Raw genomic sequence first — 144,179 nt, 5'->3', positions numbered from 1 at the left:
TAGCAGAACTTTACCACAAAGCCACAGACTGTTTCACTCTACCTTGACAATGTTTCCAGCTCAGTCCCAGGTTCCCACACCACCCCACAAGTCATCAAATATCCCAAAATGTAAGCTGGCCAGGCATTTGGAATCCTTCCAATATCAATCCATAACTTAAGACCACGGTTGTTAAAAACTTTGCTGGTTTCCCTTTCCCCTGTGGGAATGAGCCACCCCAAGATGGGCCTCAGTGTGGTCTGAGGATTACTCTGAGCTAAAGGCAATTTTAGCTTCAGGCTCAAGAGAAACTTCTGCCCCTCCTTTTAAACTACCTGGAAGAACTTCAATCAGGGGCCTTGCCCATAAGAGATTATCAGAGAGAAATTCTTTTGATCTATCTATAGAGCAGGAAAACCTATTTACTAAATATCTGCTCTTCTTATCCTGCAATGACCTTCGGATACCCCCTGCCCCCCAAACCACCTTGCTCATCCCTAGCTCCGGATGTTTTATGTACCTCAAGCCCCTTTTCTATCTCTGAGCCTCTCATGTATGTGGGGTTCTTGTATGCACAAGGTTAAATTTGATTTTCTTTTGTTTTCAATGTGGAATTTATTTTTTAATCTTATAATTTTCAACTACAACAATAAATCAGGAGGATATTTTTTATGCCCTCTTTCAGTGACACTCTCGAATGTGTCATGACCTAGCCATAATTTTCTTTGAGTGGTTAATATTTAGTTACTAATTTTTGATGATCTGAAAATACCATATTGATTGCACACTAATGTTTAATCAGCTTTCCTAAGCAGAATGCTTCTTTTCATTTTCTATAAGATGGTGTATCTCTAATTAAAGAGTCAGCTATACTGAAAATCATTGTACTTTGCTTTCTCCAGTATTACTGCATAATTATTGATTGTCAGACTACTTTTAATTCTCTCTTGTTAATATAGAAAATTAAAAAATACCTATGTCAAAATTCCAGAAATCTATTGCATTGTATTCATTACCTTTTTTTTCTAATTCTACTGAATATTTTTATATCAGTGCTTATCAAAAAAAAAACACATGGAGATTGTATAGCAAATTTGTAGCCTGTTAGTGATGTAATTAATGGCTAGCACATTTAAATACAGAATGGGTTGAGATATTATAGTAGCTTCATTTCTATTGTCCATTTTTTAGTTTTCTGTGCCAAAGTGTATCAACATCAATAAATCTAATCTTGCAGAAATTTTTGGGCACATAGCTTAATGAAAGCAATCATTAAATAACCATTGAAGATAATTTGTGATTTTTTTTTTCTTAAAGGAGATTATTGACTAGCAGCCCCAAAGCATATGGGTGTATCAGGAAAATTACATGCTTTCTCAAAGGATAAATGAACCTGAATGACTAACAATCCATTTGGGGAAACTCAGGATATTTACTCTTTTTAGATATCTTTCCTCTGACTCATTGATTCATGAACTTGAATAGACTTAAAATAAAAATAGGGGCACATTAAGCTTTTCTGAGCTGGTTATTCCACATACCCTTAACCTTAATTATATTGGTTTGCCCTTCTCCTGTGGTTATTAAATATTATAGTATGCAAAACTATTCCTGGTGCTATTGACAAATATGTCAAACCTTGTGTTCATCAAAACTGACCTAAGTGTATTGCACCTTGGCATGGGCAGTCAGATCTAAACCTTGAGGTCAGTTTCATGAATATTCGTGGAAGTCAAAGGACAAGAGCAGAAGCATCTAAATCTCAAATGGAGAGAAAAATCACTTGGTGTGTCCTCGCTGTTTGAATCCAGCTCTTGTGATCACAAGCAGAAATTTATTCAAGTTAGTCCAAGAGAAATGGAATTTATTATAAATAGTTCATATCCATCCAAGTTCTATTAGGACAAAGAAGTGACATCAATTTGAACAGGAAAATTTTAGTATAAAAATTATTAAATTATGATAGGAGATCAATCATAAGGATGTAAAGAGAACTCTACCGGTTACTCAAGGCTGATGGAAAATATGCAGTGAAAGACAAGGTTGGAAGGGAGATTCCAAGGTGGGCTTTAGACCTTGTTAGGAAAGGTGTGGTGGCAGCCCCCAATAACTTTGCTTGGCTACTTAGGTCAGAGCTAGCCTACCGTGGCCAGCTAAGCAGGAACTAAGGTTGCAGCTGGCCAAGGTCCTAAGCGAGTATGTACAGGGCTGGGGCTTTCGCTGGAGAACTGGAGCTTGTGGTGTACATGTAAATAGGGCCCATGGAAACAAACCTTCCAGGTGCTCAAACAAATGGGGCAGGTGTATAGAGGGTCAGAGTATGACTGCAAGTCCTGGAATGCTCGGTGTTCGTAGGGATGGCTGTAGGAAACAACGGCCCAGGGCACAGGTTGGTGGGCAGGCACACAGAGGGTGGCGGTGGCATTCTAGGAGAGAGGACCATGGTCACAAGGTCACTGAGGGATTGTATGTTCTGGGGCACAAGTGGGACAGAGAGCCAATGGACGACCCTACACACCCAACGCTGAATGTACGGCAGGAGCAAAATATGAAACACAAGATCAAATGCAGCACCCCAGAATCGGAGACACTTGCTAAAATATTTACAGGTTAAAAGATATATTGATTGGGATTTGCTTCAGTATAACCTGGGGGCTGAAGGGAAAGTAAGTGGGACTATGGTGAAACAAGTTGGGACATGTGTTGATCATTGTTGAAGTGAATATTAGAAACACAATGGTTTATGATATTACTCTTCACTTTGGTATAAGTTTGGAATTTTCTTGGTCAAAAAAACAATTTTTTTCCAAACAAAATTATAATTAATTGACTTGGAATTACCTGGTAATAAACCTCAAAATTTCTGCTTTCCTAGGTGTGTGTATTCATAATCACTTCCTCATAACTTGGAGAAGCATGGCTAGATTTCCTTTCCTTATACCAATATGAGACTAACTAGATGGTTCAGTGTTCCAATTTCCATATTTTTACCTTGTCATTTAATATTTTATTCAACAAATATTTATTTAGCAATGGCTATGCATTAAGCACCCTTCTGGGTATTAGGATAGGATGCTGAACAAAAACAAGTTTCTGGTCTCCTGAAACTTATATAATAGAAATGGAGATACCATACAAAGAAGATGAATACATTAAACATACCTATACAATAGTAATACTAAAAAGAAAAGGGAATTGAAAACATTAAAGGGATATGAAATAATGAAGGAAAAAAAGTTGAATTTTCATAAGATGGCTAGGGAAGGTCACAGGGACACAGTTGCTTTTGAATTAAGACCATCAGAACATAAGAGCATTACTATAAACATACTTGGAAAATTCTAGGTAGAGGGAAAAACAAACACAGAGGCCCACTGTTGGGAAAGAATGACAGGTATGTTTAAAGAACAAGGTGAAGGATTGGGATAGGAGGTCAGAGAGCCAAGGTGAGAAGGGGAGGTACAGAGCAGGATGAGCCTTTTCAGGCACAGTACAGACTTTGGCTTCTTTTCTAAATGAGATGGGCTGCCATTGAGAGGTTCGAGCAGAGGAAGTGTCATGTTCCAACAAGTGTTAATAGGATCGCTCTGGTTACAATGTTGGTAACAGACTAAAGTGCCTGAAGGAAGAGAAGGAAGATGAGTTAAGAGGCTATTACTGTATGGGATACCAAAGTGAATGGTTGCTTTAGACTAGGGTGGTGGCACTGGTGGTGTTGAGAAACAATCAAATTATGCATTTTTAAAAGAATAAATTTTAAAATTTATTAAAATAATTTGCCGTGAAAAAAAAATTGCTTTTAGATGAATTTGGGGAGTGAGTAAAAGTCAGGAATTTATATTTGGGGCATGAAATGGGAAGACTGTGGGAGGAGCTGAGGTAGGATTAGGTAAAGGGCAGGTACCTAAGGGGCTCAGTTTTAAGCTTAAGACATGTAAAATTTGAGATGCTTATTAGAATTCTAAGCAAAAATGTCAAGCAGGTCAGAGAGAGAGAGAGAGAGAGAGACTGAGATCTGGAAATTTCTGGGATGGTGATATATACATCTGACAGATTGTCAGAAAGACAAATAAATAGACAGATGGAAAGATTATAAAGCCATGAGACATGATGAGATCCTCTATTTAGAGGCCAGTGAGATGAGAAGAAAAGTAAATGAGATGAGGTCATCAGAAAGTTGGTGAGAAAAACTATCCCACAGTGATATCCTGGAATCCCAAAGAAGAACAATCTACACTAACAGATGCTAATAAATCACTTAAGATGAGGGGCAGATGTGAAAAAGATGATCCAATATAGTTGAGGGAGCTTGAGAAAGTTCTGAGAGTTTCTGTTTTCTTTGTGGAATAGAGAGCAAAGTCATCAGCTGAGAGTGAGGATGGAGACAGAGGTGTTAGATTTTGACTAGAAATTTCCAATTATGATGGCTTTCACATTGTAGGTACTCAATGTATGTTGACTATGTATCTGACAAAAAAGAGAGAGTAGATATGAGTTAGAGGCCCCATTCTAGTCCCTACTATGATAAGTAAGTCATTTATTTCCTCCATTCTTTAAGGTTTCATTTTCTCCTTAGTAAATTTAGGGTAATAATAGCTACTTAGTGGAGAGAAAAAGAGTGATAGGATTTATGGTAAAGTAATTAGAAAAGGATGAGTCTTGAGTACCTTTGTGTCTAATACAATTTATGTATTGATACATTTATATTACTTAATATTTCATTTTATTCAACTTATTTCTGAAACTGTAATAGAAGCTGAGGCAAGCTAGCTCTAAGACAGCACTATATCTAACTGTGCACTTTAGTAAGGATTGAATTAAAAAGTGTAGGAGGCAGAGCTTAAATTTGCTTAAAAAAAAAAAAAAAACTATACAGATGCCAAGTATTATTACCTTGAGGTGTTTAAGAGGAAGTAAGAAAAGTAAAAGATATAGTTCCAATCTTATTTGTGTTGGAATTTGTCAAGTGTCCTCAAACAGAGAATGATTAACAAGTTAATGAACAAGAAGTTAAATTTCCACTTAGGTGAGATAGAGAAAAGACTTTGTGATCATAAAAATGGAGAAAGACTTTAAAAAGACTTAAACTATTTTTGCAGTCAAGGTCTAATCTTTCTGTTTTGTAACTTTACTGTTTAAATATGCTTCCCTCTGAGATTGAAGGACCAACTAAAAAAGTTCTAAAAGAATCCTTTAAGTTGTAAATCAGTTATTTTTGGAATATTGGGTAGCATTCAACATTAAGACTTTTTTCTATTTGGTAATAAGAGATATGGTGAAAAAGAGTTAGCTACTAATACACTTCAAAAAGTGACATCTTTTTCACTTTGCATAGACAGTAACCCATGTTGGTGAACTCTATGGATTTTATCATATTTTGGTTCACGTGTTGTTTACCAAAGTGGAGAAATAAATATAGTCTAGATGGTTATTTAAAACATGTGACTTTAGTTTTACAATTTCTAAATATATTTACTCTATTATTTAAAAGGGAATATTTATTTCAAGTTTGACCTCCCATAAAATATACTTCTTAAAAATCCCTAAGGAGAGATTAAAGGTTATCATAATATCTATTTTGGTAATTCCATTAAGGTTAAAAGAGATGCTGTCCACTGTTTCATAAACTTTTCAAGTAAGAGCCAAGAGACCTTTTAAAATATCTCGTCATCAGCCCTCCTCAGCCCTCACTCCACCCCAGAAGTTCAAGAAAGATCAATGTAGAAAACAAGAAATGAGGACCTTGGGGTCACATTCATGTACAAATAATAACTAATAAGCAAATCACTTCATAACACAGCATGACTTTTCTAAAATAAATAATATTTATTAACCCTATTTTTAAGCCAGTGTGTTTTTTTAATTAGCTTAGTAACTACTTGACCTATCAATCACTTCTGTTATTGATGTTGGGGCTTATATTTGCTTGTCAATATGCTTTCCTTTCATCTTGAGAACCAATCTGGTGATTTCTCACTGCTTAGAGAGCTTTTTTAAATGCAAGGATAAAAAATAAAAAATAAAATAAAAAGCAATGGTAACATAAAACACATTTAACCTCCACTTTAAAAAGCAAAACTCAGGGAAAGAAATAATATCACAATAACTCCTCAGAAATTAAAAAGAAAATGAAAAAAATCTGAGTTATCTCTTTCTAGAAGTAGAGGTGGCTCTAAAAATAGAGATTGATAGAAATCATATTTATGGTGCTCCAAATCCAGTGTTAAAATTAAAGCTTTTTTAATTTATAAAAGAAAACCTGTCACAAGGGCAATATTTTCCAGAAAATATTTTAACAAACATGTACAAATCTTATAGGCATTGATGTTAAACATATAAAAATATCTAATCATCAATTAGATAATTTTCACACATGTAACTTTAAGGCCTGTGTCAAGTGAATGGAAATTCTTACTGTTCTCTGGAAGGGAAATATTCATACAGAAATTGCTTGAGAGAAGTCATAAAGTTTTCCTTTTGGGTGCAGGTTCAGTTTTCAGAATTATATTGCTATACCTTATTTAGAGATAGTGACTCACCATTTTGTAATATATAAATTTCTAAGTTTAATTTATATCCTTATCAATATTGCTTTTTTATAATGACTGCATTACACACTAGTTTTATGATTTTAAGTAAATGGTTATTCTAATAGTTATTTTTATTTTGCCCTTTAATTGGTTTACTAGACAGTTCTTAGCATATAATACTAATTTAATACAAAATATCAACCTATGAGAGATTCTTAATCTTTTTTTGTGCCACGGTCCTATTTGGTAGACAATTAAGTTTTCAGAATGATATTTTAAAATGCACAGAATAAAACATATAGTCTTATAAATATAACCAATTTTGTCAAAATGTAGTTATTTAATGGTGTGACTCTAGTAACACATTAAATAACAGGATCTAGCAATATGTGAAATAACTATCAAAGCCACAGTGAACATTAACAATAGTCTGCGATGTTACCAACAACTGCAATGTAATTTTAAAATGTCTCTGATTCTTCTTGTGATTAAATTATTGGTAGTGCTACCACTACTGTTGCCTACATTCCTAATTAAAGGAAATGCTGGAGGGAGGGGTGCAAGGGGGAGGGGTCAAAAGGAGGGGAGGAGGGGGCATCTGTAATACTTTCAACAATAAAGATAGCTTTTAGAAGAAGAAAAAAAATACTAAATTCCAGTTGGAGCTTTATGAAAATAAAGATTTTTTTCTCCTACAAGCTCACACAGACTTTGAAATCTATGAGATTGTTCAGTGTGATTTCAATTGCTCAGATTATACAGAGCCCAAAGAGAATGAAGGTTGAAAGAAGTGAGGGACAGTGCACTTAGGGTCATTTGTTCAACCATTTATTCGATTTTTAAAATAATACTTACCTACCAGGCATGAACTAGTCACCAGGGACACAGCTGTGAGCATAAAAGTTGAAGTTGTGATACCCTCATGATATTTACAGAATAATGGAGAGTCATACAAACTAGTTTTCAAAAAATTAATAGTAACTGCTACAAACGATTTAAGGGCATGGTACTACTCTGATATATAATGTGAACATTGATTTAGGGTGGAAATAAAAGGAGCATTTTCTGAGAAAACAATGGCAGAGAAGCTTTAGTTCACAGCTGAGACTGAAAGGAAGTCAAGGTTGTCCTGATGGTTTCTAAGGGAACCCTTATTTTGTTCTGGAAATTATAAAAATAGCTAATGCCTGCATCATTCAATTCATGACCATTTATTTTTGAAAGTTTAATTTTATATAGTATTGAAAAAGTAGTAATTTCATTTCATCTAAACCACAATGAGAGCCAGGAGATTAAGAGAGAGTGGAGAAGGGGAGAGGGTGTGAAGAGGTGAAAGGAGAAAGAGAGGAAAAGAGATCAGTATTACTAATCTAATTAGTAAAAATATAATAGGATAACACGGTTCCCACAGAAAAGTGTAAGGGCATTTTGGATAACTCGGAACATCGATGAGATTCTAGAATGTATAGCAGCTACAAATTAGAAAAGCTTTACCAAAGGACACTTACATTATCCTCGAGGCTCTAACTGCAGACACAAAGCAATGTGTTTAATTCCCCTCTCTCACCAACTGGGGGAACTTTAATAATCTGCTCTTCTCTTTCAGCAGCCATTTTATCTTCTTTAAATAGGTGAATATCTATTTGGCACAGGTCTTGAGATCATTAAATGAGATAATATATGGCATGTACCTTTCTTAGCTACTGGCAAGGTAGTAGGTGATCAATAAATGGTAGCTGTATGAATGCTATTGACATGGTAATGATAGTGGTGATGATGATGATGATGATGATGACGACGACAATGAACACAACATGATGGGGTTGAATTTATTCACTGTGCTGGGCTGTGGGGAGCTAAGAAACATAGATTTCGACTTCAACAAGTTTACCATCTAGTAGTTAATACAGGACATATTTTTTACTTGGAAAGCTGCATTAATTGGCAAAACTGTAAGTCATCTTAGCCTTCTACTCTAAAGGCCAAAAACTCAGTACATTCTATTTTAGCTGAAGTATGTCTTAATGTTGATACTTTTATTTTCCAAACACAGACCTACAGGAAACCATTTGTTCAAAAGTAATTTTAGACTCTCATCACCAAAATAAACTACACATTAATAATATACAATAATAAAAAACACATTAATTGTTGCTTTTCATAATGCATGTAACACTAATCTTTAGGGGGGCCGAGAAGTTTGTGGTTGGCTACAATATCAGGCTGATTCTTGATAGCGAATAAAGGGGGGAAAGACAGACACATTCACTGTTGATGATCTATGCTCCAGATCAATAACTGAAACCTCTCATAACGCAAGAATACTAAGCAATTCTACTTCATAAAAGGTTGTGGAAAGTGACCACACTCTGCATTTCCTGGCGTTGTGGTAGTTTGGGGCTTTCAGTGGCTCCATCAACATAAAGAAAATGAGAGTCTGGTGATCTTCACCTTCATAGCCCTGCAAAAATACATGGAAAAACTAACAATCAGGAGGAAGCAGACAGATCTATATGGTAGTTCAAGTTTCAGACCAACTCCATCTCCACATACACTTTCACATTTCAAAGTGCTTTAAACTTCTAAGTGTTATGTGGGCCAAACTATTAACACTTGGAACGGATTTCTTCTCTCAAAATGAATGATACTGCATTGTCTTTGAACCGAGGGAATGTCCTTTTCAGTTCAGTTTGTTAAACTAATTTCACTGTGTTCATTATTTCCTGGGTGATCATCATGTAAGATTATTAAACTAGTTTTCTCATTGTGGAAAATTAAGTTCAGAATTAAGATCTTAAACTCAGCTTAAACTTTTGAAAGAATGAGATTGACATAGTCAGAATTGTCTCATTCTTCTTTTTTTCAGCTTTATGCGGGTATACTTGACAAACAAAATTGTTGTATATTTAGTGCACAACATGGTGATTTGCTATTTATATACATTGTGAAAGGATTCCCACCAACAAATTAACACATCACCTCTCATAGTTAACTTTCTTTTCAATGTAGGAGAAGCCTTAAGCTTTTAGCAAATTTCAATTATTCAATCAAGTGTTATCAACTATAATCACCATATTATATATTAGATCCTCATGTCTAATTCATCTTAAAAGTTTTTACAAGCCTCTCCCTATTTCCCTACACCCCATTCCCTGGCAATCGTCGTTCTACTATCTGTTTCTATAAGTGTGACTTTTTTTAAAAAAGTTTCCACATATAAGTGATACCATACAGTATTGTCTTTCTCTGGCTGGCTTTTTCACTTAGCATAATGACCTCGCTTTCATTCATGTTGCTGCAAATGGTAGGCTTTCCTTCTTTGTTATTTATTTTATTTTTTCTTTCCTTCTTTTTTAAAGGCTGAATAATATATCACATTTTCTTTATCCATTCATCTGTGGACAGACACGTGGATTGTTTCTATATCTTGCCTGAAATAAATATGGGAGTACAGACATTTCTTTAAGATAGTGATTGCAGTTTCTGTGGATATGTATCCAGAAGTGGGATTGCTGGTTCATATAACAGTTCTTATTTTTTAATATCTTGAGGAACCTCTATACTGTTTTCTATAGTGGCTGTACTAGTTTACATCCCCATCAACAGTGTACCAGGGTTCCCTTTTTCCATATCTTCTCTAACATGTTTGTTAATTTATTGATGAAGCCATTATGACAGGTGTGAGGTGATATCTCATTGTGGTTTTGATTGGCATTTCCCTGATGATTAGTGATGTAGACCACCTTTTCATGAACCTGTTGACCCTTTTCATATCTTCTTCTGACAAAGATCTATTCAGGCCGTTTGTCCATTTTTGTAATTGAGTTGTTTGGTTTTTTGATATTGACTATCTTTTTGTTTTTACATTGACTATCACAGTTTCCATTGCTGTACAGAAGGTTTTTAATTTGATATAGTACCACTTGTTTATTTTTGCTTTGGGTTGTATTTGATTTAGGTGTCAAATTCAGAAAATCATTTCCAGACCAACATCGAGGAGCTTATCTGCAGTTTTCTTCTAGGAGTTTTACAGGTTTAGGCTTTTTGTTCAAGTCTTTAGTCAAACATTTTGAGTTGATTTTTGTGTTTGGAGTAAGATGAAGATCCAGTTTTATTCTTTCCCATTATCTAGTTTACCCAACACTATTTTCTGAAGAGACTATCCTTTCCCTCTTGTATATCCTGGGTTCTTTTATGGAAAATCAATTGGCCATATATGCGTTGGATTTCTTTCTGGGCCCTATATTCTGTTCTATTGATTACCTGTCTGTTATATGACAAGAGCATCCTATTTTGATTACTATATCTTTGAATATACCTTGAAATCAGAAAGTGTGATGCGTCCTGCTTTTTCTTCTTTTTCAAGATTGCATTGATGGAATAAAGACTCCATAAAAAAATTATTAGACTTAATAAATGAATTCGGCAATGTAGCAGGATACAAAATTAACGCCAAGAAATCTATGGCATTTCTATACACCAATAGTGAACTTACAGCAAGAGAGACTAAAAAGCAATCCCATTTACCATCGCACCAAAAAAATTAAGATACCTAGGAATAAACTTAACTAAGGAGGTAAAAGACCTATCCGCAGAAAACTACAGGACACTGAAAAAAGAGACAGAGGAAGACATAAACAGATGGAAGAACATACCGTGAACATCATTAAAATGTCCATACTACCCAAAGCAATCTATAGATTCAATGCACTCCCCATTAAAATACCAACAGAATATGTCACAGACCCAGAACAAACTTTCCAAAAATTCATCTGGAATAAAAAAAGACTCCGAATAGCTGCAGCAATCCTGAGAAAGAAGAACAAAGTAGGTGGGATCTCAATACCAGATTTCAAGCTGTATTACAAAGCCACCGTTCTCAAAACTGCCTGGTACTGGCACAAGAACAGACATATAGATCGATGGAATAGAATAGAGAACCCAGAAATCGACCCAAATCACTATGCTCAATTAATATTTGACAAAGGAGGCATGAACATACAATGGAGTCAAGACAGTCTCTTCAGTAAGTGGTATTGGGAAAATTGGACAGATACATGCAAAAAAATGAAACTATACCACCAACTTACACCATACACAAAAATAAATTCAAAATGGATAAAGGACTTAAACGTAAGATGAGAAACCATAAAAATACTAGAGGAATCACAGGCAGCAAAATCTCTGAATATGCCGAAGCAATTTCTTTACAGATACAGCTCCTAGGGCAATGGAAACTAAAGAGAAAAACAAATGGAACTACATCAAAATAAAAAGCTTCTGCACAGCAAAAGAAACCATCAACAAAACAACAAGAAAGCCCACTGCATGGGAGAACATATTTGCTAATGTTATCACCGATAAGGGTTTAATCTCCAACATTTATAGGGAACTCATACAACTTAACAAAAGGGAGATAAACAACCCAATCAAAAAAAAAAAAAAAAAAAGTGGGCAACAGACCTAAATAGATAGTTTTCAAAAGAAGACAGAAGGAAGGCCAAGAGACATGAAAACATGTTCAAAACTCACTAATTATTCGAGAGATGCAAATCAAAACAACAATGCCGTACCGTCTCACACCTGTCAGAATGGCAATCATCAACAAATCAACAAACAACAAGTGCTGGCAAGGATGTGGAGAAAAAGGAACCCTCGTGCACTGCTGGTGGGAATGCAGACTGGTGCAGGTGCTGTGGAGAACAGTATGGAGTTTCCTCAAAAAACTAAAACTGGAACTCCCATTTGACCCAGTGATCCCACTTCTAGGAATATATCCCAAGAAACTAGAAACGCCAATCAGAAAGGATATATGCACCCCTATGTTCATAGTGGCACAATTTACCATAGCTAAGATTTGGAAACAGCCTAAGTGCCCATCAGCAAATGAGTGGATTAAAAAACTGTGGTACATCTACACAATGGAATACTATGCTGCGGTAAAAAAGGAATTCTTACCATTTGCAACAGCATGGATGGAACTGGAGAGCATTATGCTAAGCAAAATAAGCCAATCAGAGAAAGAAAAATACCACATGATCTCACTCATTTGTGGAATATATATTTTATTGATTTTTTTTTTTTTTTTTTACAGATAGGAAGGGAGAGGGATAGAGAGTTAGAAACATCGAAGAGAGAGAAACATCTATCAGCTGCCTCCTGCACACCCCCTACTGGGGATGGGCCAGCAACCAAGGTACATGCCCTTGACCGGAATCGCATTTGTGGAATATAATGACCAACATAAACTGATGAACAAAAACAGATCCAGAGACAGAGAAGCATTGATCAGACTGTCAAACCTCAGAGAGAAGGTAGGGGAGGGTGGGGGTAAGGGCGAGAGATCAACCAAAGGACTTGTATGCATGCATATAAGCCTAACCAGTGGTCACAGACACTAGGGGGGTGAGGGCATGAGTTGGGGGGGGGCAGTGGGGGGTAAGGACACATATGTAATACCTTAATCAATAAAGAAATTAAAAAAAAAAAAGATTGTGCCCTAACTGGTTTGGCTCAGTGGATAAAGCGTCGGCCTGCAGACTGAAGGGTCCCAGGTTCGATTCCAGTCAAGGACATGTACATTGTTTGCGGGCACTTCCCCAGTAGGAGGTGCGCAGGAGACAGCTGATAGATGTTTCTCTCTCATTGATGTTTCTAACTCCCTATCCCTCTCCCTTCCTCTCTGTAAAAAATCAATAAAATATATTTTTAAAAAATAAAAATAAAAGATTGCTTTGACTGTTTGGAATCTTCAATGGTTCTGCACCATGTCTGATCATTCTTAATGTCCTAATGCTCTAAGATTCTGATTAAACTAAAAGAGCTACCAGGGTGGCACAAATACACAGTGACCAAAAAATGTATACACACACTTTGAATAATTGTAAGTGCAATATTTAATAAAATACATTTGATTTTCAAAATTGCGCTATCACCCGTTAAGGTGTGTATACATTTCTTGGGAAATCCTGTATATTTATGTATTAGAAGTTGATGTTTGAAAATTAGTAAGTTATTAAAAGAGTAAAATATTTAATGTTTAAAATTAAATGATAATATATTGATTTTTTTTATTACAAACCAATATAAGATAACTAGTATTTGATTTTTGTTTTACGGATATAATGGCTAAAATGGCAAAAGAAATTCTGGAATATCCCAGGCTTTACAAAAATAATATAAGTGAATGAAACGCCAGCATACTGCATAGAACTGTGCAAAGTTTAACCACCTCAAGGGCCTTGAAGTGAGAGTACAATACTTGATAATCTTTTGTCTTACTAACAGCATATCCATCTAGGCATAAAAAAGGAAAGAAAATTCTCCTTTTGGATTCTTTTATTTGCTCTCTGGATAAAATAGAGATATTTTCTCTCTAAGTTGCCAAGAAAGGTCGAGCTACATTATTATCCTGACTCAAGAGCAGCATATTAGCATTGTTACTAATGTGAAAAGCACAAGAAAAATACCACATGATCGCACTCATTTGGGGATAATGAAAAACATTATAAACTGATGAACAAAAAGATAGATACAGAGGCAGTAAAGCATCAAACAGACTCTCAAATTACAGCGGTAAGGTTAGGGAGAGGTGGGGGAAACAAGAGATCAACTGAAGGACTTATATGCGTGCATATAAGAGTAACCAACGGATGCAAAACATTGGGGGGTGAGGGCATGTATGGGAGTGGGGTGGGGGGCAATGGTAAGATATGTACACATATAATACCTTAATAAAAAAAATAATAAAACACACAAGAGATTTCAATCATTATTGATCAAACTTGACCAGTGGCAAAAACTTTGAGGCCTACATAACCAAGGTAATACATATGCCTTTTATTCCTTGCTACTACTTTTTAGTATAGTCACACACACACATTTAGATAATGTATTACCAAGTAAACCTTAGAATCTACTGAAATTTAATATGACCCTAGCTGAACTTTATTTATGACCTTTGGTCTATACCAGACATAAGCCATAAAGAACATTGTTTCAATCTGTTTTAATTTTACTTCATGATTCTGTCTCAGAAAGGTTTAAAACATGTTTAAGTGCCTGATGCACATAACCCTATATAATTTTGATTAACGTGTTGGCAGTTTTACAAAATGTTTGTTTTTAATTACCAAAAGGAACCAATCCATATTAAAAATTAAATGGTTGCAGTTTTTTAAAACTCTGGCTGCTTATTAAGCTAGAGTTAGCTATAAAAACATTTTTGGCTGCCCTACAACAGAAGAAAGATTTATCTAAGCTACACTATTAAAAAATCCATTTAGGCTGTCGACAAGTATGTCAAATATCAACCGAATATGATTTAAAGATGCAAGGCCACGAAAGAGAAATATTCTTTGGACTGTGGTAGGATCTATATGGTCTCAGAGAATCAGAGGAGAGTGATAGGCTGGCACAGAACAAGAGAAAGATAGTGCCTGGGGTTGTGGCGTTTGAGCGCTAGTCAAGTCTTTCTCCAAGTGCCTGTTATCGGGGTCATCCCACTCTGACATCCATATTCCCAACTCTGTTTCCTCTGTGTGTGCATTCCTGTTCGGGTTCTTTGCCAGGTCACCTTTACAATTATGGTTTTATTAGTCTCACTGTAAGTATATTTTGTATTGTAATTCCATTTCTCTTCCCCCCGGCCCAAGACACTTTCCTTCTGTCAAATACGCAGGCATTGATCATTTGCCACAATTTCTAATGGATAACAAGCGATAAGCATTCGATGCATGTCCATAGGGAGCTCACAGCCTAGTAATTATCTGGTAAAACTATTAAGAAAAAGCTAGACCATGAATAAATGTTTACAATGTCAGATTTTTAACATTTTTATTCCTAAATTCCTTTAAATACATTACTTAAATCCTCACAGTCTCTCTTTTCATAGGTCAAAATTATTAGTCCTCATTCAGACATAAGTAACAATGCCTTGATTTTCAATCCCAATGCCATACCCATTAAATAAATAGTTGTATAATAACAAACATAAGTGTGTCATCTTAGAAATTATATTCTTTGAGTTCCTAGTGAAATCAATACTACTTACTCCATTTTCTGTTATACTCCCAATATCTTTTTAAGGAATCAGATGTACATTTGGCAGTAATCCCACACCAACACAAGAAAGAGGTAAGAGATAAACTCAAAAGAAAAATCAAGAATTTTGTCTAAATTTTGCAAATTTAGTTTACCAAATTCCCGTTGTGAAATCGACATGTTTTCTTAATAACGGTGTCCAGTACTTCCTTCCCTAATGTAACACAAGTTGGAATATGCTGAATTATACTCAGAGTTCCCTTCATATTGGATGAATTAACACCTCTTGGTATAGCTGCCAAGGTCATGACAATGGTGCCTTACTTCACAGTGAAGTACTTCAGCAATGAGAGCTATTCTATGTATCTTGCTACCTTGTTCCAGAGGTGGCTGGAGACTCGAGTCAAGTCAGTCCAAAACATAGAATTTTGAACCCAGAGATGTGGAAAAGGAAAGCTTCGAGGCTTGAATCATATTAATGGCAATACTTTGTAGAGCACCTCATGGCTGGCTATGGCTGAGGCTGCTGAAGCTTCCATAATCACAACACTTTTTAAGTATCAATTGCTCACCTCTTCTAGGAAGTCAAAGATATACGTATTATCTGATCCTTCCAATACATTGTCTTTCATGTTTGGGTTAACAAGAAATAATTACCTTGAGCCCTGGCTTAGTTGGTTGGAGCAAAAGCATGCACACCAAAAGGTAGCTGGTTTGATTCCTGGTCAGGGCACATACCCAGGTTGTGGGTTTGATCATTACTGAGAGTATTTGCGGGAGGCAATTGACTGGTGTTTCTCTCTCACATAGATGTTTCTCTCTCTCTCTCTCTTTCTCCCCCTGCTCTCTCTCCCTCTCTCTTTCTTTTCATCCCTTTCCCCCTCTCTCTAAAAATCAATTCAGAAAACATAATTACTTTGAGAATATAATAAAATAGTAGACTTTGCAAAGAACGAAAAGTGATCTCAGTTATTTCATTCAAAACTGCCTTTAGAGGTGAGGAACTGAAGCAGAGAGGAAATAAGAACTTTGCCCAAATTTATGGGGGGAAAGAAGTATTTTAAATTAGCATATCCTCAATACAGTGTGAAGACATAAGTTGCTAGAAATAGCATTTGAAAATGGCATTTGGTCATATGTTTGAATTTTCAATGATATAGACTTTGTTGAAAATTTGCCATATTATTTCTGAAGTTCAGGTGTAACTCCTTATGTCTGATGTTGATAAAATGCCCCAGATAGAAGTGAAATAAGGCAAAGCACATTATAAATGATGTTATTTCATGAAAATAAAAGGAAATATACAGTTATGTTTTGTTATGGCATAGAATGTCTCTGATAAAAGGAGTTGTCAGAGTTTTAAGGAGCTGGGGGAGTAGTTTACAAAGAAACTTTTCTTTGTATTTCCTTCTGTAAATTTTGAATATATGCACATATTATCAAATCTTAAAAGAAATAAAACTCATCAAAAAATAAGTGTGTGGCCAAAACCGGTTTGGCTCAGTGGATAGAGCATCAGCCTGCGGACTGAAAGATCCCAGGTTCGATTCCGGTCAAGGGCATGTAACTTGGTTGCGGGCACATCCCCAGTAGGAGGTGTGCAAGAGGCAGCTGATCGATGTTTCTCTCTCATCGATGTTTCTGACTATCTATCCCTCTTCCTTCCTCTCTGTAAAAAATCAATAAAATATATTTAAAAAAAATAAGTGTGTGAATATAGCTAAGAAAATTGTAGGGAAATGACAAGAATAATGGGAGGAGACTTGTGTTATAAAATGTTAAAATCTTTAAAGCTGCTGTAATTAAAACAGTGTATTATCATAAGACAAATTGATAACTAGCTAGGTGGAATGGGAAAAGGATCCAGAAATAAATCCAGATAGAGATGGGAATTTAATATATGGTTTTCAAATGAGGATTGAAAACATTTACTATCCCATATTGGGACAATTCACTATCAGTTTGGAAAAAAAAACACACACCATAACAAAAGTAAATGCCAAGTGATTTAATACATGAGTAGCAACAACAGATAAATGATAAAAGTAGTAGAAGAAAATATTTGATAAAACTTTTATTACCTGGGATGTGTGAAACAGCTTCCTTTGAATAACACAAAATCCAGAAATCATAAAATTTATTAATAAAAATTTTAAAAACTTTATTATAAAATATACCTGGAATAAATTTATTTAAAAAGCAGATAAAAACTTAATAACATAGGAGAAATACTAAAGATACAAGCAGAACTTATTGAAATAAAAACAGAGGCACAATGAGGCTCAACAAAGAACAATAAAAGTTTATCCTTTGGGAAAAAAACTAATGAAATATATAATCTTCAAATAAGGAAGATTAAAAAAAGAATAAATAAAAAAGATGAATAAAAAAGAAAACAATTTGGAAACAGGACATAACCAGCGATATCATAAAGGATGAAAATAATAAATACAAGGGAGTTCCATTAATAATATTAAAAATATACAAATCTATCAATAAATAAAATAGGGGAATATTTTGTAAGCTATTAAATATTAAAAATAATGAGAGAGAATAATTTATTTCTGTTGATCTGGAATAATGTCAGTGATATAAAGTTATCAAACTCAAAATATATTGAATAATGCCAGTTAATGAGAGAGATAAGAAAACAGTGGTGGGAGTTGGAAATTATGGTAGAAATGAAATAGTTAACAGTGATTGTCTTTAAGGTTTGGAGTTAGAAGAAGAATGTAGGGAATTTTTATTTTTCACTTTATATATTTTTCTAAAATTTAGAAGGTTCACCTTAAGTAATGATACATTAAAACATGGACAAACAAAAATAATAATTAGTGGCTTCTCAAATAAGTGAGAGGTATGCTTGCTGAATCGGAAAAACATGCATAAGTATTCAAGCATGGCTTCCTTAAGTGTTGGGAAAAATGCACACATCGGCGGGGGGAGTTATTGAAATATCATCATCTTCTTATTTTTTTTCTGTGTTGTGAATATGAAAAAATGCTGGGCCTTTTGACTATTGGCTACTGAGGCAAATGCCAAAACCAAAAGCAGACAGGAAGGAAATAATTTTCTAAAACCTCCTAAAGTAGAAAAATAAATTAGAAATGTGTACGTGTGTGTGTGTGTGTGTGTGTGTGTGTGATTATATAGCCAAATGCTTACATGTCTACATCAATTTTTATACAAAAACTAGAGGCCTGTTGCATGAAGATTCGTGCAATAGGCCTTCCTTCTCCTGGCTGCAGACACCAGTTTTCCTGGGACCCAGGCCTTCGCTCCGACTGGAGCCTTCAGTCTTTGCTCTAGCCGGAAAGCTACTTCTATAGTTCCCTCCGCCCACCCACCCTCCCCCTCATAGCAGGCGTCCCACCCTGCCAGGCCGCTCCGTGCCTGCATGCGTGCTGCCCAGAGGCCTGGAGTGGCTGGGGGGCAAGGCTGCCTCCATCTTTGTCAGGTTAATTTGCATATCCACTCCTGATTGGCTGGTGGGTGTCACGAAGTGATGGTCAATTTGCATGTTTCTCTTTTATTAGTGTAGATAATATGTAATATATAAATAAAATTTAATTAATCTATATATAAATTCTTATCTTTCAGAGTCATTTAAAAAGTTAATGGAAAAGAGCACTGTATGGGTTACCTGTTCACAAAAGATTGCCATAAGAATCCAGAAGAATGTAAATACTTTAGACAGAGTGTCCAGGTTGGATAATATAGAAAAATATTAATATTGGGTATATTATGACATATTTCTGCATTACTAGAACTTTCTCAAGGAAATAATTGCCAATTGTGTCAAGTAGGTGATTTCTATGTAGGGAAACCAAGGCAGGCAGGCAGGCATGCACACTGTATGTCATGGCCTAGTCTCCAGCAAAGCTAGAGGGATGCATGGGACTAAGCCAGCCTTGGGCAAACTATGGCCCGCGGGCCGGATCCGGCTGTTCTATCCGGTTCTCTTGCTCTCCCCTCCGCTCCTTTACTTTGAATTTATATTAGTTTACACAAACACTCCATCCATGTTTTTGTTCCGGCCCTCCGGTCCAGTTTAAGAACCCATTGTGGCCCTCGAGTCAAAAAGATTGCCCACCCCTGGACTAAACCAACCATTCTTTCCAAGCACCAGCAGTTCCCTCCTCCTTGTTTAACCCACCTCAGTTAAGTGACACATCCACATCAACCGATATGATATCCAAGGAATAATCTGATTGTGGTAGGAACCCCATTCAGATGTTGTTTGCTCATAATGTTTCTTATACTAAACTCATCTTTTTTACATTGACCTGATTTACCTGCAGACTTCATGATCCCATTTGAAAATGCTTCCTTACAATTCATCTTCTATTGGTAGTTTTGTTTTTATTCTTTTTGTGGTCTTCCATCTACTAAATTTATAATGCAAACATTGTTACTATATTAGCAGGGTATTCACATTTTACAAAAATGGGATATCTCTCTATTAATAACTGTCACCATTATCAGACTAGAGGTGGTCCCAGGTAAAAGCTACATAGAAAAGCAGGAGACACAGTAGTCTCCAGGAAATTGTCTACCTTGCTTATGGGGCATAGAGTTCATCTTTATCCTGCCGCTAATGTGCAATTGAATTAGGTAATGCAAACTTCTCCTGGTTGTTTACTCATATTTCTCTCTGAAGAGTCAGATATATAAACTCAGTTAAAAATGCAGGAGGTAGGAAGGTAACCATAGATTTTAAACCCACAGCTACAATAATTTATTCTCCCAGGAAAGATATACTAGTGAGGTTGCTGTTATAAATTGAAAACTCTGAGGGACGGGAACCATCTGAGCCTGAATAACTCTGAAACCAAGTAATAACTTTACAAATAGGAATTTCAGATGAAAAAGACATGTATCAGAGAGGCATAAGATGAAATAGATATTCTGAATACAATACAAAACTTTACATGCGGAGATAAATGCTGAGGTGACATACTACGTAAATCACTGATTCTGATACTTGTTTTCTCTCCTTGGCGCTGCTTCTTTCTCCTCCCCTGGGGTTTCAGTAGCTCCCTAGGTTCTGTTGCTCCGCTCTTTCACTCTTCTCCCTGTTCATAAGCTTACTGAGGTGAGTCATTTATTCACAGGCTGCTCTCAAATACTCTATCTAGTGCCAATCACTCTCTTACACTTCCTACAAATTGTAAAGATTCCTGGGGGTCCAGCACTGGAAGGAACAGAAAAGGCCAGGTAGCTTTCAGTCACTCTGTACACAGATCCCTTCTGCCACATCCTAAACAAATGGTGGTTCGTTTGGAGAGTGGGGGCAGGGAAAACGAAGTCTGAGTGCTTAAATTGGTTAATTGGGACCCTTGTCCATCAATACATAGTGTTTCTATATTTTCTATTTTTTCTCCTGGACTGTTGGATTCTCAAAGAGAAATCTCTTAGGGTTTTATGGCTGGTGTTCTGGGAGCAAGGTAGGAGACAAAGCCTCGTGTGCTGACTGTAACTTGACCTTGCTTTCCATTCATTCCTGTCTCCAGCTCCCCGTTGGACTGGGTGACCCTCAGCCCTGAACTGCTCCAGCACAGTTTCTCTAGAGTAGTAAACTTCCAGTCCTACTGATTATGTGGCACTGAAGGGATGCAGGGCTGTGAGAGAGTTGGAAATCTGGGATGGGGAGGAGGCAGCTACACATTTTTTTGTGCAGACTTTAAACCAATATCCCTATCTTCACTCCCATGCCTCACATCTTAACTTCCTTATTAACTTCAAGTGCTGAGTCTCCCCAAGACTTTACAGTTTGGAATTTGGATTGGTCGATTTCTTATCTGTGCCATCTTCAGCAATGCCTTAACACAGCTTCCTCCGCTGATCTAGTGAATTACCTCTGCTCCTGCTTCCCATCCTCCAAACGTGGGCTAAGAATGCTAGCCCATCAATTTCTCTTCTCCAGTTTTCTCTCAACCTTGTGGGTTTATACCTTTTTAAATTCCTTTGTTGGCATATCAGCAGGATTCTCAAGAGACAAAAATAAGCAATGAGACAAATGGATGTGGGGGTCAAAGTTTTGGAAATATTTGTGTTTATATTGAGAAAGCATATAACGTGCATGCTCTTTAAACTAGATATATTGTCTAATTCTTCAGTTTTCTTTCCTAAAAAGAACGATGCCAATGATAACACTAAGATGACTTTTTTAAAAAAGCAAGAAAGAAGACTGAGATAGGTTGAGATAAGCTTTATTTTTAAAGAGATATGGCAACTCAGCAGGTCTATAGATATCACTTAGAAAAACTAAAACTTTGATTTTTATTACAGAACTGAAATAATCCTGAACTGAAATGCCACAGTATGTCATTATCTTGGGCCTTCATCTGCAATCACCGTGATTTAGATCAAGATCAACAAACTAGAGACCATGTGTCAATTGCCTGTTTTTGTAAGTAAAGTTTTATTGGAACACAGACACTTCCATTCACTCACTTATTGTCTGTGGCTGCTACAAACACTGTTAGTTACACTGGAATGGCGGAGTTACAAAAACATTTACTATCTGGTCTTTTACATAAAATGTTTACTGACACCTGCTTTAGATGGCAAAGCTGCAGAGATATAAGAGTTAGTGGCTATTTTGTTAAAAATAAATAAGTGGAGAGTCGTATGTGAAGGGTAGCAAACATTTTATCTTTATTTCTGAATTAAGTGAAAAAGATTATTAAATTACAATAATAATTTAAGTATAATTTAATACTCTTAAGTATAAAAGGCAAGTAAAAACAATGCCTTATATACAGGTTATATTTGAAACATATTAAAGTCAAAATCCATTATAACAAAACTTGTTATGTCATTAATCTAGTTACATAAAGAATCAGAGTATCTGTCAACCTGATTATATTCATTCACTTTAATCATTGTGGACACAACACTAGGCAGGGAGTAAAGGACACCTCAATTGGAGTCCTCTTGCTATTAATATACTCTATGGCCTTGGGCAAGTCACAATCCCTCTAGATTTAAGTTTCCTTGTCCATAAAGACAGGTGATTAAATTGCATGGTCTCGCATGGACTGTGATTCTATAAGGTTGTGAAAATAGTGCAGTTAACAGTTTGGCCCCTTGCACATGCTATTATTAGGCTGTTCTGCTGGTTTTAATATTTAGAAGAACAGTGTCAAGCACTAAAATGAGGAATACTGAAGCTGTGGCTATGTTATGATTTCTCTACTTTATTTGGGTTGCCTTAGGAAAATCATTTATGCAATTCCATGCTCCAGTTTCCTTTTTACTGAAGCAGCAATAATAGCATTTGTATCTTAGTATATCAAAATATACTCTTTTTTTGGGGGGGGGGAGTGGAACTATTTGGAAACACTTGGGATCAAAGAGGTATATAAATATAAAATTTTTGGTTTTAGATTAAGTTGAGGTTATTATAATATTTCAAAAAATACCTAATCTTGCCCTTTAAAATATTGCATATAGAATGCAAATTAAATGCTAAATTTTGCATAGTCCTTGCTCATGTGTGAAAAAATTAGATATTCTGCATCGTAGACAACTCTTCTGAAATAATGTCACCATGTAATATCACTGTTAGCTTTCCCAGCTGAGAAATGCCGTTTTCATGAATAGTGATAAGAAAGGAATTTGAATGGAATTTTACATTCTCATGCCTTGTTACATAAAATTGTCACTCAGGACTATAAATTTTATCCCTTTTATACCAAATATAAACTATCCATTTCGAATGTGTAGCATAGGTTTAGATGCATTTCTTCCTATTTAATTTTTAAATGTCAGGTAAACAATGTTAGGTAAAGAGAACTCCAGATATGATTAGTAAGTATTAAATACATTTAATCAAAGCCATGATTTCCTTCCTATTAATATATAATATTAAAAACCTTACTATTTGTGCACTATATAGCAATTGGGAATGTTTGCCTTAGTAATCTAACTTAGAGTATAAGTTTTACATAATAAGAATTTTAAAAGGTCTGGACCTTTCAATAATATGGTAAAATTACTTATTTTCAAATATTCTTTCTTAGTGTTTGATGACTTATATTAGTAATTATAATACTCAAATTTTATCTTGATATTTATTAGAAAAGATGATTTTTACATTAAAGGAGCTTAAATGTGGGAGACAGTATATTAATGAAAAATACTCTAAATAAACATAGTAGTCAGTAGTTTTTTAAAAAAAATCCACTTATCTGTGTATAATAAAGGGGTTGGCAAAAGTAGGTTTGCAGTTGTGTTTAAAAAAAAAACAAAGTTTATTCTTGCATCGCTATTTATTTTGTATTATATATTTTTCCATATGAGCAACTGTAAACTTTGCTAACGCCTGTATAATGGTCAAAAAATGTAGTGCTGTTCTTGAAGACCCTATCATTGCTTCCTGAGTTGAAATTAATTATTTGTTATAAGGTGTCTACAAAGTGAACTGCTCTTTGTCTGGGGAGTGCATGCTAACATAGCCAACCTTAGGAAGATAGGTCTAATGAAAGTGAAAGATCTGGGAGTGCAAAAGCAACTGTTTTATCAAAATGGATTTCTTTTTATACTATTTTTGTCCTTTAGAATTTCCTTACTTTTATCACTGTTCCATCAAAACAGATTGATCGTGTATATTGATTTACAGTCACAATTTAGGGCCATATTTCTGGTCTTGCTTTTATATTAATGGTACATCTTACCCATATCCTATCATATCAAGCTTTCGCTTCATTTATAAACATTTTTCAGGTTGTCTATAGCTTTCCCTTTAAGTTCAGGTGAAGCTCAATCTGGTTAACTTTTACAGTAGTGTTGTTTTTTTTCTTGTTGTTGTTTTCTTTTTATGTCTAGCCTTAAAAGTGTTTGGTTTTCTATCTGAATTTCTACTTTGACTTTTTACATAGCATTTCTCTTCCGATCATTCTGTCCATTGCAGCCACCACAACATTCTTATCTTAAGTAGTGAACAAGATCTGGGATAGTTGAGATGCACCTCTACCTACGGATGAAATTGAAACTGGTCACTAGAATCCTTTTGTTCACAAAGCCAACTCTATCTGACTCCTCAGATATTCTTCATCATGCTCCAGCCTATAAATTAATGGTAATATGTTACATAGCACACTCTCAGCAACAAGACTAAACATGCTGCTGAATTTAGGCTAAAGGATTCCTGTGAAGTTGATATGAGATCATTTAAGATCTTCTAGGTCATTGTGATTAGGGTTCTTCTCTCTAGATGAGATGGAAGGCTATTAGAAAGTTTCAGGGAGAGGAGTTATGATTTAACATTTTAAAAGGATTGCTCTTGCTTTCACATTGGGAATGGTTGTAGGGGAATCATGACATAAGCAAAAAGAGTGTCTTAGGCCTTTCAAGCTGCTCTAACAAAATAGCAGAGACTGGGTCCTGGCTGAGTCGCTCAGTTGGTTAGAGCATCACCCCGATATGTCAAGATTTTGGGTTCGATCCCCGGTCAGGGCACATGCAAGAACCAACCAATGAATGCAAAGTAAGTGGAACAATAAATCACTCTCTCTCTCTGTCTCTCTCTCTCTCCCCCCAAAAGAAATTGTTTTTAAAAAATAGCATAGACTGCTTATAAACAGAAAAAATGTAGTGCTCAGAGTTCTGGAATCTGGAAGGCTAAGTGAGGGTGCCAGCATAGTCAGGTTCCTGTGACTGGTTTTAGGTTGCAAACTGCTTGCTTCTTGTTGTATCCTCACCTGGTGGAAGGGGCTTTGGGTCTCTTCAGCTCTCTTTATAAGAGCATTAATCCCATTTGTAAGGACTCCACCCTCATCACCTAAGCACCTCACAAAGACCTCACCTCCTAATGGCATCACACTGGGCATACATTTACATATATGACTCCTATCATTCTTATCTTGACATAAATTCTTAAAAATTGAATTATTATTTTCTGTGTGTGCTTTTAAGTTTTTGATACATGTCACTAAAGTCTTTACTCAAAAATTTTCAACCAATTCATATTTGCCATCTCTTTTATTTTTTTGTCAAATCTCATTAATAGAAAAAATAGTTGTCATATTGATTTTATTTTTATTTAATCTATATTTGTTTTGGTATAAGGCATGAGATTGGGAACTATTGATGTATGCTTTTCTAAATGATTAGTCAATTATCTCAATATCAAATATATGATTATATTTTCTTCTACTACAAGTACTACTTCAATAAATTGAGTTACTATATATGTTAGGTTGTATTTCTAGATTTTCTCTTACACTCCAATTATCGGCTTATTAATTTGTGTGTTCATATGATGATGTATTCATTAATAATATAAAATGCATTTTAAATTTTACCTCAAATGCTCTTTTTCACACAAAAAAATTGGACATATTCTTATAAGAAAAATCTAATTGGGATATTGAGTGGAATTGTGCTACATTTATAGATTTACTTGGAATGGATCGACATCCTTGCAATATTGAGTATTCACATCTGTTATCTCTCCATTTATGCAAACTAGTTATATAAAAAGATACTAATTTTCTATAGACTTTATATACAAGTTCCATCCATTTTTTAAGGTTTATTACTGCATATTTTATTTTTTATTTTTATTAGGAGTGGGATATTCTCAAAGTATTTTTTATTAAATGCAGGATTATTATTGATATAGATCAGTTTATTTTGTTTATGCATTTTGTATTTATACATTGGTTTTAAACAGTTTCAGTTGATTCTCTTCAGTGTCCCAATCAATAACCATATCCTAAGTAAATAATTGTTGCACATTCTTCGGTCTCTCATTTCTATAAACAACTACTTGGCTCTCTCCACTCTATCAAGCAATCAAAAAGTTTATACTGAAGTGGAGACCAGAGAAATATGTTAAATGTGACCTTAAAGGGTTATCTGATATATCTTCTCTCAGGGCCAAATGTCTAGCATCTGTGATAAATGACTTTTAAGGGAATTAAAGAAATTATGCAACTCTCATTTGAAGTACATATTCTTTATCATACATCCAACTTTCTGCTAATGGTACTGAGTAGGCTTTTATTTTTTTCCTTATTCTTTAAAGGGTAATAAGTTCCTTGAGGACATAAGAAGATATACAGCAAGGTGTATTCATATGGAAAGAAAAGCAGAGAAATCAGTACCTACTGGTGCCCTGCATATACTAGTTCAGCATAGTGTCTGGGATGCAGTCAGTTCTGAATAAACTTGAAATAAAAGCCACTTCATAAAGGCCTAGAAATAATAATTAAAGCTTTGTAAATTGACTTTGACTATGAACTCTGAAATTAAAAGAAACTTTTTCTAACATTATCATCTTTCAGGAGCAAAGGAGAAAAGTCACTATGTGAAAGAATGTCACTGATTAAAAAAAGCAAATAAAATCTCTGCTATCAGTTTAAAGGGACAGCATAATACCATCACCTCTTGCTCAGTCCACATCTTCAAGAACAAATAACAATGAACAGAGCTTAAAACTAGAAAATTACAACTGATGACATATGAATTGCTGCTCCAACTCTAGAAGGTTTTTTTTGTTGTTGTTGTTTTTGCATTTGTCCTTAAGTTTTAGGAGGAAAAAAAAAACACCTATTGATTGTTCCCTCTTTAGGCCTGTTTCTCGAAGTGGGGAGGATTAATATCTGTGCTGGGATAATTGGACTTTAAATATGGCCCATAACATATTTAACTCATTTCCTTTTCTTGAAGCAACATAAGCTACCACTGCTTCCATTGTCATAGGAAATGTAAACAAGTGACTAGTCCTTCAATCTAAAAACTAAAGCAGCTTGAACTAAAAGATAGTTAAGAAAAGTAAAGTTAAATATGATCTTCATGTTTTATTGTAGATAGTCCTTTAGACAATTAATGCTTAACCTTGAAGATCATAAATTTATTTTGAAATGTCAATTTAAGACAGGGAAAAATGTTTAAGGCAATGATACTGTCCCACTTTAAAGTTCTTGTGAGTCTACTTAAATGGTTATAATAACACATGCTGTAGAAAATTTCTATATTTATTTTAAAATTACTGCTATGTGCATATGTATTATTCTTGGTAGGATGGGCATCTTCATATCTAGGGCATCCCACTGTGATGACTGATTATGTTCCAGCTGGTCTTTCTCTACTTAGGAATGAAATTTTTTACTGGCGTAAATTTAATCAGACAATCTTGTTAAATGTGGCACTGATCCCAATTCAATGAAAGTTTTGAAAAGGGAAAGTAAAGGAATAAAGACAAAAGCAGCAGCCTTTAATATCATGAACCTCTCCAATATGAGTTCTAAAATAAGATGGTCTTTGATTTATATTCGGAATTCATCACTCACTGGCTCTATGATTTTCAAAGTGCTGTGGAACCCCTCTAGTTCTGGGTTTTCTGTAAGTTGGAGAATAATATTAATAGCAATATTTTAGGCTTACAATGAGTGTGAAAAAGGATGCTGTATGCATGCATTTAGCCAAGTGTCTCACGTGGGAAGTGGGCAATAAATATTTCCTTCTATTGTTGCTGTTTTCCAACCCTAATCCTAATGGTAACCTCAACCCTGTCCCTAAAACTAAAGCTCACCCTAACGCTTATCCTAAACTAAAGCTAACAATAATTCTAATCTAAAAAATATTTTCCAACCAGGGTCAAAAAATGATTTGCAAGCCACCCGTATCAAGATCACTGAGGCACTTACTAAAACACAAATTCTGGGTCTCTCTCAGCACCAACTGTTTCAAGTTCTCTAGGGTTGAAGCCGAGAAACCTGCATATCTCACAAGAACTTTAGGTGATGTTTATACACATTGAAAATGTCAAAACATTCCTTAAATACTTACATTTCATTTTTTTAAAGGCTACTTTCTTATCATCTAGCAGTTCAGTCAGTCTTCACTGGATCATTTTATCTTATCAGTATGCTCAAAATGAATGCACACTGCTGGGTTTGTATTTAAGGTGCCCATGCCCTCTTCCACCCAACTTAGCTCAGGCCCCTTCAAAACTGCCTCCAGCTTCCTTTGAATCTTCTTTATCTCTTTTCTCCCTTGAGCATTACCAGTTGGATGTTTCTAAAGCTCATTAGACACTCTTGTTTTCAATTTTTTTTTTTTTGTTTTTAATCATTCTCTACACAATAATAAATTCTAAGTTCCTGAACATAGAAACCAAAATCTTCAAAAATAGGCCCCTAACTCTTTTTATCCATATCTCCATTATGTCCCTGACACAGTAAACTCCACGGAAAGAGCAAAATTCACCATTTCAAATAACTAGTTCTGCTCTGCTTCCATGTCCTTCCTTTAGTCAACAAATGACTTTACATTTCTTCCATGATCCAGTTTGAAGGCCACTTCCTCCCAAGAGCTTTTCCTAATCTCTCCAGCTGGAAGAGATTACCTTCTTAAAGCCCTTAGTCACACTTTTACAACACTTAGATTTTTCTTTTTTGTATTGTGACCCCTTCTAGGTTTTTCATTTCCTACAAAATACCATCTCGTCTTCATCCCTTATAGTGCTTGGCATAAAATCTGGACTCGAGGTTATTATTTTATAGTAACCCCTACATGCATCAATGATAGTAACATGTAAGTTGCAATAATGGTTTTTAGAGACACTCAGCGTATGAACTATTTCTCTTTTGGCCCTTGTAATTGCTCTTGGAATGCAAAGGTGTTCTTACTTTATGGAATGTATTTGGATCTTAGAAACCATCCCATCCAACATTAGCACTATAGTTAAACAATCTGAGAATCACAATGATTTGCCCAACTCATACTGTTAAGGATGACCTAGGTCCAGAAGTATGCTGGACTAATTCTCTGTCCAAATGATTTATACATTGATTTCATTATGAATTAAGTCTATTTATTTCTCACATTTGGATAAGCATCCTATATAATAAAAGGGTAATATGCAAATAGACCGAACAGCAGAACAACTGAACAACCAAGCAAAGTGTAATATGCTAATGATATGCTAACGCTGCTTGACTGCTCGCTATGACATGCACTGACCACCAGGGAGCAGATGCTCCACCCAGTAAGTTAGCTTGCTGCTGGGGTCCAGCTGATCGGGACTGAGCGAGATGGGCCGGACATGCCCTGGAGCTCTCCCACGGTCCCTCCCCGGCCTGATCGTGCACCAGTGGGGTCCCTCAACCTTGCCTGTGCCCTTTCGCAATCCAGGACCCCTCAGGGGATGTTGGAGAGCCAGTTTCAGCCCGATCCCGCAGGCCACTCCCCTTGGGAGTGTGCCAGAGGCAGGGCTCATGGCTGGTGAGCACTGTTGCGACAGCGCGAGCCTCTCCCGATCGGGGACGGACTGGGCGCGAGCCTGCGGCAGGCACAGTGGGGCCTGGATGAGCGGGAGCAGGTAGGAGCTGCAGGCAGCATTGGACTGCAGGTTTTGGCCCGATCCCTGCAGGCCACTCAGAGGGACCCCACCCGTGCACAAATTCATGCACTGGGCCTCTAGTATTGTATAAACTCATATAACTTTATTCTATTGCTTCAACACTCCTGTATAATTAACAACCACATAGTTCCGCTGGCATACAACAAGAAGCATTGTTCTTCATGCTTAGGAGACTGTCTTTGACTGTGCTTCAGCTGAATTATGTTGAGTACTGCTTTGGGCCAGCTGGGCTTAGCAACACAGTTGGATTCAGGTTTTCTTCATGTGTTTTCTTCCTGGGGCCAAACTAATAGGGGCAGCAGCTACCTAGGGAGTTGTTGTTGTTTTTTTTGTTTTGTTTTGTTTTGTTTTTTTCTCTTGGTATGTCACTATACCTCAAGAAATAGACTGACTGTCACACTATCATTTCTGTTCACATTCTATTGACCAAGGCCAATATCAATGCTTCTCATAGGGGGACTTCAAAGTCACATGGTGAAGTGCATACATGTGTAAAAAGAATGTAAAGAATTGAGAACAGCAATCTACCTACAATATGTGACTTTATAATTAGTTTTTATTATGTTTACATTTATATTTGACTAGAGGCTTGGTGCATGAAATTCACCAAGGGACCTGCACCCTCCCGCAATCCGGGACCCCTCGGGGGATGTCTGACTGTGGGATTGGGCCTAAATTGGCAGTCAGACATCCCTCTCACAATCCAGGACTGCTGGCTCCTAACTGCTCACCTGCCTGCCTGATTGCCCCTAATTGCTTGCCTACTGCCTGATCACCCCTAACCGGCTCTGCCTTGGCCCCCGCCACCGTGGCTTTGTCTGGAAGGACGTCCAGAATGACGTCCAGAAGGTCGTTCGGCTGTCCGGTCTATTTAGCATATTATGCTTTTATTATTATAGATATTTGAAATATGAACATATGTCAGAATAGTTAATTTATAAAGATATAATTATAGATATTTCTTATAACAAGTGCAACTTGTAAGAAAATAAGTGTATATTAACCAATGTAGAATTTTAGTTTCTATATCATCATTATAAAACTGGGAAAATATATACTCAATTTTGTCTTCAGATTTAACAAAATGTTTATGAGTGATCTATGCTAATTACTTTTTATTACTCATGTTATACTAGTGTAAGAAATTACAATGATTTCACCCATGCTAGTAATTTAAATGAGTAAAACTATGTTTCAAAATATTAAAGGATTTAGATTTTGTTTTCTATTTGAGCCACACAGAAGAATTAAAATGTATAACATTTAATCTGCTATAATAAAATTCGTAAGAAAATTGCATAAGATCTGAACTTTTTACAATGTTAATGGTTGACTCTGACACACGTTACCCAAAATTAGTTTCTGAAAAAATCTCCTTAATGAAAACTTCCCGGAACATATGTATTTAAATTGACTTCCATGTGAAAATGGCATTATTAAGCAGAATATTCAATGTTTATTAATTTTACCAAATCTTTGCCTCTCTCAGTGATTGCCAGGAACTGCCATAGTCTGTGCAAAATATTATATAAGAACACTGTGTTAGGCTATATTATGCAATCTTATTTCAAAAAGTTCACTACTGCCCTGGCCATTTTGGCTCAGTGGATAGAGCAACAGCCTGTAGACTGAAGGGTCTGGGGTTCGATTCCGATCAAGGCACATGCCGGGGTTGCAGACTAGGTCCCCAGTGGGAGTGTGCAGGAGACAGCCAGTCAATGATTGTCTCTCATCATTGATGTTTCTATCTCTCTCTCCCTCTCCCTTCCTCTCTGAAATTAAAAAAAAAAAAAAAGTTCACTATGCACCATGATACTTAATAAAATCTATAACTATACATTTAGCTCTAGTTATTGTTAATAACACTAGAAGGGTCAAATCTTTAAATTCCTTTCGATCCCCTCATATACAAGATGGAACAATTTTAGGAAGTTCAAAATAAAAAGCAAAATTTAGAGCTTAACTATTTCTTTTTCTTTCTTTCTTGAAAATGAATATGCAACTAGTAACTGTTGCAAAAAGGTCATATAAGAGCTCAGGTATGAAAATTCAAAATAAAGAGTATGTTAAAGTGTATTATTATAGTAAATTGAATGATTCACTCTTGAATTATCTTTGTTATTGCATATCTATTTGTATTGGCTATCAAAATCTTTAGCCCACTTTGTTTTTCTTTTATCACATGTAGCCTAATAACTGCTCATTCTCTCTTTTTTCCAGAAGTTCTGAAGTGGGTGACCCATGAAGTATGTTATTTGCCTGCAGTTGCCATGGGTGGAGCATAGGTAAGAGAGATCCAATAGGGAAATGGGCCGCCAAAACTATCATTATATCATTCAAGAAGAAATACAAATAGTCATTTCTTCCTATCTTAACATTTTGAATTTCTGCTATCTCTATTAAGTGTGGTGGGAAGGTGGGAAGAATGTTCTAATTTAAAATAATTTGCAATGAAAATAAGTTCATATAATTACTCAATGTTTTATTGATTGATTTTAACTAGGGTTCAGGTCTATATCATACAAGAGCTATGTGCAAATTACTCCGAAACTATTGTCAACTTTGGTGATATTAGTGCTTTAAAAAAATCTTTGGCTTTCCTTAGAATTAGTCATTCCTATTTACAAGGAAAAGTATTTGACTTTAACATCCTACAAAATGAGGAATGGTACTGCATCAGTTTCCAGGTCCGCTCTGGTAACAGGATATTATAGTAATAAAGGATTGTACTTAGTCATTATTTTTATATACCAGTATTCATAATGGTGAAAATAGAGAGTGAATTCATGACAGTCTTAAGTATAGAGCATGGGTCAGGATATTTATTGAGATGTTAATTTATGTTTTGTTTTCATTGCTATGAAAGAATTAGAAAAACAGGAGCTACTTACTTTGCCATCTCTATCTCATTTCCTTCCTCAGTCCAAAAAGTAGTCAGAATTTGTATTCTTTTTGTTACCTACAGCTAAAATCTCTTCCTAGATTTTGTTTTTATAAAAGCCTCAATTTATTGAGAGGTTATGCTGGAGGCTGGAGAGAAAGGCAGAGGAATGCAGGAAGATGCAGGGGTGCAGAAGCCTTGAGGTAGTAGAGAGAGGAGATTGTTTTAAGTAGGGAGGGGATGAAGGGCTGGCTGGACCCATGATTAACAGGAATCCATGCCTCAGTCCTCACTGAACCCCCAAGAGTAAGAAAGAACCTGGGGGAAGATGGTTGAGTCCATGGCTCTTCTAGGAAGGCTGATCTAGAAGGCCTTGACAAAGATCCCTGTGACTGGCACTACTATTTTCAAGAAGATTGGCTTAGGTTTATTGAGCATATCATCAGCGTCATACTTGGCTGAAGAACTGAGGCTTTCCCCCGTTTTCCAGCCATCTTGTAAAACTTCTGGCTTCCTGTGTGGTCCTGGAGAGGCAGATGAATGTTGCCAAAATGACCGAAGTTGAATTTCTTAATCAGCCAAGCAAGAAGAGGCTTGGAGTTAGAATCAGTTGAATTTGATGACAGGAAAGATAATGTGACATTTCTTGCTTGTGTGTTTAGGAACAGACAATTATAATGGCAACAAGTATTGAGCAATAAAAATTCTTCTGCAAATGAACTATGAACAGAATTTTGAACAATTAAATTAGAATTATTTTCTTCTATAAACATCTTTGGATGTGTAGTTCAAATTATGTGTGTCAAATGTACGTATATGTTGCAATGCAATGAAAATAGTGTGATAGTGTATTAGAATGCATCATTGTAGATAAAAATTCTCAGAATTTTTCAATGCACAAAAAAATTTAAAGCTCTCAAATTTGCTTTTATAAACAAAAGGGACAAAAATCTAAATTCAAAAAAAGTACGGCATTCTTTACCACTTATTTCTGTACATCACTACACATTCCAGAGATTTGCCTCTATAAAGCTTAGCTATTTCAAGAGACAGCCCAGTGAACTTATCACCATTTAGATTATAGTGGTGGGAAAACATTGTACTGTGTGTTAAGTATCCTGACTAGAGTCCCAATTTCTGACCTTCATTCTGTGCACGGGGTTAAATTGCTTAACTTCTTTGTTTCTCAATGGCTTCATTTATAAATTTAAAAGGTTGCAATAAGAGATTCCAAAGTTTCAGCCAACTTGAATTCTCTATTATAATAATAACTAGAGGCCTAGTGCACAAAATTTGTGCACGGGGGTGGGGGGGTGGAGGGGGAGGTGTCCCTCAACCCGGCCTGCGTCCTCTCTCAATCCAGGACCCCTCAGGGGACGTCGGACCTAAACTGGCAGTCGGACATCCCTCTCACAATCCGGGACGCTGCATGCACCAGTGACCATACTTTTCATACAGGTGAAAGGCATCTTGCTGTTGTATGGGCAGCTACATTTTTTTGCCCTGATTATAAAAAGTAGTACATAACATGATCCTTCTGAGGCAGTAGTACCATTTTCCCCACCTTATGGGTGGAAAAACTGAAGCAGAGAGAAGTTAAGTAATTGGCTTTGTCACACAGTTATAAGTGTCAGAATCAGGGCTAACCACAAAATGTGCAAGCCAGAGTCCATGCATGTCATCACTGCATCATCCTGTTTTTTCAGTGTTAGAGTAGCCTTGCAAGGTTTTAATTTTTAAATCTAAGAGACTGTCCCCAATATATAGGGTAGGGTCCCTAGGCCTGGCCGGCGATCAGGGCCATCTGTGGGGCAACCAGCGGGTGGGGCGATTGGGGAGCCCCCGCTGGCATCCACCTTGGCTGGTGACCTGGTGCCGCCCACTGGCCAGCTCCCCCCCCCCACCCCCACCCCCGCCACCACCGCCAGTCGCCTCCCTCTCAGGGGGCGGGGGGGCAGCTCCTGCATTGAGTGTCTGCCCCCTGGTGGTCAGTGTGCGTCATAGCAACTAGTCGTTCCACCGTTTAGTCGATTTGCATATTAGGGTTTTATTATATAGGATTTTCCAAACACTTTATTTCCCTGGGCTTTAGCCAAATATCCTATGAACTGCCATCTTACTGTCATTCATGTACTTAGATGACAGAGGAGTCACTATAATGATTTCCTGTTTTTATCGTCTTCAGAGTCCATTTGAATTACACAACAAAGTAAGTTCAATACTACTACATTAAACTTACACCAATATTTGAACAAAGGCAACATTAACTACCTTGTTTTATTCACAAGATGCTCTCCAAATGGTTTGTTTCAAAGAAAATCCACAAAGACACCTTATATTAAAATTATTCAATAAGAATATGCTGCCAGCATTGATGCCAACTACAAAGGATGAGATCTGAAAGTGTTTCACACAATGGCAATGTCTTTGAAATAAGCATCATCCTTTAGTCTATATATTGTATTCAATTCACTAAACACAGGGAATGTATGTTTGTCTTATTTGTGGTTTTCTTAAAGAAGATCCCTTTTTTAGAGACATCTGTTAGACATGTGCTCACTGCTAACCAGAGACCCAGAATATCAAAGTGCCAGCATGCTTTTGAATTTAAAGATCTGGAATGTTTGCTGGAAATCAGTTCAATAACTGTACAATTACAGCGTGCATAGAAATGTTTTGTACAATAGCCTTCATCAATAGGAATTGTTTGCAATATTTTAATGGGACTAAAACAAAGGCATTCATTTGGAGTTGGAATACTTGGACTTCTCAGGATTTGAGGGCAGGAATGAAAGAGAAAGGTAGTAATTCCATTTTATATTTAAGAAAACTGAAGCAGGAATATCATTAACTGACTTCCACAAAGTCATGAAGTAGTAATGTTAAGTCTAGAACATAGAGAATCTGAAGCCAATTATCTTTCATTCCATGAACATAGGTAAAATCAGATGAATTAATTATCTCAGTAAAATGTCTCTCTGAGTTTTGTACTTACTTAAGGGCAAGAATATTTAGCCAATAAAGCAAGTTCATGCCCAACTTCTAAAGAAATAATACAAAATAACAGACACAAAATAGATAATACCATGTGGATGGGGATGTAGCCTGTCTTATGAAATATCTATGAAATTTTTATATCTAATCACCAAAGAAATAATATATTTGGTTTTCTTAACCATATAAAATAAGCTAAGCAGTCAAACTGTAGGAAAATCTTATATGAACAAATATGTCATACATATTTTTCTCTCGCCCTCTATAATTAATTTTTTTTATATTTATATGTATGCACACACCCTAAAGTAACCATGTTTTTAAATTCTCAACTCTTTCCTTTATAGACCCCCAAATTAAGACCATTTATAGAACTTCAGTTGGAAAGTAAATATTTTGTAATAATATATAACCCACCTGCTGATAATATTAGCAGCCACTTACTAAATTCCACACGTTGTATTCACTTTACCAAACAGAACATGCAAGTCCCCCTTCTTTGTTATTCTTCCATTAGAGATAAGCTGCTTCACTAAACTAGGAACTTTTTGTGAACAAACCCAACCATTAGTATAGGTATAGATTCCATGTCCTTTATTCTCAAAAGTGTGGGGGAATAGAAGGGAATACGTGAGGCTGAAAAACTTTTGGGGGCTAAGAAATTTTTCCCTATGCCTTTAGTTCTTAGGGTCGAATTATTCAAACAACATATAGCACATTTACAGGAGAAAATCAAACTTTAATAGGTAAGCACAGGGAATTCACATAAGCATGAACATTCCAAAGACAGTGAGGCAGAATGAGGTACATTTGTCATCCTGAATCAGGAAGGGGGTGGTAGGCAGTTCATAAGCAGATGACTCCCCTATATGTGGTGTTCCCATTATATCCCCCCTGACAACCACACCTACTGCACCCTGCCTTTGTTACTGTTTTTGTGTTCTTATCTGGCAAAATAAAGAGCTATTAGCTTTATGTTGACCCTTAAATAGTTGTTTTTGGTTTTTTGGGTTTTTTTATCATTTCAAAATCTGAGGAGCTATTCAAGAACTATCAAATCTTGGCGGCGGGGGCGGGGGGAGCAGTTGATTACAGTGTTGTCCTGATACACCAAGGTTGTGGGTCAATCTCTGGTCAGGCACAAGCAAGAATCAACCAGTGAATGAATAAATAAGTGTAACAATGAATCAATGTTTCTCTCTCTCTCCTTCTCTCCTTTCCTTCCCTTTCTCTCTAAAAATCAATAAATTAAAAAAACACTCATCAAATCTCTATAAAGGACATTCCCTGGTATTTTAACACATTGCGGACCAGTAGTTTTTTTGCTAGCTTTACCCAGTGGCCAGATAAGTTTCTATTGAATGAGTACAAAAATATTTTACATAAATGTTAAAGGCATACCTTAAAATTAAATACCATTGCAATTTGAAGTTATTTATTACATGTTCTTACAAGCTAATATCTTTTTAAAGTATGATACTTTGTAAAACATTGTTTAATTTTTAAACAGGGGAATTCTTGTGATCCATCCACCATATTTAAGTGAGAAACAATGAAACAATTTCCCCATTTTCCTAGGTGAGCTCATGAAGGCTATAGATAGATGCCTGTTAGACTTAGGGCAGCACAGAAGAAAAACAAATATGGAGATGGGGAAAAGGGAGGGGGTGGGGCCCTCCAACTATGACTTCATCCAATATTAATTGATACCATTTTCTACTGTCCTGATTACAACCCTTTCTTAGGGAAGAACATCTTTTATGTCCACAGTAGAGGCCCGGTGCACAAAAATTCATGCACTGGGGGGGGGGGGGGGGTCCCTTAGCCCAGCCTGCCCCCTCTCCCAATCTGGGAGCCCTCAGGTGATGTCCTACTGACGGCTTAGGCCCCCTCCCCGTGGCGCCTAAGCCGCAGTCTGGCCTCCCTCTGCGGGAGGTGACCGGGCTGATCAGGGGAAGGCACCGCCCCCATCACCCCGCTGCTGCTGCCACTGCTGGCCACCACAGCTGCCAAGGTGTTTTCATCAACATGGACTCCAGTCCCTTCACCACAAAAAAAATGACAACTTTCATTAGGCATTTTCAAGATGTCTCTTTCATAGGATATGATATTTCTTTCTTTTTTTTTTTCCTCACCTGAGAATATTTTTCCATTGACTTTTAGAGAATGTGGAAGAGAGAGGGAAAGACAGAGAGAAACATCAGTGTGAGAGGGACACTTTGATTGGTTGACTCCTGCATGAGCCCTGACCTGGGGCCCGGCCAGGGAGAAGCCTGCAACCTAGGTACATGCCCTTGACAAGAATCGAACCCGGAACCTGCGGTCGGCAGGCCGAGGCTCTATCCACTGAGCCAAACCGGCTAGGGCAGGATATGACATTTCTTAGCCCCTCCAGCAGCAGAGCTTTGTTTTTTCCTCCAGGAGTGTGGTGGGAAAACCCTAGATCCCCTTCTTGAATTCTTATAACCCAAGTTACCAAGAACACTGCAAGTGGCATACCGGGAGCTTAGCCAATGAGCGGTCAGAAAAGGTGTTTCCTCTGCAGCTCACGCACAGAGGTGGGACTGCTGGCGCGCCGCGGCTGGCAGGCCCTGTTCTCTCTGGGACTCCCCACAGCCACGGCGGCTGGCAGGCTCTCTTCTCTCTGGGCCTGCGCCATCCATGGTTTGCCTCACTGTGCACGCAGTCCCCTCCCACTCACCTGCGCACGCAGCCTCCTCCTGAGTCATCATGATGTTATGGCATCCCAGACAATTTGCATATTACCTCTTTATATATATATATATATATATATATATATATATATATATATATATGTAGTAATATTGAATCAGTATAATTAGCAGCCCTAGTAATAAACTGCTTCAAATTGCTGCTTTGATTTGCCGTAATAATTTTCAAAGGTATTTCACAACCTATAATCCATAGAGTTTTACTATTACAAAATGCTCTACCTGCGGGAGAAAATGTTAGATGATCAAATATTATTGGAAAGTTTTGTGTACTCTCTCAGCAACCCTCTCATTATCCCCATTCTAGGAGGCACTAAACCACCTCCACCTCGATTTAATTGTTAGGGAACATTAGCACATGAAAGCCTCTGATAAGGGCCAACAGTTATTCTTTTTGTTTTGTTTTAAATTGATTTGATTGTGTTCAGTTCAACTCAGCATTTCTCAAACTTTCAAGCCTGCCCTGGTAACTTTTTCTATTTCTTTTGCAGGATAACACCTCTTAGTATTCCAAGATATGTCCTTCCATCAAGACTAACTTTGGGAAACTGTTGTTGTTGTTTTTTATTGTTATGCAACCACCATTGTTCAGACTACACATCAGAAGGTGCTTAAAATCAGACTTGAGTGATTAGCAATTGTTCATGGTGTTGTGGGGCAGTGGAGTCAAATGCAGTGAGGTTTTTGGCTGTCCCTCCACTCTCGGGCTCTCCGACTGGGTGAAGGTGAATCCTTCCTCTTTCTTGAGTATCCATTTCCCCCAAACGAGTACTGCTGTTGTAGTGCTGTTCAAGATCCAAATCAGAGCATCCAGGCTGCTTAAGGGCCCGGGGCACAGCTTAGCACAGAACACTCAACAATGTTGTTGTTTTTTCTCAGCCATTCCTCCCTCTACGTTACAAGTAAACAGTTAAATATTTTTAAAAATCTAATTAAAAATGTTTTTCCATTCAAGTTTTTATAAATTCGGAGGAAATGATCTATGTTACTCATCTTGGGATCGTGGGCTACCTGCGATTTCCGTGGCTACTGAAAATAACTTTCCATGAGTCTAACTGCAAAGCAGATCAATTTTTAGAGCAAATGCCCTTGAAAATGTCTCTTTAATTTCCATTTAATTTGAACAGATGCGCTTGCAGTCCTCATTCATGCAAAACTCCCATGGACATCACTTAGCTCCAAACTAGAGTAGGTAATGTAAGGGATAAAAGCAGGCCACTGAACAGACACAAGAATGCTATGCTCATGTTGTAGCTCCGCGGCTTATACAGCTGGGAGCAGAGAATCCAGTGGAGGAACCAAAGAAGTGATCAAAACAGTTGAAAGGCGAGACCTTAAATGAAAGCATAAATGAAAAAGTGGAACTTTAGGATAGTCTGAGACAGGATTTATTGAAAAGAGTAATAGGTTCCATCTTGCCATGAACATACCGCTAGTTAACTGTATTCATTCTATGTGTAATTGGTGAATGCTTAGTTGGAGCCCAAGTTCAGTTCTAGGTTGGCTTGTAAATTAAATAATGAATAAGACCACCAGGATCCACCCTACATTCCTAGAGCTTATGTTTTATAGTGGGGTAAGAGGAGGAAGAAAGGGTCAGGAAATGATAAAACAAACAAACAAACAAATAAAAAAAACAGGGGCATATATGTAAACAAGAAAAGTTTAAACAAGTTAAAACCTATTGTGGACGAAAGGGGCCACATGCTGACCTGATAAGCTCAGGGGAGGCCTGCATGGCGGTCTTGCAAACTCAGAGACCTAAAGTCAGTACAAAGGATGGTCTGAAATTAAACTTGAACTAAACACAGTTATGGTGGGTAGTTATATCCTAGGCTGGTATCTTCACTGACAAGGTCAACCTTTACTTTAACTGAGCCTATCTATCTTTTTGCATCTGTAATAACATACCCTTGAAATGTCTGGGTAACTTGTAACTTCCCTTTTTCTGGACCCCTTGGGGCACAACCTAATGTGCCTGGGCGCCAGGACAGATACCACAAATTCTTCCTTCATTGTCATCATGTTAACTGTTCCTGCACCCACCTAAGTACTGTCTATCATTTTGCTTTTTAGCCAATCCCAGGGTTTTCCCTGCTTTGCTTTCTCCCGCCTCTCTGGTCTATCACCAGTGGATTTCATGTAACCCACTGACGTCCCTTCCTTTGATTGCAATGTATAAATATAGATGTAACCCGCCATTCTCCTGAGCATTATCCCAATCCATTGAGATTCTACTCCCCGGCAATTGTCGACAGATTGGCTCAAATAAGCTCACAAAAATTCTTTATAAGTTTGAATATTTTTATGTTAACACTATGATGAAAATAAAACCAATTAATATGCTAGAGAGAGAGTCAGGGGATGGCCACAGAAGGCCCTTCTAATGGGGTGTTTTCCTGTGATTATATCTCTACTTGTAGTTTATGCTTTTCATTTTGTGGGGGGTACTATATTATTTGTGTACTCCTAACATAACACAATGCCTGGTACACTGTGATGATGAATGAGGAATTAATAATGTAATATGAGAAAATAATTTAAACTTCAACATAAGGAATTTAGTTTAGTTATTACTAGACACATGCAATCCTGAAGTGTTAAATCCCTAAATGGTATGTTAACTTAAAGTTCTGGATTTCCTTTGTGTCTTAGTTTGCTTTGGCTGCCATAACAAAATACCACAGACTGGGCGACTTATACAACTGAAATGTATTCGTTTGGAAGATTGGAAATTCAAGATCAGGGTGCCAGCAAGGCCATGTTCTGGTGAGAGCTCTCTTCCCACCCTGGCTTTTCACTGTGTGTTCACATGGCATTCATGATGGAGAGAGAGAGGAGAAGGAGATAGAGAGACAGAGGAAGGCTGGGTGGGCGGAAGATCCCTCCTTCTCCTTCTCCTCCTCCCTCTTCCTCCTTCTCCTCCTCCTCTTTCTTCTTGTAAGGCCACAAAACCTATCATGAGAGCCCCACCCTCAGGACCCTAATTTAACCCTAATGACCTCCCAAAGGTGTCATCTCTCAATACCATCATATTGGGGAGTAGGGCGTCAACGTATGAATCTGGCAGGTGGGAGGGGGGTGGAGGGCACAAACAATCAGTTCATAACACTTTGTTTATAGCAGCTTTAAATATAGGGCACGTTAACTAATTCCTTCAATGGTTATCACTCAGCTAGGTGATGGGAATACAACCATTGATATAGTCTGTTCTCCTGAAGCCTTAGGTTGAATTGTGGGATCCATTTTGCATAAATTGGAGTGGCAAACCTGTGCAATCTGTGATGGACATTTAAAAAATTCTTATATTCAGTCTCTAAGATGGACTTACTGATCCCAGCCTCCTTGTATTCACATCTTTCTTTATCACATTATATTAGTCTTGGGGAACAATAGTATATGGTGGAGTTGATGGTTTGCCACCTCCAGGGTTAGGTGATCAGAGACTGTGGCCTCCATCCTGGGCTCTGTCCCTTTGGGATTACATGCCCTGGACAGCCCTGTGGAGAAAGCCATATGGTAAAAAATGCAGCACTCTGGCCAGTGGTCACAAGGAACTGAGAGAGCCAACCACCATGTGAGTGAGCCCCAAGGCAGATGTCCCAGCTCCGGATGACTGCAGGTATAGCTTGCAGCTTGACTGAAACCTCTAGGGCAAGCATGTCAAACTGAAAGGCTAACATGGCCACATAAACAAGGTTTAAGTTGATGTGGGCCGCAAAAAAACAAAAGCTTCAGTTCTGATAGAAACGTAGGTTTATTTCGATAGAGACATGCTGAATACAAAGGGCTGAAATTATATGAGTAACCGTTAACATAAAATAATAGAATGTTTTAATAAAAATTAATATTTTTTTCTTGAACATTAACTTATCAGACACTGAATAACTGTACAAATTAATAAGTATAACACAAATAAACCTATTTTTCTTGTTCTCCAAAAGCGAAATATTTCCTGTTGCTCACACCAAACAAGTCTTCCAAGACTAATGACATGGCAATCGGCTGCTGAAATATTCGCTGCTGGTATTAGTGGAGGGAAATGGTGTGCCTGCGTGTAAGGGAAATGAATGCAACACGATTATAGTAATCAGGCATTAGTGAACGTTGTAGTTTGTTATTAATAATTATGTATAACAGGATATTGTAAAAATTAAGTTACGGAATTTTTATTAAAATGTTTCTTACATACCGTTATATTGGCTGGGCCGCAAGTTTGACATGCTTGCTCTAGACCCTGAACTAAAAACAGCTAAGTTGCTCCTAGATTCTCTCACTCTCTCTTTTTTAATCCTTACTTTTCTGTTGATTTTTAGAGAGAGAGTGGAAGGGAGGAAAGAGAGGGAGAGAGGGAAAAAGAAACATGAACAAATGAGAGACACAGCACTTGGTTGCCTCTTGCACGAACCCCAACCGGAGGGAGATGGAACCCCTCACTGAGGTATAAGCCCTTGACCAGGCATCTAACCCACGCTCCTTTGGTCTGCAGGCCAACACACTAATCACTAAGAAAAAACGGCCAGGGTGCTCCTAGATTCTTGATTGACTGAAACAGTGAGGTAATAAATGTGGAATGATTTAAATCTGTTTCATTACTTTGTTCACTGCAGATAGTTTGAGAAAGAATAGTATTCTTGATCTATGGTCAGATATTGAAGGCTTAATTAAGAATTGACAAGCTCTTATTACGTATGGCTCCATGTGGTAGAAAATAAGAAGAGTAGTTAAGGCATTGATAACAAAGTAGATGGGCTATTGGTGCCTCTTCCTGCTGTAAGATGAAGTTATCCAGAATCTAAACACTGATATCTCCCATGACATCATGAATGATTCAAATAACAAGCTATTTATAATGAATGTCATGGCCTTTTCCTCTATTTTAACTGATAATGCTTATTATTTTAAGAATTCTGAGTAGATTTCAGTAGAAGTGGGTGTGAGAATATGGGTGTACAAACAGGAAAGAATATCTTTGTTTTAACTCTAAATGCTAAGATTATTTTAGGTCTCAACCCTACACATATCTGAAGCAATGGAGTTATTCCTGAATGCCTTCCTTGTCAGGAGTGTGAGATACAATGCTTTCATAACAAAGGTTAAAACTCATTCATAAATAATTTATTTTCTGGTCAGACTATGTTGCTCCCAAATATATTTGACAAACCAATGATCATTAGTATTATTTGATACAATAGAAACAGGGAGTGATTTTAATTTAGAATACAAAAGTGAACCAAGAATGAAAACCTGAGTTTTATTTAGGATGTGTCACGCAGATACAAAGATTTGTAGCTTTCTTTGATGTGCTCACATGAAATGCTTGTAGTCAAATGGTTATTTTTAAAGTTGAGAAGAAATTCGGGACAAAAGGAACATTTTAAATATAAAAGGGACCTCAGGAAGATCACAAAGAAGTGAAATCACTATTACAAAGTTCAAAGACATATTTTTCTTCAAATACCAAGAAACTGACTTAAGTAGCTTTGGTGACCCTCATTCAGGGAAGACTCTCTAGCTCTTATGGAAGTGATGGATGTGAGGCCATTTTTTTTTTTTTTTTTTGCCCCCTTTTCAGAAACTGCTGTTTTGGACCATTATTCTATTTTACTTTCTTGAGACTAATTCATTGTTGGGCATTCTCATCAAACCCCATTTTCTCTTCTCCTTGAATGACTATGTTCGACTTTTCTTTCTTTTTAGCTTTATTAACTTATTTTTTAAAATAAATTTATTGGGGTGACATTGGTTAATAAGATTATATAAGTTTATGTAGATTTATATGATGCATGGTCAGTCTATCACATTGTGTGCCTACTACCCAAAGTCAAATCATCTTCTGTCACCATATATTTGGCTCTCTTTACCCTTTACTGCCCCCCACCCCATTCCCTATGGTAACGTTTTGAACTCAGTAGGGAGATCTTAACTGCAAGATAAATTGGCTGGTTGTGTCAGGCATCAAGCCAGCTGACCACCAGTGTCAGTCCCCTGCCTGAGCAGGATAGGTCTTGGAGACCAGGAATTGACTCCCATCTAGTTGGAATGTTAGGAAATTGTTGTAATCATGGTCAAGAAATCAAGTTGATATTGTAAACTTCCTTTAAAAGGTAGCAGAAAGTCACATTCTAACCAGCAGTTTATGAGTGCCCTTATCACAGCACTGACAATCCTGGGTATTAAAAATGCTTTTCCAGCTTGATGCTATAAAATTGTTCTTCTTTTTTTTTTTTTTTTTTTTTTTTAATGTATATCTTGACTTCTAGTGCAGTTAAGATTTTTTTTTTTTTATCAAGTGTTTGCATTTCCTCTATTTGGGAATTTGTGGGTATTCCCCAGCTGACAATGGCAGGCTTGAAAGTGGGAGCCAACACCCACATAGTGTCCGTTTCCTTGTCATCCTTACCTTTTTCTTACGCTCTATCCTCCTCTCCAATCCCTGCTTCTCTTCCCAAAGGGAACTCACGGAAACCATTAATTATTCCTTACCATTCTGGCAGACCTCTAACTTCTCCTTTGGAATTATATTCACCTGTTCATTTCCTTTACCCATTTGGCTATTTAATAGTCTACCTTTTCCTTACCTATTTGAGGTAGTTCAGCACAAACTAGGGCATTAGCAATTTGCTTTATATAGTATTTGCTAAAAATATAAGCTATAAAAGTCACTATTTTACTTAATAATTAATCCAATTTGAATGAATTTTATTAAATGTTAATCATATTAACCATTTAAACAAATAATGCTATTTTAACTTTAGGTTTCTTCCTTTTTTTGCAGCTTTTAGAAATTTGATCTGTTTAATACATGCATTTTTAATATAATAATATAAATTAACTGCAGAAAAGCCACTAATGAATTTTATTTTACTTGATTACATAACAGCAAAGGAACTATAAAGAGTTAAATAGCTATGCCCTAGCTGGTTTGGCTCAGTGGACAGAGCGTTGGCCTGTGGACCAAAGGGTCCTGGGTTCGATTCTGGTCAAGGGCACATGCCGGGGTTGCCGACTCGATCCCCAATAGGGGGCCTACAGGAGGCAGCCAATCAATGATTCTCTCTCATCATTGATGTTCCTATCTCTCTCCTTCTCCCTTCCTCTCTGAAATCATTAAAAAAAAATATATATATTTTTAAAAAGAGTTAAATAGCTTTATATGCAAGGTTAAAACTTTCCATACTCAGAAATGATTTTTTTTTTGGAGGGTTGGGGGAGGCTTTCTCTCAAGAGCTCTTATTTCAAAACCCAAATGGGATTTCAAAATACAAGTAAATAAATGTCAAAGCCTCTTGGCCTCTGCTCTGCCATTCTATGCCTGAAATCCTGCCAAAATGAAATTTTCCATTCAAGATGGACTGGCATTTACTAAGCTGCTTTTTTAGGGACTCACTTTCAAAAGTAGTGGAAACTTTGTACAACTTCTGATGTCCCTCTGAGTGGACAGACAGCCTCTTCTGTAGACATTTTTTCACACTGGCAACATTTTCTGAGAAATGAACTTTCAGCCCATCCAATGTCTTCAGCTTCTAGGTCTATTGGTTTTCCCAGTGCCAAGCCTAGAAGATAAGCAACAACTAAACTGAAAGTTACTGTCTCATTAAGTATCACGGTGCAAACAGGACAAAAAGAGAACAGACGGAAGAGAAAGTGGGAGAGAGGGAAGGGCTTGGTCCAACAGTTCACTTCCTAGAAGGGCGCATTTGTCTCAAAATTTCATGCTGTTTGAACAAAACTGAGCTGTGGTGAGGCTGGCTGTCTGGTAATTCATATAACATAATTTTCTATTACTGTGAAGATCAAATAGTTAAAGGCTGAGTAGATCCAAAGGGGAATATAGAGCCCCTGCAATACGTAGTAAATCGGGGTTTGGTGCACTGCTGCGGGTTGCCGGTTGGTGGGGAGGAGGAGTGCTCTGAGAGGCCTGTGTGTGTGTGGGTTTGGGAAATGGAAACTAAAACTCAGCCAGCGAACCTGCACTATTCCTCAAAGCTTTGAAAAGTTAACAAGGACCTGTGGGATAAATCGAAGGAAGGACTGAAAACTACAAAACATTAAATGAGAAAAATAGAAATCCATCTATTGTTTGCACTTCCAAAAGCATGAATCAGAAGTTAACTAGTTTGTTCTTAAGGCTTTCGCCCCGCTCTCCTTAATTCTCTTCCTTTCTCATTTCGCAGCTTTTCTCGTATGCAGTGCACCCTGGAATTATCCCCCTTTTGTGAGCCTTCCTTAAATTTCGATTTTTCTTCCCCTTCTTGTTGATCCCAGACCTAAGGCTCCTTTTTCTCCTCTTCTGGTATTTGTTCTGGGACAGGACGGAGAAAAGGCTGCAAGTCAGAAGAAAAGTTTTGTAGTTTGGGAAACTTGGGCCTTTGTTGTGTTATTTCCCCTGCCCGCCACTCCCCCAACCACGTGACCAGGAGAGGCCGGAATTTTGTGAATGGAGCTGAAAGGGGGCTGCAGGGGCGGGGGAGGCTCCGCCTCCTTTCTTAAAGTGGCCAATCTCTTAGCGGAGCGCTGCGGGGTCAGCAATAAACAACAATGGGTTGGGAACAACGGCGTGTCATTGGCTGAGGCGAGGACCCCAGGGTGGGGGGAGCGCTGGCTAAGCCTAAGCTCCGCCCCTTCCCGGTTACCCTGGATACCTGTCAGGCTCCAGCTGCAGAGAAGGTCTTCGGAAACTGTTGCTCAGATTACAGAGGCTGGGTTATCCCCGGAGTGCTGGGCGGCGGGACACCCTTGCTATTGGCTCTCCGCCTGACTGCACCCTCAGAAAGTACCCAGGAGCCTCACTACCCCAGCCTCCAGGTCCGGCTGCGCCCTAAGCCCTCCCTGGCTGGGGTTAAAGTGCAGTTCCCGCTCAAAATGCTTGTAGGTGCGTGTTAGCAGCGGCTGCTCTGATTTACTAGTTTCAGACTGCACTTACGTCCTTGCTGTCCACAATTATTTCTCTAGTAATACGTTTTTCTAAAACTTATTAAGAAAAAAAAATAAACATCAACCTTTCTCCTTCTGGTTGCTGTGGAGTCTTGTGTGCTCACACTCCATTTTAATGCGTCTCCATACCGTTCCATTTAAGGAAGGAAACTTTCAAATAGAAATTGAGAACTGAAGCAACAGCTGCCGGAAGCGTCCTTGGGTCTCTAGCTCTGATCCTTTGGTCTCTAGCTCTGGTCGCCATAAGGATCACAAGTGAGTTTCAGCGCTTCTGAGTCGCTGGTCCCATCCCCGCGGCCTCCCAGATCCTGTTGGGTCGCGGCTTCTTAAGTGATTCTGCAGCTCCAAGCCCCACAGGAGGGTCAGGGCAAGTGGTTTCAGAGTTGCAGCCCTCACTTTTTAAAGCCTTAGTCATTGTCCTTGAAACTCGAGCATCCTCACCGCTCGCTCCCCAACTCTGGGCTCTGGCTGTGTAAAAGCAGAAGAGGAAGTGGAAGCATCAAGTACAGTAAGTGACACCCTCTGTCTCCGTGTATACATAACAAAAGCTCAGGAAATGTGCGGGTCCCTAGGATATCTGAGCCAACACACCCCTCCCTGCGCCTCCCCACCTGCCAGGTGGACTGGAAGCACCTTGTCCCAGTGTGCATGTGGGATACATTTGACTTTTTATACTTTCTTCTCACCTAGATTGCTCCGTCGTCTTCCCAATTCCCCCTCCCAACGCAACCCCTGCTTTTCTCAGGCACTGACCCCATAGATTCTTTATTTTCCTGTCCCATGAAGGACTTGGATTTTGTCTTACTTGAGCAAGGCCGTTAAAAATGTTTTTGATAAACCACAATTATGGTGGTGCGTGTTAAAAGAAAAAAAAAAAACACGGCAAAAGATCTTGGGCCAAAAACTTAGCGGGAACCAAGCTATAGAGCTAGGGGGCTCCCTATCAGGTTAAAAGTGGGGGGTGGTGGTGGGGGGGGTAGGAGGCTCGCGATCTTGAGAGAGGGGAGGGGGAAGCGGGAGTTTAAGGTGACAAGGGTTTAGTGGATCACGCTCCAAGGTATATACCTGAGCCGACTAAAACGTGCTTTAGGAAATCAGCCCAAGAATGGACCAGACACACCAGTAAGGAGGACTGGCGACTGGGCACACCGGGATTCAGTGTCCCCGGGCGCCTTAACAATAACAGCGGGTTAGGAAGGCAGTCGGTTTCCTGTGGGTGGCGTTTCCAGGCTGTGGACCCTGCGCCAGCCCTCCGAGCACCCGCCTGGGCAGAGGGGCGCGGGGGATCCAAGAGAAGGGGCCGCGAGCCGCCTGATTGACAGCCCGAAATCTGATCTTGTGAAAGAGACGCGGAGCCAATGGGAGGCAGCGATCCATCAGTTTGGCTTGGAGGCCCCTGGAGGAGAAGTAGAGGAAAAACCACCGAATTGAGCTCTGTCAGAGGCGCTTTCGGCTTCCAAGGGGGAAGTGCTGGGCAATAATTAATGTTTTTATTAAATTTGGAGGGAATTTTTTGCAGCAGTTCGCCTAGCGTGGCCTTCAGGTGGGTCTTTCCAGCAACTTTTGATGTCTCTCCAGATGATTGCATGGTTGTGGGTTGCAAAAACTATCCTTATGAAAGAGGTGTCTCCGTCTCTTTAGTCCCGTTAGGTGCAAAGCTAGTCTCGTTGATCGCCATTGCTAGTTTTGCACACGTTTGCGAATCAGAGCTGCCCGGGGTGCAACCGACCGCGAAGGGAAACACCGAGAGTGTAAATAAATACATCTCCTCTAGTTCGGATTTTTGCTACAGCCGAAAATATGTAAATTGTGAACTCTCTAGGCTCTTTTTTTTTTTTTTATCCAGGTGAAGGAGGCTGGTGTACTGAGGGTTATTTTTGTGAATGGGACGGTCGGAGGGTAATTAGCTATGCAAATTCAAGCGCTTCATTCATGTTTTTTTTTTTTTTTTTCCTTTTAGCCTAAAAGCCATCTTGTTCCCCTCTAGGTTGATAGAAGTCCAGATCCCGAGGAAATCTGCAGCTAAATGCTCAAAATATAAAACACTGGGCTGAGATTTGCGAAGAGCAGCAGAATGGATGGATTTTATGACCAGCAAGTGCCTTACATGGTCACCAATGTGAGTGATCAGTTCGAGAGTTGCTGTTTATAAACTTGATGGGGGGAGGGGGGGGAGAAGGAGGGGGCAAGGAGGTTGGGATTGCAGATACTTTATCTGCTTTGTTGCCACTGTAGGGCGACTCTGCTTCTAGAAGCCCAGTCTTCAAAATGAGCTTACCTTTCAGTGATTTGGATAAGGCATAGTTTTGTTTTTAAGACCCCCTTTTCTGATTAAAGGGCCCAAGATGAGTGGAAGAGGAGATGGAGGGCAGCAGCAGCTGCTGCACTCAAAGTTTTTGGCTGGGTTTGTCTGCCACATTGAAAAGAATGAAGTTGAGACAAATGCTGACACTTTTTGTTTACATGGGGTGTTTTTGTTTCTCCTCCCCCCCCCCCCCTCATTTTCTCTTATATATTTTTATTTCACCACTCTTCTTCTTTTGTTTCCAGTGGGGAGTATCAGAATAAAATCCATTGTATTTTAATCTAGTTTTGATTCAGCCTAAAATCGACTTTAAGTATAATGGCTTAATGTTGTTTTGATGCTGAGATACCATGAATATATGACTAGCAAATACTATGTTAGGATCGGCACTGGAAAGCTACTCTTCCTGGCTGTCGAATTTTCAGCATAAGCTTTCACTGTGAAATGAATGTAGAAAATGAATACTAGAATTGATACCATAGACTTTAATTTTTTTTATTTAGAGAGAGGATCCTCTAGAGTAACAAATGTATGTATGCATGTGTATTTTTGTATGTGACTTTTGAGGTTTATATTCTTTTAAAGGATTTTATCTTTCCCTTTGTAGAATCAGCGTGGGAGAAATTGTAACGAGAAACCAACAAATGTCAGGAAAAGAAAATTCATTAACAGAGATCTGGCTCATGATTCAGAAGGTGAGGTTTGATTTGGGGGTGAATCCCTGTCTTTACCTGTGTTCCCTACCTTCATAAAGAAGAGGAGCAGTTCAATCTTAACTTAAAAATAATAAAAATTCAAATTACTGTATTTAACTAAGACTTTTACTTTGAGCAATTAACATAGTGTGACAGTTTGCACTGGGGGATATCTTAGGGCCCTGTCACAAACTAATGAAAGAAGAAAATAAAAAGTTAACAGAGGCATCCTTCTCTTACGTGTAAAAACCCTTGTGCATATGGCATAATAAGTAATCCCACACACTAAGGCAACAATTTTAAAAATCCAACCCAGTGGGACCAATTAAGCAACTATGCAAAGTGCTTAATTTCTACTTACTTCATTAGAAGTTAAACAATGTAGATGATTATTTAATTTTTCCATCTCCTTTACACAAAAACCATATAAAGTTATAAAACTTTTCATGGATGACTTTGATGACTCCATGGTGAGGTCCTATAGCTTGTTTTATAGGTCTTAAAGTGTTCACTGAATTATAATTAAGGCCTAATTAATAATTATAATACTTATTTGGAAAATTAGGTTCCAGATTCTTTTTATGAACTGTCATAGGAAGTCAATCTATTATAAATTATTCCAGCCATATGGGAGCATTAATAATACACTTAATATACTTAGATTTAATTATAAAAATTCAGTTGGCTATTTAGATAAAGTATATTGAATTCTGAAACTTCCTCAAATCCTCATAATTATAGGACACCTCTCTCCCCACTGTGACAGAATACAAAAGTTTGGACTTGATAATAAACAGGTGCCAGGGAATTATCTTTCTTTGACTTTTGTAAACCTATTAATAGAGAAATTTTCCTCTAAACACTTGCATTTAAAAGTTGTTCCTTTTTTTCTTTGAGGCATTGAACTTGAACACGTATAGTACTTTGAGATTTATACCATGTGTTGTTATATCTCTGATACAAAATTCAGGAGATATAAATACAATACTTTTCAGTCTTTCTAAACTTATCTCTATTTTACAAGAGTTGAATATATTTAGAAAAGGTTTCCATGGACATCCCTTTACCTAAGCTTTTTTTGGAATCCTATTGTATGTATGCTATTTGGTGTTCCTGAGCTTTTTAAGCTATTTGTTAAAAAAGGGGGAAAAAGAGATATTGACTTTATTATGTAGTTGACCAGAAGACTTTCTTAAAGAAGTATTGCTTCATAACCACCAAAATGAGCAGGATTATTGAGATCTGTAAGTTATGAATTATATTTTCTTTTTTTATTGACCCCCCTCCCCAAATTAAGTTGATATATGAAAGTTTTATGACAAACATTTCCATTTAATGAAACCTAAAGGTTTGCAAATCATTTATTTCTTTGACTTCTTTTTTTAGAACTCTTTCAAGACCTAAGTCAATTACAGGAAACATGGCTTGCAGAAGGTAAGTTTAAAAAAAATGCTTTAAAAGGAGGGGGGAAGCTACTCTAGAAGGGGGGAAAAGTCCTGAACTTGCTGTCTTAATGTTCAGCCCAATTAATTGAGCTCTAAAAGAGCCACCTCCTGTGCCATGCATACATTAGAGCCTCTGATGAGTTTGTCTTTGGGGAATCTGGGGCTGCGCTACCCAGTGTCATCACAAATTACCAGGAGAAATTGCTTCCAGCTCACAATCACATCTGCTTTTGGCAAGAACTAATGCACCAAGACTTCAAGTTCTCAGCCTCTGTTCAGATTTTAATTGCAATTGATCAGGTTTATATTATTGTACCTCCAGAGACCTCCTAGAGCCAGAAGCCGGCTAGCTGCTTCCTTTAGAGCAGCGCATATCATTATTTGGTGTTCTGGTGGAGGACTTTTCTGATGGCAGAAATTAGTTTCTCTGGGTTCATCGGGACGGGATGCTTCAGGATTTAAGTGCAAGTGTCTTCTTCCCACCTTGTTCACAACACAGAACGATAGGTGTGTATCCAATACTTAGGAAATCTATGGCTTTAAAATAAATCTTTGTGGCTTTGAGGAATTTTAAACTGTTTTCTATTTGTTACTGTGATGTGATGTTTGTTGAAACTGACCTTTGTTATTATGTTCCTTTTATTAGGATTTATTTAAGATAGCAAGGAGACATTTAAAGGCATGACTTTTATTTTTTATTACTTTTTGCTAAAAATCTGTGTTGCAATCTATTGTACCTTTTATTGTGTAAACTTTATAGGAACAGTGAGATAGTGCTTCAGTACAGCTTGATACAACTTGGGAAATGCCTAATGTTGAGGGATTTTTGTTGGTATTCATAATTTGAAATTTTTCTTTTGGCTTTGTGAAATACTAAGTTTATCCTCTGATGTATTTGGTGGAAAACAAAGACAATTATAGGTACTTAAGTATTGTGTATAATTGCTTTTTTTTCTTTTTTCTGTCTTTACATTATATGAGATACATGCACTTTTTGGAACAGATTTTTAAGATGGTTAAAAGAAGAGAGAGGGTCTCTTTAAATGGAAGCCGAGTCTCTCTGTTGCTATTTGGGGCTGACTGCTGTGTTTTATCAGTGGTCTTGCTTTCAGTTGATCAAGTTGCTGTTAGCATGTAAAATAAGTTTCTTTGTTTTGCTGATATTCTAGTTCTCCAAAAAGCTTTTGCAATATTTTTTAACCTTTTAAGTTAAATAGCTTTCCTGGTAGCCCTTCCAAAAGGGTGACTGTATTTGTATATTAATGAAAGGTAAGTATTAATAAAAGTTTTAGTTATATTTAAAGGTCATTCTGCTTGTCTCTGTAAATGAAACTTATTGCAATAGACTACTTATTATTGCAACATAAGCCATATATTACAATGTAACTTTTTCAAGAAAAAATTGCACAGAGGTTCTTGTATTAACTTTTTACTGTTAGTTTGCAAAGTTGAAGCTTGCGAAACCATTATATTTATGAAGGAATTTATTCACTTATCCAAAATAATTAAAAATACCCATTTAAATTGTCCTGGAAGCTAGGTTTGTTCTTTAAGATCTTTAAGTCTCATTGATTCCAAGTCAGTGCACTTGCTGGCTGATTTTGAATGTGCACAGCAACTCTGTTCCTGGAATTTTAAAATGTGGAATCTGTGACAGACTCTTACCCTTTTATAATCAGTTTTAGTGCAGTTTTTTACTTTCAACTTGTTTGTCGCCCGGATAAGTAATTTGCATAATTTATCTGAGTTTATCTTTTCAGACTCTGCACTGACTATTCTTACTCAGTCATTCACATATCTGTAAATCAAATCTGAAGATTTAGCTTTATATAAAATAAACCTAGAAAATGACTCATGTATTTGGAGGGACATGGACTTTTACTTAGAAAAGAATTCATGAGGTTAAGTAAGTTCAGGAATTAGTCCTCAGACTGTTGTATTGAATACCAAGGTGGACTTCTATTAACAAACTATGGATACAATTTTTTCAAAGTAGTTTACATTAATTTACCCTATCATGATATAAGCAAAAAAGTGGTTAATCTGATTTATTGAATACAATAGTGAGGAGAGATTTTTTTTACACTATTTGTTAGTAGACTGTATATTTTTATTTTTAGCAAATATATATATAATTATATTTGCATTAGCATTTTAACTTGATTTATTGGCATCTTGAACAATATTAGCTAAGAGGAGATTCTCAAAATTACACTAGTTTTTTCGTAGCTGGATTTGTCCATTTATGTCCCTCTGGACATCCAGAAATTAAAACATTGCCAAATTGGCTCACATGAACCGTTTACATATTTCTTTTTATAATGCTTTGTAGCCAAGAAACTGACCATGGAATTTTAAAGCATCTTGACCCTTTTAAAAAAGATCATTGGCAATTAACCAGTTTCTTCCATGAGTTAGAATCCCACTGAGAAGTTAAACAGGTCCAAAAATCTTATTGGACCTGAGAGTCAAGTTAGTGGTCATGTGTCATATGAAAATCATGTTAAGAAATTATCAAAGCCCCTTTATACTTGGAAGATGATATATCCTAGCATGTTTGTTTTTTCCTATAAGAATTTTCTAAATTAGACCCAAAGTGCAACATATGGATTAGTCATAGGTAAATTATTATGGAGTAAGAAATGTGTTTTATGTCTAAGGAGAAATTGGGATAAGGCAGGACTATTTGAGGGTGGGGTTGGAATCAGTTGTTTTTCAATTCACTAAAGTTATCTCTAAAAATAGAATTCCATTCTCAAATAAATTCATTTCCAGAGATCAAAAATATGTTTGTGAAGACTACAACTTTATATTAGTATCACTTTCAAAGTACTGACACCGCAGTTAACACTACAGTTGAAAGATTTTTAACATATATCCCACAATTTAAAATAATCACATTTCATTCTGAAAAAACTGAAAAGGCAAAGTTTCCAGTGACACGGTAACAATTAAAAAAAGAATATGCCTATTTTTAAATTTTGCTATAGCTGCTTTATATTGTAATTGTAACTATGTACAATTCTTTATTGATTCTTTGTCTTTTGAATTAGATTGCTACTGACAGAAAGGCAATTTCAATTATTTGATCCCATGAAATAATGAGTTCAAATATCAATCCTGTCAACATCATAGTCATGTCTTATTCTTAACAACCTGTTTTAAGTGGTGCCTCAGCGAATGGTGTCCTAGAAATTCATAGTTAAATGGACCCTTTTGTGTGTATGGGGTGGGGGGTGGGGGGGAGGAGTGGGAGGTTGACAGAAGAGAAGGATGTAAAACTGAGTTTTAAAAGGATTGGATTCTTCTAAAGCTTGTTATTAAAGCTTACCTACTAACACACCGGAAAGACAAGTCATACATTTCATGCATGTGGAATGTAAATACATAGCAACTTTTGAATGTTATTCTTGCTGTTGCTCTAGATGTTCTTGAGATTCCCTTTCATGAGTAATATTAAGGAAAAAAGTCAACGGTGACCGCTGCCATCAGGGAACAGTGTTTCCCAGTGGTGTTGTAGTAAGTCAGGTTCCGTGCTGCCACCACACCTGAGTCAGAGTTTCATCTTCAAGAACAACCTTTCTACACCAGAGGTCCTTACAGCAGGCAGATAAGGCTGTTTTTCTTTTTCTTTCTGTTTCTTTTCTTTTGATTACTACTTGACCTTCAAATAATCAGGTTGACTTAAAAGTAGAGACATTTATTAGGAAGTTTCTTAAATAATATGTTATACATATTGTCATCCAACAATATTCCATCATAATGTATTCATTTTCATTTTTTAAAAATGACACTGTAACTTTTTAAAAAGGAACAAATTGGATGTGCTCTTGAATGCTTTTTGTTTTCAGGTGAGGCAGTAAGAAATAAAAGCTTTAAAATGGCATTATTTTTATGAGGTTTACAAAAAAAGGAATTGAGAATTTAAGCATTAAAGCATGGAAGTCTATGTTATTTTTTAGAATTGAACAAGAGTCTTTTTTTTTTTTTTTTTTTTTTAAGGAGGGCTACCACTCCTCTTTGCATTGTACCAGGAAATTCTCTAAAATGTGAAAGGAAGATTTATCTTTTGTACTTGATTAAAAGAGAGCAGGTAGAGCAGGTAGAGTAATGGATTATATTTTATTCTTTGGAATTGTATAAATACCTTTCATCTAGGGTCTACTTGCAATATAAATGTTTTTCAAGAGTAGAATTTGGATAGGTTGTAGCATAATATAGTTTTCCCAGAGGGCCATAATAAATGTTTATGAAATATAGCTAAGCTTTTCCAGTTTCATTACTGAAAAAGGGTAATTTCTTAGAGTTTATAATATGACTCGATTCCATTTGACCTGTATATAAACTTGTAGTTAAGAAAATATCATCACCATCATCATCATCATCACCACCACCATCAGACCTCTGTAGAGAAAATATTTGGCAAGAAACAGCTCTGAGCGATCCTTAAGTTTTTAAGTCACTACAGATCAATTTAGAGTTAGAAATTGAAGCTAATTTTGGACTAAAAGACAACTAAAACTTACTGTTTTCTTTCTTTTAGAACATACAGAATGTCTTTAGCAAGTATGAATGATGTTTCTATCCTGGGGAAGTAGCCCCTTTATCTGTTTGAATATGTTTATACTTCTGCATTAATTAATGCTTACACACTGGTGCTAGAAATTCATAGTTAAATTCATAGTTAAATCATTTTAATGTTAAAAGCGGATGTGGTATAAAGCCAGGCTTAGTGGCCTCATGATTATTTTATTCCAGGGCCCGAAGCTTCATTTGAGCATTAAACAGAATACCACTGTGCAAAGGTTGATTTTCTTGTTGTTTTACTTTTACCTAGAATTTCACTTTCTTTGGAGAAAGTTGTTTTTAACCCTTTGTTCAAAATGAAATGCTACAAAGTTAGCAGCACTCTGTTAAAATCTTGGGATAGAGAAACTTTGAATAACAGGGAAAAAAAAAAAGGCCTTTTTCAAAATGGTTTTTCTCTCTTTCCCTCCTTTCTTCCTTTTTTCTTTGCCTCTTTCCTTCTTGCTTTTTCGTTTTGTACATTTACCTATCTGTGGCAAGTTCCCTACGAAGTAGGGAGAACAAATCTATGGAATTCATTATTTTAAGCTTGTCATTTCTCTAAACGTGTACCTTCATGGATCTGAACTGTATTGGAGCTAGAGCTAGAAAACAGTGTTTATACTGTAAGTTCAAGTTGACTAGCTTTCGCTCTGCAGAAGGGTGTGACATGAAAAGATTGTGGTTGGGCCACATGGCTCATGCTGGACTGTGTTTTTGTGAATGGGGGCAGAACTCCAGCTCTGCCTGCGAGTCTGGAGGAATTGCTGAGGAGATCAGCTGTCTCATTCACGGGCAGAAAGAATGACTCATACATCTTCCGCCTTGTTTGGCTCCAGGTCATTGTTACAGTGGATAGAACTGGTTTTAATTAAAGATTAACCCCTTTGATACTTGACATTTGTTTCATTTGTAATTTTTCCACTTTTCTCTCTCGCTTTAAGAGAAACCCTACAGGCTCCTAGTTTGTAAGAAAAAGGTGTGGCTTTTTCTTTTCCTTGCCTGCAGCCAACCTTGGAAAATATGTAAATGCTCACCTTTTCTTAAGTAATGATTATTATTCCATTTGCAAGGTTAAACTATGCATAAAATAAAGGCCAACTAAAAACTGCCCTGCCCCCATCATCCCCAGGAAATGTTAAGAAAATATATTAAAATTAAGCAGGAGGGTTAGTAATTCTGTGGCATGATGACTGTTTTCATTAGTTTCTTTATCATGATATGTGTTGCTATGTAGTAGTAAAAGGAGAGAGAGAGAGAGAGAGAGAGAGAGAGAGAGAGAGAGAGAGAGAGAGAGAGAGGAACGCAACTTTGGATAATAATATAGGTGAAGCCAGTAACTGAGGGTTGCAGATCCTCTCCTTTGAAAGCAGAAGTCCTGAGACTTGATGGCAACGTGTCTATTAACGTGCAATGATCCAATAGAGCCGCTCCAGCTATTACCAGTAACATCCACATGCTTAATCTTCTTGAAAGCCTTTTATCGGTCTTTGGGTATATACTTCCCCTTTCTTTCCTCCTCTGCCCCTTCCTCTTTAATTACGGAGTGCGTGCAAACATTTTCATTCCTCGAAGGTGATTATTCCAAGCGTAGTTATAATAGATAGTTGGGGGAAAAATATCCCTTCTTAAAATTTTTTTTTTTAGATTGGCCTCTATTGTTAACTTTCCACTTTGGAGTTAGTATGACTTGTCACGAATTTTTAGGCAGCTATAGTTTGCTGCTTCACAGAATTCCCGTGAATTGAGGGAAGAAAGGAAATGTATTCTACGAGTGTGGCAATACTTTGTCATATTTTCCTTGTCCAGATCCAACTTGTGTTTTCCGTTAACTGCTTTCCTTTTACTCTAACTTCCTATTAGAGGTAGACGTAAGCCTTTGTCTATTTAAGTAGCCTGCTGTTTCATTGGGCCCATTCAGTTTCTGAAGATTAGCTTCTGTGAAATATGCGAGTCATATGTTTTTTGTTAAAATTCTGTAATATGTTCAAGCATAAGTGTGAAGTGTTTATTCAGCATGTTAAAGAGTTAGAACAGAAATAGCAAGTTTTATTCTTTTTACAAATTACTAGTCTGCAGCTATTTTCTGTATACGTCTAGTTTCTTCTGCTTCGAAAGTTGTGCCTTTTCTTTCCATACATTTCCCGTCACACGACTCACATTCATCAGAGATTTTTGTGCCCTTTCTTGAAGTCATACATATCATGGAGTTGCAACTTTGTCTTATCATAGTGAAAAAAAATAAATAAAAAAAGTCTGGCCTGTAGGACATTCATACCAGCTTATTCAGTTACCAATATACTTTTGTCACTCAGGAGCTATTTTTAACTAGTATTCCTGTAAAGCGATATTACATTTTTATTAGGTTCTTGTAAGTATTTGGCTTTTTAAAAGCATAATAATTGTTGTGGTTGATAATTTTTGTGTCTCAATAGTTATGTCTATTTAGCTGTTAATTTAGAAGGAAAACCAAAACATGTGGATATGATTGGAAAAATATGTAGGATTTGATCCTGTCTACCTGCTGTTAGTTATTAAATAGATATTAAAAACATTCTTGTAATTTTTTTGGTGTAGAGACTTATTTTAAAGGGTACTCTTCTAGTTATAATTTGTGCGTCTATAAGAAAACCCAAGCTTCCTGCAATGCAAGAGAAATGTTTGTAGCTAAGAGAATGCCAAGGTACAAATTTCAGCTGTTAATTTTTTCCATGTCTAATATAATGCATTAGAAGTCAAGATATTAAACCTGCCTTGTAATGATTGAAGCCGTTTTATTGTGAGTGAAATGGAAAAAAATGAGTGGGTGGTGGAAAGATGAAAACAACATTTCTTGAGTACCTGGCATTGTCTGGCATTTTATTCAGACTAGTTCATTTAATCCGCACCAGAAATCTCTATTATCGATATGAAACTGGTGAGTAAAATGGAGTTCACTGAGGTTAAATGTTACACCGTTTACGTAGCTAGCAAGTCACGGAACTGTGATTTGAAGTTTGCATGACTTTTGTTAGTTAGGTATCAGATATTGGTGGAATCTGAAGAGAATACCCTTCTTCAAATATAGACTGAAGAAACAGGCATCAGTTATAATCTGGAAAATGCCCTTCATTTGTTTGGTTTCATTTTGTGGCAGAGAATGGGATTTGTCTTTAATAAGTTTAAATGTTGGTGTTCAGAAGAAAGTTGTTATAAAATGTTGTCAGACTCCATATATTTTGATAATAGGCAAGATTACCAATGGTTCTGTTCTTAATAACGTAAATTTTATTTAATGAAATAATTCTGTTTTTTAAAATATTATTATTAAATAAGTTGGTAAAAAGAGGCTTTAATTATATGTATGTTGTAAACCTCTTTTATTAGACTTTTTAAATATAGAATTCATTTTTTATGTTCATTTTTTTTCTTAACTCAATTGAATTACCAAGACAAAACTTTTTTCAACAGACTGATTACTTTGGTACTCATCCCCCGATACAGAATAGGCTCTTTTAAAAAAAATCAGTTGACATCTGTTTAAATATGACTTGACTGGGAAAAAAGGTTCACTATTATGCAATACTAGCCAATACAACTAACATTAATTAGGATGATAGTTCATTACATTTTTACCAAATTAAAAGTAACCTCACTTCTGTTTTATGTAGATATATATGTGTGAGTGTGCACATTAGTGTCATGCTTAAATTCGTTTTTGTAATATTCTATCAATTTGGAGCAGGCTATTTTGATATCTCAATCAACCATGATGAAAATATTATAGAAGTGAAAAAGTTTACTTGTGTTTCAATTGCTGCCGAATGCATATTCGGTAATCCTTCCCTTGCTAAAAATAGGGAAGTTGTTTGACATTAAAGACTGATGAAATAATGATGTTCCTTTTTGTTAATTCTAACTAGTAACCAGGAAAATACTTTGCATGAAAAGATGGAGTTTATTTGCATTGTTATAACCATAGTCATTGAATTGTAACATTTTATAATATAGGACCGAAATAGATGACAATAATTTAAGAAACTTTGTTGCATATTTTGGCCAAATTTAGGGCAAACATTTTTAATTATGGTAGTCTAATTTGCAATAGATGGAACTTGCCAAAATCAGACGATTTCTAGAAAGCAGAATCCCTGAGAGATGTAATAACTGCACATTATTTGAAATAATTATGTGGTTACTTCAAATGGGCTGCTTAAGCCCTGGCAGTGGGTGAATTGGAATACCCTTTACTCCAAAAGCGTATCTTTTACTTGCATAAAGAAACACTGCAGCTAATAGAAATCCTATGGCTTCTTTTACTTTGCATGTCTCTATTATTTCCATCTGGCAGGTGAAATTCAGAGGGACTGCCACCATTATATTTCTGACAGACATGTTTTCTAGTTGACAACAATGATGCTGCTGAAATTCCCCCTCTCAAGTATTGCTGCCAATACCACTTTAAATAGAGGCTAATTGGCAAATAATCATAAATTTTATCCCAGCCTAAAAATATCTGGCATGGAAGATCTTACTTGACATTCCTTAAGTCTTGGCAGTTTTTCTCTTAATTATTTTTTTAATTTTCTTTTTTCCCTTCAGCTCAGGTACCTGACAATGATGAGCAGTTTGTGCCAGACTATCAGGCTGAAAGTTGTAAGTATAGTTTGACTCATCTCTTAAATTTTCCTCTGTCTTCCTTCCTTCTTCCATTCTCTCTCTTTGGTTTGTTTCCCCTTCCAGTGTCTGTTCTTGCATCGTGTCAATGCCTTTTTCGCTTACAGTCACGAGGTGATGTGATTTGTCACGTTGTGGCATCAGCAGAATCCCCGTGTGATTTGAGCAGAGCTCCAAATAGTAGCTCAGGAAAACTGATTGGATTAAAAGATGGCCCTGTTCTCTATGTTTGGTCAATGTCCTTGGAGAAGAAATGGGGAGATCACGACGTACAAGTGTTTACTTCCAGTCTTTGAATATCTTCACAAAGACAAGTCTGGATGCTGATGGAAGACATCAGTAGTTAACATCCATGAGATTATTATTATATAACTTATAAAAATTCTGGGCCAAACATTCATTGGCTTATTGTAGTTTTTGCATTCATGAACTTTTACCTGCTTTGATTGAATTTTTAGCCTCACTGTCTGTTCCTGGTCGCAGTAACAGAAATGGGAGCACCCGATAGCTTCTCTTAGGGTCCCTTCAGTGTTTCTCTCCGTGAGTCTTGCTACAAGGTCGGACGGTCACAGGCTGCATGGGGCGTGATTCTTGGTTCCTCTCCCTCCTGTGACTGCAGAGTGAGCATTTCGCCTGTGCAAACATGGTTGCCTTGGGATTTACCTCTGATATTTATGCTTTGCCTTGACCTGAGGTGCAAATAGTAAAGAAAGGGGTAAAATCCCATCTTGCTTATGAAACTGACCTAATACATTGTTATTTTGTTAGCTCCATTTAAAGCCCCAGCTTTCATTTTTCCAGACCACTGACATTTTCACAGGAGGCTGTATCATCCACAGTAACAACGTATGCTTAATACCTTACAACCTATAAACCCATGTTTCCCCACCTAATATCATAAATCTAACACAGATTACCCACGTTACTTCAAGCGAGCATTGTTTTCAGCTTTTATGTTTGGTATCTTCACTGTCCCATGTGTCAAGAGTTGTAAGAGGTTTCTTCCAGGTTCTCTCCCATTTTATGTTTTAGTTCAGCTTCACTAAAAATCTTTTTCCTATTGTGGTAAAGTCTATGTAACAGGAAATTTGCCATTTTAACCATTGTTAAGTGTGCTGTTCAGTGGCACTCCCATTGCTGTGCAAATATCAACACTACCCATCTCCAGAACTTTCTCACCATCCCATATGGAAGCTCTGTACTTACTAAAAAATAACTTCACAAAGAAAAGTCTGCCCACAGCCCCTGGTAACTGCTGTTCTATCAGCTTGGTTTTTGATATGAAAAGAGAATTGTGTTGCTTGATGTCTGAGTATAATTATTAGATATTCTATTTCAAGAAACCTATACAGCAATGTTTTAGACCTTAATTAGAGACTCTTAGAAACTCCCAGAAGGATGATAGCTGCATGATGGCTAAGCAAGGAAAGCCTCCCCTTCATTAAAGTGTGGGAAGAGAATGGTCATATTTCCAACATTTCCCTTCCTCTGGGGTTCTGTGTTTTTTTCTAAAAGCTAAACGTGTCATCTGAGTGGGAGAATTCCTCTCATTGAGTCATTTTACATCTGAAAAATTGGTAATGATTCCAACACTATGCCAAATGCCAGGGTAAAATAACGACCCTAAAGTAATTTTTTTCACTCCTCTTCTTAATTGATCTCTTTTTAGTTTTTCTTATTCTTCACTATTCGTCTCCTTGAAGTATCTTCTCTGGGTCACAGTGTATGATTTTTCCTTTGTCTTTATATGCCTTTGATTCCTCCTTCTCACTCCATTCATCTTCCTCACTTTCTCTTTCCTGAGGTCCTGTCCCCAAACCTTTCCTCTTATCTTCCACAATCCCATAGAACATTCTGTGATGAAGGGAAAATCTGTATGTACCATTTGATACAGTAGCGGCTGATCACATTGGTTACTGAGCACATAACTGTGGCTAACGAAATGGATTTTTAAATTTAATTATTGTGACTTTATATAGACATGTAGCTATTGGCTACTGTGGTGGCCAGCGCAGTTCTGTATGGCTAGGTCTCCAACGTTCTGATCTCTAGCTGGGGTCTCTCCTCTGCCTTGTCTACTATACTTCTTCCCTGATACACCGCTGGGTCCTTAGGCAATTAGAAAAATGCATCCCCTCTGGACTCACCCCTTCAGCCCTCCGCTGATTGTCGGCATTAAATAGCATTTACACAGCAACCCCAGTCTTCAATGTGGTGGCCCACAGACAGTTGACGTTCAGTAAGACCAGTGTTGACATCATTGTTTTTCTCTCCTACTTCTCTTGCCTTTCTAAGTTGATGGCATCATCACCCAAGTGGAAAAACATTTGATTTATCCTCAGTCCTCCCAGTTCTTTACCATTAACTTCAAATTGCTTACCAAGTTGCCAATTCTACCTTTTAAAATTACCTTGATTTCATGGCTTTGTTCATCTCTATTTACTTCCTTAGTTCACACCCACATTCTGCCTCAAAGGAACTGGTGAACCAGCCGTTTGATTGGCATCCTTGCCTTCAGTTTCCCCTCCATTCAGTCCACTCCCTGCAGAGGCATCAACACACAGCCATCTGACCTTGTTACTTCCCCCGGCAACTTCCTTCAGTACAAAGTCCTAATTCTTTAGCTGTCCAGAACATCCTTCTATAACCTAAGCCCTGGACTACTGACTGTTTTAGTTTAACTCCTGCCATCACAGCACCCTGTCCTTCCCCATTCTCTGAGCTTGAGCCCTTCCACTCTTTCGGTTCCCCAGAGTGAGCTCTTGTATGCCTCTTTGCCTTTGCATATGCTCATTTTGCTTTAGCAGTTTTAACTTTGGCTTTGCAGTCTGGTGAGCCGCCTACTCCCGACTCAGTTTAGACTTCATCTCATTGAAATCTTTCTTGACCTCTTCTTTGCCATCCTTACCCAGCTGAGTTAGACTCTTAACAGCTTGTCTCTTGTGTTTATTATATTATAATATTTTAGATACTTGTCTTTCTTCAATAAGACTGTGAACTCTTAAGGATCAGTAGGGTGTCGTAGTCATGCCGTGCTTGTTCTAAAAGCACAATAAGTAAAATAGTCATCATAATCATGATCGGCTTCTCCAAGGTATTTTCAAAATCCTAATTCCCTTCTTAAGAAACATATGACCATGCTTTAAAGCATATTATATATATATATATATGGTCTCATTCTGGAAAAAATATGCTGAAACCATGAATGTTTAGCCAAACGTTTTCAGAATGCTGAAATTTTATTTTACTTCAATTAGTGGATATTTACAGTTTAACAAATGTGGCTCTGGGACTGTGAATAAAACACCACAGTTTAACGGCAACTTATAAACAAAGGTAAAAAGAAATCTGAAATAGTTTAATAAAAAGAAAGTGGAGGTGTGTTTTATTTCAAGTTTTTGCTGACATAAAGGACTATTGTTCTGATGATGATGAGCAGTAGTTTCAACCTTCATTCCGGACGGAACAAGAGGGAAATGGTTTAAAAAGAGGAATAGGGTATATGGATTAGATTCTAAGGAGGATTTCTGGATGGAGAAGGTTATCAAATATTGGAACTGAAAGCTTATATTGTCTCCTAAATTCCCTTTTCAAATGTTTGATTCTCATCTGGGAATGCTTAGTGGGGCAGAGGGATCCTATCTCTAGGAATAGAAAGAAACTCCATCCCCGCTGTGTGGCCTGTCTATAAATTCTATGGGGCTATCTTTTCAAACCTGAATAATCTGATTTCCTTACATACCTCAATCAAATAAAATGCTTCTGTTTGGGCTTTTATTGCTTTAGCCCTTTGGTAAAATGTAGGTTAGGAGAATGAACTGCAAAATTCTGTTCAATACTGGATTATAGAACACCCATTTGACTTTAACATGGATAAATATGTGTAGAAAAGTAGAGAATAGAGCATTCAGAAATTGTGAAAGTGAGATTAAGCCACAAGAGTTGGGTACCCTCTAAAAACATTCCCAAGCACTCTTCATTTTTATTGAAAAAATATATCAATTGGAAATCTAGAATTTAAGGATGTATACTATAGCTTGCTAACCTTTGAAAGACATGGACTTTTAAAGCACATACAGAGACTTGAAAACAAGCAAACAAAAAACTTTCTATAATTGTATCCTAGGATATGAGTGAAGGTTAAGAGAGACAATTACGTGGCTGTGGCAAATAGTTTCTTGACAAACAGATCTTTTCAGAACTCAGACACTCTGCTGAAAAATAAAGAATTACTTCAGGATATGCTTTAGTCCAGAGGAAGTAAAGTTATATATATATATCTTCAGAAAAGAGAATTTAAAAAGTATTTGGAACATACGTGAGCATTGTTTTTCCTAAGTTGATACAGATTTATATACAAACTGATTTTTTTCTAAATCTTGTTTTAAATTTAATACATCAATAAGCTTACATATTAAATGATATACTTTAAATTTAGTTATATCACTACTGTTTTTCAATTTCCCGCCTCTCATTTCTTCATTACAAAGTTATGTGTTATGATTTTTCTAACTAGTTTGTTCCCATTTGTACTTTTCGATGTTTACCGCGATTCACACGGTGCATCCTCCCAGGGCAGTCCCAGAGGCAGAGCCAGGGTTTTGCAAAATGCCCAGCAGGATAGATCCTTGTAACTTTTCTCCTTTCTCTCAAAATCAAGATAGAACACAGGGATGCAAGTCAATGAGAATGTCATTAAAGGAATAATAACCTTGACTCTGACATATTTATGAAATTAAATATTTAAAAAGTTTGCATATTTCTGTACTTGAACTGAACTTTGTAATACAATCCTAGTGACCCCTCTGAAAATGATCAAGACAAATCGGTGTGTGAGGACACAAATGTTTAAAGCCACTATTAGCCGGTGATACTTTGTCCAAGCAAATATATGTTATTTCTATGCCTTATTTTATTAGGCATTAAGTTTTACCAAAGAATAGTATTTTGGGTCCTTTTTAGCAGTGAAGTGGGGGGAAATAGGTTAGGTTACTGTTACAAAAGCTGAAAATCAGACCAGGTCTTTGCAGACGGACCCTGACTGAATGATTTCTGTTACAGTAACATGTACTTGCCCGAGAGAGAAAAGTGCCATTTCTGATGTGTTTCTTAGTTTTCTGCCTTTCTACTAACCCACCTTCCTGCACTCTGCTCCTTTCTGCACAGATGAGTACTTTATAAAAGTCTACTTTTCAATACTAATTTGGAAACCTTTCTTGCCTGATTAAATTTTTAGGTAGGACTGGCTAGAAAGACTCTGTCTTTTATTTCTCTGATTGTATTTACCAGAAGTTGAGCACCCATTGAAAGAAGAATTCCATTTCTGGGATTTGAGAACATAAATTTGTTACTGTGTTTTGATTCCTTTATTTTTTAAAAAAATCGAGGCGTATTTAAACATGTCAATGTGGTCAGACACAAATTTATTCAAGGATGAATTGTCTGCCGCCTTCATCATCTGAGATAGTATACCTGAGATTCAAGCAATAGTTAGCTCTTAAAGGTTCTGTGTCTTTTTATGTGCTTTTTATTATGGTATTGTTGGTTTTTTGGTTTGTTTGATGCTTTTTTTTTCTTTTTTGCAGTTTCAATAATTTATTAAAGCAATACATTCGTAGAATCAGAAAACACACAGATAAGATCATTCCCAATCCATACAATCCTGTTCTCTAGACACAGCCACTTTTTCTCCTTTTTATCTCTTATACTAAATAATATGTTTGTGCTACAACTTCTTGAGTTATCAGTTTTAGATCTTATCGGTTGCTCTATTCAGAGAGGGATGCATGTTGGATAAGTTTTATTTTTCTGACAGTAATCAGCTATGTCATCGTACTCTTACTCACACTTGAGTATGAATGAAAAGCATTTATTTGGGAGGCTTGCCTTCATGTTCCCGATCCTGTGAGAGTTTGACTTTTCAGGTCTGGAATTGGGCCTCGGAATGTCTAAGGCGCTGTTAGGTGGTTCTGATGCTGGCCTTCCGTGGAGCACAAGGTTAGCCATTTTGCCTAGCCTGTTATTCACTCCTTTGTAGAATAAAGATGGCACAGGCACTCTTTTGCAATGAATTAGTACGATGGACGCTGTTCTTTACAATTCATTATGCAATAGACTTTCTGAAATTTTTATAGAAGTAATACGTTGTCATTTTATTATTTAAATATACCAGAGAATTAAAAACGAAGTACATATAAAAATAGTTTCTTTATTTTTGGCACCTCTGCTAGAGTTTTTTGTATTTTCCACTTCCACAGACTATTGTCCTGCTTGTGTTCTCTGACAAATAGCTATGAGAAGGTCACTGCAGCCTGTTGATTCTGTCCAGCTAGAATAGATTCTGGTTTAGAAGGATACCTAGGAAATTGTGACTCTTGTCAATGTTGGTTAGACTCAAGCCCTGGGCGCCCCACCCTGTTCCAGGTGCCCCACCCTGTTCCAGGTGCATCCATCCAGTAGGGAGTCTTGTCATCAGATAGTTTGCTCTGCTGTGGTTGGTACACATCTGCCTTGGGCCTGTCACCGAGTCCAGCGGCCACCTTTTCAACAAAACAGACGTTTTAGGTTGTGCTTGCTTGTTTCACAAGCGACATATTTTTCAAATCAAAATAGAAACTCAGTTGTGGGGGAAAGCTACATCTTGCAAGAAATTTAGTTTGTAGGTCACCTCTCTGAAGTCGATCACCGTTAAATAGAAGAAACAAAGTCTAACTCCTACACCTTGGGCATGTCAGTTATCCTTTATTTATTTATGACAAAGAAATCATCTCTCAGGCCCAAGACACATTATGATTTCCCAGGACACTTTTTCAGCACTCTGAAAAAAAAAAAAAAAAGGATAACCTCTAATTATGGTGAATTCTCGCTCGAATTTAAAAGTGGACTTTAGAAAAAACATAATGGGGAAATAGAAATGATTGTAAATGACAAGATACTTACAGCTAGAAAATTACATCGGTTTTAAGGACGTCTGCTTTAGTAGATCCTGTCACATTTTTTGGTTTTACTGGTTCATTCTTCCTCAGATAGATAGTTCAGTCTTAATTGCCAAGTGAAAACCAAAACAAACAAACAACAAAACAACAACAACAAAGCAAAACAAAACCTTCCTGCAGAACTGGGCTTTGTGGTTCCATTGAAAGCTGAAAGCTAAGATGATAGATGGCTCACCTAAGTTTTTAGCTTATCCTTTCCTATTTTTTTTTTACCCTCTTTAATGCTGCCTTTAGCAAAACAAATAATCCTACAAATTGACTCCAGAAACATGCTCAAAGGAAGTAAGTCAACAAATACTTTCCACTCACCCTGCCTATAATTAGTAACAAATTATTTTGAGAAAAGCAATCTGTGCCATCTTTGGTTGAACTTTACTCAATATTAAATAAGCATGTTGTTATTCAGTAACTGGACGTATTAGTCTAATAGCCAAACAGTGTTTGTTGGAAAATTTGCTAAGGGATGAAGGTAGAACATTATTTGCAGAACCAAGTATTCTTCTAGTATTTTTAATATATACACATACACATACACTTACGTATAGTGATGAATAAAAAAAGCAAACACAACATTTGTTAGTTTTTGTAAATGAAGCCAAAGCAGTCATGGAAATAAGTACCTTTTTGGGCCACCATTTCATAGAATATGTAAGTTTCATGAAATCAAATGTAAAGAAGAAAAAATCCGAGCTAAACTGAATCTTTATGTCATGATTGTATGTTTAGTGTTTTTAGGAGTTTTTATATCATTCTCTTCCCATTTTTCCTTTTATAACATTGAACATGTACTGAATACGGACAGGACATATTTGCTTATGTCTGTTATTGAATTTTCTCCTAATGAGAGCTTATGCTGTGTCTTACTAAGTAAAAATGGTCAGTTTAATGTGGTTGTTTTTTAAATCTAATAAATTATTCCTCAACAATTACTAGCATTTGACATTAGCTGAGGGCGATGTTACCTTAAGAACTCAATTATTGACAATTTATCATGGATAAATTGTCAATAATTGAGTTTAATGTCTGACTAAAATTTAAAAATAAGTTTGTGTAATCATTTTGTATGCAATCTTCTTTGAATGTTATTTAAATCTAAGGCTTAGAAAAGAAATCCATTTTGGTATAGATGCCACATTGTTAAACCATTCAGAAGTTTATTTCACAATTACTCCTAGTTTTTGGCTTTACAGTCCTCTTAGGAGTGATTTTTAGATCAGGAAGAGAGGCTTAACTTGTGATTGTTCCTTTATTTATGTCTTATTGTAGGGAAATCTTATATTTACTAGTATATTTCTGTTTGCAAAACTGGAATGCCCTGGTTAGGTAGCTCAGCTGGTTGGAGCATCATCCATACACTAAAAGGTTGCAGGTTCAATCCCTGGTCAGGGCAGGTAGGGGAGGCAACTGATCCATGTTTCTCACATTGATGTCTCTCTCTCCTCTCCCCCCCCCTTCCCCTTTCTCCCCCACTTTTTCTCTCTCTCTAATCAATAAACCTATCCTCGGGTGAGGATTAAAACAAACAAACAAACAAACAAAAAACCCCTGGAATGCTTGTGAGCCATGTTATTACTCCTTGATTATCTTGGTCAGAATTAATTTTACGTAATTCTTAGTGTGCCCATAAGTGCTTTATACACATCTCAATTTTATTTCTATTTCAATTGGCTTATAGAGGATGAATCATGTCCTACTCATGCTTGTATAATTCACATGTTATAGGTATTCAATGAATATTGAATGGAATGAATAGTTTATTGGGTTTTTAGAATCTTTTTAAAAAATAACAACACCATGCACACGTGGTTTAAGTTGTTTGAAATCTAATTCACATATCTGCTTTTATTTTCCCATGTTTCATTTTTTTTTGAAGGGTAATGGAAAACTGTTTGCATTTATGTAACATTAGAGCTTAGTATCAGTTATTAGATTAGGGCTCTCTAATAAATATTGAGATTCACAGTACATTTCTCGGCAATCTCTATTTAATACAAGTACTCTGAGATAACTTGGTATTGTTCCCATTTATATATAGAGAAATCTAGGACATAAAATAATCAGATAACTAGGGGTTTGTCTGAAAAGAGATGTTTTGTGGACTTGTTCAAGCCTAGTAGTTGTAGAAAAGCAAAAGGGGAAAACTTGGGAACTATGCCAATTCTCGTCTAGGTTACATTGTCTCAAATCTTTTATCCGGAATTTGAGAGATTATGACAACACTGTATATTTGCATGTTGTTCATGTGCAGTTTTTGACCTCAGAAATATTTCAGGCATGGCACATTTTCCTCACTGGGGGGGAAGATCTGTTTGGGTGGTAAAGACAGTAGTAGTTGTAGCAGCAGAAGTTAGTAGAATACTAGTTGCTATTTAAAGCAGTAGTGCCATGGAATTCCTCAATAGTAGTAAGTATTCATGGAAATCCCAAAGCTGCAGTTGGAAGAGACATTGTAGATTAATAACACTAAAACTTTTATTTTAAAGATGAAAAAGTTAATTCATAATGGTTATTGGGCTCTGATTTTCAAAGAAAGATTGTATGTTCTTACTTGTGTGTTGGGAAAATAGCAAATAAGAATGATATGAACCTAGATAATTGCACTTACTAGTGACCTTTTATCTAATCTCTATTTGTAACACCAGAATAAGAAATATTTTTTCAACCATTTTCTCTTTAAAGAAGTGCTTTTAAACTTTGCTGCCTCACTAGCACACATGCATATTTGTTGGGTGAAGGAATGAGTTCAGTTCGATACATCTTTATGCCAGGCTTTTGTGTATCTACTTTACCAATTTTAGTGTAGCTCTACATAATTCTTAGTGTGCCGTTATTTCAGATTAAATATGATCCAGTTTTATAAATCAGTACAAAATGCTGTAGACATTTTGATCAGAGAGAAATGTATACCCCCTTTGACTACGTTTCCCCCTGACTTTTCAACACTGACATTAGCCCTTAACCATAAAATGCTCTTAGATTTTCTTCCAGCCACAGAGTTGTCAGCAAAAATTCTGTCAAATGCTGTCAAGGCCACTGGCCGTGGTTAAAAGCGACTCATTCCTATCAAGATGTATGGATAATATTGACGTAAACCCTTAAATAGTGTTAGCTTTTCCTTTGAAATGGCAGTCATGCTGTGAAATGAACTGCGGCTGCTGTTCCAGGTTGTTTTTCTTCGTCCTCCTGGACACCACAGCCTTATCATGCCGATTTGATTTGACTCGCTAGTCCTTGGCACTGGGGCTAGAATGTCAGGTGACACAGTTATCTCGACTCACGAGGCTGCAGGGAAAGCCAAGTAACTGGATGTCTTTGCTCTGTTTTTCTGGATGTTTCTGCCTTCCTGAGCCTCTCTGCGTTCTTGTTTTTTAGGATAATCAAGCCCCGTTTGCCTTTCTGAAAGCTCTACTTTCACTCACCGTCGTATTGTAGATTAAAGGCTGGTGCATTAGAAGGTTATCAGTTAATCAATAAACTTCAGTCAACCCATCTTGTGATAAAGCTGTTGCATTGATCAGAGTGGAAATTTAGGCCCTTAGCTTTTAAATGGCAGTTTCTGAAGGTTTGGATGATGTGCTTATGGAATGTATAGACCTATCCTCTAATGTACATTTAGAGGTAGTCATATGAATTTATGTGTGTGATGTATACAGAAGCAGATCCCTATATACAAATGGCTTCATCTCTATTTTATATAAAACAATGTTTTCTCATTTAACATTTTTGTCAGTTTCTAATCATCAGCAAACCCCTCTCTCTCTAAATACCTAAAACCATTTTGGTTAGGACTGTATTGAAATGCCTCCTAAATGACTAATATAAAATTTTAATAATTGTACACTTAGTGAGAAATAAGCACAAATGCTGTGATTATGAAATCAGAAAAAAAACTGCTCTTATTTTCATATTAACTTTATAGTAAAATGCATAATAGTTTTAGACTCGGAAGATGGGCATTTTTATTTTGGAAAAACATAGTTTGCTCTTTTGGTTAAATGCTTACAATGAATTTTTTTTCCATAATGAAAAGTAAGTTTAGTTAACAAACATGCGTAGTGTCAGGCCTTATGCTAGATGCTATGGAATGAAAGATAAAAACGATATTTATGATAATACTAATCCCTTATATTTGTTTAGCAATTTAGAATTCTGAGTTCATTTTCACATCCCACATCTCACTTACTTCTCATAGTGGCCCTGGGATGTAGGTAGGACAAACAAGGCTCATATAGGTTTATTGAGATTCTCAAAGTTTCACAGATAGGTGGTGAATGGCAGAATCAAGATTCAGCTCGTAACATTTCCTCTTATTTGCATCCCAGCAAAATGTGCTCATCAGTCATATTAAGACTAACATTTAAGTATTTGGCCACCTGCCTATACACATACGTAAGTTTGTATGTTTATAGACTACTAGAGGCCCAGTGCACGAGTTCATGCACTGGTGAGGTCCAGCCGGCATGCCTCAATGGGGGCCCATCGGGCTGGGCCGGCAGCGGGGAGGGGCCGCGGGTGGTTGGCCGACTGGCCCCTCTCCCAATTGGTGTGTGGGGGGGTCAATTGGGAGCCGGGTCAGCCAGGGGCAGAGGGCCGATCAGGGCCCGGATCAGGCTGGTTGGCTGCCGCAGTGCAAATCATAGCCACCCGTCATTCTGGTTGTTCTGGTCATTCTGGTCATTCCGCTGTTCCAGTCGCTGGGTTTTTATATAGATAGATAATAAATCAAGGAAAAATGGAAAACTTCAAAATATTTATTATTTAATAATATTTATTTTTAAAATTATTCTAATTTATAATATGTTGTACAAAATAACACATATGTAAAGCAAGGGTGGAGTAGACAGCCCTATACGTTCCCTATTAGTCTATGAAAATCTTCATGCTTTGAATTGTAGAAGTGTGGTTAAGTCCTGTGTATACATGAGCCTTCAGCTTCAGGTATCCTGAATGTTTATGTAAAAAATAATAATAATAATAATAATGCTCTCAAGAGAAGATTTTTAAATTTTGGTTTGGGACACTTTAGCTTTGGGCATTGTATAATTTGACCAGAAACATTTGCTAATATTATACTGAGATTAATTGAACATCACCTTTGGCATTTTGTCATAAAAAAAGCTACTATTTTTTATATCTATTCATGCTATTTTGTAGTATTAATGCTGCAGAAACCAAAGCCATCCTATCTAATAAAGAAGGAATATGCTAATTGACCATCACACCCTCAAAGATGGTGGTGCCCATAGCCACAAGATGGTGGCACCCAGTCCCCTCAGGCCTGCTGGGGCAGCAGGCACACAGCACAACCGGGCCTGCCCCGCGCACCTGCCTCCGGAGTCCCCCCGTCTCCTCAGCCCCCCAGCTGCCCAGGGCCGGCCCGAGGTGCAGGCAAGCCTCAGATGGTGGCTGCCCAGCCGCCCAGGGCCGCCCGAGGCTCAGGTAACCAGGGCCGGCCGAGGTTTGCGCTGCTGGCAGTGACCGCAGCAGATGTGTGATGGGGGCATCACCTTCCCCTGATCGCTGGGTCACCTCCCGCCCCTGAGGGCTCCCGGACTGTGAGAGGGGGCAGGCCAGGCTGAGGGACGCCCCCTCCAGTGCATGAATTTTCATGCACCGGGCCGCTAGTATAATATAAACATGATGTGATTCTTTCAGGGGACTGAATACGGTCCATGTACTACATAAGAGCAAGGCATTGGACAAGGACAGCTGAATTCAAATTTCTGTTGTTTGCTAGGTGTCTGACCATGTATAAACAAGTTAAGGTCATTGTGCCTCAGTTTCCTTCTGCTTAAACAGGAATAATAATGCTACCTTCCTCTAGGGCTATGGTCAGCAAACTATGGCTCGCGAGCCACATGCAGCTCTTTGGCCCCTTGAGTGTGGCTCTTCCACAAAATACCATGGCCTGGGTGAGTCTATTTTGAAGAAGTGGCATTAGAAGAAGTTTAAGTTTAAAAAATTTGGCTCTCAAAAGAAATTTCAATCGTTGTACTGTTGATATTTGGCTCTGTTGAGTAATGAGTTTGCCGACCACTGCTCTAGGGCAGTGATTTTCAACTGGTGTTTATTTAGTCAGGGGAACTGACTTCTTTTCCCTTAGATTGTCAAATGAAAAAAATGACAACAGCCAACATAACAATAGCTGTCTGGTATGAATGCCCTGTCTTGAACCATAAATATATGGGTCATATAATAGAGTTGCATTGTATTGGTCATGTCACATAATAAGGTTATATCTGATTGGTTAATTCTTGGTACCAGAAATCCTTATATACAAGTATAGGCACCTGATTTTTTAAAAAGTCACTTTGGAGCAAAAAGGGTAGGTAATTACTATACTTATTTTTTGTAAATCAATCAAAATTATACCTATTTTTTGTCAGATTGGCAAAATATATAGTACTTTTTGGTGTGCCACAGAATTTTAGTAATACTATATAATAAAGAGGTAATATGCAAATTGACCATCATACCCTCACAAGATGGCTGCCTACAACCAGGCCGGCAGGGGGGTTAGTGCAGGACAACCAAACAACTGAACAAGCAGGCTACATGGGGTGACCAGGCTGGCAGGGGGGTTAGTGAGGGACAACCAAACGACTGAACAAGCAGGCTACATGGGGTGATCAGGCTGGCAGGGCGGTTAGTGAGGGACGACCAAACGACTGAACAAGCAGGCTACATGGGGTGATCAGGCTGGCAGGGGGGTTAGTGAGGGATGACCTGACGACTGAACAGCAGGCTGTGTGGGGCGACCAGGCCAGCAGAGAGGGCAGTTAGGGGTGACCAGGCTGGTGGGGGGTGCAGTTGGGGTGACCAGGCCAGAAGCGGGGGCAGTTTGGGGTGATTAGGCTGGCAGAGGGGGCAGTAAGGGGTGACTAGGCTGGTGGGGGGGCAGTTGGGGCGACCAGGCTGGCACAGGGGACAGTTAGGGGTAACCAGGCAGGCGGGCAGGTGAGCGGTTAGGAGCCAGCAGTCCAGGAGTGTGAGAGGGATGTCCGCCTGCCGGTTTAGGCTCGATTCCCAGGATCGGGCCTAAACCGGCAGTCAGACATTCTCCGAGGGGTCCCAGATTGGAAAGGGTGCAGGCTGGGCTGAGGGGACTCCCCCCACCCCCGTGCACAAATTTCATGCACCGGGCCTCTAGTTAATTTCTATGTGCCATGAGATGAAAAAAGGTTGAAAATCGCTGCTCTAGAGCAATTTAAGTATTAAGGTAACGTGTGTATATTTATATGAAATATATGTGTCTGGCACATAGAAAGCACTATTTATAAACTTTTATTCTCTGTGTACACAAATATGCATGAAATGTATAAAATACATAATTTATATAATGTCTCATAAATGCATTCATTTTGATCACCTTAACTTTCTGTGGTGTATTTTTTTTTCCATGCTCAGAAATTATATCTATAGGTATCAACCTATAGGCTGTTTCTACACATACTGTAAAATCATTATAAGACTAATTTGACCTTTCACTGTTGACAACACTAAGCACTTTGGTGCATGTCCTTAGTGATACTGTCAGAAGACACTCAGAAGTGTTGTTTGTTCAAACCAACTGTCATTTTTGACGAGAAGGATTCATGAACAGAAAGTTGAGCTGAAAATATTTGGTATTTGAAGTACAGGCCTGGTTATAGAATCAGTTAACATCTTATGTTTAAGATTATGGGTTATGAATTCTGGTTGATCAAGGACACCTAAATTTGTATTTCTAGCAAAATTGCCAGCATCTTCAATGTTTTTGTTGATTTTGAAGCTGATGTACTCATTGAAAAGTGAAACGTGTTGATTTTTTAACTAAGATGCAACCTTTACAATGGAAAGCAATAATGATTACAGTGTTCACTCAGCCTGAAGAAAAAAATTCACTCAATAGCAATAATCAAGATGAGAACTGTAGTAGAAGGGTGCTAATTTTATGTTCATCTCTTATTTAAATAATAAAAATTAATCGACGGGACCTTTGCTGTAACACTACTTGCAATGAAATTGTATTCAGCTTTTGAGATGGACTCTGGGAGCTCATTTAAAAGTAATTGGCTGCTTAAATTGTAAATGACCTAAGATCATCCTTATAAAATAGCTACTACTCCAATGAATGAATTATTAGACAGTGCCTGAGCTTCTACCACACCAGAAATGTTTGACCCAGCAATTGGACTCTGCCTGCTACATTTAAGAAAAGTAGATTCTAACTACTTTGTTGTTGTCATCCCTAAAACAACAACAACATAAAACTAGAGTTACTAACATCAGAGGCTTGTTCAGCACTGAAGTAAAGATCTTAAAGTAGCTATAACCTTACAAGGCAACATGTCAGCTTTAGAGCCCAATATGTGTAAGTTCAAATCTTAGTTCCCCCATTGCCATATTTGTGATCTTGAACTAATCCTCTAATGTCTTTAATACTTGCAAGTAAAGGGAGAGAGTAAATGGGTGGATGTAATTATTAAATAAGATATTTTATGTCAAGATTTTGGCACACAGTTTAGTATTTAATAACTCAGTAGCTCTATGGAAGTAAGAAATTGTCAGTACCTATTTAATACTAGAGGCCCAGTGCACGAATTCGTGCACAGGTGGGGTCCCTCGGCCTGGCTGGCGATCGAGGCCTCAGGGGGGCAGGGGCTGTTGGCTGGGGAGAAAGCTCATGGCTTAGACAGTCATTTTATTTTAGGAACTGTATTACTTGCCTAGTTATAATGTCAAGATAAATATAGACAAATATTTAAGTATTTATATAGGATAAAGTTTGCATGCATAAAATATGATTAAAAAAAAAAAAGACCCACAATCCCTGTCTTCAGAAAGTATACTGGGAAGTTTGGAAGAGAAGGGGAAACCCTGCTGAGGGCACTTAAACTGCCGGAGAGTAAGGAGTTGGCATAGCAGCCCAGAGAACAGGTTCTGCTAGCTGGGCCCCTGTCTACTGCTCTTTAGCGGGGTGACCTTGGTAAGTCGCTTAATCTTCCAGCACTTGCATTTTTTCAGCTTACCAGGGGCTCCCAATAATAAGGATGTCATAGGTGTGGAACACGAATAAAATAAGCCAGGGCAGTCATAATTATTAACACCATTACTTTTATAATATTGACAATAAAAAATATTATATGACTACAACTACAACTTGTGGATGTTACAGACAGTAAAGTTTATAGTTTTGTTGTTGTTGTTGTTTTTTTTTTTAATTAAGAGGTCAATATAGATTGGAATAGTTGAGAATGGCCTCATGAAGAAAATGAAATCTAACCTGGAACTAGAAACCCAGGCTCATGAAATAATTAGAAATGAAATGAACCTAGAGATGATGTATCCTTAATGGACAGTAATGACTGATACGTGCGTAGTGTTCACTGGGTGCTAAGCGCTCCTTTAAGCACTTTATACCTTTATGTATCCAGTCTTTGCAACAAACTTATGTAAAGGGTACTGTGACCGCCCTTTGTCAGATGAGAAAATTGAGACACAGAGTAGCTAAATGGATTGTTTCTGGTCATGCAGTGACCAAGTAGCAGATCTGAATCTGGATTTTACACTTTAACCACGATCCTGCACTGTCTTAGGTAGAGCTATGTGCTAAGAAAAGGTGATCGGGGCAAAACAGGGTTGCCAAAGTGACAAGTGCTTAAAGCCCAAGAAATGACAGAAGTGGAACCTAATCTTTCCTGCTACCTACTGTTCAGTACCTCTGTGTTAACCACACTTGGTTGTCTCTTTAAGATTAGCATGGTTGGAGATGAAGACCAGGTGTTAATTGCTCTGAAGTGAGAACATGAGGATTTCCTGTCCGCCAGTAGAGGCAGTGTTTGGAGACAGAGGTGTGCATTGGTTAGTTGCTAGAGATGAAGTTTGAAAGGTTAAAATCAGTCAAATTTTGTGTCTCTGCAAAAGTCAAACAGATATATTTGGGGTTTATTCCTAAGAATAAATGCCCCAGCCTAGAAATTCCTCAGTGTGAAAAATTAGATCTCATGTTATTGAAGAAGAGAGAGAGGAAAAACAAAAGGGCAGAGCACATTTTTTGTAAAGGTATTTTAGCAGATAGGCAAACTGTGGTAAACCATATTTAAAACAGATATTAATTGATGCATATACATCAGGCATTATAATTATGTCAGTGGAATCTAATGTGGTAATTCAAAGAAATGTACACTGGCTAAGGACTTGTGCATGCAATGTAAGGGAAGGAGAATCAAGCTTTATCTGACTTAATGTTTATCCCTATGCACACCCTCAATTTACAAAGCTCCTATTAACTTCAAAGGGGCAAGGAGGCTCATCACACCGGGCCTATTATGTTTGTGCTCATGCAGTTGTTTTGCAGGTGGTATCCATGTGTTTCTACAAAGCTCAGCTTTTCTATTTGCACACATGGAGAGCAAAGTACTCTTTTATCTTCATATTTTTCTAGTTTCTTGAAACTATCAGTTACAAAGGAGGTCTGTATAAATCTTCGTTGTCTGTTTAAGGCTAATCTAAGCTGCTGAATATATCAGCGAGCTACAGTATTTGACACACCTAGTAGTCACCTTACACCTGGAGTTACAGGTAATGCATTGGCAGAGCCCTGTGTTCTAAAGCACTAGATTATATTGTAGACAATAGAATAAAACGGAAATAGGAAAATGAAATCCATTTTACAGCTGCGTTTCCTGCAGTGTGTTGTGTTGGTAAACCATTCAGGGGCTTGAAACAATGCTGTTTGCCATCATTGTGTATCATCCTCTTTGATCACAGAGTTATAGATAAATGATTATTCCTGTATAATCTGTAATTTATAACAGCCATGGTAATATCTGTGCATTTATATGGACATGCTGTTAACATCCAAGAGTCTCAAGAGATTAAATTTAAATATGTACTTTAGACTGACATAGAAGTAAATGTGTCACATGATCTCACTTATATGTGCATCCAATGAACAAAATAAACTGATGAACTAAAAAGATCCAGAGACATTGAAGCATGCAACAGACTGCCGAATTCCAGAGGAAAGGAAGTGGGGGGCCTGCAGGAAGAGATTAATCAATGGACTTGTATGCATAAATGCACAGCCCATGGAAAGACAATATGCTGGGAAGGCATGGGGAGGGGAAGGAAAGGGTTTATTAAACACTTTTATTAGTTAGTTATGATGAGTTAGTATGATTTGATTTGTATTTTGATGTTACCACGAAATGCTCTCTGCCTAAGATAGATGTAAAAAAAATTTATAACTTCAAATATTATTGCCTCCGTGCTGCGATTTTCTATTTCCAGTGACACCTGTACAACACTGCTGTCTAGTTATGCGCTACACTTTATGTTTAATGTGGTAATCTAATTTCCCCTTATTTGCAGTTAGCAAGTTGAAGTAAAAAAATATACCTTGGAATGTTGCCATGACACTATTGCTATGGAGCCAAATTTAGTAACTGGTGAGTGTCTTGGTTCCTATCAGGCAGGGCCGCCTGGTTCCTGGAGGAGCAGAATGATCTTCCTATGGAGCTTTCCCCTGTAATGTAGTTTCAAGGATGCCCCAATGGGACAGTGCAGTAGGAAGGCTCTGGAGTAGGAAGAAAAAAGAAACAGACATCCTTTGAACTAGCAGCTAGGTTGTTTCATCAAAACTGTAATGCGTAATTAAAATTTAAGGATAATATTCTACACATTTAAGAAACCCTTCTGGAATATTGTAAATAGGATGAAAATGGAGGAAAATTCTGAGTTTACAAGTGTATATAACTAATGAATAATTGCATCATACTTGATGTTTTTATTTTCAGCTATTCTGACAATTATATAATCCCTACATCATATTAACTAGGTCAGCTATAAGTGTAACTTCATTTGAATGTCTTCATACAATTTTGGCTGCAGTGTCTAGAAGTCAGATTTAACAGGTTGTATATCCATGCTTACAGTCCTTCTCAATAGCTGCTCATTGTAAAAGATTGTGACGGTAGACAAGAATAATCTCTTAAACTCTGATGAAACACTGCAATCTGACTTGGTTCATTTGCTATTCATAGCTCCCACTGTTATGCCAATGAAAAATTGAAGATGTGTTCCTGTAGGAAACAAGTACATTTCAGTCTAACAGATTACACCTTTTTAAAAAAAGTTTATAAAGGAAATAATTTATTAAACATGAGTATGTTAAGAAATCATAAAACTACTTTAAACATGCTAATATCATCCTAGAACTCTTAGTTCTAATAAGTTTCCTTGGGATTGTGTCTTTCAGCTATGGAAATGTGATATGTACACACTGATCATTTGCATTGGCTTCCCATAACACACACAGGAAAATCAGTTCCTTATGTAATGTATCTGACATGGTATCTCTTGACTGTTTATTTCATGGCCTTGGTTAAGCCTATGCAAGGCTTTCTTGGCTGGATCTCATTGTCAGTGTTCAGCTTGTTTGCTTCTTGTTTTATTGGCGAAGGCTGGGCTTGTGTCAGAAGAGACTTTTTATACTTCATCATTCTGATATTCTTGTGCTATCGATGTTTTTTGGTCAGTGTTTATTGTTAAGAAATGACAGAACGGTTGGCTTGTATCTGGCAGTGTGTTGGTGGTATTGTAACAGTTTAGGAAGCAAACACTGCTACTTAGCTATGAGTCTTACTTTTTAAGAAAGCCTCATGGATTTTCATAAGAAATTTTGGCCAACATCAATAGTGTCTGCTGTATGAAGAACAGTGCACTTTTAAAAATGTTTCCACATACTAACGATGACTTTTTTTTTTCTTCACAAAGGTTATTTTGGGATTAAAAATGTGGCTCTCAAGTCATAGTGTTTTGTTTTACTTTTATATCTCATGCATGTCCCTTTTCCGTTGAGGGGATTTTTAATCTAATAGAGTTAGATAACTATTTTTCAAGACAAGCAAAATACTCTGGCTAAAAGTTTTTCTGTTAGAGCAGTGATTCCTTGTGGAAACTGCTCTAAAGTACATTAAATTAAAGATTACAAGACATTTTTAAAGAAAAATCTATACATTTATTTTGGGGAAGAAATTATTAAAATTTTATGCCAGATTAGTAGTTGGTTTCAATAAAATGTGTCTGCAGGATTTACTCTACCTAGTTTTAACAGCTATAACAATTGAGGCCAGGTGACAGATAATTTCTTTTTAAGAAGGTGTTTATTGTCAGGAAAATTTCAAAGTTTCCTTTGTAATTACTCTGTCTTTGTTATTTTGGCAGCATGTAAAGTTTTATTGGCATTTGCTGAAAGGCACTATTTTATTTTATTTTTTTTTTTGCCTAGCCAGCTGGCTTTCTTTTTTTGGGCAAACTTTTCTAGCTCTGGTATTAAGAACATATTTTCAACTTTGATTGTCTACCAATGGCATCTTTTTGAACAAGGAGCCAAGAGGCTAATAATGTCTGAATTGGCTCAGTTGTGTCTCCAGTAGAGTGACCTGGAATGCTGCAGGTGCACTTTGGCCATGCAGATGTTGCTTCCTATTGATCCTAAGCGTCATTTTGGTGCTAAAGTGGTCAATTTAAGACCATGCAAATTATAGGCTCTTTTTATATACAGGCTAGAAAAAAAGGTATGTTGACATGTTGAATCAAAAGTCAGGATTCACTAATTTGAAGAAAATAGATATTTTTTCAAGCAGTACAGATTCACTAAGTCAACACTGAATGAGCCTATGTAGGGGTAAATATTAAAACAAGTAAAGCACAAACATTTGAAGAAATGGAGCAATAGGGTTTTGTTAGACTTGTGAGTGTGGTATGTAGGTTTGGAGTTTTAGTTGTCCTGGAAGTGGTATTGATTCTGTAGGCTATATATCAATCATTTCTCTATTTCTGGGCTTACTTAAAGACTTCAAAATCATGCTAATGCATTGAGCTGCAGTCTAAATTTCAAATTATACTGCTCTAATTCTGAAGATCGGAAGAATAAATAAACTTAAATATCTACATTACTTATTTTAAAGCTCATTGCTTTAAAAACAATACTGGAGAAAATGGTTATACTCTATTTCATAAAATCTTATTTATTTGCCAACTTGCTCTTGGTGACTAAACTTATATATCATAGGAACTGCTGGTCCTTTAGGTAATTATTTTTCCAAAGCGATGACAGAATTGGCGTTCTTTGGCAATGAAATATTATCTCTGTTTCGTTTTTTTTTTTTTTTTTTTTTTTATCTTACTATGGCCTATAGAGTAATTAATGTAAAACTTTAGGTTGGAGCTCCTGTGTTTGAGATTCAAGAAAGAATGAAAATTAAAGGTCACATTTATCCTTTACCACTTATAACTTAAATATCTTTAGATGCTACCGTCTGCATTGACTCTTCTCTGTGGTCTATTATCTGCCTTCTTTTTTTTATGTCAGGGGATTTCAAATATTTTTACCACTTATTTTTCTGAACCATTTGTTAGAGATCCATACAGATGTGTAGAGAGGATAGAACTCTGGGGTTTGTTGACAGTTGGAGGAGGCAGGGAGAGCCCACCTTTAGCATGTTCTAACTGTGGAAAGGACTGTCTACGTGGTGACACGGTAGCGTGGACTGAGCACCTTGGTGTCTGGGTATTCTGCGCCCCTTCCCGCCCCCCCTCCCCCCATCGTAGCATTCCTCAGAACTTCTTCGAGTTAGACTGAGAAACACCAGATAGTGATGGGATCTTCCAGGCTCTCCTCAGCCTCCTCAGCTGGGAATAATAATAGTTACTTTGAAGTCTTTTCCAGAGAGTGTTGTCCATTATTTGAAAGAAATTACAGAATCACTAGGCAGAGAAGTAACATTTATTTTTGTCATTTTATAGAGCTACAAAGTCTATTTATATTAAAGCGAAGTGGAATAACTTCTGCAGAAAAGGTGTTTTCCATATTCATAAAAGTCACAATTAGGTAATTTATTAAGGAGAGCAGTTTTTGAGAGGTGTAGGTTTGGGTGGGCATCTTGACTCAGAACTTCATTTCAATTTACTAGGTCTGTTTCCCACATAGCTGCAGCTTGTTCAGGGTTCATTCCTGCCAGCTGGATATGAAGGACTGTATGTTTGGGCTCACTGTACAGAATTCGTTTCCAAAAAAATAGTGTCGTGCTGCTTTCCATCTACTGGACCAGTAGGGGTAGGAAGATCTGATTTGGAGCCAATGCAAAATGCAAAACTGATTAGATTTGGATTGTTCATACATTAGGCCTTTCTTTCCCAGTTCTTAACCTTTTCCAGATGGAAGAACCAGTTTGCTCCCAGAGCACTTTCTCCTCGCAATTAGTCTGTGAAGATAAGGATCTGAAGCACTATGATAGTAGGATTGGGCTTTAAAATTGAGAGGAGTGAATCAACACATTCTGTACTTTGTTTCAGTATTTTTCAATTAATGGTTTGTGTGATGCTTTAAAATTAGGAAATAACTCCCTTTCATTCTGCTTTTTGTTTTGTTGATATAACATTCCTTTCTGCCATCAGCTGGGAAGTAGGTGGTCCCTGGAACACCTTTTATTGCACCAAATGTTTTTAAATGTTAACCATATTGCATGTACACCTTTCTAATGTGCATTAGGTACCCTCCCTTCTTGAATATAGTAGCTCATACCCAATTTTGCTTTTTCATGATGATTAAGGCTCATTATTATAAATTTCAGCGACCACTGTTTGCTAAAATGCAGTAATGCCCTCAGCTGTTATTGAGAGTTGTAGAGCTCAGTATGGCCTCAGAATGTTATGCCCTCTAAATTCTTATATCAGATCTTCCTGTTTTTCTCTTCTCTGACATAAGTTGTCTGGTACTTAGATCCAGACATTAAATTTTAGAGCTACAAGGTAAGATTGCTTAGCCTAATGCCTTCATTTTGTAGATTAGGGATGGGAGCCCAGAGAGGTTGCACTGCTTGCCCATGGTCACACAGCTAGTTAGGGCTGGGGTAGGAACAAGGTAAGGGTTAATTTACTCCCAATCCAGTGGTCATTCTACCAGACAACACTGTTTACCTACAGATTCTTCTCCTTGTGTAATTTTCTTTTAAATCCTCACCTGAGGATATTTTTCTATTGTTTTTTTTTTTTTTTAATATATTTTACTGAATTTTTACAGAGAGGAAGGAAGAGGGATAGAGAGTCAGAAACATCAATGAAAGAGAAACATCGATCAGCTGCCTCCTGCACACCTCCCACTGGGGATGTGCCTGCAACCAAGGTACATGCCCTTGACCGGAATCGAACCTGGGACCCTTCAGTCCGCAGGCTGATGCTCTATCCACTGAGCCAAACTGGTCAGGGCTCTATTGTTTTTTTAAAAAAATATATATTTTATTGATTTTTTAGAGAGAGGAAGAAAGAGGAATAGAGAGTCAGAAACATCAATGAGAGAGAAACATCGATCAGCTGCCTCCTGCACACCTCCTACTGGGGATGTGCCTGCAACCAAGGTACATGCCCTTGACCGGAATCAAACCTGGAACCTTTCAGTTCACAGGCCGACACTCTATCCACTGAGCCAAACCGGTTAGGGCTTTCTATTGGTTTTTAGAGCAAGTGGAAGAGAGAGGGAAAGACAGAAATATTGATGTGAGAGAAATACATTGATTGGTTGCCTCCTGCAGGAGCCCTGACCAGTAGGCCGGGGAGGAGTCTGCAACCAACGTCCGTGCCCTTGACCAGTGTTGAACCTGGGACTCTTCAGTCTGCAGGCCGATGCTCTATCCACTGAGCCAAACAGGCTAGGGTACATTTTTGCTCTTAATGTGTAGTTGACATAAAGATAAATTGGGAGCAAGATGAAATAAACACAGAAGTGAACAAACAGTCTGATGGCCGCAAGTCCTGCTACTATCATAAGTCACTTTACTTCCTTGAGTCTCAGTTTACCTTTTGTGAAAGGATGTGGTTGGATGAATCATGGTAATAACTAACATTTACTGAGTTCTTACCATGTGCCGGGGACTATTCTAAGTTCTGATGTGAATTATCTTATTTAATTCTCACACAAACCCAAGGAAGATCTGGGTGGTAAGCCTCCTATTACATGGGAAAAACTAAATCACAGCAGTGACCTAGTTTACCAGAAGTCCTTTAGCTAGCAAGTAGCAAAGTCAAGATTCGGTCACCATGCTCTTTTCTGGATGATCTTCCTGCTCTCTTTAGCTGTAAAGCCTAAAGATTCTGGGTTTGAGTGGTAACCAAGAGCTAAATTTTTGAGCACTTACTACATATACCACGCAATAGTGTCTCATTTAATCCTATCAGGAGGCAGGAGCTATTATCAGCCTCAGTTTATAGATGAAACTGAAACACAGAGAGAGGTTGAGTGGCTTGCCCAGTCTTATAGCTGGTGAGTGGCAGTAGGAAGATTAGAAACCAGGCCGACTTCAGTGCCTGCCAGCTTTGCCACTATGTATGCCTTGTTGCCCAAGAATGAGTACTCGAGTATCTGAGCCACAGTGTAATGTGAGTTTGGTAACATTTATTTTTGCTGACTAGAGATTGTGTGTGTGTGTGTGTGTGTGTGTGTGTGTGTGTGTGTGTGTACATACCCCCTGCTGCAAACATGCATGTTCACATGTGGAAGCACACTCCTAATGATTTCTTAGCTGTGTTAGATGAGGGGTAGAAAACACTCATTCCAAGCATATACATGAGAGAAGTGAATTTATTGCAGGAGATGATGAGGCATGAATTGGGGATGTTGGGGACGATGGCTAACAGGAAAACACAGGCCCTGACCAAAGGGGTAGCTGATCATGGACTGGGCTCAGCCAGCTGCTGCCTTGCTTTTCCAGTCTGGAAAATGGACTCAGTGTTGCTGCATTTTTCTAGAGAAACCAGAAGTTTAGATTTTTAAAACCAGAAAAGTGTTTCAGAGCTGATTTTTAAATCATCATAACTCATTAGAATTATTTGAACCAATAACTTCAAACCGTACTGTGACCATTCAGAGACATTGGCACACTGTGGTTAGAAGAAAGGCCCAACCTCTGTCTTCCTGGTCCATTCCGTCCTATTCAGGGGGCATCGTGGTACTTTGCAGTGGAGAGAAAGTTGAATTACTAAGTGTACTTTTAAGAAATAACTGTCTTGTGGGGCTGTAACATAATCAGAAGGCCTGACTCTGTGGACTGTAAGGAGTCATGGCTTCTGATTTCATTGTGTCCTCCGCACTGGCATCCCAGTCTGTGGACATCTGATCCTGAATGGGGCTGTGCCGTGTGGGCTCACCTCTGGGACTTTTGGAAGCTACACCCACCCCCCCACCCCTGAACCTTCATTCAGGCACGCCCCTGGCAAGACTGTGCAGAAGTCCCCGCATAGAGTGTGCAGTTGCTATTACTGATAGGAATTTGGCATTAGAAAAAAAAAATTGATATCCTCTTCTGAGAAATGCATAATTTCTCCAACACTCGGTCACTCGGTTTTGGTTTCCAAACTGCCCAGGAAGTTCCTTACAGCTGCTGAGTATTTACTTTCGGGAGCAAGGTACAGGGGTGGGTTGATGACTCCCTTCTTATAAAATTAGCTTTTCCTTTCTATCTTTTTAGCCTTCAGGCTTTCACTTTTGATTCCTTTAGTACAGTGGTCGGCAAACTCATTAGTCCACAGAGCCAAATATCAACAGTTCAGCGATTGAAATTTCTTTTGAGAGCCAAATTTTTTAAACTTAAACTTCTTCTAACGCCACTTCTTCAAAATAGACTCGCCCAGGCCGTGGTATTTTGTGGAAGAGCCACACTCAAGGGACCAAAGAGCCGCATGTGGCTCGCGAGCCGCAGTTTGCCGACCACGGTTTTAGTACAAAGGTTTCTGAGTACCTAACTCAGCCCCTAAAACTTGTTCATTTCTAATGTCCTCTTCACCACAAAAGTCAGAGGTTCACTACAAGGGGAGAGTCTCCCTTCCCTTGCCTTTGCGATTACTGCCTATTATGTGTTGCCAGCCTAACATCAAAGGGCAACCGAGGCATGGTATTTATCCCAACTGATAACAGTCCTTTAAAAACATTATTATATTATAAATGCCCTACCTGCATGATATTATTTAATAAAAAAATAAATATCAACTTGCGGTGCCAGGGTCTAAATTTGTCTTGGAAATATTATAGGCAGATGTATTTCCAGATGCTTCAAATAATGGGAAATCGTGAAAACTTGAATCAGGGTCTCTGGCCTTCAATGTGTTTCAGTTTGCATTTTGATAGCAGCTTAGAAATGTTATTGCTTGTTTTGTCACAGACATAATTCACATCTTTCTTCAGGCACTGTAAACAAGAGAAATGGTTTAATGGCCCCATAAAGGCACTCTGCTGATGGCTGAGATTAGGCCCTTTAGTAATGGATGTTGGGTGTGTGCATGTGTGAGTGGTGTGTGTGCAGTGGGGGTGGGGAGGCTCGGAAGAGGTAAATGTACTGGAAAAGGACCTGTGAGAGGCCCTGATAGATGCAGCAGCAGTGCATGCTGCTTTTTTTGTGTCTTGGAAGAGGATGTGACACTCTTATCCTTATTTGTAAACAAGCCTTCCCCTTTGCTTCTGAGTTGTACTAATTGAGGTCATTGCTCTCCATTTATCACCTGAAATTGAAGTGATATTAACTTTAAGTGAATGCCTTTCATCTAGAGAGTGTATTCCTAACAACATATATTTACATAGAAGGCTGCATGCAATTTTCATGCCATGCTTGTATCTGGTCTTAAATAATCTAATTTATGTATACCATTTACTTTTTTAAAATCTTTTTACAGAGATTTTTTTTAAAAAGTTCACTGCTATAGCCAAGTGAAAAAAAATTTATAAGCACTTCAGTGTCCACAGAATGATTTGTTTTGACTTTCTTAGTTGTAGTTTGTAGATAAGTGTAAAAAATTCTTCACGTTATACATAACCATGTTCTAAGTACATGCCTTGAAATTCCTCAAAGCGCATACATTTGTAACGTTTTAGAGCCTCAATATTGTGTATGTTTCTCATCATCTTTTTTTTGTGTATATCCTTGTAAATTGGCTACACAAGTCCACACACTAGCTTTTGAGAGTCAGAGTAGAGAGTTAATAAAGCACAATTAAATGTCCCTTGTTAGTGAATATAGCTGTACCCTGTCATTAGCAGATGTCACTGTACCATTCCTCCACTTCAGTGTTTTCTTCCTCCGTTTTCATTCCAGACCACCACCTGTAAGGATCAGCAAAGCTTCTTCTGCAAAGGGTCAGATAATAAGTATTTTAGACATTGCTGGTCACAGAGTTTCTGTCACATATACTCCATTGATACTCAAAGAGCACCAAGACTATCCTTAAACAAATGGTTGGGCAGTTTTATTTGTTCCAATAAAACTTCATTTACCAAGAGAGGTGGGAAGCCGGATTTGGCCGGATTTGCCAACCTCCGTTCTAGAACATTGTACAGTAGACTATTCTAAAACAGAATTTTTAAGCAGACCAGACATCTCAACGTCAAAATCAGGAGACCGCCAGCAAGGTTCTGTATTCCTAGCTAGATTTGCTTTAAAAAACAAACAAGACGTACAGATTTGATTCAGAGACCTGGTTCTGCTTAGAGAAGCAATTAAAAATGTGGTATGTTTCTCCTCCCTGCGTAATTGTTTTATACTCACAGAAATTGCTACTCTATTTCAATTTTATGATGAGTTGAGAGCAGAGTGAAAGGTCAGCCCCAAGACAACTGATCATCGTATTTATATTCACTGTCCCCATGTAGAAGGGGGCCATCACGGGTGACATTTAGGTATCAGAGTCCAGGGGAAGCTGTAGATGCTGGAGAGCCACAAATTTCTGTCAGTGGAATCTGACTGGTGTGAATTTGTAAATGCCTTTGGTCATAGTGACAAACTGAGAAAAGGCAGGAGGCCTAAACACAAGAACAAAGGCTCTGAGAAGTTGTTTTCATTTCGATTCAGGTGCCGAGGATACATTATTAAGGCCGTGTGTACAGAAATATGCATTGCACACATACACACTAATCAAACTTAAAGAAGACTTTCCTCTCTGTTTATTAGAGAAAACTTAAAAAAAAAAACACAAAACAAAACAAAAAAACACACCTAGCCCTAACCGGTTTGGCTCAGTGCATAGAGCGTCGGCCTGTGGACTGAAGGGTCCCAGGTTCGATTCCAGTCAAGGGCATGTACCTGGGTTGCAGGCACATCCCCAGTAGGGGGCGTGCAGGAGGCAGCTGATCCATGTCTTTCTCTCATCGATGTTTCTAACTCTCTATCCCTCTCTCTTCCCCTCTGTAAAAAATCAATAAAATATATTAAAAAAAAAAACACACCTAAATAAAACTCTGAACTTCTGTGAACTCTTGATAGTAAGACTTTATCTTTACATCTTCTCTCTCCAGCTCCATAGTCACTTCCCGCCCCCTCTAGCACCTGGCATAGTATCTGGGCCACAGCAGATGCATGGATTAATGAAGAAAAGGATGGATAAAGAAACATCTGATGAATATTATAGTGGTGTTCATGCGAGAAATAAATCATAAGGATGTTTATTTGAATTATATGCAAAGGGTTCAAAAGTTGCAGCCAAAAAAGCTCAGAGCTCATAATTCTTAACCTATTGTAAGTTCTAGGTCTTTGGTTTGACATGAAGCTTAGTTTCTTAATGCTTTCACGGTATTTGCAAAATGGGGAGATGAAAATAAATATCCTTCTTGTTTTAAATGATGAGAATAAAATACAATAGGTAAAGATTATTGGAAATGTTATAATACCATGTAAATTGGAGGGTTTTTTCCTGTTTAAAGCGTCGTAGCCACGGCTTTCTATCACAATTCCAAACTCAACCACAATTCATTAAGTGGACACCCATAGTTAGACCTATTATCTTTCTTAAATTTACAAGACATCATCATCTTCACTGTAGACAGATAAACCGAGCCGAGCCGGTGTGGCTTAGTGGTTGAGCACAGGAACCAAGAGGTCATGGCTTTGATTCCAGGTCAGAGCACATCCCCATGTGGCAGGTTCAATTCCCAGTAGGGGGGCGTGTAGGAGGCAGCCAATCAATGATGTTTCTCTACCATCGATGTTTCTATCTCTCTCTCCCTCTCCCTTCTTCTCTCTCTAAAAAAAAAAAAAAAATCAGTAAGAAATATAAACCAAAATTTGATTCATAGATTTCATCGTTTAGTCTTTGGGCTAAACATGAACCAGTCAGTGATAACAAACATGGTCTGTTTTCATTCTAATGATACTAAAAAATGCTCTTGTGCCACCTTTGTTTAGGAAATTATTTTGCTCTGTGCAAATTTAAAAAGACATGATCTTCATCTGTCTTTTTAGGTGTTTAAGTGTGATTTAATACATGTCTACCCTCAGCCAAAGAGGTGGTCCTATGCCAGCATTGTTGCGCTTGGAAAGCACAGGTCGTGTCTCTGCTCCAGTGGAATGAGGACAGGAGTGTGCCTCCGTTCCAAAATATCAGCGGAAACAAATGGGAGCAAGATGATGCCTCATAGTTCATAAATCTAAAACCAAAACAGTTACTGAGTTAACAAGTAGTTTGCGATGAATACCCTAACCCCAAGTAAACGTTTTGAATTAAGAAGTGGTTAAGTCTATTTTGGAAGTGCATTTTTCAAAGCCCTGGTATTTTGGAGCTCTTAGATTTAACCATTAGAAGAACACAGTCATCACTAGTCAGCCTTAAGGTGTGGTTTTAAAGGTCAAGCAGCCATCTAAGGGAAATGCAGGCTACAGCTCTCCAGTGTTCTTTCTGCTTCTTCCTCGTAAAGATCTTCCTGGCCAGAGGAGTTGGGGGTCATTCCAGTTTGCTTGGAAACATGTTTGAGGGATGCCTGAGGAAGACTGCAGACTTCCTAGATAAATGATCGGAACAGTCTGAAGTCAGGAATCCAGACATAATGGAACATCCTTTTGAACCGTCCCTTCTTTGTACATGAAACGAAGGAGTTAACTCCGTTGATGTGATGCACTTGAAGAAGGAAAGGTTCACTTTAATTAAGACTACCAACAAGGCCGATGCCGGGAGCTCTGTGTTCCAGACCCAGCATGGACGGTACAGCAAGTGGAATGAAATGTCTAGCAGCCTCGGCAGCAGGCTGGAGCCGTGTTCAGCGCAAGTTAATTTAATTAGTGTTGATCATGACTCCAGATGATGGTGATTTGATAAGGAATAATTTAGTACTTAACAGCCTTTTACATGCACCAACTCCATGTGGGAAGGTAAAGCAAATTGCACAAAATGAATGTGCTGCTTTGCCTGTGCCCGTGCCAGTGAGCTGGAAAACTGCCTGTGAGCAGACGCTCAGGCTCTCAGGCCCGTGATGAAATACCCAACACGTACTCAGCCCAGCCCTCTCTCCTGGGAGTCTCTATCCTACCCTTATCTGAGAATAAATAAGTCACTTTTGTGATATAGGATCTCCAGGAAGCAGGAAGGTGAACACGAGGACAGTCAAGTAGTGCGTGGTCCTTGTGTAAGATGTTGGAGTTCTTTAGCGTGGCTTCTCTCTGTTTTCCTCACTCGCAGCAATTAAAAAAAATCCCAGCCAACTCACATTCATTGGATTACTTCTTTGGCGCATGATTAGAAAAATAGAATCACAGTTCCAAGAGCCCATAATGATGAAGAGGCCCACACACGTTGAATGTGTTATCCAGAGGGTAGGGAAACCCTCAAGTTCCGGAAGTAGAGGACCTGTGAGAATTCTTGAGTGTTGGCATCTAACAAAAAGGAAGACATTGTTTTTGTTTTCGTTTAAGTCTTTTCAAGTCCTGGACCCATTTCCATGCAGCTCACCCTGGATCCAGGTGGTGCCAAGTATCCCAGCGGATTTGAGATTAATCCAGTTATGACAATCACCTAGAAATTTTGTGACCTACAGAAGCCTGATATATATCCCAGCCTTGGAGAATCAGAGCTTCTGGGAATGGTATATTAGTTTGCTAGGGCTGCCATAACAAACTGCCATAAGCTGGGTGGCTTAAACAACACACATGTATTGTTTCAGAGTTCTGGAGGCTAGAAGTCTGAGGTGAAGGTGTGGGCAGGGTTCTGGGTGCTGTGAGAGAGTCTATTCTGTACCTTTCTCCTAGCTTGTGGGGGTTTGCCGGCAATCTTTTGGCATTCCTTGGCTTGGAGAAGCATCAATCTGATCTCTGCCTTCATCTTCACATGGTGTTCTCCTGTGAGTGTCTCTGTACCCTAATTCCCCTTTTTTGTAAGGACATTAATCATATTGGATTAGATCCCACCCTGATGACCTCACCTTCATTTGTCTACCGAATAAGGGCACGGGTGAAGTACTAGGGTTAGGACTTCAGTATATGAATTTTATAATACGGAGTCTGGAAATGTTTGTTTTGCGTTATTTGTGTGTGTTTTTTAAGTTACCTGGGTAATTAGATTGTTGGCCAGATTTGGGATTCTGAGTTTATGTATCAACTTTCCTCTGATAACACTTGGGGGCGGTGGGGGGGGGGGGCGAATCCTTATATCCTTTCTTCTAAAGCCAATTCAGGAGGTGCCTGAAAGCATCTGAAAACCCTAGAGCTCAAGACAGACAGTGGGATGATCACCACCAGGATACTTCTAGTTTGATACTATTGGGCATTTTGATAGGAGGCTACTGTCAGGCTAGCAGCCACTCCTGATGGTGCCCCAAACTTGTCATTCCTCCCCTTCCTCATCAGGAATTATTTATCCCATGCAATTGAAGCACATTCTCAGATGTCTGCTGAAACAGGAAGCCAGATGCATTGAAATAGCTTCATTTGTATAGCATTGCTTGATGCCCCTCACATTTTTAAGCTTTTTGCTGAGATATGCATTTATTGTAATTTTGCAGATGTATGTTATCAAATAAGCACCATGTAGAGCAAGATCTAAAATATTTCCAGCACTGTAACCGGTTACCAGTGCCCTTTCCATTCTCATGTCTATTTTTTCTTTATCTTTTTACCAGTTTTCCATGTATACTAAAACTTTAGTTGTCTGAAAGGATCTCTAATAGGTAATTTTAGTATTTCATCTAAAAGAATAAAGAATATGTAGTGTTAAGAATTGTTTTTAAAGCTATGATTTCCTTCAGATATACATGTCTTCTAGCCATCATATTTTATGTGATCTTTGTATTTGTATAAAACATTAATGAATATAAGCATCACCATATGTTGTCATATGAAAAAGGAGAAAACATGTGATAGAGAATGATTGTTTTATGGTGGATTACAAATGACAAATAACTGTCACATTTTTCATATTTCATCCTCAGAATTCCGGTAAGTAGATAGGCAGGTACTTTATCTCTATTTTACAAATGAGCATTGCCTTCAAAGATGTGGAGATTTTTGCCCAAATTATCACTGGTTTCCAGTGGACCTGCACCTAAATTTTCTTTCTCATATTTGCCATTCTATTAAACCATTACTATTGATGGACTCGAGATATTTTCCTCTCAATAATGCTTAAAATTATGTTTCAGTCTTCAGTTAATTCTTTTGTATTTTTTTATGTTCCATCTTCAGTTAATTCCTTTCTATTTTTTTCTTTTTCTGTTTTAATCCTTGGAAACCTTCCTGAAATGTTTTCAAAACATACTTTCTGAAAGCAGAGCTTTTAAAATTAATATCAGCTAAGCAAATTACAAGTGATTCCCTTAAAGTAAGGAGAGTTCAAGCATGAATTTTGTTAGACAATAAACAGAAAAGCAGGATACAGAGATTCTCCAGAATCTTCTTCCATGAAATAAATGAAATGTGATTTTTCTTTTCTATGGCACTTAATATGTAATGTTAGTGACAGTTTAACCAAGAGAAGTAGAGCAGGTTAATATACTTAATTCTTAACTGCATTTCATTTTTGTGGGTATTTTTGTTTTGTTTTGTTTTCTAGTGGCTTTCCATGGCCTACCACTGAAAATCAAGAAAGAACCCCACAGTCCATGTTCAGAACTCGGCTCTGCCTGCAGTCAAGAACACCCCTTTAAATTCAGCTATGGAGAAAAGTGCCTGTATAATGTCAGGTAAAGCAATCAGGTGTATATGGGATAGTGGTTCTTATCAATACAAAAAATCCAGAATCTAATATAAAATCTCAAGTCAACTTTTATGAGTCATATCTTCAGCATATAATTAGGTAATGTGTTTAGAAGAACTCCAGAAAACCATTTACCATCCAGTCACACACTTTTAGAATAACTTTAAAGCAATAATTTTCATGCACAGTATTGGTTGCTTTTCCTACTCAGTGATGTATCCTGGGTGGGAAAAGAGGGTCTTACTTGGCCTAAGCAGCTATTGAAAGTTCTTATTAGAATGAATGCATTATGCACTTTAGATAGAGTTTGTAGAAAAAAAAGAAACATTTGGCATGTCTCAGCAGTACATTAGTTATCTGACAGGCTTTGCAGATGATCTATAAGATGTGTTTATGGACAATTGTAATAAAGTTAGAATTTTATAAGGCTTAGCAGAGGCTATTATCTATTAAAAAGGCCAGTTGTTCCTTCTGATGATAATAAAGGGTGGAGCAATAAAAGTACATTGTTCATTTGTTAGAAAATTTGATAACATACATGTTCATTAAAAACCCTTCACAGTAAATTGCATTCTGCTACTTTTCATATTGGCCTCTAATTGCATAAGGAAGAAGTTGGCTCTGTGTATTGAGTATTATTACTCTCAATTATAGGGGGAACTTGGTTCTTAAAAGGAGTTAGGCTGGAAACTTAAAAAATGATTATAAATATTTGCCGTTTTATAAGTTAGGTGGATTCAAGTGCATAATACATTATGATCTAAATGGATCTTACATTTTCTTATATGTTTACTACCTATACTCTATACCAGGATATATAAGATTCAAGAAACTTAGATTTGTGTAATCTCCCAGCAGCTGACCAATGCTTACATATTCTATTACTGTTCATTCTTGCACACTCAAACTTGTCTTTTATATCTGCTTTTCTAGGAGGGTTACCAGAGCCTGAAATTATGAGCCAGTTCAATTAAAACTACAAAGCTGTTATAAAAAAGATGTCCTGGGGATGCTAACCATTAAAGCATACTCGGTTTAGATAAAACAATATTGACCCAAGTTTCATCTTATAGTGTTTCTAGTGTTTATATTCTCTCAAGAGTGTTATGTATTCACAGAATAATTATCTAACATATTGAAGAATGTTTAATTAATAAGCCAAATAGATACAGAATTGTCATTGAATTTCAGCATTGATCAGAAGTGTGTATGAAATAACCACTGCTTTATATGGTATATCTAATATCCATAAATCAACAGTAGAGGAATTGACTGAATATTTTGAGGTTCTTCCTGGGGACCAATAATTCCCACAGGGATCTATGGATTAAATTCTGGTACTTCCTTCGACAAACAAACTGTAAATATAACATTTCATGGGGGGAAAAGTAATATCCTAGAACAAAGGATATATCATTTTTTCTTTTTACCTGAGAAAGAGTTAGGTGAACCATTTTATAGAAGTAGATTCTCATTTAGAAATATTGGTAAAGAAAACAAGTAGAACTGAACATAATGAGTACCATTAGCTGTACTTAAAGGCAAGAACAGACTTAAACAGCATATACTACTTCACTCCTATAAAGTATTCTTACATTCATATGTCATTCTCTTGTATCGATGGAGCAACAGAACAAATTATTACATTAGTCAAAGCAAAAAGAAATGTTTTTATTTTAAAATAAAAATATGTATTGATGAATTCTTTTTATGTTACAAGGAAATACAGTATTTTAACCTGGAAAGATCTCCTTAATTTGGAAATATAAGTAAAATTTGTTTTTAGTAAAATATTTTTTAGATCACAAAAATTAATTAGAACACATCCTTGAAAGGCATACATAGGAAAATCAACCGAAATTCATAAACAAGCTCACTCATTTTATTCCTTTGCAAATGTTTAGAAGTTAGATTATGACAATAGGATGTTATCCTTAAGAACATCATTTTGTTCTTATACTCCGAGAAAGTTTAAATATATCAGAGAGATTTTAATTTGCTCCATTAATCTTTATTATCCCATTTGAGGAAGTTAATAGCAAGCATCATTTATTTTATATAAAAAATGAAAATAAGGCCAAAGCATTGCCTTCTTAAAATTTTACCACAAATAAAGTCAAGCCAGGTATGATCTCCATCTTATTAAACTGATGTTCTTGTTCTGAAATCTAATGTAATATAGAAGAATTATAATATCAGGGTAATTTAATGAAGTAGAAAAGATCTATGAAACTTGCTCCAGGAGACATATCAAGAATAGATGGAAATTATGCCACTGCTTTCATAGATAGTGCTTTTTCTCATACTAAGTTGTTTGTATATATGTTAAAGACATATACATTTTATATGTATGCGGTTACTAATTTATTACTTATTCTGTTTTCTGTTAAAGTGTGTGCCAGTTTTGAAGATTACATGTTCTAGAATTACAAACACCAAAAGACATGAAATTCTAACTTCTTTATGACTTACGCCTAAAATGTTTTGTTGTTTCCTTAGGTTAGAATTTTTTTTTTTAATTTCTCCAAAGAAACAAATATTCTCTCTTTTTTTTTTCCTTATGCCTTGGGTAGTGCCTATGATCAGAAGCCACAAGTGGGAATGAGGCCCTCCAACCCCCCAACGCCATCCAGCACTCCAGTGTCCCCACTACATCATGCATCTCCAAACTCAACTCACACTCCGAAACCTGACCACACCTTCCCAGCTCACCTCCCTCCATCACAGCCCATGCAAGACAGCAGATACCCCATGGATCACAGGTATATTGCAAATACTGTTTTTGTCAAAAATAGTTTTTAGTATTCGTGGAAGAGCTTCTGTTACCAATTCCTAAGACCTATAGTAGATTGAGGGTGAACATATTAATTTTGCGCATCTGGGCAAAATATTTTTAGGAAGAGCTTGCCCTCTCTATAGTTATAAATAATTTGTGAAGAAGGTCACTTATAAAGAGTCCTTTTATAAACATTTAAATTTGTTGCTAAAATGGAAAATTAATCTATGTACTGACATTTGAACACCTCCCCTTTGCTTTGCCTGAATTAAATTGCTTCACTCACACTTTAAATCAGATCATGGCATTTTTTTATGAGCATATGTGTGTACTTGTTCTATAAAGTTAGGAGACTAATTTTAGTAGGTGGCTTATGGAATTAGGTTCGTTACCTTAGTTTGAATAGCGTAACTGTACACAGTTTTGCAGAGCAGAACTTATTTGATTAAAATCATTTTCCATACTTTCCATGTTATGAATATTTAATGCTAGTAGACATACGACCCTGGACACTGAGAATATAAAGTTAAAGAGATAGAGGTCAAATTATTATTACTTGGAAAGGAGCAAAGCAAGGACCAGAGCATGGAACTAGGAAGAATGCTGTGGTAGATTATTCCTGACTCCTAGAGAGGAGTAAATTTACATTTGAATAAAATGTGAGGAGACTTTTAGAGGCCTTAATACAGCTTAAAACACAGGTTGATTATGTACCTCATTTTTCCTTCCCCTTCTACCTTGTACTTCTATAGAACCAGTGGTATGCTTGTAAATATTGAACAACAGGCTCTATGGGAGAAAACCCAAAAGACCTGATCTGTAGGCGTTTGATATAAATATTCCCCCATGGCTGACCGCAAGCTATCAATGTGACAACCTCGAATGTAGAATTGGAAAGAGAGGTGCAGTAGCACTCCATTTTATAGTATTTCTACCATATAGATGCTATAGTCATACCTCAAGGACAAAATTAATAGTAACACTTAATTAGGGAGTGATGAGGTTTGAATATTAATAGCCTCTGTTTGTAATGTAATTTTTTAAAAAATATGTAAATTTACATAATTTACTTCATAATGGCTGTTTTTTAACAACTGACTTACAGAATTTCTGAAAATTTAATAATAAGCCAGGACAAACTGACTCTGACACTATTAGGAAAAGAACTCAGCCAAAGTCATCCTCTATATCTGCAGATGTGCAACTCGCTGAAAAGAAGGGAGTACTCAGATCTGCTTTTTCTAGGTTATTTACACCATCTCAGTCTCACATTCAGTCCAACGCTGTTGGTGTGAAGGGCTAAGATGAAAGCATTCTTTCCAGTGTGAAACTAAGCTGCATCATGTCTACCTTTGTTTCCATCACGAAGTCCTCTCTTGCTTTAGTTACTAAATGCTCCCAGTGATTTTGCCTTCACACCCGATAGACTTGAGACCTCGTCAGCACGCAATGGTATGTGCATCTGTGTAAACAGTTTCATAAATACAGATGAAAGAAATCCCATTGCAGGGTGGGCCATTAAACAGATGCACATTGTGCAGGGCTAAGAAGGAAAAAGAGTGAACAAAAGAAGAAGCCAGTGTATTTTGTCCACTTCTGTTGACTTCCCAGAGTTCTTCATACCTGAGGCTCTCACTCTTCAAATGAGTGCCAGAATTCTGAGTTGTAGAGTTGGCTCTGTGCAGAAAAGCTATTTCTATGGAAGGTGGCTGGTGAACAAGCAGTGTGCCTGTTTTTAGGTGACCTAACTTGAAATGCTTTAGCCAAATCCATTTGAGTTTCTCTACTTGAAGTCAAATACCTGAGACTGAGAACAGCCGGTCCGGAACTACTAGAGGAAAGCTCAGGGTCTTTTCCCACTGCCCCCCATCGTGTTTTGAGGACAGTACCAGCTGGCCAATCCCAGGAAAATCTCTGAAGCCGTATGTTTCTGAGGAGGATTTCTTGGAGGGCTCGAGCCAACAAATGACAGTCCCTCAGTTATAAATGGCAACTCTTCTCTGGGAACAGATCCTTTCTCCAAATAGCCCCCTCCAGCCTGGGCACCTCGCCTCACTCGGGGCACCCCCTGCGTTCTTTCCATGGCTCATTCGGCTCTTCAGGTCAGCCCTTTGGCTCTTTTTTCTGAACCTGCTGAGAAGGAGCCTGGTCTCTCTTCTCTCTCTTTCCCACCCGTTATAGACTGTGTTCCTTTACCCAAGAGTTCATCACCACGCTGCCCTTACTTAATAACACTCTTCCAGAAGCTTCTTGAGTGACCTTCTCTTTCTGGTAGATCAGCTGCTCATAAGAATGACATGTCAACATAAGAAACATTCGAACCTGTGAAGAATTTTTGTGAGTGTGAGCCAAACTGTCCACAATTGCCAGGAAGTGAAATCTCTGAGATAATGCTTGGAAAGTGGCAGTTTTACACCTTATTTTATACATTGCAATCAAAAGAGATGATGTAAGTGGGTTACGTGAAATCCACGGGTGAGAGACTAAGGAGGTGGGAGAAAGCAAAGCAGGGGTGGGGGTGGAGGAGACCTCTGGGATTGGATGAAAAGTCAAATGATACACAATACATCTTTTACATAGATGGGTACAGGATAGTTAAGTCAACAATGAACATGATAAAACAAAGATAATTTATGGTCTCTGCCCTGGTGTATTGGTTGTGCCCTGTGAGGTCTGGAAAAGGGGAGTTACCCTGACATTCCCAAGGCATGTTATCATATATGCAAAAGACAATAGACAGGCTTGGTTAAGGTAAAGATTGACCTTTGTCAGGGAAGATACCGACTTATGACATGACTACCCATCATAACTGCTTTTAGTTAAAAAAGTTTTAATTTCAAGCCACGCTTTGTGGTTACTTTACTTCTCTGAGTTTGCAAGACCTCCATGCAGACCTTCCTTGAGCTAGTCAGTTAGCATGTGGCCCTTTTTCATGCACAGGCATCACTAACTTGCAGCTCCCTAGGAAGCACGTGTGTGATAGGAGACGTGGTCCTCAGAACGTACCAACTGGAATCAGGTTCATTCCTAAAAATAAATGGCTTGATTCCTTACAAAGCTTTTAGTACACGTGTTGACTTCCTTTCAAGGCTTCCTGGGTGAGCTGGGTTCTTATTTTAACTTCAAGTTATAATTTTCTGATTCACTCCTTGACAGTTCTTAATGATAATTTATGTGTTGTGTGTTTTTTTGTGTTTTTTTTTTTTCTAATGAAATAAGCAATGGAAGGGAAATGAGTGCACTGCCAGTAAGTCTCATTGTTTTTGCAATATCAGAGTTTCTAAGTTTATTTTCTGCAGGTGTAGGTGGGATTCTGGTACTTACCAGGGCAGCTGAGGAGACTAGAGTTAAATCACAGGGTTCAGGCTTCTTGGAAATGCTAAGCAACTGCTTTGCAATTCTTTAGCTTTACCTTATTTTCATTTAACGTTACCAAAATTAAATGTTAAGTTTCCAAATTAAAGTCTCTAAAATGCTTTTAGTGGAGTGAGGGGGGAAGAAGGGAGTTATTTAATAGGCTTCTATTTGCTCATTGTAATGTGGGGTAGGTTATTTTTAAGCACTCCTGGGCATTTTTAGAGCACTTTTAAATCTTTAATTAATCCACATCTTTGTGGTGGGTCAATGATATTATGGATGAGAAACACGGAACCAACCGAGCACAAGACTAGCCAATCGTTATAGAGTTTACCAAGCAGGAAGGAGCAGAGACTCATTCTCGGCCTCCTGCTCAGACCTCCAAACTTCTTCAGGGCCTAACAGGTCCTAAATCTATGCAATGCACCACGCTATTTTCGTCTTTGGAGCTCTGCTGTATATTGTATGCTTATTTTGATCAACTTGAGATTTCATTAGAAGCTATTAGAAGCCAATGTGTTGTGTTACTGTTTGGTAGTAAAGAGATGGTCTTTTAAAAATAAGCGTGGTTTAGTCTCTACATGAGCTAGTTTTACTTATTAGTAGAATATAGCGTTCTTTAGGACATTGTTGAAGATTTAAGAGCCCTGCCCACTTGAGAAGATAGTCATTCCTCTCTTGCTTCCTCAGTAACTGATGGAGGAGGAAGGAAAACCAGTAGGTAGCTTTTTATGTGGTTGCTTTTGTTCGTTTGTGGATTAGTTAGGTAACAGAATTAAAAGGTAAAGGATATAGTTTGAGATCAGATTCTTTCAAATCTTTCCATTTTTTTCCCTAGTATATAATTATTTGAGGCCCTCTTAATATGAAAATTTGTTAAATGATCCCAATTGATTTAGGATTGGGTATTTTTACTCTAAGGGTATGTATTTTCTCAAAGTAATGAACTGTTCTCCTAGGCTTACTCAAAGCACACCTTTAACGTATAATATTGTACCAAAATGATGCTGCTAGTGACTAATTAGAAGGGGAGCACCTGTCATATTAAGATTAAAAAGCACAGTGCTACTGACCCAGGAAAGCGAAATGAAGTAATTATTAAACATTTATGCCTTAGATCAGTTGGTATCATGTTCATTACACAGTTAAAAATTTGTGCCAGTATTTTAAAGAGTATTCCTTGCTATTGTTTTATTTGAAACATGCTCTCTTATTTCCCAGGTTTCGCCGCCAGCTTTCTGAACCCTGTAATTCCTTTCCTCCTTTGCCAACAATGCCAAGGGAAGGACGTCCTATGTACCAACGGCAGATGTCTGAGCCCAACATCCCCTTCCCACCTCAAGGCTTTAAGCAGGAGTACCACGACCCAGTGTATGAACACAACACCATGGTTGGTGGCGCGCCCAGCCAAAGCTTCCCCCCACCTCTGATGATTAAACAGGAACCCAGAGATTTTGCATATGATTCAGGTAGGCCCATGTTTTAAGTTACATTTAAGACATATTTTCACTGGCTTGCTCCTTTGAGTAGTGTTGGCATCAGACTGGATGGCTCCTGACTATTTTTTTGTGTGTGGGATCTTTCTGATTTTACCACTTCTTTGAATCTTTATATGTGAAGGATGGGGCTATCAAACCATTTTGTCATGAACTGGTGGTTGAAATAGTGTCTAGATATGAAACCAGTACAAAGAAGAGTACCATTTGTAAAATTAGACACACTCTCAGCCCAAGAGAGTAAGTAGCCTTGTAATTCTTTTCTGGATTCTGGGCTTTTTTTTTCTATTTGCTACTAAAGGACTATCTAATTAACAGTGTTTACAGAGAGTAATGTTCCGCACTGGGTCACTTATTGCTTATAGCTATTTGTTTGTTTTTTCCTTGTGGCAAGATTCCAAGGGTCCAGAATGAAAGATTCTTACATGCTAGGAGAAGAATACAGAAATACAGATTTTTGGTTTATTCATAGAGCTTAGCTTTAGTCTTCCTGAAGCAGAAAGGCCTTACCAAGTAGTATATCAAGATGGAGAAGGAGTTTTCCTAAAAATAAGGAGTTTTTAAATCTTTTGCAGATGTCACCACTAAATTTGACCTTGAGACTTTAGAAGAATTACTTAACGCATTTGTGTGTAGTTTCTCCTCAAAATCAGGACATCTGCTTTTCAGACATCTCAGGAACTTTTAAAAAAAAGTATAAAATAAAAGCTAATGCTTATATGAAGGGCACCCTGAATTTGCAAGATATTATTAACATTGAAACTGTGGTCATTAGATGGTTGTGGACTTGGAAATGTTTGAAAACAAAATAATTTCCTCTTGTTAGGATGCTAACTTATGAAAGGAACTATTGCTTCTCTAGGAATAATTGCTGAGTTTTTCTATCAGTTTTATTCAAGGAAAGAACATTGTGTCTGAGTTTTGAGTTTCCAACTTGCATAAAACCACTTGCTTTGTTATAAACTGCCTTAACAGCTTGGCAAGAGGGAGCCCTATAACTGAGAATCTCCCCCTGGCCTCTGGCCACCCTTCCTCATTGGGCAAGAAATTCAAAAGAAACTTAAAAAGAGGAACTGCCCACTCAGAGGCCATGCCTCCATTTCTAGGCGGTGCACCAGCTACCCGAGATCCATGAATTCTCTGCCCATCCAGCCCTCCCAGGCCTGGTTTTCTAAAGGCAGAGCACACTGCTCCTGTGTGTACCCCTAAGTCTAAGGAGGTGGCCAAAAGGTAGCTGTTTGTAGGAGGATGAAGATGGAGCTTGGGTTAGCCCTTATGCTTACATGTGAGGCCCCATGGTGTTTGTGCAATGTGGGGTTGAGGAATAGAAAGAGAAGCAAGAAGTGGGGTGAGTTGGGGGTCTGAAGACTGGAAGCTAGCTCCAAATCATCCTATTCTAGGGCTAATCTTAGAAATTTCCCCAAGTTTCAGGTTTAACCTAGCTTTCCAGGTGGTGATGGTGGTATATTTTCAAGGAATGAGAGTAGATAAATAGGCTTAATTACTTATCAGTTTATTTGGTTCAGTTATAATTTTAAAAAATTAAGCATATGGTGGGAAGGCTTTTATTTGAATTCTTGCCCAGACCCTATAATTTGGAGACTATCCTGAAATGTACCATAATGTGTTCAGTTTAGAATCTTTCTTATTTGTCCATGCTTTACGTCCATAATTAAGAACTTTGCAATACAATGGACTTTATTACAGATAGGATTCATTTTTCTCTGTAAATTTCAAATCCTGTTAACTGGTGTTATCTTTATTCCAAATGACATTTTAATTTGCTGCATAGTGTTTGAATTCACCATAGTTTCAAGAAAATTTATGTGGAAATCATATAAAATAGCTCAAATAATTGGTTCAAAAGCACTTGTAGAGCATAACATTGAAAGAGTTTCTTTGTGTGTTGTAGAAATGTGTTGGTTTGTTGTTGTTGTTTTTTGTATAATCCCAGCAAGGTTAACACTGAAACAATTTTCTTGATTTTGTGGAGACTATACTAGTATATAGTATATGTAACATGGTGTTGAGAAGATGTGAACCAAACAAGGAAGCAATTTAAATAATCCAAGGAGGGCAAAAAGAGGAGCTGGTGCTATAAGATTTAATTGCATTACTTATGGGCCATACATAATATGAACTTCAGAGTTAGTCACTGTCTGACTCTCACAGATTTAGTCATTTATAATCTAAAAAGCATAGTCCATGCCTTAGCTCAGATTGTTATACTAAATAAAATGCCATCAGTTGGGAAGCTTAAACAACAGACATCTATTTCTCACAGTTCTGCAGGCTGGGAAGTGCAAGATCAAGGTGCCAGCAGATTTGGTTCCTGGTGAGGGCCCTCTTCCTGGCTTGCAGATGGCCGCTTTCTCACTGTGTCCTCACATGGCGAAGAGACAGTGAGGGAGCTCTGGTCTCTCTTCCTCTTCTTGTAAGGACACCAGTCCCACCATGGGCACCTACCCTGAAGAGCCACTGTAACTAATTACCTTCCAATGGCCACACCTCAAAATACTACCCATGGGGCAATAGGTCTTCAACAGTGGATTTTGGAGGACATAATGATTCAGTCCATAACAGTATCCAATTTTAAATATACCTAGGGTATCTCTTGTAAGTAGACCATATACCTTGTAAATTACAGGTACAATATTTGTTTAATATTTGAGAAGCAGTTAATTTATGTTACTTTCTCCCCTTGCAATTACATTTCAAATTGCTAAACTACAACACCTTTGAATTCTAATTTCAACATTGCCAATAGGATACAGTTGTGTTTTGCTTGAAGCATTGACTAGCAAGGTTTTATCTTCTGGATATGCTCTAAAAAGAACTGTAGCAGCAGTGTAACCAGAGCCTATGAAAAATTAATCAGTGGGTATCAAAGTATTCTACTGGCTATGAAATTGCTGCAAGTAAGTTGACACATCTGTATATAGCATACATTATAGTCAATAAGTATGATCTCCAGGTATTGGTTTTGTTGTCAGTAGTTCTTTCATCCTTGCAGAGAACACATTCAATGACCTTTATAGGAAATCTAACGTATTTATCACTGAACCATTGATTTCTTGGTTCACTTATTGATGGTGAACACGTATACATTAGAAAATATTTTATGTGATTTACAAACAATGTAAAAAATGTTTCCTAGTCAATTTACTCAGGATCTGTGGTCAAAGGATATCTTTTCAGAAGGCCTCTAGAACTCTCTATTGCTTAATTCAATATAACATAAATGTTGTGAATATAAAGTAAGCTTTCCAAGTGAAAAGGCTGCATGATTATACTTCTAATAAAGCCTGACATTAATTATGACATGGGAAATGGAAGGTCTATTAGTTATAATTGTAATTACAGGAATGCAATTTTAACTGCAGAGCATTTAAGCTAAAAAAATGCACAATAGTAGAGTAGAAATTTTTATTCAGGAGAAAAGAGAAAAGCTTGGAGCAGAAGACACTGAGGGGATAAGCAATTGATAGTTAGGGCCAATTTGGTGAACCAGTACAATGGGATCAAGATTATATTGTATTAAAATCTAAATGGTCCGATTACATCTATTACTGTTTTCCTTCTCTTAATCTCTATTTGAATGGTGCTGCACGAAGCAATATACAAGCTTATGGTCGGTTGTTTTTTTTCTAAATTGTACATGATTTTCTCTTTCTTCCTCTAAGGCCAAATAGTGGAATATACATTGAGTGCCTCCTTTGGCGTGCCTTACACAGTACCTATTTTCATAGAATCAGAGTTATTTTCCCATTTTCATGCTTTATCTGTGAGACTTTGCTGGTTCGAATACCCACTGAGACAGATATTTTAGATATTCCATCACAACGTTTTGTTAGCGTTGTTTTAATTGATTTTTTTGTTTGTTTCATTTTTTATTCTTTTGTTAGCTTAGGGTAGTACTTTTAAGGGGTGATAGGCAGATGAAGCTAAAGTTTCATGACTGGGAGGCATCTTCCTAACTAATTAGAGTTATAACCTAAGAGCTGGGTTGAAGACTGGGAAGGATAACTTTTAGGGACATGCAGAAGGTTGCTGAAATGAGAAGGTAGAGGAAAGTACGTAGCTTGAGTTCAGGGGAGGAGGATAAAGTAGAGGGTGGAAAAAAAGTTGACATATGTTTCCAGGAGAAAATGCTTTTTGTATTTTTTTAAGTGTGCTTTCTGGGCCACTCCTGCTGGTACTGATGAGATCTTCTTTCAATTTGAAGACATGTAACATTTATGTGATGGCAAATGTTGTCAGCACTATTTTAAACTGGGAGATTGACACAAGTAGTTGTTTCATAGAATTATAAATATTTACACTCATGAGCTTGTGGAGATCACCTCGTTCATATTCCTTCTCCATGTCCCAGTTGAACCTATCATATGTCCAAGGCTCATCCGAGGTCACCGTCATCAGTTACACAGGTGATTGATGAAACAGCCAACATTAGAACCAAGGCTTTCTTATTCTTAGTTTAGTGCATGTTCAACAGTGTATCTTTCTATGTAATTGTCCAAAATAAACACTTTAATCCATAATTAGCTACATATATCATTGATTCTTTTTTCTAATTTTTGGACTAAATATGTTTCTATGAGGTTTAAAAGCTCTACATTATCCAGGGAAATAGAAGTGTTTGTGTTATGACCAGAGGTATGCTTTTTCTAATCTGGAGGTGTATATTTCACATTAGTAGTCCTCAAATTTATCCTGTTAGGTGTTCACTGATGTAAGATAAGAAAATATAGGACCTCAGATGATATTTAGGCTTAGAATACATTCTATTTCTTTCTTTTTTAAAAAATCTGCACAAGAGTTGAGATTGTTAAGGAAGTGACTTTTCCTAATAGTTCTTCTGGAAAAGTCTTAATTAATAATTAGAAGGAAAAGTGGCAAATTAATGGCATCCAGATCTAAAATTCTGTGATGAAATGAACTTTGAGTTTGTCTGAGCTTTCTATTGGACTTCAGTCTTTAAGTTTGATGGCTTAAAATTTAAACTGGAGCAGTCATTTTTAAACATTTGTCAGCAAATCCATTTTTTTTTTCACCAGAAAGCTTAACAGGGGCTGCAGTATATAAAACAAAAGTAAGGAATTCTAACATTTGGAAAAATAAGATGGGCCTTTCCTATTCTCCATTTTTAAATTAATTTATTCTTCGCCACTGTATCTGGTACTCACATAGGCTCAAGCTGGCACTTTAGTCAAGAGAGTTAAATAGCTGTGGCTTTCTAGAATGGCAAGAGAGGAAATTTTTGTAAATGCCATTCTGTGTTTTGCTGTGTTGGTGGGTTCTCATCTTAGGCATATATATAGTAGGGAGAGCGGGGAAGTAATTTCTAATGTTGCTTCTAGTAAGCATTGCCTGGGATTCTCCTTATAGGGTTTATAATATGGTTTTAAAGTGAAGGTTTTAGGATGTGATCAGTGGATGACAGAGCAAGAAGAACATGATTATTTTCTGCAGCCACATAGGAATATGAATAAGTAGTGCTTTATGTGTTTGGGGATGATTTATTAGGGCCTCACTCAGCTGACTCAGCTTGCACAAAATTAAAACATACAACAACATTCAGAAGGCTGAATTCACCCAGTAGTTAATCTCTAAACTATTATGATAGTTACTACTATTACTATGTAATAGCTCAGAAATTCTGTCATCAGGGTGTATTATGTTTAAAAATGATTTCTACTTATTAATTTATGAAGAGATATATTGTAGGTAAATTATATATTTTTTCTAATATATTTTCTTACATCCTTTCTGAACAATTGAGTTATACGTGCATAATCAACCAAAAATATTGTTCAAGAAGCACAAGGAATGCAGTGATTACAAAAGGCAACTGTTAAAAAATGCTAATTAAAGCCAGATGGATCAAAGGGAGTAGAAGTAAAGGCTACTGATGTTTATTTTGAATGTCCAGGTCTGCAATAACTAACAGCTTGTTCATTTCAAAAGGGAAGGCCCCAATAATTGATAATTATAATTTTAAAAATGTGAAATATTATATTTGAAAACATCTGCCTTATCATTCTTTACTATATATCTTTAAACTGCCTTAAAAAGCAATCCCTGAAAGAATACTGAAGTTTTTCTTAAGCCTTGAGAAAAGAATGGCATTTGGGAATCACTAATTCAATTATATGTTCACTCTTCAGTGTTCTTGTTCAGTTCCATACCTTCTCTGGATACTAGAGTCTTGGACTCCTTACCATCTCTCCACTTGGCTGGGTCAAGCATTTTAATTTTGAACAAAAGCAAAATATGGTGGTAACTTTATGCTCTGCCATTTTATTTACCAGATATTAGAAACTGGGAGATGAAAGTTAAATTGTCATAAAACCATTGTAGACCATCTAAAACCAAAAATCCAGGCATTTTTCATGCTTCTCTTCATTCCTTTTGCTGTGGGCATGGTAAAGATCCCATGAGAAACAGTGTAGACAGAGATATACACTGGGATTTTTACTGCATCTGTTTTCCCATAAGGCTTCAGGTCACTGGAAGAGAAGCGGTTTCTTTCCTCTGTAGTCAAGGATCAAGTTACAGATGGCTGATAAAACTTATTACATGTTTAACAGTGTTCAGTATAGGGCTCACTCTTCACAAATCATTCCCATAATTGCTCAGAAATAGCATTTTTCCCTCCTCAAAACTCTAGATATTAGTAATTTCTAAGACAGTAATGGTTATGTTTCTGTGAACCGTGGCTTTTTGTACCTGGTATGTAGCATTCCCGAATGCTGAGCCCCGGCTCTGTTTCATTAAATTACTGAGCGTCATTTGCTTATGGACACATTTTCTCCTGAAACATGGCAGCTCATTTTTCTCTCTTCTGACTTCAAAACTGTTGCTTCAAGAAAGCCAAGGGGAGGATCACGTGGGAATTTAAAGGAATTGATCCTTCAGAAAATGATAACATCTTATCTATTTCTCTAACATCTAAAGATAATTTTCTTTTACTCAGCCAGTGATTTGTGGACTAGCAGATCACTTAATCTCTGATTTTTAGGTGCTTCAATTGTAAAAAGTGATAGTGAGGTCTTCCTAATTGATTTTATTATGATAATAGAGGCCATGGATTGGCCTTACAATTTAACTTTTTTTTTTTTATTGCTTAGCCCTATCTCATATGGGTTTTCCTTATTCTTTTTTTTTTTTAAGTTAAAATAGCAGATATCCCCAAACAGTACTCTGGTCTACTATATTAGTTTTTCTAAGAAATATTTAAATATGCTCTAAATCTACAGTTACAGTAAGTGGCATTGGCTAGTGATTTGATTTGAGAATTGAGACTACGGTCTGGATTTACTCTTTATGCATTAACACAGGTCAAATGGACAGGGACTGCATTTAAGTCAGTAATGGAAGGCTGAGGGCTGTCTTAAACCAATCACATCAGTTTTACCCATGACGGATTGATCCCTAGGGGCAGAGCCCTGTAAGCATTTCTCTTACATGAATGGACTCTATAGAGCCTGGAGTTTCATTCATAAAATGGAGACTGAAAGGAAACACACACTCACTCACTCCCTTTCTCTGGAATGTTCATTTATACAGAGCTGAAGGGTGTAGTGTTCCATCAGCTGCTGCTTTTGCCAGTTGACTGGAAGTAATGATTAATGCTCATTGGCCCTGCCTGCATGTAACCCGACACTATTTATGGCCTTGCAGGGTTCCTAATGTATAGTGAATGAGAAGACAACATTCTCAAATCAGAAACATAAACAGGAACTGGTGGGTCTGAATTCCATTCAAATATGTCATTTCAGCCGCTCAGTGTTTGTCTAACTTGGATTTTATAGGCAGGAAAGGAGGTGGGGGGCTAATCTGCTTGTGAGTTGTACTGGCTTGAAAAAAAGGGAATTAGAAGGGGGAAGGGAGTGTACTTTACAGTGTGAGAATTTTAGTTTCTTTTTAAAGAAAACAACCAGGATGCTTAGGCCCAGAACTGTTTATTGCTCATGGATCAAATGAGCATACAGCTGTTTTTATATGTGCAAGTAAGATTTGAAATTAAATAAAAACAGTTTAAGGGTGCATATTTGGATCTTTTCCTGTGTGTGTGTGTGTGTGTTGAATGTGAACAGGAGTGGAGAGATAAATATTATTTATTCTTTAAAAGGATATATTTCAGATTTAGAAAATAGTTACAGAATTTTCTACACTTAAACTATTTCTCTACTTCAGTTAACTACATAATAGTTTAGAGAAAAAGGGAGACTTTATTTAATAACATACTTTAACCTTACATATGAAAAACTTAAACCTTTTTCAAGAAATTTTTGTTAGAGTAAATAGACATTGTTTTTGTCGTGTGTTGTTTGCTTGTATGTGAATTTTCCAGTTAATTGTTTCTAATTCAGGAAAACTTTATATAAACATAGAAAGACACATGTGAAAAACAAACAAAACCTAAAGACTGACAAGCATGTGCTATTGTGATTTATTTACTATTCTCTCATTCTCTCAAATTTGGAAAAGTATCTCTGAATGTTCCATTCAGCGGGCCTGCACCATTAGACTGCCTTACCCACATGTTTTTGTTATTCTTAGCGTTAAAAAAATAAAACCACCCACTTTGAATGACACTGGCAATATTATACTGAACCCTGGGCCTGCCGTCTGTTTACTGGGTCATAGTGAGCATGTTTCGTTACCTCTTTTGTCCTCAGTGTCCTTATTTATGAAAAGGACCAAATAATTCTCCTACTTTTTTTGTTTCTGTAAGGATTAAATATGATTATGTTTGTAAAGTTACTAATGTAGTGTTAGGGATAGAGACAATAATAAAGGATTCCCGTTATGATTTATTTCAATTTCTAGAGATATCCACAGACTGCTAGTCCTTGAATAAGATGCCATTCTTACCTCTAATATTTACAAACACATTTGGGGGTTGGGGGAGGGCTAAAGGAGATAAAGCAAAATAAGAGACATATTCTTAAAGTAAAAATAATCACTGTGCAAGGCAAACAAGATCTTGTACTACTATGCTATTTCCGATAGTGAAACAGTCCTACTGAACTTCTTGTAGGAAGCAAGTGGAATAAATCTTCTGAATATTGTGATGCTCCAAGGAGAGATAAGAGTGAGAAGACAGAACAATCCATAATGTAGTTGCTTCAAATCATGTAGATTCTAGAAGGTGAACAATTTAGTATTAAAGCTCAATATTAAAACTCCCTTCTCTTTAAATTTTTTTTTTTGTGGCCTGTTTTGGCAGCTCATGGGATCTTTCCTCATATTTTATTTGAAACTCAGGTTAATTCTCAGAGTACACCAATATCTAATAAATAGTCAGAGTTACAGTTGTCCTTATGTTTTCTACCACTTCAACTTTATTTTTAACTCTAACTTAATAAAACCTTCACAAGCATGTCAAACTTGTAAAACTGTGAGCCTATTAGATCATATAAACTAATCTTACTTGAATCTGGTCATTATTTGGATAGGAACCCAGATGCTTACAAAAACATGTGGTTTTGTAAGTAAAATTCTACTTATTTCACGTTAGGTAATCTTGAAGTTTTTAAAAGCATCTGAATTGCAGATAACTGCATTCCTTTTTCTTTTTTTTTAGATTTTGCAAAAGCTATGCTAGGCATACCAAGACTATTGTAGTTCTCTTACTGTCCTCTGGTCTATCAATGATAGAGTCAGTACATGTGAACTGTGGTGGAAGCGATATCTCTGCAGATTTTACATATCTATATTCACAGTTTACTGAAAATCCTAATGAGAACCAGCCCATCTAAGTGTGAATGAGGCAATACTATATTCATCACTCTCTTGAGATTTCAGCCCACTCCAACTTTTCGGCTTCTGCCCATGAGATAAACTATTATATTCACATAATGCATTTGTGACTGACAACACATAGGCCTCATAAAATTTGACTTTTTTGGTGTCACACTTGTTTTATTTCTCAAGAAAATCCAGACATATAATACTGGGCCTTATTTGTAGGGTTATTTCCTTTTAGGTTAGATTTTTATAATAGAGGGATCATATGGTATATCAAATTACCTCCCATTAGCATCCTTTTCAGGAAACATTATAAAATAAAGTCCTCTCGATTAGCTACATGAAATCTACTCATGTGGCAAGTAGAAATGCAGGGTGAAAGGATGCTTGCTGTACCAGAATGTCTATGAATGCATTTCATTGAAACTTATCTTCATAAAGCTCATGTTATTTATGTACTCTAGAAAGCCTTTGCATTTTGAACATTAAACGGTGAGATTACCAGGAAATGAGGAAAAATGAAACTATGAAGTATAAAGTTTAACAAATAAAACTTCGGCAAATTATGCCATAATGCTCATCTTGAATGAGATTGGTGTCATTAATTAGTTCTAGATGCAACTTAATATTTCTCTAGATAATAGATAATATGTTTTTGAAAAACCTGTTAAAGCTCCTATATATACAGCAAAATACACACACACATGCACACATGCACTTACACTCATTTTTCACCAAGTACCCGATAATTTAGGTATATGTCGACACACACGTTTTGGCTGTGGGCATTTAATGTGCAAAGTTTTCCTCCACCACCAATGTCCAATACACAAGTTTAGGTACTGATTTTGTCACCTCCTCAAAGAGTTAGTCAAGTGTATACTGCATCTATCTTTGCTTTTCACACACTTATGAAAGCAAATCTCATTAAAATACATCGCACTTATTCCTGTTTTGCTGGGGTTTCTCATTTACTCTCACAGACTTACTCTTAAGTTACCACACTGATTATTGCTACAGGAATGTAAGCAGAAATATCAAATGAAAGAGAGGTATTTTCCCCCTTGTTCTGAGTTTACAATCTGGAGTATTTCCAGGTTTGTACAATAAGAAATTTCAACAGATTACAGGCATATCTCAGGTGGTTGTGACAAATATTTTCTCTCTGATCTGGCCTGGTTTGCTCCTAGAAACTTTAAGCAAACCATGCCCTGAAGGGAATCCTTCATTCTGAACTACTGGACAGCAAATCAGCAAATCAGAACAGTACCTCACAATAATACGTGTGCAAATTCAAAACTACACATTGTGGTCAAACACTTGGGACAGCTTGCCAAATCAGTATTATGTTTCCCAATATAGCCTTAAAATGCAAGTCAAGAGACAGAGAAGAAAACTTTTTTGTTTCATACCTGCACATCTTAATTTAAAGAGGATTTTAACAAAGTCACTACAGATGAAAAAGAATGAAAACTGGCCGTTTGGAATTACATTTTAACTTCTTTTTTAAAAAGAAGTTTACTATTCTTCTTGATTTCCCCTCCACTGACGAGTACATTCAAATGACGGCAGTGTTTTTCTGCTTTGAATTTTTGTGCAGCATGTTAGATCAGCTTTCATCACCATGAACTCACCAGTGACAAATTACAGGCAATTTAGTTTCTGCAAGCTGATTTGGCTCAGTAGTAATGCCATGTTGTAGAGCTCTTTGATACATAAGTTTCAAAGTAATAAAAATAATCTTTGTCTTAAGTTAAATTTGCATAATTCAGTTTACAGATTGAATTGAAAACTTTAAAACCAAAGTTATTTAGTACCCAATATCAAGATGTATTACTGTAAACAGAAGTTCAAAAGAGGTTCCTCCAAATAGTTTTCAAATGCAATGGGAATTCTCACCCAAACCTTATAAATAATAAATTTATAGTGAATTTATAATCAATATATTTTAAATATCATAGGTTACTAGATACATTTGTGAAGACTATTACAGAATAAGTACACTAATAAGCAATAAACCAACTATCTCAATAGATAGATGATTTAAACATAGCAAATTAAGGTATAAAAATAATTTTGATACATAATTCTAGTTTCAGGTACTATAGCTCAGTTTACATACTTGTGAGATTCACTTAAAAATCGATACTTTCATTAGTAATAAGTACTATATATTGACTCCTCACCATTTGCAGATATTGGGTGAAATGTTGCCCACAACTTTCCCCATATGATCTTTCCAACAACCCTTTGGTGATATCACTATTGCCATTTTACAGATGTAGAGGTTGAGAGTTAGGCATCCTAAAGAACTAACAAAATGTCACACTACCCTGAAAAGATTCAAAACCAGTTCTATTAGATGACAAGGTACATGTTTGTAATCACTGTGCTGTACTAATCTTAAAAGTATAATCTATGGACAAGGACAGTGTAAAAATGCTGTCATCTTAACATTTGTACATAGCTTAAACTACAGCTCATTATTATTGCTGAATTTTGTAACTTTTATTTCATAGAAAAACACACGTGACTGTTTATGCAATGCCTCTCTTCCCTGCCATGAAACATTTGCCTTTGAAGTCACCGCTTAGCTAGTTGAGATCTTAGATGAGCATTTAGCAGAAGTTAAAATGTAATGCCAAACTTCATTGGCTGGATTTTTTATTAGATAAGGTAGAAATGAAAGCAGCAGGCAATTTAATTAGCAGTAATTTTTCTGGGCAAGTCATTACTTTGATGAACTTCAGAGCAATGTTTATGGCTCCTAATTAACCATGTTAGTCATTTGATTGAATAATCACTTTGGAAATGTTTCTACAATTTGATTAGAGTCTGACCTACTCTGACAGTCATAAATTAACTGATATCACTTTAGGATAACATGACTTTAGTTACTTTAGGGGAATAAACTCCTCTTAGCTTTTTCAGGCTTCCCTAGACCATATAAAGAACACCGATTTTAAAGATAGATTGGTTTTAAACAGTGCTAGCCAAGTGTCCGAATTTTAAGAGCTAGATGCTAATTTTATTCACTCTAGGGTATAATAAATAGTATTTAGGACTGACAAAAACACAATTATATTCTCATATGAAATTTTTTTTCTAAATTGCCATTCATTGCTGTTTTTCCCCATTTTAGAAATTATATCACAAGTTGGGTCTTTTGAAATGTAATGGAGGGTCTGGCATTAGCTTTATTATGTCATTAATGTATTATATTTTAAATCAGAATACTTTAAATATCAAAGATTAATAAATATTACAATGTAAGAACAACAGAATCAAGAAAGAAGCATCGAACAGACCGTCCAACCTCAGAGGGAAGGCAGGGAGGAGGGGTAGAGATCAACCAAAGGACTTATATGCATCCATATGAGCATAACCCATGTGCACAGGGGTGAGGGCATGTCCTGGGGGTGGGAACAGATCAGTGGGGGAAAAGGAGACATATGTAATACTTTAAACAACTAAGAATTTTTTAAAAAAGAAAGCAGCCAATTCAGTAGATACATGAGTATTAGCGAAATTTTCTATCAAATACTATCTTCGATGTTAAGTGTCTAGTTTTCAAGGATTAAGCTTATTTTGTATCATTTTAGAGCACTTTCATAAGATGTTCCTTCAACTTTGAATAGTAGTTTTCTTAGAAATGCTTGTGTTTTTTTCTCTCTCCCTCTTTTTTCCTCTGCTGGGGAGTAAAGACTACATTTAGTCACAGACTTATATGTAATAGAGTTTGCCTATATGTTTTCCTCTAGCTGCCTCCAGAGCCAGCCAGCTGTTTTAGCAGCCACACTCCAGCTGGGCAGCGTCAGTAAAAGTATTTTGTGGCAGGGTGTCAACATTGGTAGGACAAAATGCTTGCCTCTAAGCAGCTGCTGAGCTGACGGCTGCGTCTCTTAACACCATCCCCTCCAGGTCCAGCTGCTTGGAGGGACTTTATACCTGGCAATAAATCAAAATAACATTAAAAATTACATCCAGGCACCATTGGTTAAAAAGTTGGGATAAAACGTATTGCTAAATTTGGCAACCCAGAAGATCAACTACATCGCCACCCTGTTATAAATCTGATAGCAGGGAACAAGGTTAACTCTCTTTTGGAGGATCAGAATTGTATACCATGGAATACTTTATATAAAGAAGGCATGGTGTAATAAGATGTTTGATAAGGAAGTTCTTGCTGTTTTCAACTTGTAAGCCATTGATTCCTATATACTTTCATATGTTACTAGAGGCCCCATGCGCGAAGTTCATGCAAGGGGCTCTACCCCCACTGCCATGGCGGCCCCTCTGCCTCGGCCCCTGCTGCCACGGCTTCCTCCAGAAGGATGTGCAGTCTAATTAGCATATTATGCTTTATTATTATAGATTGCTATGATGGGTTGCCATTAAAATATATTTTATTGAGACCATATACAATAAACTTTTTTTCTGTGGAAAAATAAAAGCCTTATATTTTGGTTGCCATTCATCACCACAACGGTTTAAAAATAAATCAGATAGACTTTAAAAATGGAACATTCCAGGCCAATGATGACATTTGGGCCACGTAGTGCTACTTATCTATCACATGAAAGTCTATAGATGGATAGTTAAAAGGAGAAATGGTCCTTAGATTCCAATTCATTTAAATGTTCTTTATTACTTGTTAGGTGATGTGCTTACTGCAAGTGGTAGAAAAGAGGACCTATTATTATATTAAGCTAGAGGCCCAGTGCACAAAGTTTGTGCATGGGAGGGGGGGCGTCCCTCAGCCCAGCCTGCACCCTCTCACAATCCAGGACTGCTGGTTCCTAAATGCCCACCTGCCTGCCTGCCTAATTGCCCCTAACCACTCTGCCTGCCTGCCTGTTTGCCCCTACACCCTCTGTCTGCCTGCCTGATTGCCCCTAAACCAGGGGTGGGCAAACTTTTTGACTCGAGGGCCACAATGGGTTCTTAAACTGGACCGGAGGGCCGGAACAAAAGCATGGATGGAGTGTTTGTGTGAACTAATATAAATGCAAAGTAAAGGAGTGGAGGGGAGAGCAAGAGAACCGTCCGCTCTTTCGGCTCTGCGGGCCGGATAGAACAGCTGAACGGGCCGGATCTGGCCTGCGGGCCGTAGTTTGCCCACGGCTGCCCTAAACCCTCTGCCTGCATGCCTGATCACCCCTAAACCCTCTGCCTGTCTGCCTGATCGCCCCTAAGCCCTCCCCCGCTGGCCTAATCACCCCTAACCACCCTCCCCCGCTGGCCTGATTGCCCTAACTGCCTCTGCCTCAGCCCCCACCACTGTGGCTTTGTCCGGAAGGAGGACCGGACGACCGGAAGATGTCCAATCAACCCAGTCTAATTAGCATATTACCCTTTTATTAGTATAGATAGCACACTTTTTGTGTACATTTTCTAAATTTACTTTTGTATATGTTGTTTTAAAAAACGTTAGTAATGCATACAGATGATAGAATTAATTTGATCACATATATTTATACCTTCTTGTAAAAACCATATATATATAATGCAGCATTGGGCTCAGGTTTGTGGGAACTAAAACTTAAAAAATTTGGAGAATCTTTTTAAAGGAAAAGAAAATGAAACTGCATATACAAACATTAGGTTCAGGGCTCAGAAGACATTTGGAAGTATAGGGTCCTACAGTTTAAACTGCACTGGTTTCACCTGAATCCCCCTCTGGTTATGTAAGTGAACTTCTATATTCAGAATCAAAGAACTTGGGACTGTAGTAGAGTTTAGATAACATCTGACCCAACCCTTTATTTTATAGAAATCCAAGCACAAAATGGTATGTCTAAAGTATGTAGCTTAATTAGTAGTAAATGCAGGACTTGGAATTTTAATCTGTCTCATAATCCACATTTCTTTCCTTTTCTCCCTATCTAAGTTACTTAACATATTAAATACACAGTATGATTCAAGTTTAACCATTAACCAAGTTTGATCATGAGTTAACTTGGTCGCATAGGGAAGGCTTCACTCTTTGGGTAATAATGGTGTTTGCTATGAAGTTTTTGGATTTCTGTTTATAGCCTCATTGGTTTTGAATATGACCTGTGCACTTAACAAAATGAAAAGCCAGCCATGCTTTTATCTGGGGAGAAAAAACAGCAGTCGCCTTAAAGGGATGGAGTAATTTTAAGATGTAGCTATTTCATCTTGTCATAGTAATTTCTGTCCAGTGTTCATGAGATAAGCTATGAATTAGTTTTGTTGATTTTTGCTTTGACCGCCATGGGATATATACATTTATTCCGTAAAGAGCCTGAAACTTATTTTAATTCACAGCACTGTTTCAAGGACACCATCACATTCATGTGGGGACTTGCAGGTAGAGCCAGCCTTTAACAAGATTAATGTGGATAAAACTCTGAATTCCCATATGTGTTCAAGGGAATTGGTTCAACATGCTTCTCCCATTTCTTGCGTGTGGCCTGCCTAAAATGTTAACTGTGTTGACAAGTTCCCCTCATGGAGACTCATGTCAATTCCTGTTACTTTCTTATCTGCACTGTGTCCATTGATAACAGCAGGTTTCAGCTGCAGACTTCTCCCTGACCGGTGTTGTTTCCTCTTTCAGAAGTGCCTAGCTGCCACTCCATTTATATGAGGCAAGAAGGCTTCCTGGCTCATCCCAGCAGAACAGAAGTTAAGTTTTCCATTATTGACATTCCTGGCAAATACCTGTCAAAATCATCAGACGTCCCAAGGATGCAGTCACTTAATTAGTCATTATGTTTTACAGGGAAAATAACTTATGTTCCCTAAACCATTACTTTTCAACTTTACCTTTTTAAAGTAGAAGAATGATTTTTCAGGTCATGATATCCTGCATTTGGTTGTTAACATGACTCATGTGCATATAAACAGCTGAAATGTGGATTTCTGTGTTCTTTTTTGCCAATAACCACATCCTTTTTAAACAGAACATGTGCTTTATAGATTACCCCACCTTACTGCTCTCTACTGAAATGTATCTTCGAGGAATTTTCAGTTTTGCTTTACAAACCTAAGTCAATCTTTTAAAAATAAAATACAGTATTTACTTGTAAAAATCTGGGATTTTACGTTTTTGGACAAGTTATTAAAAATAGAAATTCATATAAGAGGACTAGAGATGGAGTTTTCATTGTGGATGTGTTTATGGTAACCATGGTGGGAAAAGCTTTGATCTAAAGGACTTTGATATTGGCAACAGAAAGAATAAATATGATTTTATCTGGATATCATTCACGTTAAAATATTTATGGAAATAGGTGCACGGTTCTTGATGGAAACAATATATGTATTTTCAGTGACATGTTGCAGGTGTATCCTGCTAGGTTTGGTCTAATATTGATTGTTTAATATAAATTATATTAGTAGAAGTAAATTCCTGTGTTTAAAAGATAGTTTAATGAGCTAGTAAATCCAAAATATTTGAGAACAAAAGTCTGCACAAATGCAATGGAATTATTGTTGCTACTGTTGTTAATCTTATGTATCCACAATAGAGACTAACACATTTTAGAAATAAAACCATGACTATGTGAAATTTCCTCCTGGTGATTAAATATAATAATTAAATAAAGGTCCACAGTTAAGAATATTTGGAGGATAAAATGATCGTGAAAAGCTGTCACTTTATTTTGCCCTTTTTTTGTGTGTGTGTGGACTTACAGCAAAAAAGGAAAGTTTAAAAAATTTTGTTTAACTACCTTGGCTATTAAAGATGAAAACATGAAGGGACTAGCCTAGATATTTCACAAGGAAGGAAATTGCTAGGCTAGACTCTAGGACTAGTTCATTAGGGCAATAATGCAAAGCAAATATCGGTAATTTATTTTGACTCCCCTGTTGTCTCATTGAATAACAAGACTTGGAAGAATATGGGAAAGGAGATGATATGTTATAAACCCTAGGTTTCCCAGTGTTCATGTGAACGCTATGCTTGAGATAGCAATAACATCAATAGCTAATTCTCATATATCACCATGTGTTATACACTAGTCTAGACTTGTATATATTTTAAATCATTTAACCCTCCCAACATACCTAAAAGATAGATGGTTTATTATTCTCATTTTATAGATGAGGAAACTAAGGCACAGGAGTTCAATAATGTGCCCAAGGTCACAGAGCTGAAAAATGGCAGTTATTTTCTACCTCAATTACAGTGTTCCTGGTTCTGTTGTACTGTAAGTTGTTTGTGAGCTTCATTTCTATTATGACTAAATGTATCTCATTTTCTCCCACAGGCTGTATGTTTGAAAAGGGCCCCAGGCAGTTCTATGATGACACCTGTGTTGTCCCCGAGAAATTCGATGGTAGGTTTCTCCCTGTGCTTCAAGTTTTGCTTTTTGTAGCGGGAGTCTAGAGATCACTCTAGCTTCTCTTGAAAACAGTCAACGTTCCTACGTAAAGATTTCTGTGCGCGTCATTTATGATGCACTCAATTCTTGCTAAACTTTTACCTTTTATAAATTCTCTTTCCTGACTCCATTAAGAAGCTTTTTTCTTTTGTCCCATAAGAGATCTCATTCTTAGAGATAGAGCCAGAGTGCCTTTCTTGCTAAGCTCTGTGTAGAGTAAGAGGGGGCTTTCCATTGCCCCACTGAGCACATGCAGCTTGTTGTTGGAGATTTACTGAAAGCTGATCCCGTAATTAACAAAGCAGAACAGAAAGCATGCTACTGTGGATGCACAGATGACTCATGCGGCCTCTGTCCTTTTATTGTTCATGAAAAGATGCATTATGGAACACAGGAACAACATAGCTGCCCATTTGGTTAGTGATTGCTAGTCCTTCCTTTTTGTTTTTTTCTGGGAAGATGTTCATTACTAGTGGCATTACTTTGTAATTGCTTGAAAGGGAGTTGGGAAAGCATTACCTTTTTAACATCATTCACTGCTGCCAGGAGAAGGTTCCAGATGTTAGAAAGGAGTGTCAGTTAGATAGAATCTTCTTTTCTTGACAAGGGTGGCAGAAGTCAAGCATCTAGAGGAAGCTTGGGTAAAAATTGAACAGTTAATTGACTTAGTGGTTCTTCAGAGTGGTCTCCATGTTTCCTGCTTGGATTGTTTAACAGGAAACGAGCAGGGGCCATCTGATTAGCTGATTGCACAAACTTTGGGGATCATGGCCATAATGACTTGGTAGCTCTCAGAAGTTTTTAATTGTCATTATTTAAACAGCAAAGTCATGCTCAGATTGCTTCTCAATCTCTCATTAGTTGCTTGTAGACTCCTCTGTTCTAAAGGTTTCTGCTTCTCTTACGCCTCTCAGAAGGGATGGGATGCCACGTCTTGGGGAGGTCTGTTTCCTTGGCCTTCCTTTAAATTGTTTAGTTCATTCAAGGTCACAGGGTTAACACTCTAATAGGGGTCACTTTTTTGGCTTTGTTTTATAATAGATGTTAGTTTTAAGCTTTGAGTCTCAGAGGCATGATCTGTGTTATTTTTAACCATTCGTAGGGCATCATAATTCTTAAAATACAACTTTTTCCCTTGAGACAAAGCATCAATCTTTTACTTCTTGGAATGACCTTTACAGTTTTGTTCAGTATTAGCAAGCTTAACATTTTAAGAAATATTGGTAGGCAGTATGGGCATATAAGGAAGAAAAATAGCTCAAAACTATAGACAGGATTAGATATAATCTAACAGGCCAATATCATATTAATGTCAGGGCAGCTAACTGTCTTGATTATTCCCTTTGACTTTTAAATATTAGTCAGTTTTACAGTAGAAACTATTTTTGGAAGATAGTAAGAGTCTTATATTTTATAGGAAGGAGAGAACAAGAAGAAAGAATAACAAAAGGTTGTTTGTTTTTCATTGTACCAGGCCAGTACAGCCGGTCACATTTATAGGCAGAAGCAATCTAGAGATTATAAAATTTGACAGTGTTTCACTCTGTCTGCATAATTGCTCGGTTGCCCCCATGAACAATTTGTAAATCTCAGAAGGAAAAAAAAAAGATGAATAAAACTGTCATGGAATCAATATGAAGAGAGCAGCCCTCCTGTATTACCTAGCTTAGACCAAAACAACATAATGATTTTTAGCAGCTACTGACAATAATTTGACTTTGGTTTAGGTTTTTAAAGTGGTGTTCTTTCTGTAATTATTTTAAGAGGTGTCTCTTTGTGTACTGATCAAAGGAAAGTTTTTTTTAAAGCTTGTGATTTGGTCTGTTTTATAATTCACACTTAGTGTGAGTAGATCAGCTTGAATATATTCTTTCTAAATTGTTTCTTTAGTGGAGAAGAGAAATTCATCCATTAACAATGATATACTCGTGGGGCACTAGACATTAAACTTCCAGTGTGACCTCTTCTATATATTTTAAAGACAGTTGGCTGGAGATACAAGTAAATAATCAGTAGTTTTTTGTTTATTTGTTTTTATTTTATTTTTTGCTAAAACCAAGGCAACTGATCTTATACCAGAAGTATTTCAACAGTAACATCGTTATTGCTGTAATCTGCTTCATTGGTTATTGTGCTATGTAACAAACCTTTCTTGCTTAAAAATATAAATTTACTGAAAGCTCTGGTGTGTACATTTTTAAGGTGGACTTTTAGAGAAAGGGAAGCAAGCTAAATTTAAGTGAGTGAAACACAAGTAAAAAAGAAAAATGAGAATTTTCATTTGTTGCCAGTTGCAAAAGTGTTAGTGCCTGTATGAAGATGTGGACGAAAGATGCAATGATGGTAACCAGCATGCCCTTGATTGCCCCTGAGATTTGCCTAATTGTATAAAGTGCATGTTACTTAACTCAGAGTTTAAGATGCTATTCAATTTGCTTTGACATGTTTGCATTAAAATATGCAAGTTTGTCATGTCCAGGTCAATGAGATATTTATAAATTGTAGTTTGCAGAATTTAATTTCTACAAATAAAAAGCCCAAAGCTTAAAATTGATTCCTCCATCTTCAGTGTTGCTTAGAGCAGTGAGTAATGATATTAACAATAAAAGACAAGAAGTGTGATTAGATGCTATGGTTTTTAAAGAAATCAATGAAAAAAAAATATCAATACAAAATTTTTATAAGTAAATGACATCCATACATTTATTCCACACCTATATGCAGTTCTTTTGACCCTTACATGTTATATACATTTGTCTGTAAATTTGGATAGATATGTGGTTTACATTCAATCCCCTAAGTATTTTAAAGCCCTATTTAATGGTAACACATTTCATAGAAACCCATAAAGTGTCTGTGGTTTAACCATTTAACACTGGTTTAATGTAAATTTATGCAAATGTCATGTGGCTAATAATAGAAACGTAATTTCTTTTTAATTTAGGAGACATCAAGCAAGAGCCAGGAATGTATCGGGAAGGACCCACGTACCAGCGGCGGGGATCCCTTCAGCTCTGGCAGTTTTTGGTAGCTCTTCTGGATGACCCCTCAAATTCCCATTTCATTGCCTGGACTGGGCGAGGCATGGAATTCAAACTGATTGAGCCCGAAGAGGTGGGTTTAGTGGATCTTATAATATAAAGAAACATATGTGATTAATATGCCAGATATGTGTTTTTTTAAACTTTTAAAATTTAGGGAATCCTTCCAAATTATAAAGTGTGTGGGGGTAAGCAGGTATACATTTAAAATAAAACATGTTGCATGATTGTTCTAGTTGAACACCATCCTACAGCGTGGATGGTGAAGAAAATCAACCAGAGCATCATTAGCATAAGTGTTTATTCGAGAATGCAGGGTTTTAGGATGTCTCTAAAAGAGCTTCTAAGTGTGGGGTGTTGGGTGGTCTTTAGGGCAGAAAGGGGATATCTGTGAGGCTCAACTAGTTTTGAGTAGGAGGAATTGTTGCGAATTGGCAGTTATATTTGTACCATCTTGATTTTGTTAAGGGAGTTGGAGAGTAATATTTAGAGACCAAAGTCTCTGCAATAGGGGATGGAGGAAAAACAGCTGTGGGGGATAGCAGCATGCAAGGGCCACAGTGGGGCATATTCACTCCTTAAATGTTTCTTAGGAGACACAGGCCTGGTAGGAACATGGTTTCCCTTTGATTGTTGGTGACATTTGTTTCAAGTCAGCTGGGCCCTGGCACACTCCATTGGAAGGTAGGGATGAAGTTTAAAACCCATCATAATGCATAGAAATTAACAAAATGAGAGGACTCTGGATAGAGATAATATGAATAAATGCAAAACACATTCAACTAACTCTTCAGCTGTCGCTGTTCCCCACTGGTCCCCACCCCTATAGAAATGGAGTATTTTCCTGAGGAACTTCTCAGTTAATTCTCCACCTCCCACCCGTGCCCCCCACCCTTCCCAGCTCTAGATTTAGGCTTAAGGTTACTGTTGTTACTACAGTGTAACTCAGCAATAGCATTTGGACCCGGTATGGAAATGTGACTGTTCTATGAAATGTTTGTCTTATTAAAGTTGCTTGCTCTGCTACCATTAAAACTGACTGGGCCCTAGCCGGTTTGGTTCAGTGGATAGAGTGTCAGCCTGCCGACTGAAGGGTCCCGGGTTCAATTCGATCAAGAGCATATGCCCGGGTTGCAGGCTCGATCACCAGTACGGGGTGTGCAGGAGGCATCTGATCAATGATACTCTCTCATCATTGATGTTTCTATCTCTCTCTCCCTTCTTCTCTGAAATAAATAAATATATATATTTTTTTAAAACTGACTTTGGTTTACATTAGCCAAGAAAGCCATAGAAGACTTGTAGCTAACATACCTATCTGTGACTGATCATTTGACTATAGCATCTTAAACACCTCAGAAGGGGTCGAAAAATTCAGTAAGATATCCAGCTGGTTTTACACCTAAAGTGGTTAGTTTCATATAGACTGGACATCTACAATCTAGGCTAATGCGTCTATATATATATATAATTTCTACCCTAAGATATCATGTATTCTGTCCTAATAAGATAACACGCTCTAACTTGTTAGCCAGGAGATAAGTTCACACATTAAGATTTAGGAGATGATCTGATTCAAATATGTATTAAGAGAGGTATGAAACAGAGGAGTTGGTTAGCACACCGAAGTCTACTCTGAGTCATAAGTAGCGACACTACGGTGTTAGCTTGGCAACATTATCTTTGCCCACACCCCCCACACACAGACAGAGGGCTCAACATCGGAATGTGAAAGTGCCCATTATCTAGTATGGGCTAGATGCTTTGGGTGTTTGAGTTTTGTAATGTGTTTAAAGATAAATTTGTCAAAAAAATTAGTTTTTATGTAGATATACTTAAATGATGTAAGAATTGTAAAAATGTGAAGCAAACTGAGACTGAGAACACTTAACCTAAAGTAATCTGAAAGCCCGTTAACTTGATGGGAGTATGTGTTCTTCACCTCATGAAAGATGTTAATAATAATTGCAAGAGTTGGTTCATGCTACAACTGAATACATTCAACAGGAATTTATATCAGTTATTCCCCTCCATGTGAGATTAAAACAAAGTTGAGGAGAAACAGATTATTAAATTTATTTCTATATATTTGTTAAGTTAGGAGAATTGTTGAATTATGTCAGTAATTGTTGATCCATTCAGGAAAGTAAAAATTCATAGGCAAGTGATTGCTTTCTTTATATAGCAGCTGTTGACTTTTATGATAATCAGTTTCAAATTAAGTAGAAGACTTGACCAGAGGACCATTAAGTTCCATCAAATTCTGAATTTCTGTGTGTGTTTTTTAAATACAAGGAAGCCATACAGTTACATCTGTTCCGTACAGCAAACCAGCATGTAGACTCCTTGTCTGTAGCAGACTCATAAAGTCAATAGGGGCTGGGTAATTCAGAGCCAGTAGGCCATTTCCAAATAGTAAGCAACTGAATGGCAATTGTGCAATAAGCACTAAATGTGTCCTAAGGCCTTTGTTCAAAACGAAACATCCCATTTCTGATTGCTGTAGTGTTCACTTTTGTAATTGTTTCCATTGGGCCATAGCTTTACTGTTTATGTTTAAATTTCTTTGGAAAGTGTTTGTGAAATTGGTTCAGCCTGCGTGGCCTGTGATCCGCCTCCTCCCTCTATTACACAGCAGATCTGGGGCAGTCTGTGTCAGCACACTTATGAAAGATGGCTGTGAAGCCATCCTTGTTGGAAGTACTCAGGGGTTCCATTTCTTTATATTTCTTCTTGCAGTTTAAAATGATACTGGCCCTAGCTGGTGTGGCTCAGAGGGTAGGGCGTCGGCCTGCGGACTGAAGGGTCCCAGGTTTGATTCTGGTCAAGGGCACATGCCCAGGTTGTGGGCTTGATCCCTAGGAGGGGCTGTGCAGGAGGTAGCCAGTGGATGATTCTCTCTCATCATTGATGGTTCTATCTCTCTCTCCCTCTCCCTTCCTCTCTGAAATCAATAAAAATATATTTAAAAAAATAATATAAAATAAAAATAAAATGATACTGAGTGAGACTGCAGACCTGCACTGGTTATCTGCCCCGTGTGTCTGGAAAACTCTAGCAAGCACATAATCCTTACCATCTCCCTTTTTGAGATAATGAAATATTAGTTTTCACTGACATTGGACTGAGCGTGGGAAAGCATCCGTAGGGTTCAGAGTAGAAGTTTTGATGATGTTCAAACTTGCTGAGGTGGAAGAGTCACCAAGAAGTCCGAGAGCCATGTCCTGTGGTTTTCATTTCTTAGTGTTGCATATCCAAGCATGATTTTTAAGAAGAAATTGAATAATACTGGAACTTACACAACATTACATTACATTTTCCTATTTAATTCATTTGACAATAAGTTCATGCTATTGTGTCATCGTTTTTTCACTCTCCTCACTACCAGCCAGTTTTCATTGGAAGGAGATGTATAAGGAAGTCACTGCAATTATTGCTCCCGTCGCCCCACATCCTGTTGAAAATAGTGCCTTGGCTTTTAGTGGTGTTGGGGAGGGGGTCATATGTCCGTGCTGATGGACTTTCTTAGTTGATGGGTGGTCTAAGCCATCCTGGGGATGATTTATTGTGGTAAGAACACTTTAACATGGGATCTACCCTCTTATCAAGTTTTTATATGTACAGTACAGTATTAACTATAGGCACTGGGTTGTACAGTAGGCTTCTAGAACTTGTTTGTATCTCATAGGCATATTGATATGTCCCATTTCCCTCAACTATATGACGAATGTGGTTTACTAATGCCACAGTGCTGAGACTTAATGGGTATCCTAAAAATTAAACTCTGCTTATAGCATTAAAAAAAAAAAAGTCATCTTTACCCTAGCTGGTTTAGCTCAGTGGATAGAGTGTCCACACTTGGACCGAAGGCTCTTGGGTTTGATTCCAGTCAGAGACACATACCCCAGTTGCAGGCTGAATACCTGCCCGGATCCCCACCCAGTCAGGCCCGTGCAGAAGGCAACCAATTGATGGGTCTCTCTCACATCGATGTTTCTCTCTGTCTCTCTCCCCATTCCTTCCACTCTCTGAAAATCAATGGGGGAGAAATATCCTCAGGTGAGGATTAACAACAACAACAACAAAATCATCTTTCTCTCCCAGAGACATCCACAATGTTGTCTTAAAGTTTGTTGCTGCAAATATTTTACTTTCTGCTGAGTTCTAGAAAGGAATCATTTATCAATGAATAAGTATCCAGAAATTTTAGTATAATTTAAGGAGATATTAGTACTTTACTTTCACATCTCGTCTAGGTTCGCATGCAGTTGAGTTGCCTTGCCTATTAAAAACATACAGATGCCCATTGTTACGTTCTTAAAACACATTCTGTTTAGAAAGTATTGCTTTAATTTCTTATTGACACCTTCCCATTCGACTCTTGCTCAGAACATTTACATCGATATGAAGTTTCTCTTTGGAAAGTTAAGATGTACCTGCCACTGTGACTGCCTGCTTGGATATATAGTCCTGTCCCTGTTACACCACATTCCTGTGCCTTAAAAAAATATACTGATGCATGCGACTAGATTACATCGTATCTTCCTCAGGGAATATAAATTAGTGAGAGAGGAATTAGCAAGGACCAGTATTTTAAAAAGAAAAGGAAAAAAAAACCTGTAGAACGGTTAATCTAATAAAGTGGAGAGACAGAACGATCTCTCTAGAAAGTGTTGTATGTTAGTATATGTGACATGGCAACAACTTGGAACTTCATGGCCAGGAAAGAAAACAGTGTCCCCATTACATCACACTCCCTTGGGGTTGGCGAAGTATGGATGGCAGCGGTAGTTTCTGCTCAGACGAGTAAACAGTGGAAATTAATGAGAACGTGACTTTGGCGGCACTGTTCTGAATGATGCTTTACCTAGCCCAGGGTGGGGGTGCGGTGGGGGACACATACACATTGAGGAAGGGGGTTTTCTTAAAGCTCCACTGGAGACTGTCTTTGCCGGGGAAGTTGCTCCTCCAATGCCACATTAGAAAGAGCTCTGAGGGTTTTTCACTGAACAACAAAGTGGACATTCTGCTTCAGAGATTTTTGTTTGTGAACTCATATACATGCTGACCTTTTCCACTTCCTTTTTATTTTGAGCATCCAATTACTGCTCTCTGAATGAATGTGTAATTCTCCAGTTAGTACTGGCTACAATTTTATTGTGATGCTGCTTCGGGCAATAAAGATTACTTGCAGTCCAGATTATTAATTTGTATACTGTCTCTCCTCTGCTATACACACAGTGCCACTTGTTCATTCTTGTTTCTTTAAAAGAGTAGCATATCTTTTGATCAGAGGATATCTTTTTTCCTTTGGTGTATCATAACCTCAGAAGACATCTTCACAAAGAGATCACTAAGCTGCTCCTAATCTATAGTGTTTATCTGAAAACGAAGAAGAGAAAAAAACCACACTGTCTCTCAGAATGGGAAACTTGCCTCATTTTGGTGAATTGCGGCCTGTTCATTCCAGTTGTAAACACATTCCCATATTTCCATTTAATTTTGTATCCAAAACAATGGTGACAAAGAATTCTATTGTGATGTCTCAGGATTACTGCACGCCTGGTTTAAAAAGCAAACCAGGACACAGGAAATGCAGATGACAGTGGCTTTTGCCTCTTTCATTTGCATGCGTTTTGGAGGGGTTGGAAGTAATTAATGAATTAGTTATGTTTTTAGTGAAATGTTTTGGTAAGTTAATATCTAATGCTACAATGTAATTCTGTTTTGGTGGCAGGTGGCCCGGCGTTGGGGCATTCAGAAAAACAGGCCAGCTATGAACTACGATAAACTTAGCCGTTCGCTCCGCTATTATTATGAGAAAGGTATCATGCAAAAGGTGAGTAATTAATACAACATTAAGATTCATTGAAATGTTGCACATAAATGTGCATGTCATACTTTAAAAGCCACATGTTATTGCGATGCTGAAGCTGGGTTTACACTCACTTTAACATATGCGTAGTTCTTGGTTTTGGTACTATAAGACTTTCTATGTATAAATTTATGGGCATCATAGACAAATATGTAATAAAATCATGTAGAAAATAGTAGACTTTCTGGAAGTTTCTATTTCACTGTGTTTGGTAAAAAGGTTGTTTCCATACTAATATTGCATGTATACATCCCTAAAAGTTGTTGATATTCAACTACAGTCTCAAGAATTATATAAATTTGAATTCCCTTGCTTTTAGATTCTAATACTAACCCAATGCTTACTTTTATTCCTTATTCTGGTTCTTAAAGCATTCAGGATATTTCTTGTTCTCATTCTGAAAAACATGTTTTTCTTGCCTGAAACCTCGCCTGCTTTCATTATCAGACAGCTTAGCACCCTAAACCATTTATTAAAAATAAGTATTTGATCTTACTTTATTGGTAGAATGAAGTTAAATTTATTTTATTTCAAATGAGTTTCCCTTAATATTCAAAAGTAGCTTTTTAAAAAAGAATGAGATAAAACAAAAAAATTACATTTAGAACATGATATATAATTTTTGAAGAAGGAAATTAATACATGAGCAAATAAAGATAAAATATTTGGATATTTGCTGTTATTACATTTTCAGCCTCACATGTGTATTCAATTTAATTGTCTTTACTGAACTAAGTTTATAATTTATCCATTGTGAACATTGCAGTTTTATTATGCATGCTTTGGGAGGACATGAATATAGTTATTTATTACAGACTAGAGGCCCGGTACAAGAAAATTCATGCACTGGAGTGGGGGGTCCCTCAGCCCGGCCTGCCCCCTCTCACAGTCTGGGATCCCTCAGGGGGACAGGAGGCGACCCAGCGATCAGGGGAAGGCAACGCCCCCATCACACCTCTGCTGCTGCCACTGCTGGCAGCGCAAGCCTCAGCCGGCCCTGGTTACCTGAACCTCGGGCGGCCCTGGGAGGCTGGGGGGACTAGGGGACTCCGGAGACAGGCACATGGAGTGGCTGGACCCGCCTGGGGCTGCGGGGACTGGGCGCCGCCATCTTGTGGCTGTGAGTGCTGCCATCTTTGAGGGCGTGGCAGTCAATTAGCATATACCCTCCTTATTGGCTGTGGGCACCGCCAATTTTGTGAGGGTGTGACAGCAATTAGCATATTTCCTCTTTATTAGATAGGCTTGTGGCATATGTTTATGTCACCGTAGTTATGCCAAGAAAAGCTAAACCAGTTGCTACATGAAACTTACTAGAAGAGAGGAGAACAGCATCGTGGAGTTTTCCTGGACAAAAGAAAGTCAGGGCTCCAGAGTATGCCAGCTTAGAAGTTAAACTTCCAAGATCCTTAAAAGATAAGGCTGAATAAGATTCTCAGTTGCTTCCTCTGTCCCTGAATCTCACCTTCAGAATGTATAACCATTTACTACCTGTTCCTTCTATTCTATCACAACCCTCAGTTCATTTTTAATTCCTGCCTTTCACTCCCCACTCCCATTTGCAGCCACATCCTTTCAGATACATCCCGTTCCTTTCATTTTCATCACCATCTCCCAATTCCCGCACATGTGGTGGGCTGCACAGTAGGTGCCTAGCAGTTTCCCTGGGCAGTAAAGGAAAATGCAGTCATGATCTAGGTTTGCTAGGTTCTCCTACTAAATGGTGCACTCTTACCTCAGAAACTCGGTGCAGTTTTTAAATGAAAACTAATGATCTGAGACCCTGGCATTGTACCTGGCACAATAAAAGTCATCAACAAATGGAGCTCTGAATGCATCTCACACCCGGAAGCCAGTGTGACCCAGGACATATCTGGGTTTTGCGTCTTGATCGCTATGCTCCTTATTAAAGGGAGCATTCACAGAGAGCCAAACGTATTGTAAGATCTCTAATCACACCCCAGCTTTAGACACAGTATTTGACAGGCTGTCATGCCTGGTCTTAAATATTCTCAAAGGTGTTCAAACTTAAACTTACTGCTGTTATAACCACTTCCATGTTCATATTTATTCATACAGTTATCCATATCCCATATTTTATTTTAATAAATTAATAAGGGTGATGTGCTATCAAGTAATCAAATAATGGCATAGGTGCTGAAATACAGATAAAAATGTTGCTCCTCATATTTTCCCCTTTCAGGCTGTAGTTGTCAGAGAAAATTATTTGCAACTGTTTATTCATCAGCTAATACAGGATAGCAAGTGGCAAGTATGACAGACCCTTTGGGGTGTCACTGTATAATGTAAGAAAGGGTAGGTCATTTAATGATGAAACATGCAAAAGTTAATGTGTACTGGTAACTAGCACAATCGAGGCTTTTTACAGTTCTTCTGAATTTACTTTTCCTCACACGTGTTGAGCCATCCTACTTGACATTTCTCACCCCTGTGACTCCCTCACTGCTCTACTTTTGTTCCCACTTTTCAGAATGTCCTGCCTTCTCATCTTGATCTATTAAAATATGTACCATTCTAATGGGTAAGCAAATTTTAGAACCCTCATGCACTGCTGGTGGGAATGCAGACTGGTGCAGCCACTGTGGCGAACAGTATGGAGTTTCCTCCAAAAACTAAAAATGGAACTCCCATTTGACCCAGTGATCCCACTTCTAGGAATATATCCCAAGAAACTAGAAACGCCAATCAGAAAGGATATATGCACCCCTATGTTCATAGTGGCACAATTCACCATAGCTAAGATTTGGAAACAGCCTAAGTGCCCATCAGCAGATAAGTGGATTAAAAAACTGTGGTACATCTACACAATGGAATACTATGCTGCAATAAAAAAAGGAGTTCTTACCAAATTTTAGTATAGTTATTCAGAGGAAAATTATGCTGTTCTTTAAAAAAAGCTATGATGTAGAATTATGTATTTCAGTGTGTAGGAAATTTTTTATATGACCAAACGTGTTTAAACTTAAAACTATTTGTGTATATGGGATTATATATATATATATATATATATATATATATATATTTGGAAATAAAAATAACCATGTGGATGTAAACAGGTAAAAATTACTGATTATTTCAGTAGTTATGAAAGAAATAAGAAACAGTGGAGTAATGATGATTATACCCTAGAGAGTATATGTGTATACTTCTATTTCATCATTTAGAAATGCATAGAAAAGTACATACAAATGTTTTAACAGTGGTTACTTCTGGATGATATAATGATAGATCATTATTTCTTTTGGCTTAATCTGTAGTCTTTAGTTTTCCTCCAGGATCCCTGTGTTACTTCTGAAATTTTAAGTTAACACATAATTTAAATATCTAGTCTTTCAAAAATAGCACAGTTCAAAAGGAAATTTCTATTTAATTCTGATTGCTCTCTCCTGCAAAATTCATGTTTTATTTATCTCAGCATTACAATTTGAGCATACTTAAAGTATAGCAACTTTCATATTGTAATTGGTATTACTAATAATGGAAAGTATCATTTCCTTACATTGGTTATCAGCCTTTATTGTAAGCTCTGTGCATTTAACATAGTCTAATAGATATAGTACTAGCCCTAGAAATGTTTATTCAAAAGAAAACTAGAAGGAGCAGTGAATCAAGGCAAAGTCCTTAATAGATTTTATAATCTTGATTGCATGTTATACAGTTTAATTCCCCACATTGATTTATGTTATTTCTAATTATAACCCATAGCAAGAGGTTGGACAAAAAAGCTCTAGTAGCCAGAAGCAGATAGCTTTTTCTCCACTGCCCCAAATGCAACAAAGCAGGTGATAAAACGCTCTGAGATATGAAAGCCATCTATTTTATTTTATTTTATTTTATTTTTACTCAAAATGCTTTGAACAAAAACAAAACAAAACAAAAAAAAGGAAACCTAGGACTTAGTATCTTAGCTTTGTTTCTGATATTGCCTATTTCTGTTTTTATGGTAATTTTACAGTTTTGCCTTTATGAACCTTATTTCCTTTTCATAAAGGACCAAGGTGAGCAAGTTTATGCCAGCCTCCTCGGTTTGCCTTGCAGGGTACCAGAGACCTTCATGTCAATCTTCCTTACAACCGACTTGCTCCATTTACACCCAAACAGGGGGAGCTGAGGGCCATTTTAAGAAATGTGTCCGAATTCATACCAATGGAGCACTGACCCTTTTCAAACCTAAGAATATTCAGATTATTAGAATTCTCTAAATTGTTTGTCCTTACAGGACAAAAAACCAGGGCAAAATTATTCTAAATCTGGGTCCAGAACAGCATGTCTCTTTGGTAGTTAGTTCTTTCTTTCCAAACATACAGATAGTTCATAAACCATGCACTCACCGTCCCCCAGATCACAAAGCAGCCAGCAGTGCCTTTTTGATACATAGGAACCCAGAGGTGATTAATTTTCACCTTTTGAAAATGACTGAACTCTGGATACACACACAGAAAGTTACTCCCAAAGTTCATCTAATGAATTGTATTGATCTCTACACCACCCATCACCCCGGTTTTGAGAACCTCAGAGTTCTTTATTAATAGCGGCGGGGGGTAGGGGGCTATATTTGTTTCACTCAATTGTTTATAATTTCCTAGAGAAGCAGCACTCTTCAGAATTTAAGTTTGGGACATTTCATTCTCTACAAATTATGCGGCTCTTTTATTTCAAGCAGCTGTCACATTTCTTGCTCTCATTTCCTCTGTATGCATTGTGTATTTTAAATTTCTTTCACTTTTTTACACCTCCTACTTCAATCTGACACTTTACACACATCCTTAACTTCTGTCTAATGCATCTCGCCTTCATTTTTTAAAGTGATGTACCCAGGATAACGCTGTCCTCCTGATCCATCTTTCATTTAAATAAGGCTATGTGTCTTTTTTTTTTCCTTTTCAATGAGAATACACAGCAGGGAAAAAACAAACCAAAAAAAAAAAAAAAAACAACAACAACAAAAAACCCACAGTTCACCCTGTGAATCAGTGAATCACTAGTCTAGTCTTATTAGGAACACAACGCATTTTTCTTAGGTTTGGAAGTCCACTTTCTCTGCAGTTTCACAAATGTAGTGTTAAGAGGGAGACATTGCACCTTAAAGGTCCAGTGAAGTTACAATTAGAGATATTACTTTTTAAAACAGAAAAAAAAATTGTGAGATGCCTGCATGAAATCACTGATTTTTTTTACCTCCAAATGACAATATAAGCTTACCTTTATATTAAAACCAGCTCAGCTTTCTAGCTATATCTGGAATGAATGCAAATATCAGTCAGGGTCAACACGTTGCATTTCTTCTGATCGAACTATAATTTATTCCACAAAGTAAAAACTTTTTGGGGGTCTTTAATGTGTATCTACTAATACTTGGTGGCTCTTTCTTTTCTTATATATCCATTCTAATGGATGAAACCATGTTTCTTTCTTTCCTTCCCTGTCCTCCATCTGGGATAGTGAAGGGGTGTGTGTGTGTGTGTGTGTGTGTGTGTGTGTGTGTGTGTGTGTGTGTTTATTGAGGTATAATTGACATTGAACATTACATTAGTCTCAGGCATACAACACAGAGATTCGATATTTGTAAATATTGTGCCTTCACCACAGTAAGTCTGGTTACTATCCGGTACCACATACATAAGGATGAGTGTTTCTCTTCCATGTTCTCATCAGGTGGCCGGCGAGAGATATGTCTACAAATTTGTGTGTGACCCAGAAGCCCTCTTCTCCATGGCCTTCCCAGATAACCAGCGCCCGCTGCTGAAGACAGACATGGAACGTCACATCAACGAGGAGGACACGGTGCCCCTGTCCCACTTTGACGAGAGCATGGCCTACATGCCCGAGGGGGGCTGCTGCAACCCCCACCCCTACAACGAAGGCTATGTGTACTGATCACACACGGGACAGTCCAGCGGGGCCTTCTCGCTCGGCCCTCGCTTTGGAAGATGCAGAGAATCTCTGCATTCTCTCCGATCTTTGTTTGATTTTTGTTGTTTGTATTTTATTTTTAAATAATAATACACAAAAAAGGGGCTTTTCCTGTTGCATTATTCTATGGTCTGCCATGGACTGCGCACTTTATTTGTGGGTGGGTGGGAGTAATCTAAACACGTGTTGTGTGTAACAGGAAGATAGAGGGTGACGGGGCGGGGGGAGTGGGGAATTCCTTTTTACTTAGGCTGGGGAGGGGGTCCTACAGGTTTTAAGTATGATGAGACTATATCATGTTCATTTGATTTCATAACAACGTAAGAAAATGTTCATTTTCTCTGGGTATCTATGGTACAGTTAATTCACATTGTGTAAATATCCACTTGTAGACCATTTGCCTTGGGCATCTTCCCCTATCATTTCTGAGTCTCTGCAAGGTGTACAAAAAATCTACTGTAAGTGGCAGTTTAATGTTAGCAATGACTGTATTTGCACCTCTTGTAGAAAGGTATTTAGAGATTGCGTTTGCTGTTTTTTGTTTTGTTTGGCTTTATATTGGACACCCGGAGGGTGCCGTCATATGGGAAATTCTCTTTGCAGTGGAGTAATCACCATGACTGTAAATGAGAGGCACAATTTTGGACTCTGGCTCCAAACCGAGTCACAGGCCAGTAGCATTACATGTATCTGGTGCCACCTTGCTATGTAGATACAAATCATACTGTTGTTCCAATGTTTTGAAGCCCACTTCAGTTAAATAATGATCCATCATGGGCCTTGGGACTTCCATTTAAATGTTAAATCTGGGACCACAATGAAGCAAAAAAAAATAAAATAAAAAAAAATCTTTTCATTTATTTTAGTACATGAAAACATTATTTAATCAGTAAGAATTAACTGTACTAAATCACATATTATGCTGTTCTAGATATGGCAGGCACTCCTTAAGAAAAATATCCAGTACACTAAATAGGTACTATAGTAATTTTTAGAGATGGTACCCATTGATATGCATTTAAAACTTTTACTGCTGTGTTATGTTGATAACATATATAAATATTAGATAATGCTAATGCTTCTGCTGCTGTCTTTTCTGTAATATTCTCTTTCATGCTGAATTTACTATGACCATTTATAAGCAATGCAGTTAACTACAGATAGCATTTCAGGACAAAATAGATGACTCGAACCATTTATTGCTTAAAAAATAGCTTACGCCATGCTATGCTATAAGCAGCTTTTATGCACATTGACAAATGAAGAGTAAGCTTCAGCTTGCTAAGGGAAACTGTGGAAACTTTTGTAACTTTGGTGAAATGGAAAATGATTTACAAACTGTCAAAAAGTATCTGAGGAAGTTGCTGTATGACATAGTGCTGGCACTGATATCTGTCCCTCCTCTTGTTTTGGACACTTGTGTAAATGTGATTGGATTATTTGAAAGAAGATTTAAAGATTTAAAGTTCCAAAGGTTTTTGTTTTGTTTTTGTTTTTGCATTTGGAGAAAATATTTAATGCAGGTTGTGTTGTTATACCATTCACCTTGAAAAAACCATAAGTAAATGGTTTTATATCATCTCTGAATAGCTTGCTAAACAATTCAAGCAAGAAACGTAAATTTTGTTCAATCCATCCATATCCCAGAGGAACAACATTTTTAGTCTATATCAAAATGTTAAAAAAAATCCTTACACACAAATCCGAAATCAACCTCTGAAAGCATTTTACTGAGCACAGGAAAGATTGGTAAAGATTATCTCCTGGCTACCCATTTTCCCACACATCTCTGAATCGATATTATTTACACTTACTCCTACAAAAACTTCTAATTTCAACATATGTATGTAACCTGTGATTTCAGTGATTATTCTACACATACATTTTATATTATTAGACCCATTGTGGGCTAATAAGTATGCCTTAAAAATCAGAACCCTCCCTCCTCCCCGCCATGCTCATGTGGCCATTTAATAAAAACAGATTTTAAAATATTCAGCTAAAGTTTTATTGGAAAGAGAATTGACATATTTGGAGAAATTGAAAGTGGATCTTTAAAATATGATGTAAATGAAAATTGTATTGAGGATTGTTTCTTTTATTTTTCTTTTTCATTTTTTTTCTTCTTAAAATTCTATAGTTTGCCAGTGGGGAGGATTGGGCTATGAGTTATCTTAAGGAATCAATGGAAGAATTGGTTTTAATTATATACTATTTAAGGACAAACTATATATTTTGCTGTTTAAGGTAGTGACTCACTGAATGAAATAAGTAATTGGCCAACATTGAGGATATTTCTAATACAGAAGGATTTAAAACATTGCATTATGAACTTTTGGGAAATGAATCTAAAGTTTTATTTTTAAGTTCTGTTCTTATTCTAATTTTGTTTGGTTGTATTTTTATTTTCAGATAGATTAATAAATCTGGCAGCTGATTTCTGTAAGATTTTGTGTTCTGGATTTCTAACGGAATTGGCTACTCAAACATAAAAATCAGTAATATTTAGATTTTCCTCCAACTTAGTAAGAGTAAATAAAAGAAATATCTCCCCCAGTGTTTGCTGCCTCTTGTTGATGACATGCTAACAGCCTAATTATAACAAAGAACTTTACATCCCGAATAGTTAATGAAAAACATTTTTTCTTAAGTTATGCCTATTAAAAAAGCTTAAAATAAAAATTCATAAGGCTAACAGTGCAGAGCAGTTTTCTCAGATCATAGAGGCTCTTGGAGATTTTTTTGCAGGTTGTGCAGGCACACCGCGTTTTATCGGGCTTCGCTTCATTGTGCTTCACAGGTGTTGCATTTCTTACAAACTGAAGGCAGGACCCTCCACAAGCAGAAAGATTACACCTGGCCTTATTGAGGTACTGGCTTTATTACGGTGGTCTGGAATGGAACCCGCAATATCTCTGAGGTATGCCAGTATTATTTCCCTGTAGATGCTGTAACATATCACCACAAATTCATTGGCTGCAACACAGATTTATCCTATTATCATTCTGAAGGTCAGAAGTCAAAAATAAGTCTAAAGGGGTTAAAATCAAGAAGTCCACCTGGCTTGTTTCTTCTGGAAGCTCCAGGGGTGAGCCCCATCTTAGCATCTTCCACGTTTAGAGACAGCTGACTTTCCTGGCTTCGGGCTTCCTCACTTCAATCTCTCCTTCTGTGGCCACGTTCCTTTCTCCTTTACTACAGACAAATCCTGCTCTGCCTCCCTCTTATAAGGACACTTATGATTACATTTAGGGTCCACCCAGATAACCTTGGGTAATCTCCCCTCTCAAAACTCTTTAAGCTAATCACTTCTGCCAGATCAGTCATCAGTCACAGGTTCCTGTGATGAGAACATGGATACAGAGGGGATGGGGGTTGTCTACCGCACAGATGAAGACACTGTATAGTAAAAATACTGGTTGACTTAGCGATGGACAAACATGTTTTACGGAATGAGCTATGATTAGGAATTATTAAAGAACATTTTTGATCACCATTGAGATAGTCTCACTTTACTCTGTGTAAATGGGACTGAAAACCTTCTTTATTAAAATTCACCTGTACTGTCAAATATCTGGTAATGGAAGCAAGCTTTTTAATTATTTAATTCCCCTTCATGATAATTACAGCGTAGTAGCACAATTAATTCTGTTGTCCAAGCCAAGTATTTTTAAAAATAAATTTCTTTTGGTGCTAGGTTGAGTTGTTACTATGCAATCTTAATATCTGCAACTGACTATTAGGTCTGACTAATATCTCTATATATAAAAGCCTAAGCAACCGAACCACCGAATGACCGGTCACACACTGACACACACTGACCACCAGGGAGCAGATGCTCAACACAGGAGCTGCCCCCTGGTGGTCAGTGTGATCCCACAGCAGGAGCTTCGCTCGGCTGACAATGGGCGCCAGACACAGGGATCATGGCTGGCAAGAACCGTTGCCGTGGCACGAGCCTTTCCCAATCGGGACTGATGGGTGAGTGGGACCAGGGCCCGGATGAGTGGGACCGGCAGGCAGGAGTGGCAGGCGGCATTGGATTGCCAGTTTTGGCCTAATCCCCACAGGCCATTCCAAGGCACCCCACAGTGCACGAATCCGTGCACCGGGCCTCTAGTATAGAATATCTCTGTTACTAAGATAACAATTCTGAAATATGAGTCAACTTATCTTTATATGATAAGGAGGAACTATATCACCTAATATTATACCATTTGGCTAGATCATAGTAGTTTTAAAAATGAGTCATTGTCTATAAAATAGCATTTTCAGAGCTTATAATGACAAACATTACAGAGAAGACCATTTTAATGTTTCTTACTTGGTATCTTAAAAGAGAAATACTAAAATTTAAAAATAAGAAGTGAGTGTGAGCTATTTTCCAGTTGCAGTTTGATATAAAGGAGGGGAAAAATAGGGATGTAAAAAAAAACAGAATTTGGATAAAAATAATAGAAGGAAGTTAAAGAAGGCAAATGGACATACTGAGCAATTGTGATAAGAATTGCATAACAGCTAAGTTTCCATAAGGTATCAGTGTGGGGCATGACACTGAAGAATGTGGCCCAGTTTACTCAATGCAACTGGAACATTTAGGACTTGACTTTTTTTTTTTTTTTTTTAACATGTTTTTTTTTTTTTTTTTTTTAAATAAAGATCTATTTACAAAAGAAACAGTTTATGGAAGAATATAGTTTAAGAAGAGAGAATTTGATGCGAGGAGTGGATGCCTTTATGGAAATATTGATAACCTTAGAATGGTCAATTGAAAGGGTATCTACAATAGCTATGGTTTATGAACTCATATGTAAGGTAGGCTTTTTGGCATATAGGCTCTAATATTCTTCTTTACTTCCACTCTAAAATTATGTTTATGTTTTCATGGGAAAGATTTTTAATTCACTTGGATGTATTAAAATTATACCTATGGTTTGAGAAAACACGCTATGATATTTATGTAATTATAGCAAAATAAATATGCTCAAAATTTAAATACTATATAATAAAAGCCTAATATGCTAAATGTCTGGTCGTCCTGTGGGCCATTCAACCAATCAAAGTGTAATATGCTGATGACATGCTAAGGCCACTCAACCACTTGCTATGATGTGCACTGACCACCAGGGGGCAGACAGTCAACCAGTCAACCAGTCGCTATGACGTGCACTGACCACCAGGGGGCAGACATTCCAACTGGTAGGTTAGCTTGCTGTTGGGGTATAGCTGATCAAGACTGAGTGAGACAGGCCCGACATGCTCTGGAGCCCTCCTGCGGTCACTCCCTGGCTGGCCAACCTCCTGCGTCCCTCCCCAGCCCTGATTGTGCACTGATGGGGCCCCTCAGCCTGGCCTGCGCCCTCTCGCATTCCAGGCTGAGGGACCCTCCCCCACCCCCAAGTGCACGAATTTCATGCACTGGGCCTCTAGTATAAAATAAAAGCCCAGAAATGGAAAATATTGGACTATCGTGATCACTCTGGAATGAGGCACATTTTAAAACTGATAAATGTAGTCTAATTTTGACTTGCTTCTAATTCTCTAAAAGATCTTAATCATGTAATTTATGATCAAGGCACTTAAGTAATGTCTCTACTCCTATCAGTTCCCAAGTATTATTCTCTTTCTGGTAACAGGTCCCAGGACACCTGATAAAACTTTTTTTAGTTCTATGATCTAATCCCTTTAAATTTTTCTGAGAAAATGAATCTCTTTGGTAACTGTCAGGAAGAAATTTTGTTGAAGGAACTATCTAAATTATGTCCCTGACTCCCATGTGCCAGCCAACATGACATATGCCTCCACCCCCAGCACTTGAATTAACTTAGTCTGAGAAGCTGAGGCAACTGGCAACACCAAAATGTCATTGTGTTGATGTCATGTGATCACCGGCAAACTCATAAACCTTACTCTTTTGTGTAACCAGGACCTTACTATGTTCTTATTTTAGGTTTTTAATGACTTAAAAATGTATATAACAATGACTCACATTTTACTTAAACAAAGTCTTACTTAAAATTTATTCCTTTGACCATTTTTGAATAGTCTATAGAAAAATCTGAAAAAGAAATGAAGTGCTACTTAACACCAAAATCAAACCACAGTAAGTACCTGTGTATGTAGTTACTTACTTGGAGCATTTCAGAATCTAGAAGTGAAAAGGATTGAAATCCACTTCGTTTTCCCCTTGGGGAGGGATATAACTTAATGGTTCCCCAAAAGACAGATGTCCTGATCAAATTCTTTGGAAAGTTGTAAACACTGCCCTCGTGACATGCTGTTAGACATGATGTCTAAACGGAATAGATTTCCAAGACAACTTTTAAAGCATAGTAGATTCAAAGTCACATGATTCAGAAGGAGTAACAAATAGATTTTCAAAGTAGAAAGCAGAACTGAAAGCATAGGAACTATTTTATAATGAAGTTTTAATTTTTAAAACTTATCACATTGCTGCAAAGGGGTCTGTGACACCTTATACACCTTTTTAATTTCCTGTATAACCAGTAAAACTACTTGTCCCATAGAAAGTTTAATGTAAATTTAATTGGCAGAAGAAAAATGTGATGGAGAAAAAAGTGGCAAGAAAAATGATAATGCATGTGGCACTACTTTTGAAACTGAAAAATTCTATCTTTTTAACACTACAGAAATATTTTACTTTATACTTAAAAATACTCCTAATAAAATTCTTCACATTTTTCTATTTAAAAATATAGTAAAATATATATAACCTAAAATTTGCCATTTAAATCATTTTAAGTGTTTAGTTCAGTGGCACTAATTATATTCACAATGTTGTGCAACTATGGCCACTACTTCCAACACATTTAGATTCTTTTATTCTTAAAGTGTTATTAAAAATACTACAGGAGATACTGAAGTATATTAGAGTTAGAAATGTAAAAAATGTAACTTTATACTTTCTAATAATTTACATTACTTGTGGTTTCTTTATTAATGGTTGGCCTTAATTTTATGGTGTAGTTTAATAGTTTTATTTAGAAAAATAAACAATATGTATAAGCACTATTTCTACAAAGCCCCAATGATTGTTGCAGGGGAAAAAGTTCGTTTAGGTAACCACCTTATTGGATGTTTTAAAAATAATTCAGTTATTTAAATGTATTAAAAAATAAAAACAGCCCTTTAAAACAAGCTTCATAAAACAGAACTGATCTTTTGCACTCCTGTTTCTTTAGTTTGAATTGAGGAATTTGGCTAATGTGTCATAAAGACACAAGCATATTGAAGCTATGCTTAAATTCTTTAAGACGGTGGTAATTTCAGATATCATTTATGGCAAAAATTCCCAAACAGAAACATGCTAGTTTTAATAACAGTATTTAATTAATGTGAAATTAGGCTATTAAGATAAATCAGGCAACTCTCCACCACCCCCTCACCATATGTTTAGTCTAAGAACTTGCTAGATTAAAATAAACCAAATATTTTTTGTGGCTTTTCAAGTCTCTTATAGGTTCCTTTCAAAGTTTTTTCCTTGAAAGATGGTACTTAATCACATATAGATTAAGGTGTCTTTTTAAAGAATCATTTTACAGAGTAAATTATGATTTATTATTGAAAAAGCAGCATCTGAAGAAGTAAGTTTCTATTAATTTTTTTCAGATAGCAATATCAGGCCCAAATGTGATACATTCCAAATTTATTTCTTGGCTTTTTATGTCTTTGCCTCATGAGGAGCTGGTTTGCAGGTGTAAATAGGAAATGTTACAAATAACTTACAAAATTGTCATTTTAATTATTTCACATGCTTACCTCTGAAATTCAGTATCAAGAATATTAGGAAGTAGAATCAATTGAAAAAAAGACTTCATCAGAATTTACTGTTTATTTTCACAAAAAAGTTATGATTATGTAGAAACCCTGTGGCAGTGTTTCTAAAACTAAAACAAGGAGAAATATGAAAATAAATATTATGATAATTTAGATTCCCAAAGAAGAAATACACTCCACATTGATTTATTAAGTCACTCATAGTAGAACAGACTTTGGATTATTCATTTGTTTTATGTTGGGAAATCTATTGATTTAATCCTTTAAAATCCCCATATATGAGTCTTCTACAAATTATTATTAAATTCTGCTTTAAAATCAGTTGATTATATATGTTCTGCATCTAAATTATTCTCCCTCCCAATAGGTAGACTAACCCATGTGAATTTAACACATACTTAGAGAACTATATAATGTGGTATATTAATTAAGCTGCAATATTTTATTATATAGTACATAGACTCTATGTGAAAGGAATATGGTAAACATGTGGTCTTAAGAATGCGAGTGACAGTGGGAAGCAGGGATACTGTTATTCAAATATGATGATTGTTTCATTTCAACCAGGTACTATAAAGTGAAGCATATGTCTATGTGGTCCATAATACAGGAGGATGTTAAAAATTTAGCTAAAAATCAAGGCAGGGCAGACTACCCAGTCAGCATCTTCTAGACTGCCTTGATTCTGAGAATCCTGAGTGAAAACATTTATCAAACACCCACTTGCTGTGTGTGTATACGTGCTGGGATTCCTCACTGTATTATGAAGGGAACATTGTATTAGTGTTTGATGGTTCCAAGCAGCAATAACCAACTGGTTAGAAGGCTTTCAAAGCCAAAGGGGCCCCATTTTGTAGATGCTGTAACTACCCTTGGTACACACCCTAACAACTGCACCTCTGTTGCAAACCTCCTAATGGTGTTCAAAAAGGGCAATAGATGTTAGTACAGCATACTTCTGAGTTATTCCAGGTCTTGATCCATCCCACTCAACAATCTATTGTTGTGAGTCTTACAGCAGGAAGCTCATATGTTTATACTTGCCTAAATATCCCAGTTTGCATGGTGGCCTTGGCCAGTTCACCTATTTTGTCTCTGGGTATTATTAACTATGCCCAATTTTACTCTCGATGTTTGGAAAATAAATTCATTCTTTACCTGCACCCTAGATAAGAAAGCCTGGTTAAAATGCTTTCCTCAGTTAGCCTCAAATGATAGCTTTCCCAGATAGAAACATCAAAACTTTCCTTCAGGAAAGTATCCTTGAGAGGAAAAATTTCCTAGACCTCATGAAATTAGCCTTTCCCACCTCCTCTACATCTGTATCATATTTTATCACTCAAGGAATGGTGGACACTTATAAGGGACATAGTCATGTATCTGGGTTTTTATGAGGACGAAGTGGCTAGACTTTAAGGTTTATAAACTTTATTTATTTATTTATTTTTTATATTTTATTGATTTTTTATAGAGAGTTAGAAACATCAGATGAGAGAGAAACATTGATCAGCTGCCTCCTGCACACCCCCTACTGGGGATGTGCCTGCAACCAAGGTACATGCCCTTGACCGGAATTGAACCCAGGACCCTTCAGTCCGCAGGCTGACGTGAGTCTAGCCACTCAGCCAAACCGGCTAGGGCAGGTTTATAATCTTTAGATATGTCCTCATGAAGTT

General features: G+C 37.3%; 1 protein-coding gene across 4 annotated transcripts; it reads left to right on the top strand.

Moving 5' to 3' along the window:
* Positions 1–48,584: 48,584 nt before the first annotated feature.
* On the top strand, positions 48,585–135,530 carry ETV1 (ETS variant transcription factor 1; the record flags this gene model as incomplete). 4 transcript variants are annotated; one of them, XM_080666652.1, is made up of 13 exons in its annotated part: positions 48,585–49,015; positions 49,433–49,591; positions 50,385–50,472; positions 51,859–51,906; positions 61,065–61,118; positions 93,974–94,103; positions 96,691–96,879; positions 101,472–101,719; positions 118,086–118,154; positions 119,743–119,811; positions 122,801–122,970; positions 128,635–128,736; positions 134,449–135,530. In XM_080666652.1, the coding sequence occupies 12 exons, from the start codon at positions 49,547–49,549 to the stop codon at positions 134,668–134,670; spliced, it is 1,434 nt and encodes a 477-aa protein (XP_080522778.1). In that variant the 3' UTR covers positions 134,671–135,530. The 4 variants fall into 4 exon arrangements, with proteins under 4 accessions (XP_080522778.1, XP_080522779.1, XP_080522781.1 ...); XM_080666653.1 differs by having other exon boundaries at positions 48,897–49,015; positions 49,460–49,591; XM_080666655.1 differs by lacking the exons at positions 48,585–49,015; positions 49,433–49,591 and adding an exon at positions 49,818–49,940.
* Between the last annotated feature and the right edge of the window lie 8,649 nt (positions 135,531–144,179).

The sequence above is a fragment of the Plecotus auritus genome (assembly GCF_963455305.1).
Source record: "Plecotus auritus genome assembly, chromosome: 4".
NCBI lineage: Eukaryota > Metazoa > Chordata > Mammalia > Chiroptera > Vespertilionidae > Plecotus > Plecotus auritus.
Note: the sequence above shows the minus strand (reverse complement) of the source record. Positions and strands in the feature narration are given on the sequence as shown.